This window comes from Schistocerca americana, chromosome 1, assembly GCF_021461395.2.
Source record: "Schistocerca americana isolate TAMUIC-IGC-003095 chromosome 1, iqSchAmer2.1, whole genome shotgun sequence".
Classification (NCBI taxonomy): Eukaryota; Metazoa; Arthropoda; class Insecta; order Orthoptera; family Acrididae; genus Schistocerca; species Schistocerca americana.
In genome coordinates, this window is record NC_060119.1 from 411,138,834 (window position 1) to 411,283,012 (window position 144,179).

The following is a 144,179-nucleotide window of genomic DNA, read 5'->3' on the forward strand; positions in this document are numbered from 1 at the left end:
AGGTTAGTTGGTTGCTTCCTATCTGGGTGTGTATGGATTCCCAGTAGGCTTTCTAGTTGGCACAGGAATCGCCATGGACAAGTTTTGAACATAGAGATGGGATCTGTGGTGGTGGGATAGGGTGTAGAAGATGGTGAGGAGGATAGGTAGGGGGTAACTTGCAACTGGGTCAATGGCTTCTGCAGTGAGATGTCCAAGGAGGTTGGGAGATGCGAGGTGATGTTGCTTTCAGGATGGGTGTGCTGTGGAAAGGGGCAATGTCACCTTCAAGGCAGTCCATAAACTGATGCCAGTCCCAGAGCTTTATGGGGGACTGAGTATGAATGATGAGGTCATCAGAAATAATATAGGTAAAAAAGATAAGGTCAATGTGGGTGAGAAAATCGTAGGGGATGGGTTTATTAGGTTGGATGTAGATAGCAGCACAGGCAATGGTTACAGTTTTGAAAAAGTGGCTGAGGATAAGATGTTCAGTGGGATTATTGAGTAAAGGTTGTGGCTGAACAGGGATACTCCTGTGATGGCCAACTGCTACTCCACCGCAGGCCAGAGAGAGGGGGTGATCAATTCTGTGGAGGAGATAGGGAGAGACATGGGTGTTGTCGTGTGGTTGTAGGAATGTTTAATTGAGCGTAAAAGTATCAATGTTGCCTTGGGAAAGTTTATGCATAAAAAGGGGCTTGTTGGTGGGGAGGGAGCAGATGTGGATATATAGGATGCTGTAGTGCAGTCATGCCATGATGAGAGGCTAGGTAGCTGGTTGCATAGGTTAGGGATGGAGAGGTTTGTATGAGGGTGTTGAGATAGGTGAATACAAAGTGGCTTGGTAGTTGGAGTGGAGTACTGAGCAGGTAGCAAGAGAGGTTTGCTGAATGCTGTGGGCACTGGAAGGGGTGGATATTTTGGAGTAAAATAGTAATGAAACAGATGATGTCCTCAGCAGTGGGGAAGGGGAGGGGGTTGGGAAGAAGGAGTTGTTCATAAAGATGGGATGGTCAATAGGACAGACAGGAACAGTTAATTCAGGCTTGACAGGTGGGGGTTTAGCCTTGCAATTGGCAGAGTATGTAGGGCATGCATCATTACAGGTGATGCAGGTGGGTGGGGAACCTAGTTTGGGATATTGCTTAAGAAAGTGAGACTGATTACATTGGGGGCAGGTGGGAGGATTTGTACAATCTATAGTAAGGTAATCATTATAGATGAGGCATTTTTGGCATCTGAAGGATTGGGGAGGGATGGGGATTTGGAAGTTTGTGGCAGCAGTGAGAAGGTGATCGATGATGGGAGCATGCTTTGTTAATATGCACATGAGGAAAGTGGGTCCAGAGTCATTGAAGATACTGCAGACAGTGCAGATTTTCAGAGAGTTGAGTTTGGAAGCCACCTCATCTGCTGTGATTTCGGTGACAAGTTTTGTAATCACAGCAGTGAGTGGGTTGATGGTGTGGGGTGGGGGAAGAGGGGTTGGTATTGAAGGGGGTGAGAGAAACATGAGGACTAAAAGTATTAGGAGAAGGTCTATTTGGGAGGTGGGATTGGTTGATTTGAAGAGGACTGAGTCTTTACAGGTGATGACTTGGGTGATGGAGGATATACTTTCGAAATTCAAGGGTGAGAGTTTTGTAACTGAGGAACTGAGGGTAGATCAGGATAGGAGGAAGGTGTGGACAGCTGGAGTAGAAAGTGTGGAAGAAGGAGAAGTGTCCATTTGGTCAGTGGGGTATAGGCTATTTTGAGGTTTTTTGGTGGTGGCTGTGTTCTGATGCTTCTGGATTTTTTTGGTGACTATGGGGCGGGGTGGGGTTGAAGAATTGGAGAGGCTGGAATATCGGGCTGGGCAGGTCCTTGCATTGGACTGGAGCCAGTGAAGCTGCTGGTGGATGATGTTGAAGCAGCTGGCATAGTGACAGTGCCATGGTGGGAGCTAATCCATGCAGGTCTCACAGGGGCAGTGGTGGTGGGTATTGGAAAGGATAGGAGGGGAAGATAGGCAAACGAAAATGTGGGATGGAGAAGGTACCAGGGGGAGGGAAGATTAGATGGTACATGTGACTATTGATGCAGAGGAAGCTGTGGGAAATGAACATATGGTAGTGGGCCAGAGGAAGTGCTCCAAGTGTTGATGATAGGAGCAGGGCAGGAGGTAGTGTAAATGATGGTGGTGGTTGGGGTGTCCTTTATGGTTTGAGGAGTGAGTTACAGGGGTCGATACATACCAGTGACAGAATATCTCTGAGATGTTGGATGATGGCTGCTACAGTGTCCAAGACGATATGATGACGATGAATGATAAGCAGTAGCAGTGGTGGTGACAAAGGCAAGTAGATGGATGTGACAAATGCTCGCTGGAGGCGGCAGTGCGGATGGAGACAAGCGTAGGAAGGTGACAATGGCAGACTGCAGCGACGGCTAGGGGCGGTGACTGAAGTCGAAGGCAATGACTAAGCGGCAGCAGCTAACGGCTACAACTGGAGATTCGAATCCTAAGAGCATCCCAGGAAGTCGTCACACTCGACAGGAAGAGGGATTCCAACTCTTGGGTACTATTGTGGCTTTAAATCCCTACCTGTGCACGCCACAGTTTGAAACTAATTGACGTCCTTTTTCATACAGTTGAGTAATTGTCACCCTATAGATGACTGTGCAGTACGTCCATTCATGGTTAATTGTCGTACATATACACCACAGTATACCAGATAGCGTCCTGTATCGGTGCAGTTAGGTTATCTACATATTTCTAGCACTTCGATCATAGTGTGGAATTTACCATTACGACTGGCCATCTTTCGCCTAAGTGAATGGCAGTCACTGAGTATTCTCACATTCATAGGATAAAGTTAAAGATTGAAAGATCTCACCGCATTCTATATCAGAATCCCTCCATGCAACACCGTCGCCGATGTAACAAAACAGAGGCGGTGTTTCTTACCGACAAAAATGTGGAAGATATCTCAATATATCGAAATTGGAAGAGTTGGCGACATAGTGGATCATTTCCAAACACTCGTAGCTATCTAATGGTGATGATCTCTACATTTAACATTTTCCACAGTGATGAGGAGTAGATATCTCACTGTTCTGTCTGTGAAGAGACCAAGAGCATTCATTCCTCATATTGGTAGTGCGTATTGCACGCAGGTACGTGATCGCTGTTTCGGTGTCCTGACTAGTAGTCAACCAGACCCGCAAATCTTTGGACACTACATCTTTCATTTTCATGACTTACGGTGCATAAGCACGTGTGGAACAAGTGAGAATTGTGCAGGACTTAAACCCATAGAGCGTAGATAGTATGCACCATCAGCTGTGAATCCCACAGGTGGAGGAATGGATCGATTTTCATACACTCAGGCGAGTATATAAGAAGCCTCATCCATATTTTTTGTTCTGCTTTTATCAGTTGTACGTATACTTTCCACCAATTATTGTAATTCTGTCTGGTTTTCCGTAATTTCAAAGAAATTTACTCAATTACTAGAAGTTCAAACCACCACTCCCGAGGAGTTGTCAGCTCAACAAAACGTGTCATCGCGTCGATCCCATGGTACCATCTTCCAGCGACACTGCAGCACAGTTCTCAGTTTTTACTTAATTGCTAAACCACCCCCGCCATTTCTTTGCGAGGGTCATAGACATGTGAACACATTGTGAACCCTCTTAAAACGCCTACATCATATGAAGCAAATCTAGTACTCTGCCCTGTATTTCGATACGAGTTGCCCCTTCATTGCACCTATCAGCTAAAGACACTGATCAAAATTCTAGATGGCCTGTCTCTATGCATATCGTAACACTTCTTCTGTCTTTAACTGACCCTAGCTGCAACATAGTGTCCTACTTGATTTGGAACTGTCCAGAAGTAGGAGGGTACTGTACCCGCTACATTTGATCTCTCATAAAAGAACGGGCTGACTTCGGCTCAATCAATACACGTTGATATTTCGCTTTTGCTAAGAGTATGGCAGTTGTTACAAACCTATACTGGCCGATGCTAATGATATAGACCGGTATTCACGTACAGTAACTACCATTCTGTGATGAACATCTGTACCAGTTTTACTCACATCACCAATATAAATTATAGAGAGTCACTCTATTGCTTGCAGGCTCAGGAGTTTAGCACTCCTTATTGGTGTATACGTGCCTGATACATTTGAGAGTATTGTGGTGATACAGGTGCTATCAGCTCTGTAGAATTGTTGTAGTACTTGGATTCCATACTCAAAAGGTACTGGGAAGAGAGAAATGATAACAGAACACAAACACAAGCACCTAAAACTACACAGTTTGAGTTAAGCTTGCTATAATATTTAAGACAGTGTGGTATTAATCGCAAGGAATGAAACGCTGTTGATACTCCAACGCAGGAAATATATTTCCAGCACATGACATACTTTTACCCCGTCAGTTTTCTATCCCACTCTCTATGATGGGAAATTTTAAGATGATAAAAAATATTTTAATCAAATGCATGCCTCACAAACCTCTGTCACTAACTTAGAATCACTGCTGTTATGAAAATGAAGACTTGATTTATGTCCAAGATGTGACAGGGGATGTAGTACTTAGCATACATCTTCGTTCGTCTTGTGGAGGGTGTCAAAATAGGTTTTCCATCGGTTTGGTGGACATGATTCATCACACATGGGCTGAAAATCCTCTGCTGACAGTGGTAAGGAGACCTATGGTCTTAACGATCGCAAGTGGACAGCGCTCTTAGTCACACACAGAACATGCAGTTGTATATGATTTGAATGCAGGTTATACCACACAACCGATACACTCTGAGAGAACAACGGAAAAAATGGTTAAATGGTTGATGAATAACCTGCCACAACATCTCCCTCTCTTTGGAATGCATCATCAGTCTACCATTAAATCCTGTCTCGTTACAACCCCTCTCAACCGACAGCTTCATCTACTTTCTATCATCCTTTAATGCAGATCCACGTCAATGTGGAGGTAGATGGCTCTCTTTTCTAGGAAGGCATCGCAGACAACAGTCAACCTGTATGTATCGCCATTACCTCAAGAGACTTACAGCAGAATGTTGTTAAAAACCATGCAACAACTATTCTGTAAGATTTTTGTTAGCTGACACCGCTTAGTTGTGACTGGTACAGAGTACAGAGAAGCACATTGTAAATACTGTTTGTAAAGTTTAAACCATGTAAACAGACTTGCACTGGGTCAAACATGCGATCCATTTTGTAGTTGCATACTGCAGCTCTCAACGTGTTAATATAAGCGGCATTCAAATGACACCCGGTCACTAGTGTAAATTATGGGTAACAATTTTATTAACAAAAAATATAGGTATACACAGTACAAATATTCAAAAATAGTCCCCAAAATTGTTGGCACAGTTATCCCATTGCGATACTAGTCGGTTGATTCCACCCTTGAAGAAGCTATTAGGCTGCTGTTGGATCCAGTACTGGACCCATCCGTTGCGAATCGATGTCCGCGAATAACGTGCTTTAGAAGTCAGAACAAATGTAAGTCACACGGTGAAATGTTGTCCAAGAGTAAGGCATTCACTTCCACAGCCATTTCCGGTGTGATGACACGATGAGCCCGCCCAGGACGAACATCGTCTTCCAGTGACTCGCGCCCCTCAAGGAATCGTTCGCGCCATTCCACAGCATAACACTTGAACGACTCAGACTGTACCCACAGTACGCTGCCTTCATCCGTCGATACATTTCACGGCCTCCAACTCCCTCCGCCGCCCAAACTGCATGTTCGGCAGTGGACGATAACTTGCGTGACCGCCTTCTTTTCGGCGTGAGACCACACTGGCGCTATGCAACATCGAACGGTAAAGCTCTGTATAAGGAAAGTATGGCCATCCTTTTCCCGGTGTTTGCCGCCGTCCGCAGTTCAGGATTGGCTGAAACCGTGTCACGTGACAGCAGCAGCCATGGTGGGCCCAAGTGTTACATGTGAAGCATAGAAGTGTTGGTATCTTCAAAGTTTTAAGTAGAATAACGCCTCAGTGCTGTGCTTCTGGCTGTTCATTTCGAGGCGAAAAGGGAGGAAAATTGTACAGAATTCCTTCTGAAGGGAGGGATGCAACAAGAAGGAGAATATTGGTCGCAATGGGAAAGGTTGCAGGAATTCGACTTAACCATTCAGTTAACTTTATTCATATCTGGCCTTTTGTCTTTGTCTCCTTTTTACATTCCTGTTACTTAGTTTCCAATCCATTCGAACAGAAAGAAAAGTCAGAAGATGGTTGGTTGGTTGTTTGGGGGAAGAGACCAAACAGCGAGGTTATCGGTCTCGAAAGTCAGAAGAGCTAATCCAATTGTTTAATGGTAATTTAATTGCAAAATAGAAATCTTAAGATATACAACTGTCGCTGTTAGCACATAAAACGAAAAATATTGAGTGGTAACATACAAAGTTATCATGAGTGGTAAAAAATTTGACCTGGTTGACTGTACAGTATGGTTTAAACTTACATTTACGATGCTCACAATAATTAACTGTACTTTATACCACATAATGTAATGCACATTTTTTTTTAATTTTAATTTTAATTTTTATTTTATTTTATTTTATTTTATTTTGCCCTAGACAAGTACCAAAACTGCGACCTTTCATTCAGTAACCATAAACGTTACTAGGAGACTATTATTACCCTCGCAACAGGGCCGCAAATCTGCGGTATATTAATACAAATACTGATGTTACTGCTTCCTACACCCTACTTTTGATCGTAGGCCTAGTTCTGTTCGAACACATTTTAAAAATATTGTATTCTCTTGTACTTTCGTAATCACTCTCCTAATGTCACAGAACAATTTGCAGACAAAATTTTACGGGCTATATATGACAAAAATATAATTATATAGACACTTCTATCAATTCTATTTACAAAGATACCACGCATATATATTTGAATTCAATGCTTCATTTCGTGCAGCAAAAGAGACATTGGACGAATTTTGTAGCACCGAGTAGCAGGAACAAGAAGTAAGTCGATATAGATCCTTAAATTAACGATGAAACTTTCTTTGTACTTGCGAACTAATATTGGTTTCCTTTTCTCCTGCTAACTATTGGATATGATCAATTCAACGCTAATTACGAAAACAGGTGTTCAAACTCGATACCGCAACAGGAACTGAAAAATCTGATTTCGCTGTTAATAAAGGATAGCAGGGAGAAAACTGTTTTTCATGCTCGCCACAACAAATGCTTTTCGACTCATTTAGCTTAAATTTTTTGAGTTTTTTGTTGCTAAATATCCGACATATTCCGTTTGAAGCCACTGATAAGTTTTAGCAGTGCATTTCATATACACAGCTAAATATGCTGCAGAAGTCAATGTATCACCAGCGGCGCAGTGGGCCACAAATGGCAGCCACTGGCAAGTTGGCTGTACTTTCCCGATGCAGAGCCTTATCAAACGGTGCACAAGCGTCAGCCCCTCTAGCAACAGATGGCGCCACAATACCCGCAGTTACGTGGTGCTACCTTACATGTAAGGCAAAGGTAGATACACTGACCAGGTTTCATTTGAATGACCCTCATACATTGCCCTTAGTTTAGGACACTTTATAGAAATCTGTAAGGTGGTTTGCGATAACTTTGAGGTCACACCTGGGCTTGTGATCCAACGTACATAAATATATTACTCTGCAATTGGAGTCATACATGATAAACAATCCATTTTTTGCAGACAGCGGTAAGACGGCTGGAATAGAGTTTTTAACATGGATGACCACAAAATCCGGAGTGCTAAATTTATATACCTCAGATCACAAAGATATTGGAAACCACGTTACAATTTTTTATAAAGCATGCTTAATCTAGGTATATTGTGTTAATGGCTTGAGGTCTGCAATATGCAGCTACAGAATGGATCACATGTGTTTTAAACTCTACGAACAGTGTGTACATTGTGCTCCTCCGTTACCTCTACCAATCACAACCATGCGGTGTCAGCTACCACAGACCTTGCAGAACAGTTGCTGCATGGTTTTTACCAACATTCTATTGTATCTCTCTTAAGCTAATAGAGATACATACAACTTGACTTGTGTCTGCGATGCCATCCTAGAAAAGCAAACGATCTACCTCTACATTGAAATGGATCTGCATTAAAGGATGATAAAAAGTTGATGGAGTAATCGATTGAGAGGGGTGGAAACAGGGTAAGATTTGATGGTAGATGCATTCTAGAGAGACTAAAATGTTGTGGCAGGTTATTTATCAGGCATTTGACTATTTTTCCGTTGTTCTCTCAGAGTGTATCAGTTGTGTGGTATAACCTGCATTCAACTCATATACAACTGCATGTTCTGTGAGTGACTTGGAGCGCTGTCCAACTGCGATCGTTTACACCAAACGTCTCCTTACCACTGTCAGCAGAGGACTTTAAGCGCATGTGTGATGAATTATGTCCACCAAACCGATGGAAAACCTATTTTGGCACCCTCCACTAGACGAACGAAGATGTATGCAAAGTACTATATTACCCTGTCACATCTGGAACATAAACTGAGCCTTCAGTTTCATAACTGCAGTGATTCTAAGTGAGTGACAGGGCTTTGTGAAGTACTGCAATCACGGTGTATACCTCTGCTTAACAGAAGATGTATGTGAAAGAGACTGTGTTCTGTTAACAGACTTAGAGCAGCATTGCCCGTAATTTTACACGTTGAACACTGCTGTTATGCGTTTGGCTATTTCCTCATAAGATGTCCTTGTATAATGTATTTTCAGTTGCTGATGATCCTTTTATGGGAGTGATGCGTGAGTAGCATATTTTTCTGAACTGTAATCCGATGTGAAAAGCGGGCGCTATCTTCCTCCAGAAACCTATATAGTGCTTGGATAAAAAAATCTGTTTTATTATAATTTTTTCTTTTGGTGTAGAAGGTAGTAGTTTTATCATATTAAGGTTTCACACCATAGTGGGATAGAAAACTTGCAGGGTGAATGTACGTAATGTGCTGGAAATATATTTCCTGCAGTGGAATATTAACAGCGTTGGAGTATTAAGATTCCTTGCGATTAATACATGGGAAACCACACTGTTTCAACATTATAGCAAGCGTAAGAGCAGACCATGTAGCTCTAGGAGCGTGTGTTTAAGTTCTATGATCATTTCTCTCTTCCCAGTACCTTTTTGGTACGGAATCTAAGCACTACAACCCTTCTACAGAATTGATAGCACAAGTGATTTAAGTAAAATGTTTCAGATTTTTTCCGTTGTACCTCCATTATTCATAAATCGTATGTTTTTTCATATTCATCTTCTTCCTCTTAATCGTCTGCTGTGTCACCACAATACTCTCAAATTATCAGGCACATATCTAGTATACACAATAACGAGTGCTAAACTGAGCAAGCAAGAATGTAGAGCTATTCTCTATAGTTGGATGGGTGGGGTGAGTAGGATTGGTACAGAACAGTCATCACGTACATCTGTCAGTAGAGGTTTGGAAAAACTGCCATACTCTTCGCAAAAGCGAAATATCAACTTGTATTGATTACACGGAACTCAGGTCGTCCTGTTCTTTCCCGAGAGATCGAATGTAGCGGGTACAGTACTCTCCCACTTCTGGACAGTCCCAAATCAAATTGGACACAGTGTTACAGCGAAAGTCAGTTAGTGGAAGAGCTACAAGGTGCATAGAGAGACCATCTAGAATTTTACTCAGAGTCCTTGGCTGACAGGTACAGCGAAGGGGCAGCTCGTATCGAAATACAGGGCAGAGTGCTAAATATGCGTCATGTGACGTAGGCATTGTAAGAGGGTTCACAATATGTCCACTTGTATACGAGTCTCGCAAAGTAATGGAGGGGGTGGCTTAGCAAATGATGTAGAAATTAAGAACTGTACTGCAATGTCGCTGGCTGATGGTAACATGAGATCGATGCGATGAGACGTTTTATGAGCCGACAGCTACTCGGGAGTGATGTTTTGAACTTATAGTAATTGAGTAAATTGTTTTGAAATTACCGAAAAATTAAAGTAGTTGGTGGAAGGAACGTAAAAATGATGAAAGTACGACAAAAAATATTAACGGATGAGGCTTCTTACACACTCGCCTGAGTGTATGAAAATCGTTCCACTCCTCCACCTGTGGGATTGACGACTGATGGTGCATACTATCCATTATGTATGGGTTTAAGTCCTGCAGAATACCCACTTATTCTACATGTGATTATGCACTGTAATTCTTAAAAATTAAAATGCAGTGTCCAAAGATTAGGGAATCTGGTTGACTACAACTTAGGACACCGAAACAGCGGTCACATACCTGCGTGCAATGTGCGCTACCAATATGAGGAATCAAAGACAGAACAGTGAGATAACTACTCCCCGTCACTGTGCTAAAGGAATTTGAATATACAGATCATTACCGTTGGATAGCTACTTGGAAACACTCCACAATACCCCAAGCTCTTCCAGTTTCCGTATACTGATATGTGACTCCCATCCACTTAGGGGAAAGATGGCCAATCGTAATCGAAATTCCACACTAGGATCGAAGTGCTAGAAATACGTAGATAACCTGACTGCATAGGTATAGGACGCTGTCTGATATACTTTGGTCTGTCGAGAATCAACCATGGATGGACGTACTGCACAGTCCTCTATCTACATTCTCAATCTGGTATGTGGTACTGTGTGTTTCACATGAGGACAATTTTTCTTAATCCATTGTGATTCTTGGAAAGAAACTTATTTTCTTCCAGGACCGTCATAATGTTGAGTTTATAATATTCTGTAAGTCGTTGCAAGAGACGGTCGTAAGCGATACTAGCCTGTAATTCTATACATCCGATCTATTATACATTTTGTAAACAGGAATGACCTGTAGCCTTTTCCAGTCATACGGGACTTTTCGCTGCTGAATGAGAACTGACTTAACAAAGGCCGCTTCAGAGCGTTGTTAGATTTCTGGAGAACCCAAATCGATCACCTGCCACACAGTCAACAGGCCTACGTGTTTCTGGAGAAAACAAAATTTTCTAAATAAGGTCAACGTCCGAGGGCATGGCCGGATGCCTGCACGCTGCCGGCGGTCAGTCACTGTTATCTACGGCGGGGCCCACACCACAGCAAAACACGGCAAGGGGAGGAGAGGCTGCTAAATTAAGCAGAAGAGGCCGCGCGGCATTTCCCGGGACGCGGTGACGCAGACCGCAAGCAGCCTCCGGTGGAAGAGGCCGGGGAAAAAACCGCTGCCGTCTGCAGAGTGTTCCGTAACACTGCGTTACACTGAAACGCCGCGGCCGTTGCACGAACAGGAGAGCCATACTAGTTCCTCAAATGCCAGCCAGCGCATCTCTGAATTTTGTTTAGTCAGTGATCTCTTTTATTCTTTCTATTTAAGGAATACAACGTTCCTACACTTCTGCTTACGAAGAAACCGATATGGTACTTACAAGGAGTGTTGCGCCTAAACGGGCGACCAACCCAGAAGATAGTACTGTGCACCAAAGTGGTCTATACTGTTGTTCTTTTGGTGCCACATGAAGTCACGTAGGAGAATTGCGAGCTGTTTAACAAAATTTTGTAAAACTTGTAGCACGTTTCATCTCGCTGTGCAGGAAGACAGCGACATGTTGCAAATTGAGAATTGGACCAGTCTGCAGTTACTAAGCACAGCCTCACAAACAAACTAAAAATAAATGATAATTAATTGAAACTCTCAGCTGGCGACAGGTGGTGTTGATATACCTCAATGGGGACAGCTGAAAATGTGAGCCCCGACCGAGACTCGAATCCGGGAACTGCTGCTTACATGGCAGACGCTCTATCCATATGAGCCACTGAGGCCACAGATGAATAGAGCGACTGCAGGGACTTATCCCTTGCACGCTTCCCGTGAGACCTACATTCCCAACTGTCCACAATCTACATTCCTAATGTTCCTTATAGATATTTGCCCATCCACTCATTACTCGCGCACACTAACATGACGATTCCCGTAAGAGTTTGGCCAATTTGTGCGCATTCGCACAGACGAAGGTCAGTGTAGTATGTATGTGTGTGAAATCTTATGGGACTTAACTGCTAAGGTCATCACTCCCTAAGCTGACACACTACTTAACCTAAATTATCCTAAGGACAAACACACACACCCATGCCCGAGGGAGGACTCGAACCTCCGCCGGGACCAGCCACACAGTCCATAATTGCAGCGCCCCAGACCGCTCGGCCAATCCCGCACGGCGCAGCCTAGTGAATCTTGGCTCGTTTGGGTAATTAAGTTCCATTACTCTGTTTAATTTCTGTTGGTTCAAAAAAAATTTGTATTTATTGTTCTAAATATAGTTACTATTGTAGTTGTTTGAGTGTTAGTCCTCAAGATTTGCCTGTTACCTTTTAAGTCACTTAAGTTAATGTGTCGAATATCTTATCATTTCCTGGTTATTTCATTAACTTGTTATATTTTATTGTAGGATTAACCGGTTAATCATTCTAGTAATTCTTATTGTAATATTCTTGTTGTAATACGTAAGGTTTGGTTGGAGCTTGTAGTCACGCTTATATTCAATTTCTTGCCTTAGTTTGAGTATTTCCATAAGTTCTATATATATATATATATATATATATATATATATGTATATATACATATACATATATATATATATATATATATATATATATATATATATATATATATATATATATATATATATATATATATAGTAACTGTTCTCGAAAGGAACAGATACCCTCAGCTGAGGGTTTCAATTATTATCATTTATTCTAGAGAAGCCACACGGTCATCAATGGATGGTATCTGTTGTTTCGAGAACAGTTACTATCTTCACAAAAACTAAAAATACATTGTGACGGAACGTAATGTTTATCCCTGGCTCCTATATACTGGGATTCTGTAATTAAAGCGGCTATAAAAATAAGAATGTGACAGAAGAACTTCATCTGTTGTGGCGCACTGATCTTAGCGGCGCATGAAAGCGAGCTCTTAATGCAGAGAAGAGGCAGACACATTCGTCGAAATGTTTACGCTAAAAGGAAGCGGTGCCCCACAAGCGCAGGCGTTGACACCATCTGCGATAGTATCATATAATTACCGACAAATCAGCAGCCGTCATTGGATTACACACTGAGGTCATAAAAGTCATGGCATAGCCACATACACATATACAGATGGCGGTAGCATCGCGAACACAAGGTATAAAACGGCAGTGCATTAGCGGAGCACTAAGCTGATTCATATGAAAAGCTTTCTGACGTGATTATGGCCGAACGACCGGAATTAGCAGACTTTATACGCGGATTGGTAGCTGGAGCTTGAGGCAAGGGACATTCGATTTCCGAACTCGTTAGCGAATTCAGTATACCGAGATCCACAGAAACAAGAGTGTGTCGAGAATACCAAATTTCAGTTACTCTCACCTCGGACAATGCAGTGGCCGACGGCCTTCACTTAACGACCGAGAGCAGCGATTTTTGAGTTAAGTTGTTGTGGTAACAGACAAACAATAGTGCAAGAAATTACCTCAGAAATCAGTGTGGGACTTATGACGAACATATCCGTTAGGACAGTAAGGCGAAATTTGGCATTAATGGGCTGTGGCACCAGACGACCGACGTGAGTACCTTTGCTAAAAGCATGAAATCGACTGCAAAGCTTTCCTGAGCTCTTGACCATATCGGCTGTATCCTAGACGAGTGGAAAACCGTGGCCCAGTCAGAACAGTCCCGATTGCAGTCGGTAAGAGGTGATGGTAGGTTTCGGGTGCAGACCCCAAGAAGCAATGGACCCAAGTTTTCAAAAAGGCATTGTGCAAACTGGTGGTTGATCCGTAATGGTGTGGGCTGTGTTTACAAAGAATGGACTAAGTTCTGGTTATGCTCGAATACTTGCAGCCATTCATGGACTCAATGTTCCCGAGAAATGATGGCATATTCATGGATGACAATGCGCCATGGCACCGGGTCACAACTGTTCACGACTGCTTTGACGGACGTTCTGGAATAGTTCGAGCGAATGATTTGATCGCCTAGTTCGTTTCACAAGAATCCTATCGAACATTTATGGCACATAATCGAGAGTTCAGTCCATGTACAAAAACCTGCACTGGCAACACCTTCGGTATTATGCACAACTGTAGAGGTAGCATGGTTCATTATTTCTGTTGGGGCTTCCAACGACTTGAGTTCATGCCACGCCGAGCTGATGCACTACGCCGGACGAGATGAGATCCGATACGATATTACGAGGTATCCCACGACTTGTCATCTCAGTGTGTAAGGCCCCTACAGCAGCTGTTTTGACAGTCAGCTGCTCCTGATGAAGATGTTGGTAGTAATGGTTAGAAAGCTCGATGTTTTACCCCGAATGAATGTGGAAATTAGTCCGAGAATTTTTTATGCAACTGTTCCGTCGGGAATGACTTCGCTATTATTCAACTTGTAGCACTGCTGATTAGATCGCTAGGAAAATTACTTTCATTTGGTGTTCAGTAATTCATAGTTAGTGGCGCGTTTTTAGATTAACTTTTCATCAGAACATCGGTTGAAAGATTACAAAAATGATAAGCAGCAGAATAATGAAGATTTTGTAACTCACGGTCTTTTTTTTTAACTTAAAGGGTAAAACCTATGAACATACCTAGGATGAAAGATGGACTTCTCCATGACCATTTCGATGTCGTATGTGAGCTTACTGCTCCAATTTACATCTGAGAGTGAAGACCATTACAAGCTAGCAAGTAAACAGAAATGACTTCCACCTTGCGGTAGCACTTGTGTGAAGTGGTACTACGAGTCACTAATGGAGGTAAGAAGAAACCGTTGTAGTAACTAAAATAACATACAAAAGAGTAGTGGACACACAAGGTGAGAATGTGAGTCTCGCGGGAGGCGTGCGCGAGGTAGTCCCTGCAGTCACACAATCCTCTATGCCCTCGGTGGCTCAGATGGATAGAGCGTCTGCCATGTAAGCAGGAGATCCCGGGTTGGGGCACGCTTTTTCACCTGTCCCCGTTGATATATATCAACGCCCGTCAGCAGCTGGAAGTATTAAAATTAATTCTAATTTTGTAAAAGAGTAAATAGTTAACGATATAAACAGAGTACAAAATAAAGTTAAAAACGTCAATCTTATTTTTTTAAATTTATTTTGTTTCTATGAACGTAAGAGAAGGAGAAACAGAAGGAAGATTAAAACGATAAGAAGGAATGATAACATGCCAAGCGTAAGGAAATGAAAGGGCTAGCGAACCGCATAAAAATATAAGCAGGCGAATAATTGAATAATAGAAACGTGTATAGAGTCATCGAACCATTATTTTATTTGTTTACAACATGCTTCATTAGAGTATTTGTAGTACGTATTGTGTGTGTGCGTGGTGTAGTGTCTGTGCTTGACGATGATGATGATGAGAGAAAGGAGAGAGTGAAACCCGGTGCCGGCACGTAGCCTACTACTCGCGAATAGCACCTAGGGGGCCGTCAAGTTTAACGTCCACGTCCGGCGGACGGATCACTATCTACAGGGTCACGCACACTCACTTCATGAGGCACTGCGGAGAGGTTTGGTATTCAAACCAAGGCATTGGTCCCCTTGCTGGCCAAATATTAGTAGAGAAAATTTTCCACGACTTTTTCTTTCTGGATGTTATTGTTCGTTGTATTTGGTCGTAGCGGACGTCACATCACATCACATCCATTGAAGTTCGTTGTTGATCCTTTCATTCACTTTTTATTACAGAGACCACACAGCTCCGCTGAGCTACCGTGCCGGCAATGGCCTCAGCCATGGAGGCGGGTTTCGTCGGAGTCTTCTGATTAGACAAAGGAAATATGTTTCCTGCAGTGGAAACAAGCTGTCGACAACACTAAACAAAATCCGTCGGTGAGGGGAACCTGTCTCTTCTTTAATCACTATGGAAGGGTTATGAGAACGATGAATATGAGTTTCCAGCTACTCCTGAATACTGAACTCTCGTCCATTAGGTTCACCACGTAGTAAGCCATCGTTTATACGAGGCAAAGGGTTGTCTTCATTTTCTAGGTGATAACCAACAGTACTGTTATTTTTGTAATTATGTCGCCTGTATCTAGTCCCAAAGTGCCGTCCTGCTTGCCCTTTGTAGACACTATTGCATGAAAAAAAAATATAGTTAAAATGTCTCTGAACACTATGGGACTTAACACCTAAGGTCATCAGTCTCCTAGAGCTTAGAACTACTTAAACCTAACTAACCTAAGTACATCACACACATCCATGCCCGATGCAGGAATCGAACCTGCGACCGTAGCAGTCGCGCGGTTCCGGACTGAAGCGCCTAGAACCACTCGGCCACCGCGGCCGGCCACTATTGCACGAACCACAATGAATTTTATACACCCCGTGTTTTTTAAATTTATCTTCCTTGTCGTTGAGGCAATGACGCAAGAATAAACCAAGTTTCTTATGTGTATGGAGACCAATTTTCGCATTAATCTTCTTAAAGGTGCTGCCTGTTCTATCACAGCAGGGATCAAAATAAGACAATTAGGCGTATTTATGCCTTTAACCTATAGGTAGTGCTTGTTGCCGCTGTCTGTTCAAAATTTTACTAACAATTGCACGGTTGAATTTGTCAGTGTAAGCATTACCTGGCCCAATCTCACTATAACGCGATCCCTTACAAGGGGAGGCCACAAGGTTGGGACCACCGATTTACTTCGAACTTTCTACACCTATAGTAGGCCATTAATACTACATAATATGCAAGAAGTAAAGTGCTCTACTCTGTAACTGACGTATTCGTGCAGTCTGACTTTTACAGCCGCGCAGTGCGGACGTGCTGTTGTTTCTGCCGGAGGAAGGCTCTCTCTCGCGTTTGTTTTCTGTGGCCGTCACTTCTGTGTCACTTACTTGTACTAGAAACATGGCCAACAGTTTTCGAAAATCTACACTGCGATTCATCTTCTGAAATGACTACACCCGACCAAGACCTTGGAAGTGGAACGCTTCCTGCTCAACGTAGCTAACAAGGGGAGGCCGCCAATTGTGAAATTCAGATTCGATTCATACTGCGCATAATAAATGCTCATGGCCAGAGGTGTAATGTGGCAAAGCACCAAGATGCACTTCTCAGCCGTTGTCGAGAAAATCGACAGTTAAAATAAATCGTTGCGGTGAAATACTCTCTACGATTGATAATTCTCTGCAGCGTCGTGGCGCAGCGGTAAGCGCTCGGGTTCGTAATCCGAAGGTCACCGGATCGAACATCCCGCCAAGCACCGTATTTTTTTTGTATTTGTTTTTTGTAATTCAAATGTGTGTATACACACACACACACACACACACACACAGATATATATATATATATATATATATATATATATATATATATATATATATATATAATCCCCGGCAATCAGTTGCAACAATTATGCATATAATAAGTCGTTTGTCGTGGAAAAACTGGCGACTTCGAACATCATTATGTTTTCCGCAAACAAAGTTGTATTTCACAAATGTTATTAATTGTCTTCATAATGTTAACCACGTATAGTTAACGGAAGACGTAGAAACGATATTCCGAAACGAATACGTGTAGCGTAAGTCAAACGTTCGAATTAGAATAGAAACCCCACGAACACAAATTTGCTGTGGCAGGTATGAAATATAAACTCCGTTACTCGCTCGTTACACTTGAAGGACAGATGTTGAATGGGCCGAAACGAGCCGCCGCATAACAGCGTAGTTGCCTTCTAACTTCGAAAGAAGGTAGATGCGGTCCCTAGCGCAAGTTATAACATCGTCGAAAATCAGTGCGGACGTGAGAGCTTTGGTACACCCTGTTAAACAAACGGAAAAATGGAGGCGGTACAATTGGAGAGCGATCCGCCTTCACCAACATGCATGAGCAATTCATTAATAGTTTATATATATATATATATATATATATATATATATATATATATATATATATATATATGAAATACAAAAAACTAATAATTAAAAATAGTGTTGCATGGCGCGAGATTCGATCCGGCGACCTTCGGATTACGAACCTGAGCGCTTACCGCTGCGCCAAGACGCTGTAAAAAAAAATGGTTCAAATGGCTCTGAGCACTATGCGACTCAACTGCTGAGGTCATCAGTCGCCTAGAACTTAGAATTAATTAAACCTAACTAACCTAAGGACAGCACACAACACCCAGCCATCACGAGGCAGAGAAAATCCCTGACCCCGCCGGGAATCGAACCCGGGAACCCGGGCGTGGGAAGCGAGAACGCTACCGCACGACCACGAGATGCGGGCCAAGACGCTGTAGAAAATTATTAATCGTAGAGAGTATTTCACCGAAACGGTTTATTTTAACTGTCGATTTGCTCGACAACGGCTGAGAAGTGCATCTTGGTGCTTTGCCACATTACAACTCTGGCCATGAGCTTTTATTATGCGCAGTATGAATCGAATCTGAATTTCACAATTGGCGGCCTCCCCTTGTAAGAGTTTGGGCATCCATTTGCTCATCTTAAGCAAGTCAAGGTCGTCAATGACGCAGTGTGCGGAAGAATACTTCGTCTCACCAGACATGGACTAGGCTTTTGCTTCGCGGACGGGAATGTCGGTGCGGTCACAGCCGACCACGCAGGCTTGGGCACTCACACCACACGAGTTTTCTAACTACTATTTGAGCTCCAGGCGGAAGACGTTATCGCGGCTTTTCGTTTCTATGGCACCGTACATGGCCACACTGCGGAACGATGGTCACAGTTCCAAACTTACCCGTTCTTAACGGTGTACGGCAGATCATCATCGATCTCCGTTGCCACGTGTCATCGTAACTACAAATCAGCCGGTGACGCGCGGTCGTCATATACGACGGCCAATCCAGGACGTGTTCCGGGTGCGGCAAAGATGACCACATCAGTTCCTACTGTTTTCAGCGGCGCATCACTCAATTGCAAGCAGCTACCGTGGCGCCTTCGACTCAGACGACGCTTTTGCCGATCACCTACGCATCGGCGCTCTCTTCTTCCGCCGACCGTCGTCCGCCGATCCTTGGAGCTGCTACGGATACCGCCGGTATCGACGCGTCACGCTCACAACGTTACGCTACTTCGGCGCCACTACCAACAGCGACGACTTCCGATCCCCTTCCGGCCTATGATATGGACTCCCTTCACTTATCGTTCCCGTGACGGCCTTCCTCCCAGACCACCGTGACTCCCTCCAGTCTTCAGACACAGAGGGACGGAGACGCAAGCAATGTTCACCTAAACGGCGGAACAAGACGGCTCACCTTCCCCTGCGGCTCCGTAGGCTGTCGGGTCCGACGAGGCCTCGGAGAACCTGCACGCCGACAAGAGTGACGACAAAGTGACGCCAGCTCCGGTTGTGCCGGTACCTTCTCTGCCGGCTCGCCCAGAGGCACCTGAACCATTGCACGCCATCATTACCACTGCCGCCGAGACGTCCTCCCTCAGAGGTTGAACATATGAATGCTACAATAACAGTGCCCTCGAAGCCGTGGAACGACGACGTCGACAATGCACCGAACCACACATTGGGGACGGAATTATCACAGATGGAGATCCAGTTACGCCGACGATAACGCCTTCAGGAGGCGTACGGCACGGCTCGCCGCTGCCTCACCCCTCTCCACCCTCCGCAGATGGAGATCCCCTCCAAGGCGGGACAATACTCCAAGCGTACCGAATAACGACGATCAACACTAAAAACTTTAGCTCCCTTGTCAAAATTCAACTGCTGCGAGAGACGATATGGGCATCGGACGTCGACATCGCACTACTACAGAAAGTACACTTGGCCACACTTGTGGATGTCGTGGGATATAATACCTATCATCCTTCATCTGGTGAACACCTGGGACGTTCCAGCGCCTGGTGTCACATACCCTCTGTCCACCAGAGGCATGGCAATCGCCGTCGTGGGGACGCGTAATGTCAACATTTACGCTCCGTCGAGCTCCACCCGCAGATGTGAAAGAGCACACTTGTATTTATCTACATCTACATACATACTTCGCTAGCCACCGAGTGGTGTGTGGCGGAGGGTACAATTCGCGACAAAGTCATATTTCCCCCCTTCTGTTCCACTCACGGATCGCGCGAGGGAAAAACGACTGGCTGAACGCCTCAGTACGAGCTCTTATTTCCCTTATCTTTGAATGGCGATCACTGAGCGATTTGAAAGTTGGTGGTAATAATATACTACATCCTCGGTGAAGATCAGATTTCGGAATTTAGTGAGCAGCCCCTTCTGTTTAGCGCGCCGTCTATCTGCAAGTGTGTCCGACTTCAAACTTTCTATGAGATTTGTAACGCTCTCGCTATAGCTGAATGTACCAGTCACGAATCCTCCCGCTCTTCTTTGCACCTTCTCAATCTCTTCAATCAGAGCCAACTGGTAAGGGTCCCATACAGACGAACAATACTCCAAGACTGGACGAACTAAGGTATTGTAAGCTATTTCCTTTGTTGAAGGACCGCATCACTTCAGGTTTCTACCAATAAACTGCAAGCTAGAGTTCGCCTTACCCGTTACTTGTGTAATCTGATCATTCCATTTGACATCATTTCGAATAGTCACACCCAGACACTTGACGGACCTTCCGTTTCTAAAGACTGGGCATTTATTTTGTACTCGTATATTAAAGGGGATTTTCACCTTGTTATACGCAGTAGGTTACACTTACTAATATTGAGAGATAACTGCCAGTCATTACACCCCGCATTTATTTTCTGCAAATCCTCGTTGATTTGTTCACAACTTTCGTGTGATACTACATTCCTGTAGACTACAGCATCACCGTCAAACAGTCGAAGGCCGCTGTCAATACCATCAACCAGACCGTTTATGTAAATCGTAAAAAGCAGAGGACCTATTACGCTGCCCTGGGGCACACCTGAAGTTACGCTTGTTTCTGTTGAAGTCACCCCGTTCAGGACGACAAACTGCTCCCTGTCTGTTAGAAAACTTTCTATCCAGCCGCATATGTCATCGAATACGCGGTAAGCGCGCACTTTTTTTTAGGAAGCGACATTGCGGAACTGAGTCGAACGCCTTTAAGAAGTCGAGAAATATGGCATCAACCTTGGAGCCGGTATCTAGAGCCTGTTGTATATCATGCACAAAGAGGGCCAGCTGTGTCTCGCATGGCCGCTGTTTCCTAAAACCGTGCTGCAGAAGTGCTTCTCAGAGTCTAGAAAGGTCATATGTTCCATGATTCTACAACAAATTGATGTCAGTGAAATTGGCCGGTAAATGTATTCAGAAGAAATCGCCCCTTTATTTTTTGGGCGCTGTGATCATTACTTGCTTTGGGGTGATTTTAATTGTCCTGCACCCTAAGGATCAAATGTCCCACTACAACACTTGTCAAGAACTGCTCCTTGTCGTCCGTGATCTGTTGGTCCGCGACACTTGGGAAGTTCGGCACGGCGATGGACCTGGATATACTTACCAAACGAGTCACTCCGCGCGCCACCTAGACAGGATTTACGTCTTCAGGAACTCACTCGAGTGTGCAGAAATTCGGGCCTTGGCCTTTTCGGGCCACTGTGCCTACATCTGCAAGATCTGCCTCTGCAACCAGTGGTCTGGCGCAGTCGTGCACCGCTGAAGCTAAAAACCTCCACGATCACGAATGTCTTCAACGCGTTATCGAGACATTGGCCAACTGTGAACGTCCCTTATCTAAGTACTGCATAAGCTTGACATATGGCTGGAATGTGTCAGATCTTTCATTCGATGTACCTCGATTCAGTATGGCGAAGAAATAGCTTCGTGGCGCCGGCACGCTGCCGACTGTTTCTACGCTGCTCTCCGCGACCCGGACGCCCAGTCACCCACCCCTGAAACTCCGAGGGAACGCAGCGGGTTAAGGGGCTCCGGAACGCCCTATACTTGCAATGTTAAAATAACGCTTATAAATTACATCTTTCCTCACAAAGTATTTGAGGTAGGAAGTTGAACTTTTTACAGATTATTTATTAGAATATGGGCTACAACTTAACACAGGGATTTTACGAAATTTTAGTTCAGTTATTGAAGAGGATTTTTTTTCAATTGTAATGAAAATTAACAACATTTTTTTGCAATTTTTTATTTATATGTTCAAAAATATACAGTTTTTTGGAAAAAGGCTGTGTTAAATTATGCAGAAGGTACTGTGTAACATTTACTGAAAGTTTGAAACAAATATGTTTGGAAGATCCTTAGAAAACATGTAATTAGTATGAGAAAATAAAAGTTTTGGGAATCGAGCGACAAAGATTGGATTAACTTTTAAGTGCATTCCAGGTCCATAGGATGGATTATCTTCATCCTCTGCAAACTCCTCCTCCAGCTTCCTCTTGTTCCTCCTCCTGTTTACTCTTGCTTGTATTTCTAGACTCTTTACAGTCCTGTCTGCAGCCCGAAGGCGTTCCTTGTCTAAAGCAAGCATCGCTCGTTGTTGTGTTCGTAGATTTTGCTACCATTTTCTTCAGTTGCAGTTACTGCAACACTGTTCCAAAAGATGGTCATGTATGAACACTTATCACATTTCAGTTGTATTTCACTTGCAAGTCCTACGTGCTTTATTATGGAGAGTTCCAGACCAACTTCACTACAATGAATACATCTTACACAGTTTGAAAAAATTCCTTTGAGAACCGACATATCAAATATTTCATTCACATCCGATTAGCCCATAAAACATTCATAGTTTTCACTCATTGAACCAAGCTTCTTCTGTGAAGTATTTTCTTTCCCACTTTGACTGCTATGGGCAGGTGTACTTGAGAGGTTAGGTTCACTCACTTGGTTATCGTCTTTATTGTTTACAGTAATAACACATACCTTTGGCTTTCCAACATTTCTCCTTTTCTTAAAAGCCTTCAGAGGATTTCTAATAACTTTACTTTTACTCATTATTATACTTCAACAAAACCGAGACTCAAGAAACAGAATTAATTACGAATATTTTCGAAATAACGACAGAGTAAATAAACATGAAACAATCGACAATCACACCAGCGATATATATTGAACCATCACAGGTTAGCCACAACACATACTTTATCTCACATCACTAAAATGTACCTGATGAACACGGACGTTAATAATAACACCATTTGACAGCAGTTTAACAGCGGCACAGTGGGTCACGCCCATGTAGAACACATTTCAAAAAAAAAAAAATTTAAAAATAGTTGTAGTCTTCGGAATTGAATAAATTATGTATCTATTAAAAGATTCAGAAAACGCAAACAAGTAAAAATTGAACTTTTCATGATTTTGAGCCTTTCCTGAGCCCCTTAAGGCACAAACTGTAATGCTAACACGCTATAGACTGCAGGGAGCGATGGTGCGGAGCCGAAGTCAAGATTTGGTGGCTCAGGAACACACCACCATGCATCATATCGTCTCCGACAAGAAACAACGACGACAACGACAAATCACCGAGATCGACACCAGCCGCGCCCAGCACGTCACTTGTCAGTCCGAAATCGTCAATGCCTTTGTGGAATACCACCGCACAGTGTACCAGAAGGAAACTACCAACAACAGCGCTGAGGAATTTGTGTTACCACACGTAACACGCACCCTCACCGGCGACGAGGCGGACGAACTGAGGGAGATGGTTACGCGCTACGAAGTCCACGATCCAGCCAACAAAGCTACTTTGAATAAGTCACCCGGCGTCGACGGATTGCCGATATAATTTTATCGCGCCTTCCTTGAGCTAATGGCGTCGCAGTGGACGACAATGATTCATGAATTGTTGAAGATGGGCAACGCCGTACCGGCAGTCTTTGTGACGGGAATTATTATACCCATCCACAAACCGACACCGGGAGTGACGACAGCACATTACCGTCCTTCAACTCTCCTTAGCGCAAGCTATACAATTTCTCACGACTCCTAGCGACGTACTGCCGCAAGATACTGCCTAGCACTCTCCCTTCAGAATGGACAACTCCGGTGGGTCAGTTGATTTACACAGCAGAATGTCGTAATGCAGACTCCGCGCCGCGGTGGTTGCCATTGGTTTTAACAGTTCGTTCAACAAGGTGCGGCATCTTTTTCTGCTCTCAGTAACGAGCCAAATGTGGTTCCCACACGTGTTTATCGATATCATACGGCGCTTGTACGGCAGCGTCGAATCGCTTATTCAGTTCAATGGCCATGTGGCGGGACCAGCGACCACCTGGCGCTCCATGAGGCATGGTTTCCCACTTTCGACACTACTATATGTCATAATCTTGCAGCCACTCATCGTGAGGCTGGCGACCCGCCTTTCTGGCCTTACCTTGCGACAGCACACTTTTTCGTCTCGTGCGTTTGCGGACGACCTCTCTAAGTACGTGCGCCGCTCCGCTGCCATCAATTTTCGGCGTACTCTCCAAAATTATCCACACGGCAGTGCGACAAAATCTTCTCCGCAGACTCCATTCTTTACAACGTGCCGAGCCTCAATCAACATATGGCGTCCAGAATGGTCAACATCGTACAGATACTCCCGCTGCCAATTATTGGACGCAGCCTCCAGTCCGCGTTGCGATACTTTCTTACAGCTGGTACGCTCACCCTCCCTCCACAGCGAGCGAGGGGCCTCGCCCTTGTCAGTGTGCGACCATACACGAGCAGTGGAATGGGAGTGCCACCCTTACACGCAATTTGGTGGACATTGTTATGTCCGCGACCATATTCCCGGCGGTGCCAGTAGGCCACACCACGCACCATCTGACGCACATTTCTGATTTCATCATCGACTTCTTTTGTGCTCACACCACTTACCAAGCATGCACCATCCACGAACCATACATTTCTACATTCCACTAATTCGTTACATATCCAGCAACGACGTTGAACATCCATTGACACAGGTGGCCCACGGTTTGGCGTCATGTCCACCAACGTTTCTTTCCCTCCAAAATCCAGGCAATGTCGCAAGTGGAAAATTCGCCACTAATCAACAGCTTCACCTAGTCGTATTGTCAGACACCCCACTTTGCTCTATTTGTCTTGTGATGTCCACCACCTGACTTGTGCTGCCACCAGTGACGTCTGCAAACTGGGTTGAAGGTTGACAGTTTGTTGCCTGCTGTCCCCACATTCCGCCGGACTCGATTGACCCACGGACTTTTATCCATACTGAGGATACTTATTTCCCCACCACCAAAAATCATGTGATTGTTCCCTGTATGCTGACGGCAATGATAAATCAGCCCTTGACTTTTGGCAGTAGTTACAAATCGCCCCGCACGCACACGTCACTCCCCCCCCCCCCCCCTCTCCCTACCGGACATCTGAGACTCTCCACGCTACATTTCTGTACCGTAACCCTACAACTGTGAGTAGGAACATAGACACGGGCCCCTTTCTTTTATGCACTATACCAGTGCTTGCTGGTCATTCCTGCCCAACATCTGCCCTCCTTTCGTGTGCTTCTTCCTAGTAGAGTGCCATGCAGAGTAGCCGCACAGTATGAGGAGCCTTGCACGGTTCGCGCGGCTCACCCACTCGGAGGTTTGATTCCTCCCTCGGGTATGGGTGTGTGTGTGTGTTGTCCTTAGCGTAAGTTAGTTGCAGTTAGACTAAGTAGTGCATAAGCCTAGGGACCGATGGTCAGCAGTATGGTCCTATAGGAACTTACTCCACCACCCGGTAGTGGTGTGAGAGACACTGTGACCAGGCCCCACCCCACATGCTGAGCGCTGCCCACCCTGGCACCATGCACCATCAGTCGGGCAGGTGGATATCTGCAAATCGTATCATACACCCGCACCTTCTTCCCTCTTTGTCTATGGCCTCACACCTTTTAGCTTACTTTCAGTATTACTGTTATAATTTTTTTCTCCACATCTGGTTAATAAACCCTTTTGCAAGCCTTGTTCAATTTGTCTCATGTTGTCTCCGCCGGGTGGCTGGCCTTTCTGCTGTATTTATGCTTGTAAAAATAAAGTTGTCTACTTAACGTGTTACTTGCAAAGAAAATAACAATAAAAAGGACTAGCTGGAGCAGTTCGAAGACAGAAAGGGGGAGGCATCTTGCCAGGCCTCGAGTTTAGACCTCTGCCCAGCTTGTCTGCACCGGCTCAAAGGTTATACTGAGAAATTCATCAGTAGAGTAGAAGGAGTCGGCCACCAACAAATCCTTTAGGCTTCTCTTAAACTGAATTTCATTGGTTGTCAAGCTTTTTATGGCTGCTGGCAAGTTACTGAAAATGTTTGTTTCTGAATAATGCACACCTTTTTGTACAAGAGTAAGTGACTTTAAATCCTTGTGAAGATTATTCTTATTTCTAGTATTGATCCCATGAACTGAGCTGTTGGTCTGAAAAAGTGATATATTTTTAATGACAAATTTCATTAAGGAATAAATATATTGGGAAGCAATAATTAGTATCCCTAGTTCCCTAAACAGGCCTCTACAAGATGTTCTTGAGTTCACACCACATATACCTCTTATTGCACGTTTTTATGCCTGGAAAACTATTAAAATGTACAGTATGTAATGCAAAGGAATGGCACTCGATTTGACAGTATTAACACATTGAACCCAGTCTTGCATGTCAAGGAGCAAAAGGTGAAAAAAGCTGCTGGAGGAAATATTTTAGCTTGGGGGCAGACGTGAGTTGTGCCGTCACAGCCTGAGTACAACGGAACACTTTTAAAAAGGTGTTGGTGACCTGTAGTAAAAGAGACAACGAACGTGCCGGGAGATAAATCGATGAGAGCAAGTAGTGGGCCAGTGCTGCTTGCTATGGAGAAATTCTGTAGAAAACTGTGTTGGGGAATTTCCACATGGATACAAACAGACCAGCAACACAGTTGAAATGCCCATGGTAAACTCGTGACGTACAAGTGTATCTTTTAGGTGGCCGGAGCAGACACAAAATATCCAATTGGCTGGAATAAACTGGGAAGGAATAGAAAGGGGCGAAATTTCGACACAGTTTGATGATAGGCCATTTGCAATTGGCAGAGGTAGATTTCACAAGATGAGAGGAATGCTCCCATTGGTCTGAAAAAGCCATGACATGAAACACGAAAGGACACAGGTTAGGGATAGTTTGCTACGAAAGACAAGCCCAACAACTTCGGGGTCTGTCCTATGAAGCAGCGTCAAGTATAGAACGGGGTGCATCGCGCTCAGTACAACGCCAAAAGAGGAATTTTGTGTGAACACTGCATTCACTTCGGCTGACATTCAGCTATAAATTAGCTGAAGAGTCGTAGAGCTCCAACAGTGGAGAAACGAAACAGCCAGGTAGTTAATTGTTCTTGCAAGAACCGAGAGCGCACTGTAGTAAACACGCTGCTCCATCTATGCACATGTATATCACCATATTTCTAGACTAGGAATGAGTGAATGTTCTCTCACCTAACAAGAAACATAGGACAGTTTCTGCTGACAAAATCAGTAAAGATTTTGACTAGCTTTTTATAGGAATTTCGGAGGGTGAGAGCAGCCCTGCAGCTGACAGCTCACCACAGTTAGGTAAATACCGCTAGCAGAGGCGTAAACGTGTTGGTTCACCAGCTTGCGTCCACTGTGAACTCGAGCAACCTTGAGTAATCTTTTGCTCATCTTGTCACAAAAACTAACCATCCTCCGTAGACTTAATTGTCATCCTAAATAGGACGGAACTTAGAATCGGATGATTTGTCTAATATTGGCCAACTTCGACTTGTAAAGAATCTTCTATTTAAATTTGATATTGTTGTGTTCAGTGTAATTGCAGCTAAACAGGACGTAATGCGTTATCTTGACAACTGTCCTAGCATTCTCATGTCACATCCTACGTAAATTCGTGTACTTCTTTGACATTAATTCTGAAATCAAACAAAATGTGTACAGCTAAACACCAATGTGCTCTGTCCTAGAATAAGGGCCCACTGCTAACCCCAGTCACTGATTCTAGAGACGCTAATGCACTCACAGTGTGTTTTTGCTGATGTCTGACAAACGTGAAAAGGAGTGGAGTGTACAGAAACTTTAGCTTGGCTTGATGAATTACCCCAAAAAATAATCTCATATGACATTATGGAGTGAAAGTGAGCATAGTATGCGAGCTTTTTCATTTTTATATCCCCTATGTCTGACAGAATTCGCACTGCAAATAGAGACTTGTTTAGACACTTCAGCAGTTCTGTGGTGTGCTACCCCCAGTAGAATTTATTATCCAGCTGCAATCCCAAGAATTTAACACTGTCCACTTCTTCTATCTGCTTGTCATTATATGTTAGGCATATACTCGTGGGACACCCCTTACAAGTTGTGTACTGCATATAGTGTGTTTTTTCAAAGTTTAGTGACAAAGAATTGGCTAGGAACCAGCGATTAATGTCCACAAATATTTTATTAGCCGATCTTTCTAAGACTGCACTTGATTTGCTACTTATTGCAATGTTTGTAACATCGGCAAACAAAACAAACTTGGCATCTGGTAATGTTACTGATGAAAGGTCGTTGATGTACACAAGAAAAGCTCACACATGACACCGCACTGTGCATGAAGAAGTCCACCTGTCTTCTTAGGCACAGTCACAGGTTTTTTGCTGTGTGTTCTTTACAAAAAAAAATGTTAATAGTGATTCACAAAATCTTTGTTATAAATGTCAGCCGTATAATGGAATAACGAGTATAAAAATTTGTGACGCGCTGGGACTGGAACGCGCAAGTCCCATTTATCGCGATAGGTCACCGTACCAGGTGTGTGTGTATTTTCTTTAAACTCATTTTGATCGTTATTGTTCGTTGTATTTGTTCAGGGCAGACGTCCCATGCCACCCGTTCAAGTTCCTTGTATACAAATTTACTCAGTTTTTTTTAATTTTTTAATTTTTTTTATTACAGAGTGCAGCTGACTCTGACCGAACACGCTGAGCTACCGTGCCGGCACCACAGGCTATCCGAGAACGCTTCAGGGCCTCCCCCAAAATTCCTTATGTCGTCACAAATAGTCATTGTCGTCATTCCATGGTTGTTCATATTCGCAAATGCCAATACATTTAATGTATTTCATAACGGCTGCAGTCGCCGCAGTAACAGCCGCTTCAGACATGCATTCTGCACAGGCACTGCAATATCGTATAAACTGAAAACGTGGCGTTGTGGAGCTACGGCTATAAAACGGCAGCCCATCAGCGACGAGAGCACTTCAGCTAACTTGTACCAGCTGGTACCTGTTATGCAGAAGAGTGCAGTTACTGGTTACATTAGCAGAAGGTAATTGTTTCAGCTGTACAGTCAACGCTCCGTAAACTTAAAATCCATGTCCTTAGGCAGCTACGTTAGTTGCAAGTTTTCTGTAATACCTTCTGGGAAGCTGGACTGTTAAACCAATTACGCTAAAGGAATTATAACGTCATTAATTTCTTTAGATTATGAGTTGGACTGCAGAAACGAAATACAGTGAGATAGTCGACATGTAGTACTGCGAGACGCAATGTTTATTAATAATGCTGATGAACAGAGAATAGGAATGAACCATTGTTCTAACAGGCCACCGATTTCGCGCAAATTTATGGTAGCCTGTGTACAAGACTTGGCCAGAAATGAGAGTTACAGAACTGGGAGCTCCATATGGCGAAGCGTTTGGAGAGAATAGCGTTATTATCGCGGACTGGGGGAGTCATTTACGTACTAGGCAGCGGTTGGCGCAGCGGAAAAAGATTTTTTTTGGGAGTCGTGAATCTTCTGACTGGTTTGATGCGGCCCGCCACGAATTCCTCTCGTGTGCCAATCTCTTCGTCTCGGAGCAACACTTGCAACCTACATCCTCAATTATTTGCTGGATATATTCTAATCTTTGTCTACACTTTTTGCCCTCTACAGCTCCCTCTAGGATCATGGAAGTCACTTCCTGATGTCTTAACAGATGTCGTATCATCCTATCTCTTCTCCTTGTCAATGTTTTCCATGTATCCCTTTCCTCTCCGATTCTGTGCAGAAGCTCCTCATTCCTTATCAGTCCACCTAATTTTCAACATTCGTTTGTAACACCACATCTCAAATCCTTGGATTCTCTTCTGTTCCCGTTTTCCGATAGTCCACGTTTCGGTACCATACAAAGTTGTGCTCCAAATGTACATTCTCAGAAATTTCTTCCTCCAATTAAGGCCTATGTTTGGTACTAGTAGACTTCTCATGGCCAGGATACCCTTTTAGCCAGTACTAGTCTTCTATTGATGTCCCCCTTGCTCCGTCCGTCGTTGGCTATTTTGCTGCCTAGGTAGTAGAATTTCTTAACTTCATCTAAGTTTCTCTCTGTTCTCATTTCTGTTACTTCTCATTTTTTTCTTCTTTCTTCTATAAGGAGCTGTAGAGGGCAAAATGGTAGAAGACAGAAATTGCAATACATCCAGCAAATAACTGAGGATGTAGGCTGCAAGCTCTGAATGCGCACTTGCATCTGAGATCAACATTCAACAATATAAGTCCCTTTACCTTGAAACTAAGAAGTTAATTCTTGGGGATTATTTGGTTTGCAGATAATTTATCGAGACGATTATTACATACTTTTCTTTATTGCGATTACATTTCTTTTGTAAATTTGTTAATTATGGCTCATGAGATTTTAGTCAGTCCTTACAGAATTGACATTGCTTTACCGGTGATTGATTTTTCCCGTTTAACTGAAGTCCGTACTTTTCTGTAAGAATTTTGTTAACAATCGTTTCGACCTATTCCACAGAGTTTGGTTACATTGTAACATGATCACTTTTTCATAGATTTTTTTTTTTTTTTTTTTTTGCTGTCCTTTTATGGAGAATTCAATTTTCCACTTTTCACGGGATACAGACTACGTTTTGTCTTTAAACAGTTATTACAGTCAGTGTGTATTACAAAAGAGAAATCATTCAGTAACTATTACAAAAATTAAATTATCAGTTACCATTTGAAACAGTGTTTTGCAGGACTACCTGTAGAATGATGGTTTGTTGAATTTCTGGTGAACTGTCGAAGTGAACAGGAGGCTGGACAGCTCGCAGCACAGGCTGTATGTTGGTCGATGCCAGGACCCTCGAAGGCAGACAAGAGCTGGATAGTTAGGCCACGACGTCGAAGAACGTCGACAGGATACGGGACGGCCAGGTCAGGAATCTCATTATTCATGGGTACATGGAAGGCAATCGTTTTGCATTAACATTAAAATACAGATAATATAGCTTGATGTGTCAGGTGGAAAGATGTTCCATTAGTATGGATACTTTTACAACTATGCATAAATAATGTTAGTCATACTGTTTGTGCTGACGGTCTTCAGTTCCGGTATGATTTTTAAATATATCTGTCAGCGTTGTCGAATTATTTGAGATGCTGTTGTACACGTCATGCGACTGCTCAGTCCATCACATTCACTATTTATACTTCGTAATGTGCTTTACACTGACTATCATTCAATTATGAGCCCACTAAAACGCACTTGAGAAATGTTCTTATATCAATCATACATAAAGTTTGCAACGATTGGGAACTCTGCATGATCACGGGACTGACACCCCATTGCAACAATCCCCCTTAGTGCAGAACATTGTCGTCGACCAATATTTGCATTACGGCTGCAAAGACACATTCATTATTGGGTGGACGATGTTCACTCGCGGGTATATAGCTTCGTAGTCTGGAAGTACATCGGTTTCCGTTCAACACCAGAGTTCGTTCCTTCACACGATGCGGCACATGCTAACACGATTCGACACATCAGTTAGGTAAGGGTAAGCTTTACTGCGTGTGATCAGCACTACATTTATTGTCCTTCTCAACACACTAATACAGTCGTACTGTTCACTACACTTTGCATTGAAAGTTCACGCACTACGGCTTTCAATGAGAGTGTCTAATTGCGCTGACTTTGACATTCGGCTATATTCTGAATTATTTATTACATAAAGTTCTTATGTCAATGTGCTGTTAAATCTATGCGCTTTACATGAAGTCCGGAATAACGTCCTTTTGTGAGCCGTGTGTAACTCTTCATTACAATATACCTCGTTATACAACTTATTTGACGTAAAGTCACAAAAGTCATCAGTATTTTTACATGATGTACAATAAGACATTCTACTTATATTTCTCAATTCGTGGTGCGAAATTGTGTATGGTCTTGTTTTTCTATACTGTGTGGCCGTCCTTTACATAGGTGTATTAATTGCAAAGTGTTGACACCCAGCAAACGTTCATGAGTTAAAGGATCCCGCTGTTTAGGACCTTTGCAAATCTTTGTACCATAAACAGCAAAAAACCGATAAGGAGGGAAAGCCTAACATAACTAAGATGAAACCAGTGTATGAAGACATCGAACTCTGCCAAAAATTAAATGCACATAATTCAAATGCGAAACTTTTCAGAAGTTTGACTCGTGTCCTTTGCATCCCTAGCAGGGTATATGCACAGTCATCATTTATTCATCATTTATTTAAAACTTTTACTACTGCTAGTTACTGAACATTATCTCAGTAATTAGGTACATATTCTGCCGAAGTTCATCAAAATATGCCTTTACTAACTGCTTCCCTTCAGAGAGCATTTTTATTATTTCTGAGACATTTCTGTTCATGAGTTTGAGCTTCTATTTTACAGCACACAATTACATATCAGACAAATATACACAATAAATAAACAAGCAACATTATTTCTATTTAGAATGTCCAGAAAACTTAAATACTAAATACTCTTGGATTTCCTGCTGCCACACAGGGAGGTTACTCAACTAAAGTTCTTTAGAAATCATCATTCACTAAGAACAAAGTTGTTACTTTCTTGTTCACGTAAAACAATTCTGGTTTCTGACACTACCAGTAGTTTGTGCAGTTGAACGAAACATCTTATTACTTGCTGATCTATATAAAGAAACAGCAAAATATGTCTTCTTACTACAAAATAAGCCATCAAATGACATGGAAATCTCGTAGTCAAAGTACCGTATATGTCTTTTAGGTCCTGGTTAGGATACAATCCTCGTATTCTATTTGATTCAGGATATGCCAGCAACTAACTCTCTTCATGAGGAATAGTTATAATTATGTAAGGTGCAGTGTATCTAAATTGCCATTTCTTGCTTTTCAGTTGAGAAAAAGAAGGTTTAGGGTGTGACTTTAACAGAATTTGTCCCCGCCCTGGTACATCCATACTCCGCCTAGGTTTCTGTACCAAGGTTTTCAGGAAGTGTCCCTATAGGCATTATAATTTTGTTTATAGCCTTTGCAAATTCAAAATGGTTCGAATGGCTCTGAGCACTATGGGACTTAACATCTGAGGTCATGAGTCCCCTAGAACTTAGAACTATTTAAACCTAACCTAAGGACATCACACACATCCATGCCGGAGGCAGGATTCGAACCTGCGACCGTAGCAGTCTCGCGGTTCCTGACTGAAGCGCCTAGAACCGCACGGCCACCGCGGCCGGCTAGCCTTTGCACACAGCACCAATTATACGCTACTTCTGCGTTAGTCACTGGCAACAGTTGATTGCTACATTGCGCAAGAGATGTTCAATGATTCCCCAATCAAGTATCTTTCTAATTTCTTTACTTATTGCCTCTCTTTTGGTCCAAGGAATGAAACAGGTTGAACGGCAACAAGACATCGCGTCAGGGTTTACTTGCGTAAGATGCACGTAACTTTTGATTATACCGGGTTTTTCTGTGAATACCTGTATCTATATAGTAAGCTACTGAGTTCATTTCTTTGGCCATTAGTTAAATAAATATACATATTCTAAGATCTTGTCCTTTAATGCTACTTCTGAGTCCTGCATTTTGTTGGAAATAGTCGTATACTTAGTGTCCCCGGCTTGGGTATCCAAAAGGCTACCTGTATATGGCACTTCGATACCGACAAACATGACCTGTATCCTCTAACAAAACATAAAATTCTTGGTTTTCTTTGTAACTGCATCCAGAATTAATTCCTTACCATCAACTTTTACAAAACACTTGCCTTCAGAGAGGTTGATCTTTGTGTTGTAAGAATCCTGTCCCAATATACGACTGGCTGAAGAATTATCCGTTACCAGAATGTGCCCTTAAATGCTGTATTACCTGTAGCAATTTCCACCTACGCCTGCCAGCTGCAATTCTTTGACTTAACCCAAATAGTACTTGTCCCTCGACAGTTCTGAACTGGTAATATGGGAGGTGTAGCCTTGTCACATATTCTCATATATAGGCCGAGGGAAAGAGCATTACCTGATGCACCAGTGTCTGCAACTACTATGGTAGGTACTTTATCTACTGTAGCAGCAAAGGCAGTTGAACTAGTGTATCATTTTGTTCCTTACAGGTTAGTATCAGAGAATAACTTATCACATATTTTTCCGTCGTTGTAACTGCTTAAATTAGTTTATTCGCATTCATTGCCCCCTGTGCAATCCCTGACCACTATCTGAGGGCATGATTTGGTCAACTTTAGTTATTGAGTTACTAGTTATAGCATCATTATTTTCAGTTACTTCTGTTGGTCTAATCGGCTGGTTCTGTGTTTTACAGTTGGGGTTACTACTATTATTAATGTTATCCTAACCGGGTTGGGACTTTGGTGACTGGCATTCTGGGTCATGGAATCTTGTTGCCAGTTACTTTGCGGATTACCATGCCAACTACCTGGCCTATTATTATTATTGCTTCTATAACCTGGGTTTAATTAGTTATCACACCCCCTTTATTGTTATACGGTGGTCGGCTGTTACCGTCATTATATGGTTGCGCTAATCGAATCCCGATTAATATTAAGAAAGTCACTAAGTGACCGAAACCGATCGAGAAATTAAAGTTTTTATACGGAACTGATTGCCTATTATTTCATTACATTACGACTACAGTCCCCCCCATGAACCATGGACCTTGCCGATGGTGGGGAGGCTTGCGTGCCTCAGCGATACAGATAGCCGTACCGTAGGTGCAACCACAACGGAGGGGTATCTGTTGAGAGGCCAGACAAACGTGTGGTTCCTGAAGAGGGGCAGCAGCCTTTTCAGTAGTTGCAAGGGCAACAGTCTGGATGATTGACTGATCTGGCCTTGTAACAATAACCAAAACGGCCTTGCTGTGCTGGTACTGCGAACGGCTGAAAGCAAGGGGAAACTACAGCCGTAATTTTTCCCGAGGGCATGCAGCTTTACTGTATGATTACATGATGATGGCGTCCTCTTGGGTAAAATATTCCGGAGGTAAAATAGTCCCCCATTCGGATCTCCGGGCGGGGACTACTCAAGAGGATGTCGTTATCAGGAGAAAGAAAACTGGCGTTCTACGGATCGGAGCGTGGAATGTCAGATCCCTTAATCGGGCAGGTAGGTTAGAAAATTTAAAAAGGGAAATGGATAGGTTGAAGTTAGATATAGTGGGAATTAGTGAAGTTCGGTGGCAGGAGGAACAAGACTTCTGGTCAGGTGACTACAGGGTTATAAACACAAAATCAAATAGGGGTAATGCAGGAGTAGGTTTAATAATGAATAGGAAAATAGGAATGCGGGTAAGCTACTACAAACAGCATAGTGAACGCATTATTGTGGCCAAGATAGATACGAAGCCCACACCTACTACAGTAGTACAAGTTTATATGCCAACTCGCTCTGCAGATGACGAAGAAATTGAAGAAATGTATGATGAAATAAAAGAAATTATTCAGATTGTGAAGGGAGACGAAAATTTAATAGTCATGGGTGACTGGAATTCGAGTGTAGGAAAAGGGAGAGAAGGAAACATAGTAGGTGAATATGGATTGGGGGACAGAAATGAAAGAGGAAGCCGCCTGGTAGAATTTTGCACAGAGCACAACATAATCATAACTAACACTTGGTTTAAGAATCATGAAAGAAGGTTGTATACATGGAAGAACCCTGGAGATACTAAAAGGTATCAGATAGATTATATAATGGTAAGACAGAGATTTAGGAACCAGGTTTTAAATTGTAAGACATTTCCAGGGGCAGATGTGGACTCTGACCACAATCTATTGGTTATGACCTGTAGATTAAAACTGAAGAAACTGCAAAAAGGTGGGAATTTAAGGAGATGGGACCTGGATAAACTGAAAGAACCAGAGGTTGTACAGAGATTCAGGGAGAGCATAAGGGAGCAATTGACAGGAATAGGGGAAATAAATACAGTAGAAGAAGAATGGGTAGCTTTGAGGGATGAAGTAGTGAAGGCAGCAGAGGATCAAGTAGGTAAAAAGACGAGGGCTAGTAGAAATCCTTGGGTAACAGAAGAAATATTGAATTTAATTGATGAAAGGAGAAAATATAAAAATGCGGTAAGTGAAACAGGCAAAAAGGAATACAAACGTCTCAAAAACGAGATCGACAGGAAGTGCAAAATGGCTAAACAGGGATGGCTAGAGGACAAATGTAAGGATGTAGCGGCCTATCTCACTAGGGGTAAGATAGATACCGCCTACAGGAAAATTAAAGAGACCTTTGGAGATAAGAGAACGACTTGTATGAATATCAAGAGCTCAGATGGAAACCCAGTTCTAAGCAAAGAAGGGAAAGCAGAAAGGTGGAAGGAGTATATAGAGGGTCTATACAAGGGCGATGTACTTGAGGACAATATTATGGAAATGGAAGAGGATGTAGATGAAGATGAAATGGGAGATACGATACTGCGTGAAGAGTTTGACAGAGCACTGAAAGACCTGAGTCGAAACAAGGCCCCCGGAGTAGACAATATTCCATTGGAACTACTGACGGCCGTGGGAGAGCCAGTCCTGACAAAACTCTACCATCTGGTGAGCAAGATGTATGAAACAGGCGAAATACCCTCAGACTTCAAGAAGAATATAATAATTCCAATCCCAAAGAAAGCAGGTGTTGACAGATGTGAAAATTACCGAACAATCAGTTTAATAAGCCACAGCTGCAAAATACTAACACGAATTCTTTACAGACGACTGGAAAAACTAGTAGAAGCCAACCTCGGGGAAGATCAGTTTGGATTCCGTAGAAACACTGGAACACGTGAGGCAATACTGACCTTACGACTTATCTTAGAAGAAAGATTAAGGAAAGGCAAACCTACGTTTCTAGCATTTGTAGACTTAGAGAAAGCTTTTGACAATGTTGACTGGAATACTCTCTTTCAAATTCTGAAGGTGGCAGGGGTAAAATACAGGGAGCGAAAGGCTATTTACAATTTGTACAGAAACCAGATGGCAGTTATAAGAGTCGAGGGACATGAAAGGGAAGCAGTGGTTGGGAAGGGAGTAAGACAGGGTTGTAGCCTCTCCCCGATGTTGTTCAATCTGTATATTGAGCAAGCAGTAAAGGAAACAAAAGAAAAATTCGGGGTAGGTATTAAAATTCATGGAGAAGAAATAAAAACTTTGAGGTTCGCCGATGACATTGTAATTCTGTCAGAGACAGCAAAGGACTTGGAAGAGCAGTTGAATGGAATGGACAGTGTCTTGAAAGGAGGGTATAAGATGAACATCAACAAAAGCAAAACAAGGATAATGGAATGTAGTCTAATTAAGTCGGGTGATGCTGAGGGAATTAGATTAGGAAATGAGGCACTTAAAGTAGTAAAGGAGTTTTGCTATTTGGGGAGCAAAATAACTGATGATGGTCGAAGTAGAGAGGATATAAAATGTAGGCTGGCAATGGCAAGGAAAGCGTTTCTGAAGAAGAGAAATTTGTTAACATCCAGTATTGATTTAAGTGTCAGGAAGTCATTTCTGAAAGTATTTGTATGGAGTGTAGCCATGTATGGAAGTGAAACATGGGCGATAAATAGTTTGGACAAGAAGAGAATAGAAGCTTTCGAAATGTGGTGCTACAGAAGAATGCTGAAGATTAGATGGGTAGATCACATAACTAATGAGGAAGTATTGAATAGGATTGGAGAGAAGAGAAGTTTGTGGCACAACTTGACCAGAAGAAGGGATCGGTTGGTAGGACATGTTCTGAGGCATCAAGGGATCACCAATTTAGTATTGGAGGGCAGCGTGGAGGGTAAAAATCGTAGAGGGAGACCAAGAGATGAATACACTAAGCAGATTCAGAAGGATGTAGGTTGCAATAGGTACTGGGAGATGAAAAAGCTTGCACAGGATAGAGTAGCATGGAGAGCTGCATCAAACCAGTCTCAGGACTGAAGACCACAACAACAACGACTACAGTTGCTGAAGATGGACAAGATGGAAAGAGTACATTGGAGGACTCTATGAGGCGTGATAGAAGAAGAAATAGGAGTTAACTGGGTTGGTGGGTTGTTTTGGGGGAAGAGACCAAACTGCGAGGTCATGGGTCTCATCGGATTAGGGAAGGACGGGGAAGGAAGTCGGCCGTGCCCTTTCAAAGGAACCATCAGTTAGCTGGGAAGAGGTAAGGGATACAGTATTAGAATCAGAATTTAAAAGAGCATTGGAAGACGTAAGATCGAATTAGGCAGAAGGGATGGATAAAATTTCTCAGAATTTCTAAAATCATTGGGGGAAATGACAACCAAACATATAATTCCGAAGATTGCGAGAGCTGACAAGTGGGAGAATTATCGCTCAGTCGACTTAACAGCTCCTGGACAATAGAACAGAATAGTATGTATGAAGAATGAAAAGAAAATTAGTATCTGTTAGATAACGACCAGTTTAGCTGTACGAAAGGTAAAGATACCAGAGCGGCATTTTTGACTTTGCGATTGGTAATGGAAGTAAGACTGAAGGAAAATTAAGACTCATTCATAGAATTTGTCAATCCAGAAAAAGCATTCGACAGTGTCAAATGATGCGAGGTGTTCTAAATTCTGGGGAAAATAGGAGTAAACCATAGGGAAAACGGGTAATATGCAATTTGTACGAGAGCCAAGAAGAAAAAATGAGGGTGGACGAATAATAACGAAGAGCCCGGATTAAAAATAGTTTAAGACAGGGATGTAGTCTTGAGCCCCTAGTGTTCAATCTATACATAGAAGAAGCAATGACGGAACTAAAACAAAGGTTTAAGAGTGGAATAAAAATTTAAAGTGAAAGGATATCAATGATAAGACATCGCTAATCTCAGTGAAAGTGAAGAAGTAACAGTGTAATGAGGACAGAATACGGACTGAGAGTAAATTGAAGAAAAACGAAACTAATGAGAAGTAGCAGAAATGAGAAAAGCGGGAGAATTTACATGAGGACTGGTGATCACAAAGCAGCAAAATAACCCATAATGGATGAAACAAGGAAAATATATTAAGCTGACTGTACTCACAAAAAGGGTTTTCTTGGCCAAGAGAAACCTACTGATATCAAACATATACCTTAATTTGAGGAAGAAACTTCTGAGAATGTGCGTTCGGAGCATAGCATTGTAGGATAGTGAAACTTTGACTGTGAGGAAACCGGAGCAGAAGAGGAGCGAAGATCTTGAGATGTGGTGCTACAGACGAATGTTGAAAATTAGGTGGACTGATGCAATGAGGAGATTCTTCGTAGAATCGGCGAATGATGGAAAAGACAAGAAGAAGGGAGAAGATGACAAGGTATCTGTTACGACATCAGGGAACAACTTCCATGGTACTAGAGGCAGACGGAATACACCCAGAAAATAATTGAGAACGTAGGTTCCAGGTGCTACTCTGAGATGAAGAGATTGTAACAGGAGAGGAATTCGTGGTGAGCTGCATCAAACCGTTCAAAAGTCTGATGGCTCAAAAAAGAAAAAAAAAGTCTGTTGTTACTGTTTATAAGTTTGCGTTTGATCTAGTGAGCTGAGCACAATGTTCCTTTGCCAAACGCTCGAAATTCTCTCATTTGCAGTTGGATGTTACTACTAATTTGCACTAAGCTTTTGTGAAGCAGATAAAATTTTAATTCATTTTACATGTCTGTTCCTTCACTAGGTGGAACAAATTTTCCATCAGGTTTTGTTGTATACGGGTATTGATCTGTACCGCTTGCTCTATTGGAAGTTAAATAATATAATCTTTTAATATTGAAGCTAAAACCTTATATAGTTCAGCGAGTGGACCAGATAGTGGATACAATAAGTCGACTTCTTTTTACGAGTTCCGCCAGTAATTCAAGATTACTCGCGGCAGAACTCGTCCTTGCAATCTCTCGATCCCGATTTTCTGCTCTTATGCATTTAATTCCCGGTCGCATTTATCTACCTCTTCCGTATTTGTGTTCATTTTCCCACTTTCCCCATTTCCATTAATTATGATTAAATGCTTCACTTAACCTCACTACAAAGTCTTTAACAAAATGAATAACATTTTATGTCAGTAATATTAAAAGAAGTAAATCTAGCAACGACTCAATATGATGTTTTGGCGGGAACAAAACTCTGCCATCTTGTGGCGCGTAACAGTAATATACAAATCCTGATAGTTAAAAATTTACACTCTTTCTCAAAATTGACAAGAAAAATATAGGACAATGTTCATTCACGTCTAAATCTCTGATTTTGGAGCATAAAGATTTTCGTCTTGATCGACGGTTTCCTTAGGATTGCGGGGAAGCTTCCGTATTTAACGATTTGACTTTTACTATACAAAATTAACTTTTATTTTGATTTGAACTGAAGAAGTTCCTTAAATCACATAGCCGTGTTGTAAGAAATTTATTTTAATTTTTAATTTTATTTATTTATTTTTTACTGCGCATTCGATCTACACACGAAATTAAGACTCGCGTTAAATCATTCAGTTCAGCGACAGAAGAAGTGGTGTATATCAAGAGATGTCAGTCCAAGTGATCTAGATCCAAGCAATCGAGAGAGTTATATTTTACATTGGAACACTGTATTTATAATTGTTTGATTGACAGTAATACCTTTCTTTTTTAAAACTAAGATTCTTACAATGCTACATGTCACTACATTTCACAAACGACAAATTGACAGTAAATTAAATAGTACTTTTACTATGCGTCCTTGACACTGCCCTTATTTAGCTATTCATCTGGATAAAAGGGAGAAAGTCTTTAAGTGCCACTGTGACCCCACAAACAGGCGAAGCAATAATTTTGTCGTCATCTTGTAGACGTTACAAACGCCACATTTTTACAATTAGACCCACGTGGCTATTTTCAAGTTTCTACAGAAAGACTTACTTTATTTACATTGATAAAATATTCGCTCTCGTTGCGTAGTTTGTTAGCGTATCACGCGTACGCATTATTTCGTCACATATTGACGAGGACAGGTGGTGATATTCAGTGGGATATATCTTTATGCAAACTTCTCGGGATGTGATTTCTTTGTTTCCCTCGATGAAATAAGAGAAGTTTTGAAGACTTTTGATCAAATACTTGAAGATAAAAATCAGGCATCGCGGAATTTGCAATAGAGGGCTGCGTTTGGGAGGGGGATCGCGTTAACACCCCTCAATGGCAGTCTTTCTTTATTTTGAACAATTTCGTCGTACAGTTCTGCATTTGTTTGTCTTCCCCATGAGTCAGTTAAAAGAATAAATTTGTTCTCCTGCGCGTAGGCTTCATTACGTTAGTCAAAAAAATTTCGATAAGGTCTTGTCATTTTCCCAGATTTTGACGATGTAAGTATGACGTTCCTATGTTTTGCTACGTAATCATCTACCGTTTCTCGAATCCTCTGTGCAAGAGAGTAAGTACTTTCATATAGGTATACGTAGACGGTTGGCAATAATTTCCCACAAAGGGTTACAGCATATTGCGCTGTATGCGAGTGGGTTACATTATTTTTATTTCGATTTATTTGCGGTATAAGTAACGAAAAATTGAAAGTAAAAATACCGAAAAAAATAAGCCTTCATAGGGACTCGATCCCACGACCTTTGGGTTACCGGTCTGCAGTCTTACGGTTGCACCAAGCGCTGCCTAAAAGCTACTCTAATATAAATGGCTCATGCCACGCCCGACCCGCACGAAGAATTCTGTTTGTTCTAAAAGCTTGGCCATCTGGTGATACCACTTTACTCTCCCTCATTTTTGGTTATGCCCAGCAAATACCATAAATGCGGACGAAATCGGTGATCACGAGTAGGCGTGGTCCCCTTGTAAGACACAGAAATTGTACTTTCAGCACACTCTTCTTTCTCAAATCATGTGTTTTACAGCAAATGCTCGCGACATTGCTACAAATTTAACATAGTCTAAGATATGCAGCAGCAGCTTAATCGGACAAAACCGCATTGTCAGACACAGGCAAACGCATTGGTTTCAAAGAGCAACTTCCGCTCGCTTGTCGCTGATTGCCTGGCATTCCTGCGGGAGCACTGCTGTATGGTGTTCGCTCCCCATGCTCACACATGCGAGGTAGACGATGTGAGCGGCCACCGGCCCCAGACCCGGCTATGCGCCTGCGCGTAACGGTGCTGGAGCGCGCCCCAGTCACGTCACGCCCCGAGGGGCCCGATTTGCAAGCGTCCTACCCCATTGTGGCAGCCGCCTTATCACGCTTAAATGTTGCCACTGAACGGACAGCCGCTCTAAAAACTGATCGCCGCGTCTAATTCGAAACGCCCGCGTCCCGAATGACGCTCCAACGGGGCCGTGTACGCCGCTGAGGCATTACCGTCTAAGTGGCATAACGCCGTTTATTTCTCCCCTCTAGACAAGCGGGGTCGCTAACAGTTCTCGGTACGGAAGCTCCAATTCGTTTCTTGCACCGAGCCTCACTGTGGAACTAGAGGAGCGTTTTGCTATTGCTGGCACGTATCGTCGAAACAATCGCTACAAAAATAAACGGAGCAGTCACGTGCTGCGAAGGCAGTCTAGTGCGTTGTAGGTAAGTGAGATACTATGAATGTACGAGGTTAATCCCAAAAATAAGGTTTCCTGTTTTTTTTATAAGTACATAGACAGCAACAATGAATAAGCAATAAGGAATAGCACAGTAGGCAGTACAGTTCAAGAGGAATGGACATCTCTAAATGGTTCAAATGGCTCTGAGCACTATGGGACTCAACTGCTGAGGTCATTAGTCCCCTAGAACTTAGAACTAGTTAAACCTAACTAACCTAAGGACATCACAAACATCCATGCCCGAGGCAGGATTCGAACCTGCGACCGTAGCGGTCTTGCGGTTCCAGACTGCAGCGCCTTTAACCGCACGGCCACTTCGGCCGGCTGGACATCTCTAAAAAGGGCCATCACAGAAGTTGGGAAGGAAAACATAGGTACAAAGAAGGTAGCTGCGAAAAAACCATGGGTAACAGAAGAAATACGTCAGTTGATTGATGAAAGGAGGAAGTACAAACATGTTCCGGGAAAATCAGGAATACAGAAATACAAGTCGCTGAGGAATGAAATAAATAGGCAGTGCAGGGTAGCTAAGACGAAATGGCTGCAGGAAAAATGTGAAGACATCGAAAAAGATATGATTGCCGGAAGGACAGACTCAGCATACAGGAAAGTCAAAACAACCTTTGGTGACATTAAAAGCAACGGTGGTAACATTAAGAGTGCAACGGGAATTCCACTGTTAAATGCAGAGGAGAGAGCAGATAGGTGGAAAGAATACATTGAAAGCCTCTATGAGGGTGAAGATTTGTCTGATGTGATAGAAGAGGAAACCGGAGTCGATTTAGAAGAGATAGGGGATCCAGTATTAGAATCGGAATTTAAAAGAGCTTTGGAGGACTTACGGTCAAATAAGGCAGAAGGGATAGATAACATTCCATCAGAATTTCTCAAATCATTGGGGGAAGTGGCAACAAAACGACTATTCACGTTGGTGTGTAGAATATATATGAGTCTGGCGATATGCCACCTGACTTTCGGAAAAGCATCATCCACACAATTTCGAAGACGGCAAGAGCTGGCAAGTGCGAGAATTATCGCACAATCAGCTTAACAGCTCATGCATCGAAGCTGCTTACAAGAATAATATACAGAAGAATGGAAAAGAAAATTGAGAATGCGCTAGGTGACGATCAGTTTGGCTTTAGGAAAAGTAAAGGGACGAGAGAGGCAATTCTGACGTTACGCCTAATAATGGAAGCAAGGCTAAAGAAAAATCAAGACACTTTCATAGGATTTGTCGACCTGGAAAAAGCGTTCGACAATATAAAATGGTGCAAGCTGTTCGAGATTCTGAAAAAAAGTAGGGGTAGACTATAGGGAGAGACGGATCGTATACAATATGTACAACAACCAAGAGGGAATAATAAGAGTGGACGATCAAGAACGAAGTGCTCGTATTAAGAAGGGTGTAAGACAAGGCTGTAGCCTTTCGCCCCTACTCTTCAATCTGTACATCGAGGAAGCAATGATGGAAATAAAAGAAAGGTTCAGGAGTGTAATTAAAATACAAGGTGAAAGGATATCAATGATACGATTCGCTGATGACATTGCTATCCTGAGTGAAAGTGAAGAAGAATTAAATGATCTTCTGAACGGAATGAACAGTCTAATGAGTACACAGTACGGTTTGAGAGTAAATCGGAGAAAGACGAAGGTAATAAGAAGTAGTAGAAATGAGAACAGCGAGAAACTTAACATCAGGATTGATGGTCACGAAGTCAATGAAGTTAAGGAATTCTGCTACCTAGGCAGTAAAATAACCAATGACGGACGGACCAAAGAGGACATCAAAAGCAGACTCGCTATGGCAAAAAAGGCATTTCTGGCCAAGAGAAGTCTACTAATATCAAATACCGGCCTTAATTTGAGGAAGAAATTTCTGAGGATGTACATTGGAGTACAGCATTGTATGGTAGTGAAACATGGACTGTGGGAAAACCAGAACAGGAGAGGATCGAAGCATTTGAAATAGATGAATGTTGAAAATTAGGTGGACTGATAAGGTAAGGAATGAGGAGGTTCTACGCAGAATCGGAGAGGAAAAGAATATGTGGAAAACACTGATAAGGAGAAGGGACAGGATGATAGGACATCTGCTAAGACATGAGGGAATGACTTCCATGGTACTAGAGGGAGCTGTAGAGGGCAAAAACTGTAGAGGAAGACAGAGATTGGAATACATCAAGCAAATAATTGAGGACGTAGGTTGCAAGTGCTACTCTGAGATGAAGAGGTTAGCACAGGAAAGGAATTCGTGGCGGGCCGCATCAAACCAGTCAGTAGACTGATAACAAAAAAAAAAAAAAAAAAAAAAAAGGACCTGTTTATTTCTACAATGGTGTACATCAGTTTACAGCTTGAAATTTAGCTATTTTTTCACATAATCACCATTTCAGTCGATGCATTTTTGTAGACGCTGTGGCAGTTTTTGTATGCTCATGTCATACCAGTTCGCCGCCATGCTGTTCAGAAAGTTATGAACCTCTTCTTTAACCTCGTCGTCGAAGCTGAATCGCTGGGACCACAATTAACGATGACAGGTACTGTGAGACTCTGAAAAAACTCAAACGGGCATTTCAGAACCGGAGAAGAGGAATGTCGAACAAGGGCGTACACATTCTCCATGACAACGCTCGCCCACATATCGCTCGACAAACCGTTGCTCTCCTGCAACAGTTTCAGTGGAACATAATCAGCCACCTACTCTATAGTCCTAACTTGGCGCCCAGTGACTATCACCTGTTCCCTCGGTCAAAAGAAAATTTGGCCGGAAAGCGATTCAGCTCCGACGACGAGGTGAAAGAAGAGGTTCATAACTTTCTGAACAGCATGGCGGCGAGCTGGTATGACATGGTCATACAAAAACTGTCACAGCGTCTACAGAATGCTTCGACATAAATTGTGATATGTCGAAAAATAGCTAAATGTTCAAGCTGTAAATTGACGTAAACCATTGTAGAAATAAAGAGGTCTTTGTACTTATAAAAAAATACCCTCGTATATGATGGAGAAAAAGAAACAGTTTTTTTTCCGTAAATGATTGTACAAAGTCTGCCTACTGCCTCATCAATGAAGCCAAAGGCATAGCCTACAATAATAAAACCAAATTAAAATGAATGAATGTAAAATGAACCGCAAGACAGCTGTAATTGATGATTTATTTATTGTCACGGCCGTTTTCACTGCGTTAGAGCAGCGTCCTTAAGTGGAAACACTGTCACATGAGCCCGCCAAGACGCACCCCCAACGTTCGTCGTCAGAAGTCAAACCCCTGAAGAGGGGAAGTCGACAAAATAAATAAAACAGGATACTGGGACGAATAGTGCGGTGGCGCACCTGTGGCAATTGCAAGGGTGCTGTTAATCTCTCGTGTAAACACGCAACAATGATGAATGGAAGAATTTAACAGCGAAGGTCTGAACTGTAGCCCTGAACTTCAATTGCTGTAAGACTTAAATAATCTACACTCTACATAGCGAAAAGAAAATAATACCAGTTAGTACTCGTCTTGAGGTTGGAGCTCACACGTTTGCCTGTATTCGCTTACAAATAAGTTTGTTCTTTGGTGGTATTCGCTTACAAATAAGTTTGTTCTTTGGTGGCTACGGCCTCGAGCAAACAGTTTTTTCTTATTCAGTGTTGTTACAGCATCGTCAGTGGTAATTTTATTTGCTTTATACCAAATAGCAGGAAAATTACTTTTTACTCTCTTCGAATTTCAGACTTCAGTAAAGTATTAAAATATCTGAAAACAGAAAAACTCTTATAAACCTTGCTAACACGTGCTGTGGCTTCTCTAGTTTGCAATATTAACACTCCCAGTCGTAAATTTTTGATGTAAAAATATTTTCTATATTTTCTCTGTTGTTGCAGACGATAAACGGTGTAAGAAATACAGCTATAACGCAAAGTACATTAAGTCACAGAAATAAAATCTTGTGTTAAAGAGGTACATACGTTTGTTTCTGTTTTCGTATTTGTGAATACTCCACTGAAGAAGTGAAGTATGTGCTCATAGAAAAAAGCAATTTTTCCTGTTTTTTAACAGAAATAAAATTAAAGAAATCACTGTTTGTACTGCTACTTCTCACACCTGTATAGGATATAAGAAAAAATTGTGTTTGCTCGAGGTTCAAATGATTCAAATGGCTCTGAGAACTATGCGACTTAACTTCTGAGGTCATCAGTGGCCTAGATCTTAGAACTAATTGAACCTAACTAACCTAAGGACATCACACACATCCATGCCCGAGGCAGGATTAGAACCTGCGACGGTAGCGGTCGTTCGGCTCCAGACTGTAGCGCCACTCCGGCTGGCTTTTGCTCAAGGCAGAATCTATTCTAAAGAAGTATAAAGCAAGAATAAAGCATAAAATCAGTTAAGATTTTGTGTATGTGGCAGATGAAGGAAGGAAGATTAAGGAACATGAAGCTCTCTGAGCTTATGGTTCCTTCACAATGACTTCGTCTTAAGCACGATGATAAACCCTGAAGTCGCCGTCAAACCGGATGAGCTGTCGTGGGGCTCTACGGCTTTTGTTCCGCCACCTCCTGCTACAACACTTTCAGACGCCATTTCGTCACGTGAAACACAACATGAGTCCCGCGGTATTTTGGCAACGTGCCATATACAGTTGAACCAATAAGCAGCAAAGTTCTGTTTCACTAGCAGAACTCATAAGCAGAACTAGCAAGAGGCTCAAATGGTTCAAATGGCTCTGAGCACTATGGGACTTAGCTGCTAAGGTCATCAGTCCCCTAGAATCTAGAACTACTTAAACCTAACTAACCTAAGGACATCACACACATCCATGCCCGAGGCAGGATTCGAACCTGCGACCGTAGCGGCCGCGCGGTTCCAGACTGTAGCGCCTTTAACCGCTTGGCCACCACGGCCGGCTACTAGCGAGAGGCCACTGTGTTTGTAGTGTTCAGTTGAATCCCATGTTTGGTGGGTTGTATGTAACGACTTACATCCTACGAATATAAGCTGCTGGCTCCAGTACATTGAATCTCGCCGGCCTGTGTGGCCGTGCGGTTCTAAGCACTTCAGTTTGGAACCGCGTGACCGCTACGGTCGCAGGTTCGAATCCTGCCTCGGGCATGGATGTGTGTGATGTTCTTAGGTTAGTTAGGTTTAAGTAGTTCTAAGTTCTAGGCGACTGATGACCTCAGAACTTAAGTCCCATAGTGCTCAGAACCAACCACGTTGATTCTCTCGAGAACGCGTCGTTATTGGTAGTATTTGTAAGTGACAGGAAACGCCAAACTGGTGGTTAAGGATTTTTCGTATCTAGTTATTTTCTTGTTGAAATCCGCGTGTTACAAAAGTATACAGGTTTAAGGCAACAGGGCGTTGAAGACCCTTAAAAAAACGTATTATACTTGGCATGATTTATTAGAATTAGATGTCAATTAATAACATATCGGCGGCTAAAGCCTTCTGAAGGCAATAACATACAACTCATGGCCACACATACTGCTACTGAAGCCCTTGTAGTTGGTAGTGGCTCTATGTTACGAAATTGTGGGTAGCGGTTTTGCGTCCCGCTGAACCCAGATTTTCTTTTTTTTTTCACCTTTGTGTTTTCTAAAGGACTGTGAGACTCTCTTATTAAAGTAATAGAAATAATTCCTGTAATATTTGATGTTACGTAAATAAAAGCGCTCTCCGTTAGCAGTGAATTTGTTCGATTTTGTGAACTTTTATAAGCTGATATCCTTACTGACTGAACTAGTATCTCTCACATTTGTCTTATTACAAGTTCATGGATTTTGAAGTTTTTAGTTTCGTGTACGGTAGACGGTGCAACATGACAAGCATATGGACAAGAGAGGAAATGTAGATTTCAATAGAGATAACATGGGAGTTTTACGCGCGATCACTTTCGTAAGTGTGGTTTGCAAGCCATATAAAACGGACAACTGCCGCTGCAGCGCGCTGAGAGCTAAAGTGACATCAGTCAGCACGTCCCGTTTGGCACTGCCGCCGAGTGTCGTGACGCTGGATTTTCCATCCGCGTCAACATCAACGTTAGGTATCTGGTCCCGTATGACGACGGCTTATCTCTGCTCTCATCCACATGTTAGGAGTGGTGCATCAGTAATCAGTACTGTAAGTCTGCAACTCATTCCTGTGTTGTAAGAAACGAAACGCTAACAAGGAAGCCCTTGAGTATGAGGTAGCAAGTTCAGTCTTTAGTAAGGTTCATTTGAAAGTGTTTTGCTAACAGTTATGACAGGGAAAATGTTACCTGCTAATGAATCACCATTTGCATCAGGAGGGTGACAGAAAATGTGTCCGGGAGATGCAGAGATCAACCTTCTACGGAATGTATGTATTACACTTCACGAAATGGACATCGTCGACATTCAAGAAATGTTAAAAAACAAACTTGCACCATGAACACCAAATGAAGAATGGCGCACCACAGTTATCACAAAGAATCGCACCATCTAGATCGAAGGCGAACTCCGTGGGAGTTACAAACCACGCTGGACGATCAGCTAGGTATACACTCCTAAAGAAAGCACATAGGATTATATTGGTGTAACGGGGTGATGAAAACTGATGGCATGCGATGGCATGCAACGGAATGCGAAACAATCTCTGGCTATTCTTTAAGGCATAGCTGCAGATAGTGCGATAGTGTGTTTTATAGGCACGGAAGAAAACAAACATCCAGAAGCAGAATTTATCTGGTGGTTACAGGTGCTACGAATTGCAATGTCGCACCCTTTTCAGGAAAAATAGTTTGGCCTGAAGAAGTATGATTTTTATACACAGGCCAGGAATCAAGCAAAAGCAAGTTATCTTGACCACCTATTGGCCAAAAGCAGTGCTCATACGACAGCTGTTCTCATACGCCCATTTTTCCACTCTAGCTTGCTGTGACGTAAATATTCCTTGCCGCGTGGAGTGGCCGCGCGGTTAGAGGCGCCATCTAACTGATTACGTGGCCTCTCCAGCCGGAGGTTGGAGTCCTCCCTCGGGCATGGGTGTGTGTGTTGTTCTTAGCATAAGTTAGTTTAGGAAGTGTGTAAGATAGGGACCAATGACCTCAGCAGTTTGCTCCCATGGGAATTCACACACATTTTAACGTTTTTGAAATATTCCTTACTGCCCTTGCAAGGTCATACAAACGAGAAAGAAGCGTAGGGGGCAAAGCACCTCCAAGTTAAGGCAATGATGTTAGTTGATCTTGATACAACTCTCTTGGTACATCAAACTTTTTCTTTTCCTATGCATTTCCTCTTCAAATCCCGGTTGGTCACAGTGGGAAACATGTTCCTTAGTCAACTACGGGGTAAATTTGTTAGTCCCATCTTCGAATTTTCGGGCCTATTCTGCATTTTGTCGTGCATCGTCAAGTTGACGCTTTGTTTGAACTTTCGGTATCTTACGTCATTCAATTCTCTAGCAGTGCTTGAGGTTATGGAATCATCCATTACTTCCCTTGAAATAAATGTAATCTATGTCGCGCACAGTTTGAGGCTACCTCATGCACATCCAGTATACTGCATCGAGCATCCTTGAAACGCACAAACATCAGTTTTTGTAACAAGTGCGCCTTGCCTTCCGTGAATATCCTTAGTTTCTCTTCTGCTCTACATATTCATATTGCTGTGAACTTATTCGAAATATGTTCATAATTGTTTTCTTACTATGTTGCGGATGATCTGCCATGAATGTAATTACGTTTAGTACTCGATTCTTGGACAATGATTCTCCTTTCTTATGTTTTACTTGAGACAGGACTTGTGGCTCCCTGTCCGACAAGGATGATGAACTACATGGCTCGATACCTGTTTCTACATCACTTTCACTTGTGGAGCACGATCGTCATCACCGTACTTCTCATGAACATTGTCCGCACAGTCAAGCGTGTACGGTACCACACATTCCACTGACGCATATTGCAGAAAAGCTAATATTTCATCTGTCACTCCTTTCGCACTCTGCGAAACTTGTTGGGTTCCTTTCGAGGAAATGTCAACTTCGGTAACTGTTGGTGTATATGTAATGCAATGTTTGTTTTGTTTATTGTTGCCATTGCTCAGTTTTGTATCAACACCACTAGCACTGTAGCATTGTTGTGAGTTACTCGTCGACTGCCCGCATCTCGTGGTCGTGCGGTAGCGTTCTCGCTTCCCACGCCCGGGTTCCCGGGTTCGATTCCCGGCGGGGTCAGGGATTTTCTCTGCCTCGTGATGGCTGGGTGTTGTGTGCTGTCCTTAGGTTAGTTAGGTTTAAGTAGTTCTAAGTTCTAGGGGACTGATGACCATAGATGTTAAGTCCCATAGTGCTCAGAGCCATTTTTACTCGTCGACTAAGCAGTCCAACTACGCTCCTTAGCCTCATGCTGTGCTCACCGTTGGATACCTCTAGTCCCATCCTCTGCTGCCATAAGCAGCCAATACTGTGGTTGCATGGCAGACAATACGTGGGGTGTCGAATGCTGTAAACGTCATTGGCCTTTTGCGAACTCGCATTCAACGGGTCCTTGTATGTAAGAAAATGAAACACCTACAGCCGTCCTTGTGATGTCATTTATTGTACAACTACCAGTTTCGGAGCTTCAGCGCACCATCTTCAGGCCTTAGCTGATGCTGAGGGAGGATAACACCGTCTGTATACCCTATGCATCATTTAGTAGTAGATGGTTGGAGAGACAACATCGCGGTCACAGGTAGTCTGCGAAAATAAGTTATAGACGCTGGCCACTGATGTATCGTGTATACGGTTGGTGTTAAAGTCTTCAGCATCAACTAAGGCCTGAAGATGGAAGCGCCGAAACTGGTAGCCATACAATAAATGACAACATAAGGGAGTCTGTAGGTGTTTCATTTCTTACATAAGTGGACTGCCGAGGTCCCCCACGCCTCCGATCGCAAGGATGGACATACGAAACAAGAAGTTCCTTGTCAACATCTACAACAAGCTAAATATGTCAAATACACAGCAAACGAACAAAAAATTGTAAGACTAAGCAGAACAGAGATTTTTTTTTAAATGTGAAAAACGTCGTATTTTTATAGAAAAGAGCTGCTGATAAATCAGTCTCTACTCACAAGCGGTTTCAGTCTTCAGATCATGATCATTATGTTTCCAGCGTACATCACTGCCGACTGTATATGAAGATTAACAGTGATGGTGCGTTTTATAATCGACTATGTAATGCATTTTACTTTTGATGCCGGTTATGTAGGAGAGTGTTATTACTATTATTATTATTTTTTTGGATGGCGCATTACATTTGGCATGCAAACTGTTAAAAATTACCTTAAGATGTTATATGTTGATAATCTGAAGTTTGAAACCAGCTGTGAATAAAAACTTACTTCATGGTGGATGAAATATATAAGTTTTTCAAATTCTTATAAGCTGTACCGCTCCACTTTCACTCACAAAATGTGTAATATAAGTAAATGCTATGTGGTTGCATCTAAGAATTGCACCTAATGGGCACGTAAATTACATTAAATTTAATAGGTTAGGAGAAGGAACTAGGCATGATATCCTGACGCTTTTCAATTCCCACCACGTACATTAATGGTTTGTGGTGGGTCGCAGGAAGGTCATTCTGTAAGGGCCATGTAGATGTATGACAGTGTATTCACGTTCCTCCGTATTTTGAGTGAAAGAACGATGGGAGTTCGCTAATTACCACATTTGTGAACTATGTGTTAATATTCTAACAAGGAGACGGGCGGAGTCACTGGGAACTCACAAATCGTTAAGCGAGTCTAACACAATCAGATCGTAGTATCCAGCTCGTATTGTGAATCTCCACTACAATTCACTTTATGTGAAGATAGAAGAAAAAATCTGTCAGGTCCAGGCAGTACACAAAGCCCTCCTGTCTATAGGGCTCATGGAGACTTCATCTGACGCTGGCTTTTTCATCGCTAAAACAGTCAAGATCGCGCCCCTAGGGCTCGGTTATCTATCTGATCAGACGCAAAAGAACACAGATCCCTGTCATAATTAAAATCAAATTCATGCAATTACTCCTTCCAATATGGTATCTACAGAATTGGAAATTCCGCGCAAGTGTATCATGATTTTAAATCGACAAACCTGCAGTATTCATTTAACTGTTCACCACCTTCTTCTAGGCGGTACTGTTATAGTATATATTCAGGGGTTTGTGGTTTTTCTACTGCGATGAATTTGCTATGGATAACTGCTCTATGCTAGGTCATTTTTAAATAAATAGCCATACGGCAGTACATTAAGAGATCTAAGGAAAACTTTCTGTATATTCGGGGATACCATAAAGCCACTGAGTGATAGAAGGACGTAGGGTCAAGAATAAGAAACATATAACAGCGGACAAAACAAAAATATCTGCGCTGTTTCCTCGAGTTTAATGGACAGATAGAAACTCAGAACATTAAAAGACAGTTCCAGCTGTGTAAGAAAACTTACATACGCCATTGCATTTCCGGTAACTGAAGGCAATTAAGCTTCTAGTAGGGAGAGATAGTCCATCATTGTGTTGCAGAAGACGCGGCATATCGCAGCCCATGCTTCACCTTCCCAACAGCTATTCCTTACGCTCTGGGCGGGCACTGGAGTGTGGGGGCGTATCTGCAATACAAGCCTGTTTGTATGGACGCCGGGACGGCTATTTGTTAAAGGCTGACGGGGGGATTTATGAGCAGGAGAGCAGCTTGGAGCATCTTCCCCCACGGCTGACCGATGGCGCGGGCTCGCATATCGTCACACTGCCCGCTTCTACAGTCCACTCTGGCGCTGCTGCTGCTACTGTGGATACCGAAGCTGCATTTCTATGCGCTACGGTAGTCTAGTGACATGCCTGCTGCGGTGTAAACACATGCCACACTCAGAGAGCCCAATTTTTTCTTGGAGCGTAAGGTCTTTTGTTCACGGTTTTCTTACCTCTCTCTCTCTCTCTTTCTCTCATTACCACTCTTTTCCAGTGAAAACAAATTAATAGTGACAAAATGAATGCTCTAAGCTACTATTACTTATCCAAAACCATTCACATCTACAGCTACAGGCAGGAAAATTTGTGACCTAAGTGACAAGAAGTACAATGTTATGTCTAACACAAGATAGCCTTTTTTTTTTTTTTTGGCGAGTCATCTGTCATCTGACCGTCCATGAATTTCTCTCCTGTGCCAACCTCTTCATCTCAGTATAGCACTTGCACTCTACGTCCTCAATTGTTTGTTGTATTGAAACGTCCCCTTTTCAAACAGCTGAGCAGAACTGAACGTACTTAGACATTTCGCTCTTTACTTATTCTGATCAACACTAAACTGAAACACAATATTTTTAGCGCAATGCAATCTGACTTTCAAAAATCTCTACAAAAGAATATCCCTGACTAACAATAACCTATTTCATGAATCACTTACCTCACAAAAATCTTCGTTACAAGGGCAGATAACTGAGAAAATTATGGACCAAGCTGCTTAACAGTTCATGCATCCAAGTTAATGACAAGCATAACGTATAGAAGAATTGAAAGGAAGATTGGGAATTTGTTACATGACGAACAGTTTGGCTTTAGTATAGGTAAAAAGCAGCAGAAAGACACTTCTGATTTTTCACTTTAAAGAACAAGGAAGAATAAAGAGTAGTCTGCAATACAGCGAGCGCCAATACTGCCAGCTAAATAAAAGATTCTAACTACTGAAGGCACTTACTACTGATAGGCATAGTTAGCAAATGAAAGATTTTGATAGAGAACAAACGATGTATTTACCTTAATAGTGTTCAAAAGTCATAATATATATACCAGTTCATGACATCCAGTCTTAAAAATTTACTGTCTCTGATGGACACACGTCCAGATCATCCGCTCTCAAAACTCCGCCATCGCTCTCCCCACATCCACCACTGCTGGCGGCTCACCTCCAACTGCGCAATGCTACGCGCTGTTAACAGCCAACTGCCCAACACTACAATAGCAAACTCCAACAATGCAAACCAGCCACAGACTGCACACAGCACAGTCAGTGATTTTCATACAGAGCGCTACGTGGCGTTACCAGCATAAAAACCTAAACAGCCTACTTACAGTGTGTATTCCAGTCCCAGTCATCCTCTACACTTTTTACCTGTTAGAGCTTCTTGTAGTACCAAGGAGGTTACTCCCCACTGTCCTAACACATGTGCTATTGTCTTGTCCCTTCTCCTTCGAAGCATAGATTGAATAGGAGGAACACTACTCTTTATTCTTCCTTCTTCTTTAAAGTGAAAAATCAGAAGAGTCTTTCTGCTGCTTTTTACCTGTACTAAAGCCAAACCGTTCGTCATGTAACAAATTCTCAATCTTCCTTTCAATTCTTCTATACATTATGCTTGTCATTAACTTGGATGCATGAACTGTTAAGCAGCTTGGTCCATAATTTTCTCAGTTATCTGCCCTTGTTGCCTTCGGTATTATGTGTATGCCTTTTCCCGCGATTATCATGGTAGAGCCAAAATAGCGACACAATCCTTGGCAGTGATTCCACGATATGGCACCTACCACGTTACACTTTTTGGACGTGAACTCGGCCAGAAGTTCAAGCAAGAGCTAAACAAACGAAAGAAGAGTGAAGCAAGATGATTGGGAGCAAATGACTTTCTTACATTGCTGCATGGTCCTGGTTTTATGGCTTCGGCTCCACGTTTCCCTGTTACAGGCATTCACAGCAGTGGTGAGAGATTCAGGAATTCTAGCTCCCCTGCAGTTCCGTACTTGGAGCTCCCCTCGTGTTGTTTTGGTGCTGGCCGTGTTCGCGAGAGCGACAATGAAGTTTTGCAGTGACTTTTGCAGCTGTTGTCCTCTTATTTTGCGTCACAGTCCTCTTCATTGACCATCATTGATCACACACTTTCGTCCGCGTTGTATCTTGTTGTGTAATGTTTTTCCACTTTCCCTGTTTGCGTATGAAAGAACCTACCATACGATCATCGACAATTCGCCCACATTTCAGTTCACTTACCTCCAACACAGTGCTCCCAAAAACGCACAGAACCATGTTCTGACAACGCCTAATAATTTCAACGTACTGAGGTGCTGTTCGCGGTCAAATAAGAGGGTGAGGAAAATGAAAACCTTAAATATTTTTTTAAATATTATTTATTGTGCAGAAGTGGTACAAAGCTTATCACTTTTCAACATAAATATTATTTATTGTGCAGAAGTACAAAGCTTATCACTTTTCAACATAATCTCCCCCACACTCAATGCAAGCTCTTCAGCGCTTACGAAGTGCATAAATTCCTTTAGAAAAAAATTCTTTTGGTAGTCCGCGCAACCACTCAAGCACCGCGTGGCGTACCTCTTCATCAGAACGGAACTTCTTTCGTCCCATTGCGTCTTTGAGTGATCGAAACATGGAAATCACTTGGGGCAAAGTCTGGTGAATAGGTGGATGAGGAAGACACTCAAAATGCAGGTCTGTGATTGTTGCAATTGTTGTACGGGCAGTGTGGGGCCTTGCATTGTCATGTTGCAAAAGGACACCTGCTGACAGCAATGCACGTCACATTGATTTTATTGCAGGCCGCAGATGGTTTTTTAGGAGATTTGTGTATGGTGCACTGGTGACAGTGGTCCCTCTAGCCATGTAATGCTCCGAAATGTCGCCTTTTTCGTCCCTAAAGAGAGTTACCATAACCTTCCCTGCTGATGGTTCTGTTCGAAACTTCTTTGGTTTTAGTGATGAGGAATGGCGCCATTCCTTGCTCGCTCTCTTCGTTTCCGGTTGGTGGAAGTGAATCCAGGTTTCGTCCCCAGTAATGATTCTTGCAAGGAAGCCATCACCTTCTCGTTCAAAGCGCCGAAGAAGTTCTTCACAGGCATCAACACGTCGTGGCACCCATCTTGCAGACACTTAGTGAAATTGGAGCACATCATGCACAATGTGGTGTGCTGACCCAAGACTAATCTGTAAACATGTTGCAGTGTCATTCAGTGTCACTCGGCGGTTTTCCTTCACTATGGCTTCAACTGCTGTAGTGTTCTGTGGAGTCACAACCCGTTGTGCCTGACCTGGATGGGGAGCATCCTCCACTGAAGTCACACCATTTGCGAACCTCCTACTCCATTCATAGATTTGCTGCTGTGACAGACATGCATCACCATACTGAACCTTTATTCGTCGATGAGTTTCAATAGGTTTCACACCTTCACTACGCAAAAACCGAATAACAGAACGCTGTTCTTCCCTGGTGCAAGTCACAAGTGGGGCGGACATCTTTATGCTGATACTGCGACGGTGTGTGTGCATCTGCATTATGTTGCCACCTACAGGCCATTCTGCACGCTGTTTGTAGCACGCTTCCCAATTTACAGGATAACGGCGTGAAATTTCGATTTGTTATTACAAATTTAAGGTCTTCATTTGACTCACCCTCGTACAACAGCGCAACCTACGGGCTTTGTTAGCATCTGCATTTACTTTCAAGCATGAATTTCTGGCCATGTTTCCATAGTTTTGACGAGCCCTGTATTTCCAGTATCGAAATCCTACCGAAAGGTGACGCTCTGTTGAAATACAACTCCCAGGAAAATATACTGAAAACTTGCAACGTTCTAGGCGCTTCAGCCATGAACCGCGCGACCGCTACGGTCGCAGGTTCGAATCCTGCCTCGGGCATGGATGCGTGTGATGTCCTTAGGTTAGGTTTAAGTAGTTCTAAGCTCTAGGAGACTGATGACCTTAGGTGTTAAGTCCCATAGTGCTCAGAGGCATTTGAACCAAAACTCGCAACACCAATTAGTTTTGCAACAGAAGCGAAAGTTGGTAGGCGTGTTTTTGCACCAAATTTCGCGCTAGTCGTACAATAGTGGTGTTAGTAGCGCTACTACCAGGATGATATTGAGGGTTGTTTTAAACACACGCTGTACTTTTGAGACTGGGCAATATTAGTCAAGAATGCCTTTAAGGCTACGAAGACGCCATTATCAACAGGTCTCTCACAGTGGACGATGTCGTATCATAGGGCCAGGAGAAGATGGATGTTCCTTCTGCTATATTGCAGAAAGACTTTGCAGCAATGTAGCCAACTGTACATGCCTGCTGGCAGCGGTGATCACAGGCGCAAGAAGAGCGGTCTCCGGACGGCCACGTGGCACTACCATGAGGGAAGACCATCGCATATGGCTCTGTCGCATCGTACCTTACCTGCAGCACTAATTTGAGCAGCAGTTGGCTCCACAGCGACTACAAATCGCTTACGTCAAGAATAGCTGCGAGCCAGACACCCCATAGCTTGTATTCCACTGATCCCAAACCACCGCCGTCTGCGATGTCAGTGGTGTCAAACGAGGGCTCATTGGAGGACAGGATGGAGGTCTGTTGCGTTTTTCTGATGAAAGCTGGTTCTGTCTCGTTGTCACTGATGGACTTCTGTTGTTTAGAAGGAGAACAGTTGAGGGCCTGCAACCAACCTCTCTGCGTGACAGACGCACTGGACCTACACCTGGAGCTACGGCGTTGGGTTCGATTTCGCATGATAGCGAGTACACTCCTGTGGTTATTTCATACTCCCTGGAATCAAATTTGTGCGATGATCAGGTGATTCAACCTGTTGTGCTGTCATTCATGAGCAGCACTCCAGGGTGTGTTTTCCAACAGAATAACGCTCGCCCACATACCGATGTTGTAACGCAACTTGTTCTAAAAGTGTCGACATGTTGCCCTGTCATGCGAGATTGCCAGATCTGTCTCCAAACGTGCACATACGGCAAATTATCGGACGACAACTCCAAGTGTCATCCACCATCAGCATTAACAGTCCTCGTACTGATCGACCAAGTGCAACAGGCATGGAACTCTATCCCAGCATCTGACATCTGGCATCTGGCATCTGTACAACACAATGCATTCCAACTTTCTGGCGACTACACCAGTTATTAATGTACCACAATTTCACATTTGCAATGACTTATCTCGCGCTTACATTAACCTGTGATCTTGCAATGTTAATTACTTGAATGTGTTAACTAGGCAAATGTATTCCCGAAATTTTATTACTCTACAATGATAACTTTTTGGTGTTGCAGCTTTTTCCGTCAATGTCTTTGAGCAAAAAAATGAAAACGCAGATTAAATTCCATCCTTCTGTAGCACAAGAAACATCGTCGCTGTAAACAAAGGCTTATGGTACAGCCTAGTAGGAGACCCAACTGCGCCTGGAACTCCAAAAGTAGCTGTGCGCTGTGAACCGTAAACGGAAGAGAGGAGACGTGCCGCGGCTGGCGTTCCTCCTCATTAGGCGAGCACGAATTACCTAACAAGCTGTCAGGCGGGGAGGAGAGACGAATGGATTTCACAAAGGCGAAAATACACGGCAAGCGTACCAGGCGGCTCCGCCCAAGAGGTTCCTACAGACATCTAAGAAGATGCAAACGAACAAACACACACACACTCACACACACACACACACACACACACACACACACATACACATAATACCAACACTTGTACATGGGCGAGCACGCACGCTGCAGGTGGAGTCGAAATTTCTGCTCCCCCATGGCATGTTTTCCCGTTACCAAATATACGCACAAGGATGTTACAGCATGGGAATCGGGATTATTTGTCTTTTTTGTTTCGTGAGTCATCGTCTGTAGCTCGTTCCTCAAGTTTCAATAGAAGTGAATTTTTATTTTTACTCATAAGTAAAAGAAAAATAAGTGACACATCAATGGCCTGCAATTTGTTGTACGAAAACTGTTAAAGCTTTTTATATAAAACAAATGTTACTAACATGCTACAAATTTATTCTTCATAGCAATATATTTCCAGCCATCTGGCGCTAGGGGGCTAGGATAAGCCATTGGATATGTGATATGCTGTTACGTTAATAACCGGTGTAGCAGCCAGAGCGTTGAATGCAAGCACTCAAACGTGCCTACGTTATGTTGTACAGATGTCGGATGGAGTGCCATGTCTGTTGGTCGTCCAATACGAGGGTGGTAATGCTGTTGATACTACTGGAGTTGTCGTCTGACGATGTGCCGTATGTGCTCTATTGAAGACAGCCCGCATCTCGTGGTCGTGCGGTAGCGTTCTCGCTTCCCACGCCCGAGTTCCCGGGTTCGATTCCCGGCGGGGTCAGGGATTTTCTCTGCCTCGTGATGGCTGGGTGTTGTGTGATGTTCTTAGGTTAGTTAGGTTTAAGTAGTTCTAAGTTCTAGGGGACTGATGGCCATCGATGTTAAGTCCCATAGTGCTCAGAGCCATTTTTTATTGAAGACAGATCTGGTGATCGAGCAGGCCAAGGTATCATGTCGACACTCCACTTAAAGTTACAACAGCAGTAAGTGTGCAAGCGTTATCCTGTTGGAAAACACCCCCTTGGATTGCTCTTCATGAATAGCAGTACAGCAGGTAGATTCAGCAGACTGACGTACAATTTTGCGGTCGGGTACGTGGGATGACCACGAGAGTGCTCCTGTTGTCATACGAAATCGCACCCCTGACCATAACTCCACGTGTAGGTCCAGTGTATCTAGCATGCGGACAGGTGGGTTGCAGAATGAGATTTCCAATCTGCAGCGGAGTGTGCGCTGATATGGAACTTCCTGGCAGATTAAAACTGTGTGCCGGACCGAGACTCGAAATCGGGACCTTTGCCTTTCGCGGGCAAGTGCTCTACTATCTGAGCTACCCAAGCACGACTCACGCCCCGTCTTCACAACTTTACTTCCACCAGTACCTCGTCTCCTACCTTCCAAACTTTACAGAAGCTCTCCTGCGAAACTTACAGGACTAGCACTCCTGAAAGAAAGGATATTGCGGAGACTTGGCTTAGCCACAGCCTGGGGGATGTTTCCAGAGTGAGATTTTCACTTTGCAGCGGAGTGTGCGCTGATATGGAACTTCCTGGCAGATTAAAACTGTGTGCCAGACCGAGACGCGAACTCGGGACCTTTGCTTTTCGCGGGCAATTGCTCTACCAACTGAGCTACCCAAGCACGACACACGCTCCGTCCTCACAGCTTTACTTCTGCGAGGAGAGCTTCTGTAAAGTTTGGAAGGTAGGAGACAAGGTACTGGGAGAAATAAAGCTGTGAGGACGGGGCGTGAGTCGTGCTTGGATAGCTCAGTTGGTAGAGCACTTGGCCGGGAAAGACAAAGGTCCCGAGGTTGAGTCTCGGTCCGGTATACAGTTTTATTCTGCCAGGAAGTTCCAGGCTGGTTGCAGGTCCTCAAACCAACACACAGCCGTTAGTGATACCGAGGCTGAACCAGCTTTCATCAGAAAACACTGGACACCTCCACCCTGCCCTCCAGGGAGCTGTCGCTTAACACCACTGAAATAGCACATGGCGGTGGTTTGGGGGTCAGTGGAATGTACGCTACTATGGCGTCTGACTCGAAGCTGTCCTTGAAATAATTGATTTGTAAAAGTTCTCTGAGTCACTGTAGTTCCAACTGCTGCTCAAACTGCTGGTTCAGATGCAGTACAGATGCGACAGAGCCAGGCACCGATGAACTACGGTCTACCGTCTCGGTAGTGCCACGTGGCCGTCCGCTTCTTGCGGCCGTACATTCTCGTGACTACAGCTGCCAACAGTCACGTACAATAGCTACATTTCTGCCAAGTCTTTCAGCAGTGTCGCAGAAGGAACATTCAGCTACTCATAGCCATATTATACGACCTCGTTCAAACTCAGTGAGGTGGTGATAATGGCATCTTTGTCGCCTTAATGGCATTCTTGACTAACATCAGCTCACCAGTCCAATCAGTGAGGACAACACGGAGTCTAGCATAGGCTCCTGATGAAAGCTAGCCCGCGGGTGCTGGTAACAAGGGTCCCAAAGTAAATGCGCCAAGGAAATCAAATACTCTTTCGGCAGTGCTTGGGCCTGAGGATGGCAGTAATGTGCAGCAGAAACTAGTCGTGTGACAGAATAAAAACATTCTGAAGGTACAGCTGTCGTGGTACTTTTTCTCATATACACTAGTGGCCATTAAAATTGCTACACCAAGAGGAAATGCAGATGATAAACGGGTATTCATTGGACAAATATATTATACTAGAACTGACATGTGATTACATTTTCACGCAATTTGGGTGCATAGATCCTGAGAAATCAGTACCCAGAACAACCACCTCTGGCCGTAATTACGGACTTGGTACGCCTGGGTATTGAGTCAAACAGAGATTGCATGGCGTGTACAGGTACGGCTGCTCACGCAGCTTCAACACGATACCACAGTTCATCAAGAGTAGTGACTGGCGTATTGTGACGAGCCAATTGCTCGGCCACCATTGACCAGACGTTTTCAGTTGGTGAGAGATCTGGAGAATGTGCTGTCCGGGGCAGCAGTCGAACATTTTCTGTATCCAGAAAGGCCCGTACAGGTCTTGCACCCATGCGGTCGTGCATTATCCTGCTGAAATGTAGGGTTTCGTAGAGATCGAATGAAGGGTGGAGCCACGGGTCGTAACACATCTGAAATGTAACGTCCACTGTTCAAAATGCCGTCAGTGCAAACAAGAGGTGACCGAGACGTGTAACCAATGGCACCCCATACCATCACGCCAGGTGATACGCCAGTATGGCGATGACGAATACGCGCTTCCAATGTGCATTCACCGCCATGTCGAAAAACACGGATGCGACCATCATGATGCTGTAAACAGAACCTGCATTCATCCGAAAAAATTACGTTTTACCATTCGTGCACCCAGGTTCATCGTTGAGTACACCATCGCAGGCGCTCCTGTCTGTGATGCAGCGTCAAGGGTAACCGCAGCCATGGTCTCCGAGCTGATAGTCCATGCTGCTGGCAAACGTCGTCGAACTGTTCGTGCAGATGGTTGTTGTCTTGCAAACGTCCCCATCTGTTGACTCAGGGATCGAGACGTGGCTGCACTATTCGTTATAGCCATGCGGGTAAGATGCCTGTCATCTCGACTGCTAGTGATACGAGGCCGTTGGGATCCAGCACGGCGTTCCGTATTACCCTCCTGAACCCACCGATTCCATATTCTGCTAAGAGTCATTGGATCTCGACCAACGCGAGCAGCAATGTCGCGATACGATAAACCGCAATCGCGATAGGCTACACTCCGACCTTTAGCAAAGTCGGAAACGTGATGGTACACATTTCTCCTCCATACACGAGGCATCACAACAACATTTCACCAGGCAACGGCGGTCAACTGCTGTTTGCGTATGAGAAATCGGTTGGAAACGTTCCTCATGTCAGCACGTTGTAGGTGTCGCCTCTGGCGCCAACCTTGTGTGAATGCTGTGAAAAGCTAATCATTTGCATATCACAGCATCTTCTTCCTGTCGGTTAAATTTGGCGTCTGTAGCACGTCATCTTCGTGGTGTAGCAATTTTAATGGCCAGTAGTGTATATCACTAGCTGAAGCCTCCCGTCTATGCAATAAAGGACGTCCATATATTGGAGCCATTAGTTTTCAGCGTGGCTTCGTAAATGTTCTCGGGGAAAATACAAAATGGAAATGTAGAATATTAGAGTCATTCAAAAGCGTTTCTAATCAATTACCGTAAAGAAGCGCATTAGTGATTATAAGACTAGATAAGCACTAATGGCTATGGGTGTTACAAGGAATGTTAACAAAGGTAAGAAACTAGTCACGATATCATACTAGTGACAGGAAACAAATTGCACAGTATCTGAGAAGTGAACTTCAAATATTTACCTCTTATGGCGGAGACGTGGAGCACAAGTGGATAAAATACAAAAGCACTGTTTCATACGCTTTGGATCAGTATGTTCCGAGCAAGGTTTTAAGTGATGTGAAAGACCCCACCGTAGTTAAAAAGCCATTTTAGACTGTTACTATGAAAGTAAAGAGACGTTAATCACAGATTCGTGTGAATTCTAAACTTAAGTGACAAACCAAAGCAGAAACAAGCGAATATGGTTATCCTCTTGCAGACTAGTATTTTTGTGTCCTTGAGTACGGTCCATTGAGAATTATCGATTTCATATTCATATGACAGTCGCGGGATGTCGGCGAACCAAGCAGCAGTATCGCAGAACGATAAAGCACGGTCACGGTGGCTTACTACTTCACTGCTATCGAATTCCGACGCGTGCTGATAGACGTTCCTCCACCTTACCCAAGACATAACACTATCTTCCCACAAATAACCAACAGTCAAATTCGAGTTATAAAACCTAAAGTCTCGGTATTACCACTAATTTCTCTAATTTTCTCAGTGTTTTTTTTTTAATTTTATTTATTTAACATAATACGATTAGTATCATCAAACCATATCTTGCATCACACTTACGGTACCTTTTTTACACCATACTTACCTAAGGAATAACAATTTTAATATGACAAATATTATTAAAATGATTTAAGTGCCTGTAGCAACAATATGAGTAAATAATGCTGACTGTGAACCAATAAAGTCGCGGTAATTTTAATATTGCTGCCACTAAATAGCGATAATAGTAATAATGAAAATAACAAGGTTAGAAACAGAAATAATTTATTGATGGAAAAATAGATGTTTTTTTGATATAGCGACTTCTGGCGAATGGAAATTTAAGGAGACTGCACCAGCGAAGAATACAGAAAAATGAGGAAGATCAGGTTGGAAAGAAAGATGTACAGGGGTAAAGAGAGCGCACAGGGACAATGGTAATGCTTATTCACGGTAAAAGATAACAGCCAAACAGTTGCAGAATAAAGATTTATTGAGGCAGGTTGTAGATCGAAACCGTCTGTCATCATGAATAAAAACATAACAGAATCATGTAAAACACACATACACATCGAAAACGACGAATAACCTTTAAAATTTGGCTGCACATGAGTATGTACGAGTATCCCGGTGTTTTAATGTGCGCGAGTGTCTCGCGCAGACCACAAGTGCCCTCTCTCGGTGAAATTGTCTGCCCCAGTGCTCCCATACCTTCTTCACGCTAGTTCACAGTCTAAGTAATGGTAGAATGTCGTGTTCACATCGACCATCTCTCTATAATTATGCTGTAGAGATGGAGGTGATATTTTAATTTTAACTACTGACAACGCCTTTGACACTACAGGATGTGATTTTAGTAAGTGACTAAAGGTTTTTGTGCATGTAATACTTTGGTATTTTTCATCGTTACATAAAGCTATAAGTGTTTTTTTTCTATCTAAGTTATGTTGATAAGTTTTTTGTTAATGAAGGTGTCTTCCTGTTCAGGTGTATTTTTGCTTCTGATGAAGGTATATTTAGATGTTCCGAAACCGTGGGCAAGGATTTCAATAAATCTTTATTCTGCAACTGTTGGGCTGTTATCATTTACCGCGAACATTTTCAATGTTTGCTGCTTCAGCCAAGTTTAAAATTTTGTAATGCTTATTGTTGCCTTAGTGGATGTGTCATTAACTGTCTTCTGTTCCCTAATATAATGCGGGAGGTTAGTCCAGAGTCGGGTTCATGCTATTGAGAAGGACACCAAGAAAGTGGCTGAACGAAGGAGCGGTACGGAAAGGAATTTGCTCTGATGGGAGTGGGTGTTTCTGCCGTATTGTTCAGACAAGAGCGTTAACGTCAAGGAGAAAGATGAGCGGCAGTGTACGTTGGTACACAGAGAAGGCAGAGGGTATGGAAATTTCTGCGCTTTCTACACGCAGTCAGGATAGTCGTGCATATGATGGTGAAATATGGTCGAAGAGTCAAACATCACAGATATAACGAACATATGAATTCATAACAAGCCTCGTGTGCCGTGAGCTTTTCTGAGAAAAGACCTTACAGGATAATACCGCTGCAATTAATAATTGGAAGTATAAGTGTTTGTACAACTTTTCTTTACAGGCCACGAGTGAAGAGCTTTTTATATTTTTGTAGGACATGGAGAGATGCTGATGCCTTCTTGCACGGGGCAGTCATTTCGGTAGACGTATATGGAAGGATCTTGCGCCATTCTTCCCAGAACGTATTGTCTAGAAACGTGGCTAGTAAAGCTCTCAGTGATGCACAACGTTTGTTTAGTAGCGTCTGCAGCTCGAGTTTGTCCAGAGTATCTCCGACGCTCACACACCGTCTAAACGATCTCGTGACAAAACTTACTGCTCTTCGATGGATCTTCTGTATCTTGTCCACAAATCCAACCTGCTAAGAGTTCCAGACTGATGAACAATATTGGAAAATCGATCTAACACGTGTTTTGTTTTGTACGCCAATTGTTTCGCGAATGAATTATCTTACCTTAAGGTTCTTCCTGTGAATCTGAGACTGACATCTGGTTTCCCTACAGTTTTTATGTAGTCATCCCGCTCCGAATAGTTATACCTAGGTATTTTACAATTCTTACTGTTCCGACATATCACCAATAGTGTAATCGAACAGCAGTGGTTTTCTTCGCAGTTTTGTACGGAATACTTTATGGAGTGTCAGACGTTATCTACTAGATCATTCGTATATTTTATAAACACTAACAGGCCTGTTATTCTCCATTGGGGTGCTTCCGAAATTATCTTTACATCAACCGATTTTGTTCCGTTAGGAGCAATGGCAACGTGTTGAGTTCTGTGTATGTGGAAATCCTGAAGCCAAGCACTTATTTATTTTGTGGCACATCAAAACTGTGTACTGGACAGGGATTCGAACCTGGGACTTTTGTCTTTCAGAAGCAAGCGCTCACCAACCGTGAGTCGTGCTTGGGTAGCTCAATCAGTAGAGCACCTGCCCTGGTTAGAGGCCCGGTAAGGACAAAATTTTAATCTGCCGAGAGGTTTCAAATCAGCGCACCCTCCTCTGCAGCGCGAAAATTCGTACTGGAGTCAGTATGCGTCCATAAAGGAAAGGGAAATGGCGTCAACCTGGGAATCGATGTGTACGGCGCAGTGGATCTCATGGTCGATAAATGGGAGCTCGGTTTCACAAGATTTCTGTTGACGGAATCCACATTGATTTTCATAGAGGATGTTTGTCCTTCTCCATGAATGTCATAGTTGCTGAGTATACAGCATGTTTCATAATTCTACAGCAGATTCGGGATAATGATAAAGTACTGTTACACACATTATTCCTGTGGGTATTCTCGAAAACCGGATTACAACGCTTTTCTTCATTCTCTAGATACCCTTCGTTGCTCCAGCTACATACGATGAACGAGAAGGAATCGTTTCATAGACGCTTGTCTCACTGGATTCTGTGCATCCTATTCTATACAAAGCCTGATTGTGGTTTAATATATTAACACTTCCAGAAAGACTAAGCAATCGAAGTAAGGCTTTTTAAATGATATTATGTGTGATTTTTTTTTGTGTTCCATAGGAAATCATGACCTGTATTTATTACGTTTTTCCATTCACCCTACCCTATGTGTGCGTAAATGTGACTGAATGAGTGTTTTTATGAGTGGATTCGGGTTTCTTTTGTGGGGAACACTGAGATGGTTGTCGTCTGCTAGGAGCAGGTGATGTTTACTTCTCGTTTGGAGGGTAGTACAGGTTGACCAACTTAGGGTCCTAGTACCTGGACAGAGAGGTTTACCTCTTTTAGTCTGATATTAGTTTGTCTGTCAGGTTGGTGGCGGAAGCCTACCCCTCTGGTAGCTTCCGTTGCACCAGTAGTTAGGCGAAGCTCGGTGGAGAAAGTACACTCTACAGCTAGCGGTTGGTGAGTACAGTTCGTAGCTCCTAGAGAGGGTTTCTGCTGGTAGGAAGTAGGTCGAATTAGAACTTCCTTATTTTAAATTCATGGCATATTTAAGTATTTCAGCTTAACTGAAGCGTTCGTAGTTATATATTTTCGTAGTGTGGCATAATTATTTTTTTTAAAACCAGCGATGATGGTGGTTGAAATTAAAGGTGTGGAAGTTGCTTTGTTCCTTTCGGACAGTCGTGGGTATGTAAATGGAATGATTGAATTATTGTGTTCCACTTCTCTTTTGCGTGTTTTTCCTTTTTAATTGCGCGACTCTACAATTTTTTGCTAATTATTTAGTTAAACTTTTTTACTCAGGCACCAGTCACGTGTATTATAGAATGTGCATAAAATTCAGTAATGAAATAAATGTAAACGTAAAAAATAAAATCTGCGTTCTTTATCTTTTTCATTGATGGCAGTTTTCAAATTAATTTTCTATTCCCTGTTTTCTTATATACGACATACAATGCTATTCATCTCGTTAGTTTCTTTAAAAAAATTGCACTCTTATAATTAAATTCTTGATTTAATTAAACTGATAATTTCCAGTTCGGTCTTTTCTTAATTGTTAGGAAGGGCTTGGGCTGGTAGCGACCCTTTAATTTTTGAATTTATAATTGTCCTTGTGAAGTGGCTTAACCAGAAATTGCACACAAGGGTTACATCTCCATTATTCATGGTACGTAACGTATGTGCAGCCTTGGCTAGAATCCGTGTACAATTCTACACACAGACTTTACAGCATAATCTGTATAGACTATCAAAGCTACCTCATCCGTTCAAAACGCCTACCGCTATTGATTGTATTGCTGTTGTACCCGCCGTATCGTGAAGAATGTTAAGAGAGAATGTGTAGAGAAACCCATGAGAAACGTTTTATGCCATCACTTCACTAGAATATTACTTTTTAAAGAAGTAATGCCAGAAGTATGGATGTGGTAGGGAATGTATGGTTCAAATGGTTCAAATGGCTCTGAGCACTATGGGACTCAACTGCTGAGGTCATTAGTCCCCTAGAACTTAGAACTAGTTAAACCTAACTAACCTATGGACATCACAAACATCCATGCCCGAGGCAGGATTCGAACCTGCGACCGTAGCGGTCTTGCGGTTCCAGACTGCAGCGCCTTTAACCGCACGGCCACTTCGGCCGGCTAGGGAATGTAGAAAATCTGGAGAGGGAAATGTAAAAAGTACAGTCTAGATATACTAGGGACCAGTGAAGTGAAATGGAAATAAGATAATAATTTCTGCAAGGTAATATCAGTTGCTGCAGAAAATGACATAACGGGTATAGGACTCCTCATGGATAGGAATGTAGGGCAGAGAGAGAGTTACGAACAGCTCAATTGCACGATTATTCTGCACACACGCAATTTCGCACTCCGTATATCCCCAAATCATCTACAAATTTAATATTGTAGTCTTCCTACTATATGGTATATAAACAATAAGTAAAATTTTGTGGTATCCTTCCTGGCTTTACCATTTTAATAGTCAGCGGCGCAAGCGTTGACCGATCAATTACGTGCGCAAGCTGTCGATTCTCTTGAGAATAATGCAGTGTGCTGTTACGGATGGTGGAAGTGTCCTTCCTTTGAGATCTTTGTGACGCTATCCTTCGTGAAGATAACAGAAAATCGCATTTTGCCTCTGCTCTTCTCAATTACCTCTATTGTTCGGTTGTTTCTCACGGAATCTGGGAATCGGCTGCAGGCCTCTGGGATGTAAGTGGGCTGTCTGCCCTCAGGTTTCGCAAGTGCGGTTGGGTGGACGGGTGTGGAATTCTGATCAGTCATTTCGGATTTTCCGAGTGAATTTTGCGACAACAAGCAACTCTGAAAATGATTAAACACTCAGATGTTTCAGTTAGTGAGGCCTCAGGAGAAGAACGGTTGGCATTACTCAAATTCCGGCATCTAGTTGTACAGTAGTCAAATATAAATAATGTTACTATTGACTTCATAATGTCCTCAAAAGGTCATTGAGCACAAATATTTTTTAGCTTGTAAAGTTGCAAATATATATGATTTTCAGAGCAAGATTTCTGATACGTACAGCTACTCTTGGTGGAAAGTGCTGAGGCAACTTACAACTATTCCGTGTCAAATTTAAGAGCTTTTTTTGAGGACTCTTTTCTCTACTTGAACACTCATAAATGCGCGGTCCTTTAACACTAATGGGACCACCGCCTATGTCCGACGTCAACGTGCAGTAACCACTCACAGACGGCAGATGGCAGCGCTAGGAATGGAGGGTATATAGAGTGTGTCAGGGGGGCGCGGATTGCAGTGCAGTCGTTGTGGTAATGCGGAAATGGCGCAATTTATTTGACGGAGAGCTTTCGATATGACCGAAACTTTAGAAACTCAGCCATTCGGAGATGCTTACACTCTTTTCTCGAAAACTGCATTGGATTTCGAGCCAAGAATGTAGGCATTTCCGAATGGCTGAGTTTGTAAAGGTTCGCGTGCCGCCGTGGTAAAAGTATATCGTGCATCGCAAAATGGCATGAAACGAAACAGGCACTGAGGCAGTTGTGGTGCACCACGGGCCGTGGATGAGAAAGGTGAAAGACAGCTACGGAAATGTGGACGGGTAAATGTGCATGTGCTGAGACGACAGGTGGCCTTTCCACATGAGTCACGTTCTGTGCTCCATCGGTGTGAATCATCCGAAAGCAAACACCCTGCAGCAGTCTTCGGAAGGGTCCAGGTTGCAGGAGGGAGCGTTATGGTCTGAGCAATGTTTCCATACCAATCTCCGTGTGATCTAGTCACTATGGAAGGCACAACGGATCGGGGATCACATCCACCCCTATACGCAGTTTGCTTTCGCTCGGTAATATGGCATCTGCCAGCAGGACAATGCAACTTGTCATACAGCTGGCAGAAGAGCTCCAATATGAGTTTACCGTACTACACTGGCAACCAGACTCCCAGAATTGCCGAGAATCAATGCGACCACCTCGGGCTACTCGCACCATGGATTCTCGTCTAAGGCCGGTATTACACTATCAAATTTCTTTGTCAAATATCTTTGTCCAATATCTTTGTCAAAGATATTTGATGGTGTAATGGGGAACTTTGTCAAATGTCGTCCAATATTTGATCAAATCTAGGGCCTTGCTGTAGATTTGATCAAAGCAGTCGCTTATCTTCTGTTCACTGCATTGTGACATGTTACCACATGGAGCGCTAGCATCGCTGCATTCTGTCGTCTGTAGTATTTTTATAAACATAGCAGGCAAATACAATTTGTGTGTGCCGACAACTACAAAATTAATAGAGGTGTATGAAGCTGAAGAGGCGCTTTACAACGTGAGGCACGCTGAATACAAAAATAGATTACGAAGGTTGGAGACCTGACCTGACCTAACCTAACCTAACCTAACCTAACAATCTCCTGTAGCAAGGAATCGGAGTGTTACAGCGAGCCTCTCTTCTGCAGATGTAGCAGTTCTTAAGTGAGTATTGTGCTTTGTGATATGAGGATGCACTTCATTGAGCACATACAGAAACGTATGCACATCCGTTCTTAAGTAATTGATGTACGACTTGACGCCCTCCACTATAAGCTCACGTAACAAGTTTTGTTGAATGCTTTTATCGTGTCGTCGTAAAACCCACGGCTTTACCCAGGTTTGTTTCCTTTTTTCCCCCGCTTCTCTACCGCATATGCACACAATGCAATTGCGGTACATGCAACTGCTGCGGTTAATAACAAGTTGTTGTTGTCAACCATCTTTAAGTTTGACGAAAAATATGATGACAGTGTAACACCCCTTCTAGCGCTACGTCAAAGATGTTTGTCAAATATATTTGACGGAATATTTGATCACATCTTTGTTCAAATTTTTGACAAAGAAATTTGATAGTGTAATACATGCCTTAGAAACCCTACGCGCTGGCCACCGCATTGGAGTATTCCAGGAACCACTGATTCTCTTCCCGCAAATCTCGAAGCGGTCTGAGCTGTAAAGGATATTTTTCACGATTTTCACACAGTGTCACGTTAATGTGACTGGACAATGCAAGAATCATGAGAAAATATTTGGATATACTTTCTCAGCATGAAAAGTGTTACATGAACTGTGTTGAAGGTAGTCCATGGCGGCGAGATTGATGCTGTGTTTCCTCATGTTAAACGATAGTCACCTTTCTCGTGTGGCCACAAAATCGTTAATTCAGCAGCGTGACGTGGAGTTTTCGATATGACCGCTGGTCCAAAGGCTCATGCACGTGCTTCCATCGAGGTGTGGGAGCTCTTCTAAAAGAATTTGAATATGCATGTGACCCACGGCCTTCTTTGGAGGGAGATCAGACGGGATTTACGCGAACACGAGTGCATAGTGCCAGTGATCGCCTCATAACTCTGTTTAAGAACAGACCCGAGAAAACGCAAGCTTCTTGATTTTTATTGTTAATTTATTTTTATATGGAACAAAGGGCCACATAGTAGAAACAAAATTTTTTAGAACTCCCAGTGAACAGAGGTACTAGAATGAAATTTGTTTTTTATTTTATAAAGTAACTTCTTGAAATACATTTCTGTGGGTTGCACAAATAATTTACTGTTATTTAGATTCATATATCAACGTGCTCAATATATAGATGCCCAGTATCCAGTATACTGTCTTTCGATTCCCTTCCCGCTAAATTTTTGGCTGATCGTTTAGTTTATTTTCATATTTCTGGTTAGAAATGCTGGCTGGAGTGGCCGAGCGGTTCTAGGCGCTTCAGTCTGGAACCGCGCGACCGCTACAGTAGCAGGTTCGAATCCTGCCTAGGGCACGGATGTGTGTGATGTCGTTAGGTTTAAGTAGTTCTAAGTTCTAGGGGACTGATGACCTTAGAAGTTACGTCCCATAGCGCTCAGAGCCATTTGAACCATTTTTTGGGTCAGAAATCAGATTCACGTTAGTATTGTTATAGACATCGACAGGAATCGTTGGAACCACATAAATCAAGACGCGAGGTAAATATACTTCAGAATAAGTTCTGCGGTCGGGTGGCACTTCTGCACAGAAAATAGCCACCTTCGACAGAAAAACGGTGCTGTCGGCTTTATCTGGTATCTGATTCACAGTTAGAGACTAGAGAGACTTAAAAGCTTCACGATTTCTTTTATTAATTTGTTTTTATATGGAACACAGGGCCACACAGTAGAAACATATTTTCTCAGAACTCCCACTGAACAGAGGTAATCGAATTTTCCACTCACGTAATCGTTCACCATTTTTACATATTACCCGACATCGACAGCTGCTAGTGATGAACCCTCAGTAAGCGTAGCATGCCCGCAACAGGTCCTGCTTTCCGAGCTAAATATAGACATGACTCGGGACGTGTGTCCATTTCGGCGAAGATCCGCATAATTATCCCGTCACTTTACGGCGAACAATGCCTGCATTATCGGTAGGCGACACGTGCGATGCAATTTCGCACGCTTTTGCTAACGAATTCCTGAAACGAGATTTGCTACTCTCTTTTGTGAGTTGCCTGACGACGCCTGTACGTGTTGCTGCGCTGCAATCTTCACCTCCTCCCCATAACTGTAGACAGGGAGCACGCGTGGAGCCACACACAAAGCCAACCGGTTTCTTCACGGATCAGTACAAATGAAGGGTAAAGTACGGAAAATTAACCACTTATGCACAGTCCTCAGCTTTTCGGCTCTCGCTTATGTAGCCACTTCATCTCCTTTTTGCTGTTTAAACGACTTTTTTGAACGTAATTTGCTCACATTACTGACATATTTCAATTTTTTTTGCATGCATTTTTTCGTCTTGCTGAAGCTGTGATCTTTAGTAGATGATATTCCTTTTTTTAGTTGATATGCAGTCCACGTAAACTCACGCACGCTCACACAGACAAACACGCATCCACACACGCAAACACACACATACTCACGCAACATGCAGAACACATACTTACGCAGTAAACTACGTCATTCGAGAGAGCGATGCCATACGGGGCAGTCAGTTTGTGTAACAGCTAGTTCCGCATAAAAGTCTTGCATTTATTACAACCATGTTCAGAAAAACATAGAACATCTTGAACGACTATAAATGTGGCGTCATATTCACAGGATATGTACACTAATATGTTCTGCAGAAATGATTATCTTTTGAACCACTTCGGCCCGCGTGCTCAAGGTCAACATCGATATCGCGACGCAACACAATCTACATCTACATTTATACTCCTTAAGGCACCTAACGATGTGTGGCAGAGGGCAGTTTACGTGCCACTGTCATTACCTCCCTTTCCTGTTCCAATCGCGTATGGTTCGCGGGAAGAACGACTGCCGGAAATCTTCCGTGCGCGCTCGAATCTCTCTAATTTTTCATACGTGATCTCCTCGGGCGGTATACCTAGGGGGAAGCAATATATTCGATACCTCATCCAGAAACGCACCCTCTCGAAACCTGGACAGCAAGCTACACCGCGATGCAGAGCGCCTCTCTTGCAGAGTCTGCCACTTAAGTTTGCTAAACATCTCCGTAACGCTATCACGCTTACCAAATAACACTGCGACGAAACGCGCCGCTCTTTTTTGGATCTTCTCTATCTCCTCTGCCAACCCGACCTGGTACGGATCCCACACTGATGAGCAATACTCAAGTATAGGTCGAACGAGTGTTTTGTAAGCCACCTCCTTTGTTGATGGACTACATTTTCTAAGGACTCTCCCAATGAATCTCAACCTAGTACCCGCCTTACCAACAATTAATTTTATATGATCATTCCACTTCAAATCGTTCCGTACGCATACTCCCAGATATTTTACAGAAGTAACTGCTACCAGTGTTTGTTCCGCTATCATAAAACCATACAATAAAGGATCCTTCTTTCTATGTATTCGCAATACATTACATTTGTCTATGTTAAGGGTCAGTTGCCACTCCCTGCACCAAGTGGCTATCCGCTGCAGATCTTCCTGCATTTCGCTGCAGTTTTCTAATGCTGCAACTTCTCTTTATACTACAGCATCATCCGCGGAAAGCCGCTTGGAACTTCCGACACTGTCTACTATGTCATTTATATATATTGTGAAAAGGAATGGCCCCATAACACTCCCAAAAAATGGCTCTGAGCACTATAGGACTTAACACCTGAGGTCATCAGTCCCCTAGAACTTAGAATGGGAGCTATCGACAGGGGCTCTCAAGTAGATTCCGTATTTCTAGATTTCCGGAAAGCTTTTGACACCGTTCCTCACAAGCGACTTCTAATCAAGCTACGGGCCTATGCGTTATCGTCTCAGTTGTGCGACTGGATTCGTGATTTCCTGTCAGGAAGGTCGCAGTTCGTAGTAATAGACGGCAAATCATCGAGTAAAACTGAAGTGATATCAGGTGTTCCACAGGGAAGCGTCCTGGGACCTCTGCTGTTCCTGATCTATGTAAATGACCTGGGTGACAATCTGAGCAGTTCTCTTAGGTTGTTTGCAGATGATGCTGTAATTTACCGTTTAGTAAGGTCATCCGAAGACCAGTATCAGTTGTAAAGCGATTTAGAAAAGATTGCTGTATGGTGTGGCAGGTGGCAGTTGACGCTAAATAACGAAAAGTGTGAGGTGATCAACATGAGTTCCAAAAGGAATCCGTTGGAATTTGATTACTCGATAAATAGTACAATTCTCAAGGCTGTCAATTCAACTAAGTACCTGGGTGTTAAAATTACGAACAACTTTAAAGGGGAGCTTGTTTTGTATTATCATGTAATAGGGGAGAGAGTGTGGCAGATATGATACGCGAGTTGGGATGGAAGTGATTAAAGCAAAGACGTTTTTCGTCGCGGTGAGATCTATTTACGAAATTTCAGTCACCAACTTTCTCTTCCGAATGCGAAAATATTTTGTTGAGCCCAACCTACATAGGTAGGAATGATCATCAAAATAAAATAAGAGAAATCAGAGCTCGAACTGATAGGTTTAGGTGTTCGTTTTTCCCGCGCGCTGTTCGGGAGTGGAATGGTAGGGAGATAGTATGATTGTGGTTCGATGAACCCTCTGCCAAGCACTTAAATGTGAATTGCAGAGTAGTCATGTAGATGTAGATGTAGAACTACTTAAACCTAACTAAACTAACGACATCACACACATTCATTTCGAACCTGTGACTCCAGCGGTCGCGCGGTTCCAGACTGAAGCGCCTAGAACCGCTCTGTCACAGTGGCCGGCTAACACTCCCCTCTGGCGCGCGAGAGGTTACTTTAACGTCTGTAGACGTCTCTCGATTGAGAACAACATGCTGTGCTCTGTTTGCTAAAAACTCTTCAATCCAGCCACACAGCTGGTCTGATATTCCGTAGGCTCTTATTTTGTTTATCAGGCGACAGTGCGGAACTGTATCGAACGCCTTCCTGAAGTCAAGGAAAATGGCATCTACCTGGGAGCCTGTATCTGCCGGTAAAAATGTGCCTGCGGCTCTCGTTATCGCTATAAACTGAAGTTAACGGATCAATGTGGCTTGAGTAGACGTGCAGGATGCCTCGTAGGCGTATGCAACCGTACCGTCAAATCAGTGAGTTTGAAAGAGGTCGCGTTATTGGCATGAGAGAGCGCGATGCACCCATCCGGGAAATCGCTACTCGTGTGGGACGAAGTGTTTCGGCAGCGCAATTAGTGTGTGCAGAATGGTTCGCAGAATGCCGTAAATACGACGAGATGAGTCAGGTCGCAGCACCCAGACCACACCCCGAGAAAATCGACACCTCATCCGACTGCCATTGAAGGACAGATCTGCGTCCTCCTCGGCTCTGGAGCAACAGTGGAACAGTGTAACACTTCGTACACTATCAGGTGTGACAGTCCGTCGCCGTTTATTACGGCATGGGTTGCGATGTGCCGGGGCTAGCAGTGTATTTAACACTAAATTCTTCTAGAATCTACATATGGAAATGATGCTTTAAGCCCCCCTTTTCTAACTCCTACTTTTGCTGTTGCAAAGGATTAAGAAGAAACGCGAACTGACTGTAATCGACCCTGCAAGTGGAGTAGAAAAGAGTTTGGCACCTGCAATAATTTAATTGGATAGAAATTAAGGGAAGTTTCATTAACGTAGTGAGAAATGAAAGGGTTGCTCTAGCGATTAACAGAATGAAAGTTCAGTCCAAAATAACAATTTGATTTATTATGACTAAACTCAAAATAATAAACAAAACACACGAAACATTTACAATACATCAAATTGGATACTCAAATAAATGCTGTGAAGGTGAAGTTGTCCATAAACTAGATTGGGACATTTATGACCACGTGGTATGTGGAACAAACTCCTTGTAACTCAAATCTTAAGGGAAACACCCAGCCAACTCAACATTAATTGTTTCTACGGTAGTGATAACTCAAACAATGAACACCCAAGACAGAAGTTAGAAAAGACGAACAGGCGCGCTCTGCTGAGCTCTGATTATCACAGTGCAAATTCCCTAATCTGCCAGTGCTGCGGACATACGTTACCAAGCAGTTTTCTTAACTGCAAGGACACGATCTGGCGTACTGGAAGCGATGGCTGGTTACTTCGACGTCCTGTCGTGGTGATGATAATTTCGCGAGTATAGCCCGAAAGAAATTGTCCTGGTCTGGTTGTTCCAGACTAAAGACTTCCTATCAATACAAATGTGCCTCTGAGGGCGACGAAGAAGGCTCGCCACACAATCACTGACAGTACAGTGATTGATTTTAACAAGCGAAGTCACACAGTAACTCCTATACAGTCAGCTTTAGCCAAAACTGCCCAAGACAGACAACATAGGCCGCTTGTACGCACAACGCTCAATTGCCAACTGTACTCAGAAAGTTAAGTTGAAGTCGAAACTTCAGCAACTTCGTTAAACAGTTACAATAAAATAAATGTATATTAGACAGCTAACGGAAGGCAGGCTGTCCAGAGCAGCGAGAGTTCAGTCTTGTAACCTACCTCGACCGAAAGGCGAGAGCTGACACCCACCAGAGCACCCATACAAACCGAACACAGAACATTCCCGCCCCCACGACAGTGGTCGTGGTTAAACGTTCCAATCAGCAACTCGAAAACCGGCGGAAAATTCCACTCTATTGCCGAAGCACTACCATTCCACCAATGGAGATTCTTGGCGCCAATTTCTGCGCCGATTTTGCTACGTCACGAAGCTATGCCCTGAGCAAGCCAATCAAAGTTACAATTTTGCAGAAAACGCGGGAATTTGCCCACCAAGACTGCATGGGAACACAAGTCATTCCAACGCCTCGCTGGTAGCCCGCCAGAAAGTGTTTTCGCTAAGTTTCTGCGAAGTAACGTAATCTCTAGCCCAGCCGTTCCTTCAGGCCCCTGTGGGCGTGTCTCCGCCGCTATTATGACAATGTCGGCGTCTGGAAAGCATTCACTCGACTCCCTCACACCCGTCGGCTTAACCCCTTCAAGATCAGCAGACCCCAACTGTCACCAGACCACCCGGGTGACGAGAGACGCTGCGTGGGAAGTCCACGTGTGAAGGAATAGCAACTTTTCACCGCATGCTATTAGAGAGGAAAATCGAATTACTCAGAGTAAGATAGAAATATGATAGGGTGCTTCTGCCACCTCTCAGGGTTACGTGCGCGTCGTCCACTTCTCTGCCTGCTTTGACGAATGTGCAGAAACGTCCTAGTTAGCAATGGCGTATGGAACAACGTCACTGGTGACAGGAATGGCATCAGATAGTGTTTCGGACGAATCCAGGTTCTGTTTGTTTGAAAATGAAGACCACATTTTGGTTCGCCACAGACAGGGGGAATGACACCAAAGTGACTGCGTTCGCACAGAACATACAGCGCCATCTCAATGCCTTATGGTATAGGCTGCTACTGAGTACAACCAGATATTACATTTGGTGCGGGTCCAGGGCACTGTGACCAGTGTGACCTAAGTGAAGGACCTCCTGCGACCCGTAGCCATACCCTTTCTGCACAACACCTCAACCACCATTTTCAGCAAGACAATGATCGGCCACATGTTGCTGCATGAATAAGTGCCTTCTTGGTGTCAAAGGATGTCAGCCTTTTGCCCTGGCCCGCCAGATCACCAGTGTTGCCGCCAACCGAAAATGTGTGGGTATGGTGAAATGACGGGTGCAGTGCTGTCATGAACTTTGGAATCAGGTGAATTCAGCATGGACGCCGTCGGCACCTTATACGCGTCGATGCCATCACGCTTGGAACAAGTTGTCAGGGCCCATGGTGTACTACGTGCCTTCTAGGAAAACAGGACACATGCTGACCGAGATGGGTGAAATTCTGATCGTTTCTGCAGAACATACTAGTGCCGGCCGCTGTGGCCGAGCGGTTCTAGGCGTTTCAGTCTGCAACCGCGCTGCTGCTACAGTCGCAGGTTCGAATCCTGCCTCGGGCATGGATGTGTGTGGTGTCCTTAGGTTAGTTAGGTTTAAGTAGTTCTAAGTCTAGGGGAGTGATGACCTCTTATGTTAAGTCCCATAGCGCTGAGAGCCATTTGAACCATTTTGAACATAGTAGTGGACATGTCCTGTGAATTGAACTCCTATCTCTTGTCTTTCAATACGTTAAATTTTTTTTATGAACATGAGTGTAAATCCGCGACCAAAAAGCATGCATATGAAGAAATGAGAACATATTTTCTGAAAAAGGAGTCATAATAGCCACAGATCAAGGTACAGCATATCTTTGTGCAGCTTGTCGTCATAATTACACCAGTTAGAACAGTGAATAACGAAATTTTTCTTCAATGTTGCCGGGGTATTTCTCGCAAGAGAGTTCAGTAATCGCGTTAATGTTTTTGTGTATCGTTTATTTTTACCTCTGAATAGCGCACTTTGTTTTACGTCATGACTAGTTTCGATTACACTTAATCATATTCATATCTACTGTAGTGGCCTTTGTATTCCTGTATAGACACGACAGGTATGGGATACATTATTCTGATATGTAGAAGCGATGGATATAGAATACGAGGTGTGGCTAGAAAAAAACCGGACTAGTACTGGTGAAACAATAAAACGAATGCAATAAGGCTGAAAGTCGCGTGGCCTGTCACGTGACCCTCGCTCCGCCTACTGCTCGAGTTTCATCTGCCTCCTGCACTCAGTCTGCCCGTGGCGTCTGTTTTAAGTAGTTGACGTTTTGTCTGTGAGTCGGAAAATGTTGAGTGTACAGAAAGAACAGCGTGTTAACATCAAATTTTGTTTCAAACTAGGAAAATCTGCAAGTGAAACGTTTGTAATGTTACAACAAGTGTACGGCGATGATTGTTTATCGCGAACACAAGTGTTTGAGTGGTTTAAACGATTTAAAGATGGCCGCGAAGACACCAGTGATGACACTCGCACTGGCAGACCATTGTCAGCAAAAACTGATGCAAACATTGAAAAAATCGGTAAACTTGTTCGACAAGACAACAAGTCAACTCCTGTTAACTCAGACACTGCTCTGATTGTTAAATTGCTGCACAATTACGAACCTTTCGTAAATGTGATCTGATGTAAAGCCAGACGTTACAAAATTACTGTCTTCGCTATCACCAAGCAGAAGATGTCCTTGCGTGTTTCTTTCGTTTTGTTCCTCCTTCCTTTTTGGTTTACAGACATTATTTAGCAAGAAAATGTCGGCCATTTACTAAACTCTCCGTCGGGACAGGCCTTGGGGAGGTCCAACTTTACCGACCGGCCGCCGTGACGTTCTCAGGCGATAGGCGTCACTGGTGCAGATATGAAGGGGTATGTGGCCAGCAGTGTCAGTTTCCGTGACCGGAGCCGCTGCTTCCCAGTCAAGCAGCTCCTCAACTGGCCTCACAAGGGGTGAGTGCACTCCGCTGGCCAACAGCTGGAAGGCTGTTCGGTCCGCACTGTTCTAACCATTTTCTGATGAGCTGCTCGTAGTCTCTCTTAAGAGTGTCGCGGTGGTTGTCTTCCTGATGCAGTAACGATGTTTAAAATGTGTAAGCTTTCCGGATAACAACTAATGACAGCTCCACATGACTGAGTAACGCCGACTATTCGAACTTAGAAAACATTATATTGTCGCGTCTCCTTACTAATTTTGTCAAGTCAAAAAACTTCGAAGCCAGAGCAACAGGCGGAACTACCAGTGTATCGACGTAGGACAGGACAGCATAGCAAAGTGCTAGCTTGCGATATCTTGTTGAAAGGTGTTATAGACACTTTGAGGGTAGGGCACAGCGACCGGCCTTAACAAGTCAGAAGCTTAGCGAATGCTGTCCAAATCACGGGCTATGGGAAGGAAAGCTGATCGTGTTGTGTACCCAATGTAATCCCCCACCCCATCCAAGCCCAGTCAAGAGGACATCAGCATCTGCAGCACGACCCCACGAGTCGAATCTAGGCAGACGAGAAGGAATGCGAACGGCGTGGTTACCACATCTCTGCAGGGAGAGCTGAGCAGCAAGAAGAAGCGTTGCAATTAATTCCCCGCCGGCAGTCAGCCGCAGAGCGACGTCCTTGGCGGTCGTACGCGCATCAGCGCCTGGGGTGAAGTACGCTGCGAGCAGGCGGCCGAGATATTAGCCGGCCTGCATATCGCCAACAGTTGTAACACTCTGCTTGGTACAAACGCTACAGTTTTTCCACAGTCCACTGGAATGCCCGCTTGTAAAATCGTCTAAAACAGCCGATATTGCGACAGGTAACCCCTTCCATCATTTTCAAGTCGGGAACAGTCTACGGACCTGGTACCCCGTCGTGATCACAGCCCTAGACATGCTGAACACCGTCACTAGCACACTGTAAGTTATCGTCTACACACTTTTTAATACCACGTAACTGAATATATTTAATGGGGATAGGTAGCTATTGATGGGCCCCTATGAAAATGTGTACTGAAATCTTCAAATGCCGCAATGAATATTTTATTTTGAGTGTAACTTGAAGCTTATCTTTCAAAAAAGTTGTAAATATTCACTGTTAATGAACTACTTGAAAAATAAAACGTGTCATCTGCCCAATCAAGGGCCGGCCGCGGTGGTCTAGCGGTTCTAGGCGCGCAGTCCCGGAACCGCGCGACTGCTACGGTCGCAGGTTCGAATCCTGCCTCGGGCATGGATGTGTGTGATGTCCTTAGGTTAGTTAGGTTTAAGTAGTTCTAAGTTCTAGGGGACTGATGACCACAGCAGTTAAGTCCCATAGTGCTCAGAGCCATTTTGAACCATTTGAACCCAATCAAGGGGACCAGTTTTCTTTATTGGACCAGGCAGTTGCCGTAAATGGTATACAGTGTAATAGGTGTTAAATAATACTTTCATATTTTTCATTTGTACGATATTTTTGATGGAGCCTGAAACCGAATAACATTTATTCGAAAAGAAGGCTAAAAGTAGAAACGTTGCCTTCGGGAAAAGGTCTATTAAAATACACTGGAGTCCAAAATTAAAGAAACAAACTGAAATTTTGCGAGGTTGCGTTTATTTTGCCATAAAACAGTATAAACAGGTGGTAGTGAAACAGGAACAGTGTAAAGAAGACTGAACGTAAACCACTGGAACATGCATAACGGTAGACAAAAAGCCTCTGCAGCTTAACGGATTTGCTCCCACATCTGGAAACTGATTAATGTGCTCAATGTGGAGTGTGACCACTTCTGGCAGCGATACATACCTGACAACGACGGGCCATGTTGTGAATGATGTCATCAATCTCATATTGAGGCAATAACGCAAGTTCTTCCTGCAGAGCTGCTCACAAGTCTTGGAAAGAGGTTGGTGGATGCTGGCGTGTTGCACCCCGCCTACCTAGTGCATCCCAGATTTGCTCTATGGGATTCAAATCGGGAGAGCGAGCAAGCCACGCCATGTGTACAATATCTTCTGTTTCAAAGGAAACATCAACCACCCGTGTTGTATGAAATCGAGCATTATCGAACATCAGTACGAACTACCGCGCAACAATCATACCTGAGGTCCCAAAACCTCATCACGATACCTGACAGCAGTTAAGCCTTGCTGATTCACCCGTACGATTTCATATAGAACTGTTCGAGTGGTCACCATAATCCCTGCCCATACCATGAGGGATCCTCCTCGATATCGGTCTCTTTCCACAATGCCTGTGTCCCGAAAGCTGTGTCACGTTTCCTCCAGATGTGAAGCAGTCAAAAATCATTCTCTAGACCAAATCTGCGAAAAGAACATTTGGCCGCTGTTCAACCATCTAAATGGCATGTTGAGACTCTGTGAAGAAGCGTCAGAGGTACACAGACAGCAGGTCTCCGAAAATAAAGGCCACTCTGCTGTAGCCTGCTGTACACCGTTTGCCTCGATACAACGCATCTACTGAATGCTGCGAAGTGAAACATCAGTTGCGGTGCAGTACTAAGGCGGTGCCGTAGAGCCCTTACAGCCGGTTAACGGTCCTCTCTCTCTGATGTCAGACGTGGTCGGCTCTGCCCTGGTATTCGGGATACAGTTTCGGTCTCTATAAACTGTCACCACATCCGAGAAACAACAAATCGATTCGTATTAAGCAATGGGGCCACATCAGTTTGGGACTGTCCTGATTGCTTTCTTTCTATGGCCCTTCACCGCAGAGAGTCTGGTAGGCGTCTTCTCTGTGCCATACTGCACCGTCTGTGACTGTGTACACAGCGATTGCGGAGCTGGAACTACCCGGAAAACCCTAGCCCGTTTGATTTTTGCCCTGACATCATCGTTGACGTGGTTGTCTGTCGACTGGAATGCCATCTTCCACGCCGAACAGAATCGTAAGGACACGTGTTGATAGTTTGCATGATTATATCTTGAATTAGACACAGGACGGGGAAATAGCTGTTTGCTGCTTTAATTAAAACAATACTTTCTTCGATGGTTTTCTTCCTGTGCTCCAATTAACATAATTATTACATCGAGCTACTATATTGTTTCTAGAATGCCAAACTCTTCATAAGCGTACCCAATAAAACGTTGTACATGTTTGCGTAATTACGTCACTTTTCATGTAATTTTCATCAACGTAGTTGTCCTGTTGTACAAACTTTTGATGCTTTCTGTCACTCACTGTTTTCTAAATTTGCGTTACAAAAATGTATCGATCTTAGATTGTGGTACAGTGACATCAGCTGTTTGCTCCGGCTGTAGACCGCAGAACCATCTAGGTGCAGTTTTCTCAGTTTCTGTTCACCCATGAATGCTGCTCCGTCAGTTGCATGTTTACCCGTTACTGGTCACACCCGCCACATCTAACATGTACATTATTTTATGTATGACAGAGCCAGACGACTCTTTTTGCCATTGTCAGTTTTGATTGTTACTAAGCCTGTTGGCTGCACGTCATGGTCAGCATGCGAACTAACATCCCAAAGACGTTCGGGCTCACATGCGGTTCCTCTTCGTCCAAATGTCTTCGCTCAAACTCGTTAAGGGGTTGGACCGCACGTTCCGCATTACACACCCTAAATTAGACACTGTGACCCTTCGTTAAACTGTCTGACTGATGGCAAGTTTGCGAAATACAAAGTTAATATAAATTATAATAACAGTCATAGTAATATCGGGAGCTAAATTAACGACCAACAAATGATGTGGGCCACACAGTTGCGATTTGGTTAGAGTAATGTTTATTCAGAAAGAAAACTAATAGCGAAAGTGGTCGTATTTAGAATTACTATTACACTCGTGCGCATATCCATTTGACACAGTTCGATCATTTACAATCTTTTCGCGAAACACAAGTTCAGAACTGCACCTCGTTATTTACGCGAAAAGTCAGAGTTCACACCAGACGCGCGGCTGCTCGTCGCTCAGAGACTAAGTTCCGTGATACCACACAACGCGAAATTCTCTAAGTCGTTTCCCTTCCTAGCTGCCTAAAGACTGACTGTCCGCTTTCGCGTCTCAGTCCGAAATGTACCCTTTGGTGTCTCCAGCCGAACTGTCCCTCTGCCCGTCCCCGACCGCGTTTCCCGCGCCCCGAATATCCCTCAACTGACTAGTGCAGTTCCCTTTCCTGAAGCCGCCCATTTGATGGGCTACAGCTTATTCTACATTATTTTACATTTTAACATATTTAAATAATCAAAGCTTGACCACTTTCACGTTCTAAATAAAGTAACAATAATATGCATTACATAATAAACGTTAAATTCTATTACATAAAACCAATGCAATTTCCTTCTTAGCTTTGAATGTCACGGCCAGTAGCCTTGCACCCATGTGCTTTCCGATAAATAAATAAAGAAGAAAGATAACTATTATGCACTTACTTTACAACAAATATTCTATTACCTAATGATTCAATAAGGTGTCATGCTGTCATCGTTCAATGTGTTTTGTGTGTAGGAAATGATGCTCTGATGCTTAACTGTGAAACGAGTATACTGGGGCACACTTGCATGTGGCACCAGAATGAGATAAGAATATTAATAAATTAAGATGAATCAAGTACAGTATAAACAATGAATGTCTCTGATAGGCACAATAATGTGGTATGGCCGATCTTAGGTCCGCCGTATTTAACACTGCTACGTCTCCCTGGCCACAAACGGCTTCTCCTGGGTTTCCCTACGGCTTAGGTTTTCGTCTATCTCACCTACACACTACAGCGCTTAGGCCTCAATAGACAACAGATGCCTGTAAGTTTCACCATTTCATGGTGAATCTGAGCCATTTATTGCACACGGTCGTGGACGACAGGGTTCGTTTCCGAATTACTGTAGGCTGACTCTTTCGGCCATGTACCTAAATGAGAGTGAAATGTTCGTTAACTCACAAGCATATAAATGTAGGTTGTGGCTTATTTTAATAATTAATAACTTTTGGATGTATCAGTGCCCATGTCAAATACTTGGCCGGTCGGCCGGTCTGATGTGTTTTGCATTTACAATAACAAGTGGACATATTTTTAATTGCATAATGAAATAACCTCCACTGTACGTATGTTGTGTTTTTATAATGTTCTAATTTTCTGAATCTTTCATTTATGTGTATATACTTATTTCTAGGCAATAATACTTCCGCCCAGGAGCTTTTCGCTGCTACCATCCGCAGCTGATGACTATTTTTATTCCATGTTAAATCCAGCCTTGTCGTCAAGTATGAGGTGTGTAGAAAACCTGCTTTCTCGGGTCGCTTGACAACATTCAAACAAATCGTATTAATGAATGTATTACAAAATGAGCAATTGCAATACTTAACTTTGTGTTACACAGATGTGTCGCAAGCAAATGGCGACATACGAAATAATCAAGTTCCTTCAGTATAGACGATACTACACAGTACAAGCGAAATGACTAGCCTTGAAGCTACTCTTCGATTGGACCGCGACCAGTATGGCGCGGCGTTTATGTCCTCTTCACACAGGGGCCGCTGTTGTCTTGTTGTCGCCCTGGAGGAAGGCCTGATGAGCGTGATATTTTCTGACGTTTTCTCTCTCCCTACCTCCCTTTCCGGATAAATGACTGCGACGCCTGTGAAAAAACCATGTATCTCCAGCGGTGACCGTGCGATGTGGCGAAGCTTTAAGAGACTCCACTCGTAACAGTGGGGACAGCACATCAAGTTTTCCGTGGCTTTTTAAAATAACTGAAGGCGAATCACGGGATGATTCCTTCGAAAGGAGACGGCCGATTTCGGTTCCCATCCTCTCCTAAATCGAGCATGTGCTCCGTCCCTAATGATCTAGTCGTCGACGGGGAGTTAAATCCCAATATGCCTTCTTTTCCTTCGACTTCAGTGGTATTTTAGCTGTCATAAAGAAACTGTTTAGTTATTTTTCTGTAACAGCTTACAATTGTGCACTATGCATGTCGTTTTTAGGGCTCCGTAACTCAGACGGTAAAACGGAATTGTTATGGGATCACTTTATTGTCTGTCTGTCTGTCTGTCCTTCGAACTGTTCAAAAGCCTCTTTCTTGCGAGCAGATGTATAAGTTGAAATTTATGTCACATATTAGGGTATTCGTTCCGTTGGTGATGTAAACGTGAAGCATCTAAGTCAATCCAATCAAAAGATTCGGCCGTTTATGGCAACATATTTTGATATTCGCAGACACACTCATCAAAAATTACACAGTACTTCCTGTTGACCTAGAATCATGAAATTTGGTAAGAAGCAATGTTTCACATTGCAACCAAAGGAAAAAAAATCGGAAAGCTGATAGTGTGTTATTTCATCACACGATAAATTTGTTTCTTGTTATTTGTTATCAAGCTGCCGATCTGTCCCTTTGTCAAGACAATTACTCTCAGGAACGGGCGGATCTATCAAGTTGAAATTATGTCACATACTAAGATCTATAATAACATACGTGGTGTAAAAATGTTTCGCTTCCAATTCAGTGCAATAAAAATATACGGTATTTTATGTCACATATTTTAATACTAGTAAACTCAGTCATTAAAGCCTGTAGTAGGATGCTTCCCCTTGACGTACAATCATGAAATTTGGCAAGAAGGAAGGTCTCACAGTACACTTAAATGGAAAAATATCAGAAAATTGTGAATTTATAATACATTACACGAAAAGTACATTTCTTTTGTTATTCGTTATCAGAATTTAAACTTGAAATTAAAACATTCTGGAAAGTCTTGGAATCCGTGACACCGATTTCTTACCAATATTATTGTCGATAACAAGCAAAAATCATTGAGATTCTCGATTCCGAAAGTGGATCAACTGTCTGCATACGTAATAATTTTTTTATGGAACGCTCGGATAATGTTCCGTTGTGTCTGGTAATCAGACCTGTATCGGAAAATAATTTGTTTCTACATATGATACGTATGAACTCCCTAATTTTTGTAAATTCGTAATTTTCTGATAAGAATTAAAAAAATTATATTCAAATGATTTGTAAAGAAACAAAAAAAGATACCACGAAGGAATTTTCCGAATGGACCGAATTCGGTATATGATATATATGTGTAGACAAGCAAGTGAGTACAGATTCAGAAAAACTGGATGATTTATTCAAGTGAAGGAACTTCACAAACTGAGCAAGTCAGACCCTCCAACTAGATCGGGATTTTGACAATCTAACGCGCCAGTTTGAAGAATTTGGCGCAATAACTTTTACGAGGCCATCTGACAACTTTGTCAATCAGTGCTTCCATAAGGGCCAGAGGTGAATTAACGCCTTATTGACTTGCTCAATTTGTGAAGCTCTTTCTCTTGAATAAATCACGCAATTTTTCTGAAATTATATTCATTTGTTTGTCTGTACTTGTACATCGCAACTACCGATTTCCATTGCTTTCCGATAACTGTTTCGTGGTGCCTCGTTCTTGTTTGTCTTACAGTCCATTACAGAGATAAAATCTTATTCAGAAACACATACATTTTGCTTTTGGTGCTAGATAATACTACGTGTAAAGAGTATAAAATGTTCCACAGGAAAATGGTAATCCCCAAAACATTTGTGTCTCTGTAGATGTTTATTGGGTACTGCTATTTCATTGAATTTGTGCAGTCTTGGTCGTCAAAATATACTGTATCACAAAAAAATCAGAAAATTCTCTACAGTCCTATGGGTCATTTTCACCAAAGTATTTTTAGCAAACGTACCCAGATTTAGAGAAGAATAAGTTTGTTCATTACATACTTATGATATTACATACCATATAATGCTAACCTTCTTCACCTTTAAGGTAACAAGGGTAAATAAAATAAGAAAATGAAAATGATGTTACAGCCATTTTTTCCAGTTGGTCCCAAGTTGAGCTATCTAACCTTTTGTGTGTACAGTTTGTTCACTACAGTAGTAATCACATATTAGTTATTTTGATTTCGGTTTTTTCTGTCCAGATTCGTCCATACCCACGACACTCCAACAAGGGTTTAGTGAAGCCTACAATACTGCAGTTCTGCTTTTTTGCCATTGACTAATGCGGAAGCACGCTTGGGCGTCTACATGTGGAAACATTTCGTAATGAAAATTGTGATGACAGTAACAGAAGAGAGTCGACGTATTTGAATTGAGATGCTACAGATGGATGTTGAAAATTAGGTGGTCTGATAAAGTAAGGAGTGAGGAGGTTCTACGGTAGCCTTTCACCTTGAATTTTAATTTAAGTCTTGAACCTTCCTTTTATTTCTGTGATTGCTTCATCAATGTATAGACTGAACTGTGGAGGCCAAAGACTACATCCCTATGGACTACATCCCTGTTTTACACACTTTTTAATCCGAGCACTTCGTTCTTGGTCTTCCGCTCTTATTCTTCACTCTTGGCTCTTTTATATGTTACCTATTACGTGTCTTTTCCCATAGCTTACCTCTATTTTTCTCAGAATTTCGAACATCCTGCACCATTTTACACCGTCAAACGGTTTTTCCACGTCTACAAATGCTATGAACGTGTCTGAATTTATTTTTAGTCTTACGTCCATTATCAACCGGAAAGTCAAAACTGTCTCTCTGGTGCCTTTACCTTTCTATCAAGCCAAATTGATGGTCATAGAGCAGATCCTCAATTTTCTTTTGATTTATTAGATTTGTCAACAATTCGGATTCCTGGGCTGTTAAACTGATTGTGCAATAATTATCGCACTTGTTGACCCTTGCTGCCTTCGGAACTGTGTGGGTCATGTTTGTCCGTAAGACTGAAGGTATATCGCCAGTCTCATACATACTACACACCAGCGTAACTAGTCGTTTTGTTACCATTTCCGCCAATGATTTAGATATTCTAGTGGGATATTATCCATCCCTTTTAGTTATTTGATTTAAAGTCATCCAAAGCTTTCTTAAATTCTTATTCTAATACTGGATTCTCTGTCTCTTCCCTACTGACTTCTATTTCTTCTTCTGTCACGTGATCAGACAAGTTCTCTCACTTTATTAGTGAATTATAAAATGAGTAACCATCGGGAGTAAGATAACGTAATCTAATATCTTTAGTGTTCCTTTTCCGTAATGTACAGGGAATTTGCAGAGAGGACCTGCTGTGCGTACGCAGTTGGCATGGAAGATTCCAAGACGCGCTGTCACACTTGCAGCGAGAGGTAAAAGCGCGACCAAAGCGTTTCTCTGTTTAAAGTGAGCATCGCCCCACTCAGCTTTTAATGGCCCAGCGAAATCTGCGCGACGGACAAGTAAAAAGTGGCGCTCCCAGTCACTGTGTTGGCTGGAACGTTTACGTAATGTAACGCCGGCATATGGGAAAATACCCATCGCTTTTTCCTTTCTGTGATTTGCACACCTTTGTATATCAATGTGTCTAGGCACTGGAAATGACGAGCAGAATTTTTCCTTTCAAAAGTCTAACGGCAGAAGATATGCCTTGCATGTAGGGCAGGATTTGATCATGGATTACCGAAATGGCCATGCGGAATTGTTTGTTTGATTGTTTGTTACGTGTTCCATAGATCATTTGAACGGATTTTATAGTTTTTTTTTTTTTTTAAAAAATCAGTGGAACAGCGCATCAGAGTACACTGTTTTCGTCTGTGAGTTACACAGGTTCTCATAACAAGCGATTTGTTTTTAATTTTCTCTGTGCTCCTCCATTTAAACTTCGAAGTTTCGTGAGTGTTTGTATGCTTATAAGGCACACTTGCACATTTTATTAACTAGAATTCATTTCCGCCCATTTTAGTACGTTTGGAAATGTGATCACTGTGTTCAGTTGTGAGTTTAGTCTGTGACCCTCACGTAAAGCTCCAGGCGGTGTTGGCTTCAGTCATGCAGCCTAAGGCTATTACCAGCGGGCTTCTGTCATGCACCTTAAGGCTGTTGCCTTTGGGCCTCACACTGTGGGTCTAGAGGTGTGGAGCCGAGGGACGTCCACCATGTTCCACATGTCCCCATCAGTGAACTACTTCGGCCATCCAGGGTACTGTCTACACTCAGGTTGACCCTTCACCTGTGGTCGAATGGGTGGTCGTTCAAGGCGTGGCAGGCAGCGAAAGACTTTCCTGCCAAGCGATTGGAGAGCCTTCTCAGTTCGTCTGACGAACAGATTTGGGTGCTGTCTGTGGCTGATAAGGACTCAGCTAGATGCAGCAGCGCGCTCTCTTCCAGAGGAAGAATCTCGGCCAGCAGGGTCTGGGAATTCACGGCGGGTGGGATTACTTGTGTTTGGGAGCTCCAACGTCAGGCGCGTTATGGGGCCGCTTAGAAGAGGGAAGGAATCCAGTCTGCACTTTGTGTGCATATCGGCAGGAGTCATTCCAAATGTAGAATGGCTATTTTCAGATGCCATGAAAAGCACAGAATACACCTAATGGCAGGTGGTAGCTCATGTAGATACTAACGACGAGTGTTGCTTTGAATTGAAAGAGATTCTCTCTGGTTTCTGTCGGCTAGTTGAATTAGTTAGGACTGCCAGTCTTACTTCCGAGTTGAATGCGGTGCTCACCATCTGTACAACCGACTGAATCCTATGGTACAGAGCCGAGTGGCGTGTCTGAATCAAGGCTCAGACGGTTCTTCGAGCGTGTAAGCTGCAGGTTCCTCTATTTCCGCCGTACGGTAGTGGGTTTCTGGGTTCTGCTTACTACGGTAGGTGCCTACTACTCACAGGAAGCGGTTACCCGGGTAGTAAGAGTTGTATGGACTGGACAGGCGGTTTTTTAGGCCACAGTTTATCAGGAAATGTTAAAAAGGGCGTCGTTCTAAAAGGGTACAAAGCACAAAGATAGACCCAACAACTATCAGTATTGTAGTTGTAGATTATCGGAGCTTTGTTGGAAAAGAAGCAGAGCTCCAAGCGTTAATAGAAAGCAATGAAGCTCAATAGTTATTAAGGTAGGCACCGAACATTGGATAAATTTGGAGATAAGTTCAGCAGAAATTTTTCAAAGGACCTAACGGAGTTCAGAAAGAATAGATTAAATACAGTTGGTGGTGGAGTGTTAATTGCTGTCAGAAGTAGCTTACCTTGTAGTGAAACTGAAATAGATAGATCCCGTGGTTATTAAGAGCAGAGACTATACTTGACAATCGGAATAAATTAATAAGTGATTCCTTTTGCCGATCCACTGTTTCAGATGATACGGTTTCTGAAAAGTTCAAAGGAAGCTTAAGTCTCGTTCCGACCAAGTACCGCAGTCACACAATTATAGTTGCTGGTGACTTCAATCTACCGTCCATATGTTAGTGTAAATGCATGTCTGAAGTTGATGGTAGTTATAAAAAGTTGTCTGAAATCATACTAAATGCTTCCGCTAAAGATTATTTTGAACAACTGGTTTTGGAGCCTAATCGAGGAGTAAATGCTTGCGAAAACACACTTGATCCCTTAGCAACAAATAATCCTGAGCGAATACGAACCTCAAGACGGATATAGGGATTAGTGACCACAACGTTGTTGTAGCGAGACTAAAACAGTAAAAACAATAAACGCAAAGTACATATATTCAAAGAATCAGATAAAAATTCGCTTGACGCAATCCTAAGAGACAGTCTCCACTCCTTCCTATCTTACTATGCAAGAGCAGACTAGATGTGGTTTGAATTCAAAGAAATAATATCGATGGCAATTGAGAGATTTATAGCACTGAGAGATTTATAGCAAACAAATTAATAAGAGATAGTGCTGATCCCGCGTGGTACCCAAAACAGATCAGAACACTGTTGCAGAAGCATCGGAAAAAGCATGGCAGATAGAGAAGAACGCCAAATCCTTAAGATCGGCGCAGACGCAAAAGCAAGACAAATTTAAAAGAACAAAAAATCCCCAAGATTGACGAAGCACTGCAGTAACTCGAAATTTAATGCGATCTTCAGTATGAGATGGTTTTAATAGCTTCCACAACGAAACTTTCTCTGAAAATGTAGCGGAAAATCCAAAGAGATTCTGGCGTGTGTGCAGCACACCAGAGGCAAAACGCAATCAATACCTTCACTGAGCGATAACAATGGTGATGTTGCTGATGACAGTGTCACTAAAGCAGAGCTAATATACTCGGATTTCCGAAATTCCTTCAACGAAGAAGACAAAGGATATATTTCAGAATTCGAATCAAGAACAGCCACTAACATGAATAACTTAGAAGAGAAATCATCTGTATAGTGACACAGCTCAATTCACTTAATAAATTCAAGGACTCTGGTACATACTGTATGCCAATCAGGTTCCTTTCACAGTACGGTGATACAATAGCTCCATACTTAAGAATCATATACAACCGCTCTCTCGTCGGAAGATCCGTATCTAAAGACTGGAAAGTTACACAAGTCGCACTAATGCCCAAGAAATGAAATACAACCCCTGAATTACAGACACATATCACTAATATCGATTTGCAGTAAGATTTTGGAAAATATAATGTGTTCGAGCAGTATGAATGATCTCTAGCAAAAAGATTTATTGACAAATAGCTGACACGGATTCAGAGAACATCGTTCTAGAGAAATGCAGCTAGCTCTTTATCCTCCCGAATTCACAAGTGCTATCGGCAGGGGATGTCAAATCGATTCCATATTTTAATATTTCCAGAAGGCTTTTGACACCTTTCCTAGTAATCGACTTCTACGGATTGAAGTCTCACTTGTGCCACTCGATTTGTGATTTTCTGTTAGGAAAGCCACAGATTGTAGTAACTGCCAGAAAGTCATCGAGTAAAACAGAAGCAATAAGTGGGGGTTTCTCAAGGATGTGTTTTAGGCCTTCTACTGTTCCTGAACTACATAAACGATTCAGGTGACATAGGTGACAATCTCAACAGCGCTCTTAGATTGTTTACAGATGAAGATGTCATTTACCGTCTTGTAAGTTCATCTAATGATCACAACCAATTGCAAAATGACTTAGAGACAAGTCTGTATGCCGGGAAAAGTGACAATTGACTCCAACTAATGAAAACTGTGTAGTTGGGTTGGGTTGTTTCGGGGAAGAGACCAGCAAGGTCATCGGTCTCATCGGAGTAGGGAAGGAAGTCGGCCGTGCCCTTTCAAAGGAACCATCCCGGCATCTGCCTGGAGCGATTTAGGGAAATCACGGAAAACCTAAATCAGGATGGCCGGACGCGGTATTCAACCGAAAAACTGTGTAGTCATCCATATGAGTACTAAAAGGAACTGGATACACTTCGGTTTTACGACAAATCACACAAATATAAAGGCTTTAAACTGAGCTAAATACATAAGGATTAAATTACGAATAACTTACACAGGTAGTGCTGCAGGGAAAGCAAATCAAAGTCTGCAGCGATTGGCCCAACACTTAGGAAATACAACAGGTCTATGAAAGGGGATGTTTACACTGCGCTTCTCCGACGTCTTACGGAGTACTGCTGTGAGTACCACATGGACTGACGGAGAACGTAGGAAGAGGCGTTTTTCGGTGCGCCAGGATCTGTTTACGAAATTTCCGTCAGCATCTTTTTTGTCAGAATGCGAAAATGTTTTCTTGACTCCCTGTTACGTAGGGAGAACTGATCACCTAAATAAAAGAGAGAAAGTTTTAAGTGTTTCGTTTTTTTCCCGTGAGCTGTTCGAAAGTGGAACGGTAGAGAAATAGCTTGAAGGTGGTTCGATGAACTCTTTACCAGGCACTAAATTGTGAATTGCAGAGCAATTATCTAGATGTAGAAGCAGAGTGATATGGAACATGTAGAATGATATGGAATCAGTCAGTTTACCCGACAAGTGTGCATGATTAATTTTCAAATTAATGAACATATTTTTAGTTTTTTTAAAGGACATCGTATTTGTCGTTGACTGTAGAAATTATTTAATTCACATTTGTAATTTCGGTCTTTGGGCCATTTACAAGTGGTGTGACTTTGCTTCAGCACATGTTAGACTTTAAAATCCTCTGACATGTATTATAAAGTCTGACATGTGCTGAAGCAAAATATTTTAACGCACCACTTCAAAATGGCTCGAAAGCCGAAACTGCTATAGTGAAATAAATGATTTCTATAGTAAACGGCGAATATGGTGCCCTTCAAAAATTTCGACATGGCTGTGAACCCCGACCACGAGATGTTAGAGATATTAGAATTTTTTAGTCCTACTCGTGCAGCTACACATAGAAACGAATTTTTTTCCTGCTTACAGGGCAGTAGTTTGTAATCAAAAATTCTGATGTGGAATAGAAGGAGCTCTCTAGAAGATTTAAAACTTGCTTGTCTGTCTGTCAGACAGTTTATCTTATCAAAAGTTTTTGTTGATGCATGTAGCAGTCCTTTCTGAGACACTGACAGCTTTCAAAATGGGTAACAAATATAATTTTTTCCTCTGTTGTTGTAGGTATGGACTTCACTACTCTTCTCCAATCGTAATGGATTATTTGTCATGAATTTCGCTAGCAAGTGAATACTGCATACTATTCTTACTGCTCGCTTATGTGCAATCAATACTTTCTTTCGAGGTGATTAGTTATTCTAGAAAATTATTCCATAGTACATTATTCAGTGGAAATATGCAGAGTATGTCAGTAAGCAGATTTCTTTGTTTCCAAGATTAGCAATTATACCAAGAACAAAAGTATTTGAAATTAATTGTTTTAGCGCCTCAGTAGCTTGCTTCTTTCAGTTAAAGTGTTCACCAATATGTTCGTCCAAACATTTGAGTATTCTGCATTTTTTATTGACTGCTGTTCATCAACTGTTGTTATCACTATTTACTGTATAGAACAGAATGTAGAGTGATTTTTCAAAAAGTAGGAATTAATGCTGAAGATTAGATGAGTACATCGAATAACTAATGAGGATGTACTGAATTGAATTATAGAAAAATGAGTTTTTGGCACAGCCTGACTAACAGAAGGGATCATTCGGTAGGACACATATGGAGGCATCGAGTAATCATCAGTTACAATGGAAAAAACTGTGTGTGTGTGTGTGTGTGTGTGTGTGTGTGTGGAGGGGGGGGGGGAAGGGGTAAAAATTGTGTAGCTAGACCAAGACTTGAATACAGTAAGCAGCTTCATATGGACGTAGGTTGCAGTACTTATTTGGAGATGAATAAGCTTGCACAGGATAGACTAGAGTGGAGAGTTGCAACATCCAGTCTTTGGACTGACCACTGTAACAAAAGCTTTCATGGCCACAAATGAAATTTTTTGAAGTGTCACGTCACTGATTACGGATTATTCCTCGTTCAGATTAGACTTACTGCTGTATCAACAATTCTGTACGTAATTAACTCTCGTCACCCCTCTAAATACTTTCGTTACTGTCGTTCGTCACACCATTCCGTGCCATACAGTGTTGTTACGAGATATCCAAAATATATGCAAATTGTTATCAGTGGAGAGTAATATTATTAGACTTTGAAAGTAACTACGCATCGTATTTGAAATCAGACGCTTTCAACTGTGGTCATTGTTGCCTTTAACTACACTTAAGAATAGATCTGCAAAGTACGATCTTCCATCGAAATTAGTAAAAGGAATGAAGGTTTGAATATCCAGTAATGATCTAAAAAGTATGAATGATAAAATATGGATCTGCATTTACATTTTTGTAAAATTTAGAAAAGGAAACGTCTTTGAGTTTGTGCGAATGACGAATTCACAGCTACGTGCAAATTCTCACCCGCACGTTACTCTCTGTCTCATTTACAACCGTGCAATGAGAAGTGGAACTACACCCCAAGAAATCAGGGACTGTAACGGAGTTCCCCGATATCGGCGAGCTCTCCTTCGTGTCGAGACTCCACAATAGATTGTTTTCGATGTAGCATCTCAGAATGATTTGGAGTAAAATGACTCAGAAGATTTCTTTTCGTCAACGAACAGTTCAGCAAAGAGCACTGCCTGACATTCCATCATTACCAAATTTATTCAAGGCGGCAGATCCAATATGGCGGCTATAGATGTCGCAGTGTCATAGTGGGAAGTTCCAATTTTTGTTGGAAAATAGGTCAGTTGGGTTACTTCCACTAACCTAACCTCATCCCCACCCCCCTCCCTTACCCTCCCCAAGAAAATGGCGGAAAAATTTGGTGGGAGATAAATGATGGGGGAAAAGGCCACTTGGGCTACCTCCACTAATTCGCAGGGAAAGGACTCAGCCTGAGCTGGGCAGCTGTATAGGATGGATGTGTTTATTTTGCATGCATTGTTCATTTAAACAACTTGAGTTGTCATAGGTAGTAACTCCATCCAGTGTGTTCACCATGAGGTCTGGAGTCCAACTCACCTAGTACACAGTACTGCCACCAGAGGATGCTGTCTTCCTTCCTCCTCTCCTCTCCCATGACGTAATCCAGGATAGCGGTCTGTGGGAAAATGGTGGGAAAACGACTCAGTCTTTATCCAGCTGCTGTAGAGAAGGAGTGTACTTCATTTATTTTTAGTGGGAATTTAGTAAGAGCAAGTCAGAATGCTCCATTCATTCACAAGACATCCTTTGTGCTGGGGCATAGGAGGCTCCATAGACTGGTTTGAACAAGATGGGGGCAAGGTATCTAAGGAATGTTCCAAGAGTAACGTGATGTCTTCTTTGTTCAAGTGTTCAAAGACAAGTTGAAGCAGGCCATCCATTTCTGGCGCGATGCTGTCCCTTATCCCCCATTGTGGCATTAGGACAGACCTGCAGCTGTAGGACACCAAAAATTACAGCCATTTTTCTCTTCTGTAGGACAGTGCTTCGTATTCTGTTTGTGTAATTGTTCTGATTTTCCAATCTGTGCTTAGACAGTACTCTTTTAGGATTCATGGTTTTTCACAAGCACATACAGACATGATGAAGGGTTTTGGCAGTGAGAACAAGAGTGAACATTTACCATTTATGAGATGTATGTTGAAAGCAGGATGTTAAGATTTCTGGGTATGATAACACGTGATAGACAGGGGGCCTTGTTAGGACCATCAGGAAGAATGGATTCGGTGTTATTCTGGGATGTTTTCGTAAACAGCTCCTGTTAGGACAGGAATTTTCAAGCAGAGAAGCTGAGACATCACAAAAGCTCCTACAACAAAAGCAACCATTAACTATTTCTGCAGCACTTTACTATTTCCAGGAAGGGTTGATATGTAATGGATGGGCTGTCCCATTACAATCGCTAGGAAGAACGCATACTTTGTTATTCTGTAATACTTTCATAAAAAGTTTCTGAAAGCATTGCAAAAGTTTTCTAAAGCACTGAGCCATAGGAGAGTCGCTGGCGCCAGTGATTCTCTTATCTAGTAGGGGCATGTAAGTTTTCTGTTTCATTTTCCTCTTCTGACCGCTATTTAAGAGCTGTGCTTCCGGTTATGGTTCTCTTGGTTTTCCGCTCAGGGGGTCCTAGTGGCCATGCTTGCCCATTACTTGAGCATATGTTGTGTTGGCGAGTATTAGAGTGAATGTTACGTAGGAGCATTGGTTGATCATGGCGCTGTGTTATATTTTGAGGAGTGTGTCAGTGGTGGGCTTGTGGTGATGGCCCCCAATGCACTAGCTAGTGTACTACCTGATGCTGGATGCCTATGTATGCTATTTGGATTCTCGTCACTTGCTGCTACTAATGGTCGGCATCTGCTATTTCTTTGAAGTTGTGTTTTGTGATCACAGTTGGAAACAGTGATTTGTATGTAATTACCCCTGCTGTGGCAGGAATAAGGAATTCACTCTTGATTCCGGTTTACCGGGTGATCAAAAAGTCAGTATAAATTTGAAAATTGAATAAATCACGGCATAATGTAGATAGACAGGTACAAATTGACACACATGGTTGGAATGACATGGGGTTTTATTAGAACCGAAAAAATACAAACGTCCAAAAAATGTCTGACAGATGGCGCTTCATCTGATCAGAATAGCAATAATTAGCATAAGAAAGTAAGACAAAGCAAAGATGATGTCCTTTACAGGAAATGCTCAATATGTCCACCATCATTCCTCAACAATAGCTGTAGTAGAAGAATAATGTTGTGAACAGCACAGTAAAACATGTCCGGAGCTATGGTGAGGCATTGGCGTCGGATGTTGTCTTTCAGCATCCCTAGAGATGTCAGTCGATCACGATACACTTGTGACTTCAGGTAACACCAAAGCCAATAATCGCACGGACTGAGGTCTGGAGACCTGGGAGGCCAAACATGACGAAAGTGGCCGCTGAGCACACGATCATCACCAAACGACGTGCACAAGAGATCTTTCACGTGCCTAGCAATAAGGGGTGGAGCGCCTGGTTCTTTAAAACCCCATGTCACTCCAAGCATGTGTGTCAATTTTTACCTCTCTATATACATTATTCGGTGGTTTATTAAGTTTTCAAATTTGTACTGACTTTTTGATCACCCGGTACATTGAGCAGTTGTGTTAAGAGTGTGAAACATTGCTCAGTGATGGTAGCTCTAAACGTGAGTAGCGTGAAGGCTGCAGGAGTCATTCTAGGATAGTGCGCAGGCCATGTTTAGTGTAAAGACAGTGTGCTTGTAATGTTACTTGAGTATTTTATGGTGTCTAGTACGATGGGTTTTTATGCTTTTGTTTCCAGAGGCTGTTAACGTTTCCAGACTTAATGCTTCTTATTGGGGTCTGCCTGTAACAGTAAAGAATTATGAGCTGTAGGAAGTGGATGCTGTTTGTTTGAGGTCTTGCATGTGTTAAGGGTATTTAATTTAAATGGGCGGCCATAACTCTGAAATGAGGGGCTTGCGTGGTGAACTTTGGTTTGGTTGTCTGTCCTGTTGTTTCTTTTCTTTTCTCTTCTTTTCTTTTTTTTTAATGTTGCAGTGTACTACGAGCAACGGGCACAATCACTTCTGGACTGACCAATACAGGGGGCAGCAGGAGGCAGCACCATGATTGAAATATCTTCAGATGCCGTTAGTTCAGCCAGCTACGTTTTAGTGACATTAGGTGCTAATTGGCTGTATCCTGTCAGAATCGCTGATCGCCCCAGTAGCTGAAAGAGGTAGTGTACTCTCTCTTGTAATTATTTGGAGATTCCTCTCATTAAAGTGTTTGGGCGCACCAAGGTGCATCCCCTGTTTGTAGTAGTTTGGTCACTCTTCTATTAGGGTGGATCATTGTTGGGATGTGACCACTGTTGCATGGAACTTAAACTGACTATTAAAATAACTGCCTTTTCTGCCTAAAGATTGTTGTCATACTTGAAAGGGATTTCACGAGTGAGTTCAGTGGAATAAATCACTATAGAACTGGTGGAATTCCATTGTTCTATGATCTGTTTATTGGTCTAAAGTTCCTGTTGGAGATTTTGCTGTTTTACTTAAAATTTGTTATTTCATTTTCCGTACTGTTGCTCGTTTTGTCAATGGGGATCTAGTCCCGGTAAATTCCTGTTTATTTTGTGGGCAATTATGCTTGTCATCTATATTTATCTGGGACTATTTGTTATTTGATTAAAACGAAGGACATTTACTTGTTTCATTCCATATAATCTTGTAAAAACTGTATAAGGCTTTTAATTAAATTTGTTATTAGTGGCTATTGAAAGGCCTGTTTTGTAAAAGATTTTGTATAGTTGTTTTTGGGGATATGTGTAATAAATCTTTGTGAACTACAAGCCTGTGTTTTTGTTTTCGTATGACTGCCATTTGTGACTGATTTGAGGATTGTAAATTTCAAATACCAAGCATGTCCAGAGGGACACTTGGCTGTAACTTAAGTAGACGTGAGATGTCACTATAACACTGACAACCTTTTATCTGCAACTGCAAGGATGGGTCGCTAGGCAAACATCTCATGTGGTAATTAGGATGGGGCTGGACCTGCAAGTACAAAAGCGACGTGTCAGTGCACCAGCCATAGTGGCCAGGTAAACATGCGTGTGCCCAGAGGTATCTTGCATGTGAAACAGGCTGGACTGGCGTGTTTGGCCAACACATCCGATCAACATTCTGCCTTGGATCTCTGTAGGGAACAGTTCGCTGATATGTCTAGGTCGAATTTCTTAACGATAATTCGAGAGCGTTTTTACATGCAGTGAGTGTTTGTGCACTGCATTATTTCGACTGTTTAAGCGTTGTGACCGTGTTTTCAGAGTGTTATACATTCATTATTTTGCCAGTTTTATGTGTAGTGAACATGTCTGTACAACCGTGTACTGCATTATTTTGTGATCGTGGAATGCATTATTTCCACAGTTTACAATCAGTGAGCATGTTTGCAGAGCGTTTTACATGTATTATTTTAACAATTTACGAGTTGTTTGCGTGTCTGTACACCGTGTACTGCATTATTTTGGTAATTTATGAGTAGTTAGCCAGTCTGCAGGCTATTTATTGTGAGCCCAAGCATGTCAGAGCCAGTGTTTTGTATCAGCTTAATAAATGAACTATGTGAAATCTATCCCTAAATAAATTGTTCCAAATTCCCACTGTAAATAAATAAGGTACATTCCTTCCTCTCCAGCAGCTGGACACAGACTGAGTCCTTTTCCTGCCAATTCCAAGGAAGAGTTGGTGGTTGGATGACTTACGTTAGTGGAGGCACCCCAAGTGACCTTTTTTCCCGCCATTTTTCCCTACAAAAATTTTCCCGCCGTTTTCTTGGGGAGGGGTGGGGAAGGGGTTAGGTTAGTGGAGGTAGCCCAACTGACATATTTTCCCTCAAAATTTGAACTTCCCATCATGACATCATTGCGACATTGCCACATCTATAGCTGCTACCTTGGAGCCGCCATGTTGAATAAATTTGGAGACAATGTAACTTGGGTTGGTACTCTGTTTGCCCTACTACTGTAGTTGTAGCGTTGTAGCCCTACGTGCCTCACCAGTCTGTTGCTGGAGGCCCTTGCACCACACACTCTCTGAGCACATACCCAGCTTTCTGAAGTCCCGCCACCCTTCTGTTACTTCTGCCAGTTTTTCCTTGAACCGAGTTATGTATGTATGATACTGACAGCCAGCGACCTTGACATCCACAAAGGTGATCTATGATTCTCTACAGTAGCACAGGTCACCAGGTGTAGTTGAGGGGAAGCTTCCCCATGTCGACTGGCGTGCCATTGGGCGATAGGTGTACGCTCCTTATCTTGACACTGACATCCAGTCTGCATAGTACCTTACTGTCAATGGGAAGCAATAGTGCCCGGTCACGCCTTCACAGGATTCACCTCACTGACACGCTGTTGTGTGTCGACTGTGATGTTATGGACACAGACGAGTACTGCCTGGTGTGCAGCCCGGCGAGAGGTGTCTGGTTCTTGGTGCTACAGATGTTGTCCCTAATTATCCGTACGACTCCTTGTCAGGTCCCTACTCAACTGCTCCACTTTCCAGAAACAGGATACTTCCCGCAAGCAAGGACGAACTCTGTCAAGTGGATTTGTGGACATGCAGCACGCTACTTGTTTGCTGATGGTGATAAAAGTATCATTGACTTTTGGCAGTTTGCCGGCCGGAGTGGCCGTGCAGTTCTGGGCGCTACAGTCAGGAGCCGAGCGACCGCTCCGGTCGCAGGTTCGAATCCTGCCTCGGGCATGGATGTGTGTGATGTTCTTAGGTTAGTTAAGTTTAATTAGTTCTAAGTTCTAGGCGACTGATGACCGCAGAAGTTAAGTCGCATAATGCTCAGAGCCATTTGAACCATTCTTTGGCAGTTTCCTAATGAACGTCATTGTGCAGTTGTCCGCAATCCAAAATACAAACAAATTTTCTCTTATTTCCTTTGCAATGTCTTCCTTAACCCACCCCAGACCTGGGGTGTTCCTGTCATGAAGAGTTGATCTCCGCCTCTTCCACACTTAGAAACAATATATTCACTATTCATCGGAACGTTCTTCCCTGAAAAAGTATAGAATGATATTTAGTCTGAGTCTTGCTACTCGCGTGATGCCAGTTTCCTGATATTCTCGGTGGTATTAATGACAAAAATAAATAAATAAACAAAAGCAAAAAAAATGAAATAATTTAAAGGAAAGTAAATAAATCAACTGTGTTCATTGTACTTCTACTGCACGTCCCCTACGCTTTCCTTAATTCTTAGGCGCTACAGTCTGGAACCGCGCGACCGCTGCGGTCGCAGGTTCGAATCCTGCCTCGGGCATGGATGTGTGTGATGTCCTTATGTTAGTTAGATTTAAAGTAGTTCTAAGTTCTAGGGGACTGATGACCACAGCAGATAAGTCCCATAGTGCTCAGAGCCATTTGAACCATTTGAACCTTAGTTCCTGGAAGGTGGGAGTGGGACACTGTGGCCAGGCCTCGGGTTGCGAACCCCTGGCAACTTTTCCCCCACCAGTCCCTTTGGCGCCAGGAAAGTTCCTTTCAATAATAATAATAAAAAAAGCAGTAGCGTCTTTGATAAGTAATTAAAACGTCCTCGGTCCCAGGTCCGAAACAAACCAATGCTTAAATTCGCTTCCGGCATAAAAGGGTCTGCAGACGTTCAATATGCATTGACAGTACTAGTGTGCACACCATCAACATACTGAAGCGAGCTCACACCATCAAAATATTATAGGTTGACACCTACAGAGAAGACAACAGCAACCAGCCATTTTTTACAATGTTATTTATTAATTTAAGTAACCCTGTTGCCGGTTTCGAACCTAAAGGTTCATCTTCAATGACTAGTTCACGTTAAGATACATTTTACATTACCTTTTACTTTTTTTCCCAAATGATGAATTACCTCGGGGTATTGGTGTCCTACAACCAAAACAAGATGTGAGACCATAGCTTTTTCAGTATAATTGTGCCTCATACTGATTTCGAATGATGTACACAAATTATTCTTATGGTTTGGTTACTTACGTTGAAAAGTTGAAAAGACCTCGCCATTAGGTTCCAGTGCTGACTTCATGTGATCATGCACCAGCGAAGACTGTATGGTGCACTTATTTTTAAGTATCTTTATATACATAATATGAAGCACAAGTCACACACCAAGAAATTTCACCACATTTAGGTATATACACAAAGATGGCCATGTCGCAACCATATGTATATATATGAGAGTGGAAGCCTTTGGTATTGTTAAGTTGCGACATAGCCATCTTTATGTCTGAGAGTATATATATGACAGTAAGAATTTATAAATTACTGTTGTTCCATTACGTACTATTTATATAAAAAGAAACATTACAACTAATGTAAATAAAGCAGTTAGTTTGTTATAGAGTGACACAGTAGTGATATTATGTAAGCATTATGGTATACATCGGAACCATAAATGATAAGGGATAGATGTATATAAATAAATATTAAAACTGTGGACATATATTATGGCATATATCAGAAGCAAAGTAGATGATTTGGATGGCTGTAGTTAAACAACTATTACAACAGTGGACATTACAATTTCTTTTTGTATATATCTAAAAGAAATCTTCACTTTATAACGAACTGGCTGCTAAGGCTCACTCTAGAAACATTAGGGCTCAGTGAAGCGAAATGAGAAGAAGACATGGATTTCTGGTCAGATGAGTATAGGATAAGATCAACAGCAGCAGGAAATGGGATAACTGGAGTGAGATTTGTTATGAATAGGAAGATAGGACAGAGTGTGTGTTACTGTGAACAGTTCAGGACAGGGTTGTTCTTATCAGTATCTACAACAAACCAAAAGCGAAACGATAGTTCAGGTATATATGCCGGTGTCGCAAACTTAATCTGAAGAGGTAGAGAAAGCATATGAGGATATTGAAAGGATAATACAGTACGTACAGGGAGACGAAAATCTAATAGACATGGGGGACTGGAATGCAGTTGTAGGGGAAGGAGTTGAAAAAAAGGTTTCAGAAGAATATCGGCTTGGGACAAGCAGTGAGGGAGAAGGAAGTTTCATTGAGTTCTGTAACAAATTTCAGCTAGGAATAGCGAATACTTTGTTCGAGAATCGCAAGAAGAGGATGTATACTTGGAAAAGACCGAATAAGGGAAGATTTCAGTTAGATTACATCATAGTCAGACAGAGAGTCAGATATCAGATACTGGATTGTAAGGCGTACCTAGGAGCAGATACAGTCTCAAGTCACATTGTAGTAGTGACAAATAATATACTAAAGTTTAAGACATAAGTCAAAAGGAATCAATACGCAAAGAAAGGGGATACGGAAGTACTAAGAATGACGAGATATGCTTGAAGTTCACGAAGACTATAGATGCAGAAAGAAGGAATACCTCTGTTGGCAGTGCAGTTGAAGAGGAAGGACATGTCCGAAAAGGACAACAGCAGAAAAAACATAGGTAGAAGGAAAGTAACAGCGAATAAACCATGGGTAACAGAAGAAATACTTCAGCTGATTGATGAATGAAGGAAATACCAAAAAGTTCAGTGAAATTCAGGAATACAGAAATACAAGTCGCTGAGGAATGAAATAAATAGCAAGTCCACGGAAGCTAAAACGAAATGGCTGCAGGAAAAATGTGAAGAAATCGAAGAAGAACTGATTGCCGGAAGGAAAGTCAAAAGAACCTTTGGTGAAACTAAAAGCAAGAGTGGTAACATTAGGAGTGCAACGGGAATTCCACTGTTAAATTCAGAGGAGAAAGAGGATAGGTGGAAAGAGTACACTGAAGGCCTCTGTGAGGGGAAGATTTGTCTGATGTGATGGAAGACATAGGGGTCCAGTATTAGAATCAGAATTTAACCTTTGGAGGACGTAAGTTCAAATAAAGCAGGAGGAATGGAAAACAATATATCAGAATTTCTAAAATCATGTGGCAACAAAACGACTATTCATGTTAGTGTGTAGAATGAATGAGTCTGGTGACATACCATCTGTATTTCGCAAAAATATCATCCACACAATTCCGGAGACTGCAAGAACCAACAAATGCGATAATTATTGCACAATTAGCTTAACAGCTCATGAATCCAAATTGCGTACAAGTATAACAGAAGAACGAAAAGAAAATAGCAGATCTGTTGGATGAACACCAATTTGGCTTTACAGAAAGGTAAAGACACTGGAGAGGCAGTTCTGACTTTGAGGTTGATAATGGACCAAGACTAAAAAAATTAAGACACGTTCATAGAATTTGCCGATATGAAAAAAGCGTTTGATAATGTCAAATATTGAAGGATGTTCGAAATTTTGAAAAAAATAGGGATAAGCTATAGGGAGAGTCGGGTAATATACAAGAAGCAACAGGGAATAATAAGAGTGGATGACGAAGAAAGAAGTGCTCACATTAAACAGGGTATAAGAAAGGGGTGTAGCTTTTCGCCCTTACTGTGGAATCTGTACATCGAAGAAGCAATGATGGAAAAAAAAGATAAATTCGAGAGTAGAATTAAGATTCAAGGTGAGAGGATATCATGATACGATCCGTTGATGACATTGCTATCCTGAGCGAAAACGAAGGTGAATTACATGAGTTGCTGAATGGAGTGAACAGTTAATGAGTATAGAAAACGGACAGAGGGTAAATCGAAGAAAGACAGAAGTATAGCAGCAGAAATGAGAACAGCGAGAAACTTAACGTCAGGATCGATGGTCACGAAGTAGATGAAGTTAAGGAATTTTGTTACCTAGACAGGGAAATAACCAATGACGAACGGAGCAAGGAGGACATCAAAAGCAGACCACCGATGAAAAAAAGGGCAACCTGGCGAAGAGAAATATTCTAGTATCAAACATAGTCTTTAATTTGAGGAAGAAAGGTCCGAGAATGTACATTTGGAGCATAGCATTGTATGACAGTGACCCATGGAATGTGGGAAAACCGCAACGGAAGAGGATGGAAGCATTTGAGATGTGGTGTTACAGACGAATGTTGAAAATTATGTGGACTGATAAGGAATGAGGAGGTTCTGCGCAGAATCAGAGAGGAAAGGAATATGTGGAAAACATTGACAAGGAGAAAAGATAGGATGATAGGATGGACATCTGTTACATCAGGGAATGACTTTGTGCTACTGGAGGGAGCTGCAGAGGGCAAAAGCTGTATAGGAAGAGAGAGATTGGAATACATCCAGCAAATAATTGAGGACGTAGGTTGCAAGTGCTACTCTGAGATGAAGAGGTTGGCACAGGAGAGGATTTCGTGGATCAAACCAGTCAGAAGACTTTCCCTGAAAATTCCAGAATTTCCTGATTTTCCAATCAAGTAACTACACTGATGTGAAGAAAACTAGTCGCCCATTGGCAGAGTGTAGACACGATATTTTCATGAAATTGTCACAGCATAATGACATAGGTCGCACACTGGTACGTAACGACAAATACATTAATGCGAGCTGTGTCGTGTCACTTTTGCCGTACCTTTTATGCAGTTGTCTGCTGAAGAGCGGTAAAGAAAGTGTCGCTTGATTACATCTGCTGTTACAGTTTTGTGCAAGCATACACAAACGTCGAGTAAATAATAGTTTGTGTTTTCCGAAGTTATTATCGTTCGAATATATGAAAACCTCTGTATGTTATCTAAGACAAACTACTATAGTACATTTCTTTTCCTGTTGGTTTTGGTCATGTGTAACAATAGTGTAGAAGATGTTATGAAATTAAGTACACAAACTTTATGTGTTGAACGTTATTTACAAAATTTGTGGTACGTTTGATATCTTTCTCTCTCTAGTAACGCTGCTATTTCGTAACAGATTACATAAAAAGTAGTGAAGTATTATGTGGATGTTTGTTCTCAAGTTAATAATAAATCATTAAAGCAAGACGTGGTTTATCTTACGAGTAGCGTGTTTACATGACAGAAGAGAAACCACTTTTTGCATCTCTTGCATCATCGTCGTTACCATCCGGACAAAACGTTAGTAAATTGCAGAAAAAGGAAGAGAAAACAGCTTAAGACAACGGAAGAGCGTAGTCTGCAGTTTTATAACAGTGCTTTGCAGTACGTACTTTCCCACGCAGCTACTATCATACGCCTATCTTTATGATCATAAACGATGTTTTATGCAGCTGACACAAGCTGTCAGTCAAGATCTTGTCGCAGAAAGCACTCTCATCACAAATTCATTCTGCTATCATTACTCTTCATTGTTTCTCTCTCGACTACATGTCGGCTCATTGTGTTCTTGAAGCACGTACGTCGTCTTTAGTCCTCTTCTGTTGTCGATAACTTCTGGCTTTCGCGTTCGTACAACAGTTGTCTCCGTAAGAACATACTGAAAATATCATCATCTTTTACCAGCGAACTAAAAGAATCGTTGCCAGGTAGCCTGACATAGAAATCTTTTATTAAGAAGTCGTTTGACCTTGCGGAAACGGGGCTTATCACGATAGGCCACTAATGACTGTTGGTTACTTGTAGAGTTAGTTATACACTCCATCACTTAAAATTACTAATGGACGAAATACTTGCTAATAACGCTGACAAAATTTAATTTTTTAGATTTCCAGACGGGAAACAACTCTCGAATTTCTGTGCGAGTATGTGCTTTTTTGGAACCAGATCTGTCATTGACTATATAATAACAGACCAGGAATTCAGGAAGGCTGTGAGAGACACACGTGTATTCAGGGTAGTCTTTGATTACACTGATCATTATTTAATCTGCAGTGAAATTGGTATTGTGAGGCCGAAAGTGCAGGAGGTCAGGTCCATATGTAGGAGAATAAGAGTGGAGAAACTTCAGGATAAGGAAATTAGGCACAAGTATATAACAGTGATCTCAGAAAGGTACCAGTTAGTTGAATGTAATTAATTACAGTCATTGGAAAAGGAATGGACAAGGTACAGGGACACAGTACTAGAAGTGGCTACAGAATGTCTTGGAACAGTAGCGTGTAAAGGTAGGATGAAGCAAACAGCTTGGTGGAATGACACAGTCAAGGCAGCCTGTAAAAGGAAAAAGAAGGCCTATCAAAAATGGCTACATACTAGAACTGAGGTAGACAGAGAAAGTTATGTTAAAGAAAGAAACAAAGCCAAACAGATAATTGCAGCATCCAAGAAGAAATCTTGGGAAGACTTTGGAAACAGGTTGAAGAATTTGGGCCAAGCTGCTGGAAAATCATTCTGGAGTGTAATTAGCACTCTTCGAAAGGGAGGTAAGAAGGAAATGACAAGTATTTTGGACAGGTCAGGATAACTGCTGGTGAATCCTGTTGATGCCTTGGGCAGATGGAGGGAGTATTTTGAAGAGTTGCTCAATGTAGGTGAAAATACGATCAGTAATGTTTCAGATTTCGATGTAAAATGGGACAGGAATGATGATGGAAATAGGATCACATTTGAGGAAGTGGAGAAAATGGTCAATAGATTGCAGTGCAATAAAGCGGCTGGGGTGGATGAAATTAAGTCGGAACTCATCAAATACAGTGGAATGTCAGGTCTTAAATGACTACATAGGATAACTGAAATGGCGTGGGAGTCGGGACAGGTTCCGTCAGACTGGACGAAAGCAGTAATCACACCAATCTTTAAACATGGAAACAGAAAACATTGTAACAACTACAGGGGTATCTCTTTAATCAGCGCTGTGGGTAAAATCATCTCAGGTATTGTTGAAAGGAAAGTGCGAGTGTTAGTTGAGGACAAATTGGATGAAAATCAATGTGGGTTTAGGCCTCTTAGAGGTTGTCAGGACCAGATCTTTAGCTTACGGCAAATAATGGAGAAGTGTTACGAGGGGAACAGGGAATTGTATCTATGCTTTATAGATCGAGAAAAGGCATATGACCGGGTTCCTAGGAGGAAGTTATTGTCTGTTCTACGAGATTATGGAATAGGAGGCAAACTTTTGCAAGCAATTACAGGTCTTTGCATAGATAGTCAGGCAGCAGTTAGAGTTGACGGTAAATTGAGTTCATGGTTCAGAGTAGTTTCAGGGGTAAGACAAGGCTGCAACCTGTCTCCACTGTTGTTCTTATTATTTATGAATCATATGTTGAAAACAATAGACTGGCTGGGTGAGATTAAGGTATGTGAACACAAAATAAGCAGTCTCGCATATGCGGATGACTTAGTTGCGATGGCAGATTGGATTGAAAGTTTGCAAAGTAATATTTCAGAGCTAGATCAGAAATGTAAGGACTATGACATGAAGATTAGCATCTCCAAAACAAAAGTAATGTCAGTGGGAAAGAGATATAAACGGATTGAGTGCCAAATAGGAGGAACAGAGTTAGAACAGGTGGACGGTTTCAAGTACTTAGGATGTATATTCTCACAGGATGGCAACATAGTGAAAGAACTGGAAGCAAGGTGTAGCAAAGCTAAATCAGTAAGCGTTTAGCTACGATCTACTCTCTTCTGCAAGAAGGAAGTCAGTACCAAGACTAAGTTATCTGTGCACCGTTCAATCTTCCGACCAATTTTGTTGTATGGGAGCGAAAGCTGGGTGGATTCAGGTTACCTTATCAATAAGGTTGAGGTTACGGATATGAAAGTAGCTAGGAGGATTGCAGGTACTAGTAGATGGTAACAATGGCAGGAGGGTGTCCACAATGAGGAAATCAAAGAAAAACTGGGGATGAACTCTATAGATGTAGCATTCAGGCCGAACAGGCTTAGATGGTGGGGTCATGTTACACGCATGGGAGGAGCAAGGTTTCCCAAGAGACTCATGGGTTCAGCAGTAGAGGGTAGGAGGAGTCGGGGTAGACCAAGGAGAAGGTACCTGGATTCGGTTAAGAATGATTTTGAAGTAATAGCCTTAACACCAGAAGAGGCACCAATGTTAGCATTGAATAGGGGATCATGGAGGAATTTTATAGGGGGGACTATGCTGCAGACTGAACTCTGAAAGGCATAATCAGTCTTAAATGATGATGATGATGATCCAGAAGGCTTTCGACAGCGTTCCTCACAACCGTCTTCTAAACAAACTGCGTGCCTATGGAGTATCGCCTCAGTTGTGCGACTGGATTCGTGATTTCCTGTCAGAAAGGTCACAGTTCGTAATAATAGACGGAAAGTCATAAAGTAAAACAGAAGTAATATCCTGCGTTCCCCAAGGAAGTGTTATAGGCCCTGTATTGTTCCTGATCTATATTAACTACATGAAGACAATCTGAGTAGCCGTGTTACATTGTTTGCAGATGATGCTGTCATTTACGGTCTTGTAAAGTCATCAGATGATCAAAACGACTTGCAAAATGATTTAGTTAACATATCTGTATGGTGCGAAAAGTGGCAATTGACCCTCAATAAAGAAAAGTGTGAAGTTATTCACATGAGTACTAAAAGAAATCAGCTGAATTTCGACTACGCGATAAGTCACTCAAACTGAAGGCTATAAATTCAGCTAAATGCTTAGGGATTACAATTACAAATAACCTAAATTGGAACAATCACATAGATAATATTGTGGGTAGAGCAAACCAAAGACTGCGATTCATTGGCGGAACACTTAGAAGGTGTATCAGGTCTACTAAAGAGACTGCTTACACCACGCTTGTCCGCCCTGTTCTGGAGTATTGTTGTGCGGTGTGGGATCCGCATCAGGTGGGATGGACGGGTGACATCGAAAAAGTACAAAGAAGGGCAGCTCGTTTTGTATTATCGCGAAATAGGGGAGATAGTGTCATAGACATGATACGTGAATTAGAGTGGCAATCATTAAAATAAAGGCGTTTTTTCGTTGGGACGGGATCTTCTCATGAAATTTCAATCACCAGTTTTCTCCTCCGATTGCGAAAACATTCTGTTGGCACCCACCTACATAGGGAGAAATGATCATCATGATAAAATAAGAGAAATCAGGCCTCGCACAGAAGAATTTAAATGCTCGTTTTTCCCGCGTGCCCTTCGAGAGTGGAACGGTAGAGAGACAGCTTGAAGGTGGTTCATTGAACCCCCTGCCAGGCACTTTCTGGTGAATAGCAGAGTAATCACGTAGATGTAGATGTAGATCAGTTAACTGGAATACCAACGATGTTTGAATACGTTAGGGAATCTAGGTCTTATAAGGGATTGACAATACGTACAGATAGGCTATAGCGCGGCAACACCATTTTAAGCACAAGCACACCGGCACTTAAACACATTAAAAATATACGTGGAATTACATATCAAATCACTGCAAACGGTGTAAAATTGTAAGGACGGTATTGAGAGCCTCCACTAAAGCTGCGATACGTAAATTAATAACGAATTGTGTGCAAATTTTTTATTTCTTGTGCCTTGTAGCAATGCAGGACGAACATTCATAAAACCGACAGACTGCAGGGACGGATTACTGACTGGAAATGGAGAAAACAAGGTCCGATCAACACGTGTCCGGAAGTGCATCGTAGCCTTGGTGGATAGCGCTGACGAATGAAAGTTCCTCTGTCCTCGTACCGCATATTCCTTTCGTGTTGCAAACTGTGTGATTGACGCAGCGTACTGTAAGCAGCAGAACGGTCTGGTATTCATGTAGGGAACAACCTGAGATGGTGTTTGTGTACGGCCAAGCAAATGGCAGCACGACTATACCAAAACAAGTACCTCAAAGACACCAACCACATCACACAACATTTAAGCCCTTTTGAACCTTAATGTGATCACGGGTACTTCCAGACAGACGAACATGCAGGGAGGCGGCTGGCTATGTGTTCAGCAGATTTGGAGGACCAGTTCTACAGGATATTGAGACGAACCCTAGTACAAGGTCCAGAGAAGTGGCCTGGCAACATGTGTAAGCCAAAGCACGATTTACGATTAGGTGTATTCCGCATGACAACTGCTACTATCCCTGCAACAAGTGCAAGGATTATCAGCAGCAGATTTCCCTCTAGTGCAAGGATTTTGTCGATGATTTTTTCATTAGACCATCACAATTATGGGATTTCTGTCACTAGGCATCTTTACTGACGAAGGAATCTTTACCAGAACTGTCACCTTCAATCTGCATAATCGTCATGTGTGGGCTACAGATAATCCTGAGCTAATGGTTGACGCGTCTCATCAGTATTGGTTCAGCATCAGCGTTTGGGTAGGTATTCTTGACGAACACGTGCTTGGACCTGTTATTATTCCACAATGCCTCGGCGGAGGAACGTACCTGAACTTCGTGAGGAATATTCTGCTTAGGCTACTTAAGAATGTGCCTTTGGCAATATGACAGGTTACGTGGTTCCTCCATGATGGAGAACCACCCAACATTGGCATTACAATTCCCCCACACCTCAACAACATCCTCGCTGGAGGTTGCATAGGACATGGACGCCGTGTAGCATAGCTTGCTATGAGGCGTATTTTTTGAGTAAGTACCATTCTGAAATTAAAGAAAGAGGTGCTAAGATATGTCAATAATTTTATTTTTAGATGGAAAACTGTACCTTAATCTACTTTTCTACATAATTTCTGTCAATATTGAGGCACTTGTCATAACGTTGTACCAGTTTTTGAACGCCCTCCTCATAGAAGTCTGCCCGCCTGACTTGTTAACCACTGCATCACCACTGTTTTGACTTCGTCGCCGTCCGGGGTGGCCGAGCGGTTCTAGGCGCTACAGTCTGGAACCGCGCGAGCGCTACGGTCGCAGGTTCTAATCCTGCCTTGGGCATGGATGTGTGTTATGTCCTTAGGTTAGTTAGGTTTAAGTAGTTCTAAGTTCTAGGGGACTGATGACCTCAGATGATAAGTCCCATAGTGCTCAGAGCCATTTGAACCATCCACCGTCTTGAAGATGCTGACTGCCCAGGTGTTTCTTCAAGTGCAAAAGTGTAGGAACAGATGGTAGTCACTGGACGCAAGATCAGGGTTGTTCGGAGGATGATCTAGAGTTTTCCATCGAAAAGATGTGATGAGAAGTTTGGTCTGATTCGCCACATGTGGATGGGCATTGTCTTGCAACAAAAAGATGCCCTTACTCAACTTACAACATCTTTTGTTCTGAACTGAACAGCGCAGATTGTGCAATGTCTTACTGTAAGCTGCTGCATTGATTGTCTTATTATGAGGCAGAAATTCCACAAGCAGTTCTCCCTTTCTGTCCCAAAAAACTGTGCACATGATTTTCCGGGCAGAAATTGTTTGCTTAAACTTCACTTTTCTGGGTGAATCTGAATGCCACCATTCCATGGATTGTTGCTTTGATTCTGGTACGATGTATGACATCCATGTTTCATCACCTGTAACAATTTGGCTTAAGAAATCATCACCGTCGTTGTGGTACCACTCAAGGAAAGTCAATGCACTGTCTCAACATTTGGTTTTGTGCACATCCGTCAACATTTTCGGTACCAAACGTGCGCACAATTTTCGGTAATTCAAGTGCTCGGTCACAATGCCATACAAAAATCTACGAGAAACATTAGGAAAGTCATCCCGCAAGGAGGAAATCGTAAAGCGACTGTTTTCTCTCACGTTATTGTCCACTTCCTGCACCAAACTTTCATTAACGACCGAAGGACGCCCACTCCGTTGTTCATCATGCACATTTGTGCGGCCATCTTTAAATACTCTCACCAACTTTCTTACCATTCCATCACTCATAATGTTTCTTGGTAGCCTGCACAGATCTCACGATGAATATCGATCGCCTTTAGACCTTTAGCACTAAGAAATCTTATAACACCCTGTACTTTACAGTCGGCGGGACTCACGATTATCAGAGGCATCTTAAACACTCAGTACACAACGTAAACATGCAAAAATCAGACTGTAATGGCGTCAGTGCGTAGACAACAGATGTAGGTACCCAGTGCGCATGCGCAGAACGACGATTGGAGCGCTGCGGCCGCTGTGTGGCAAAACGGTACTTACTTAAAAAACACGCCTCGTAGATCACCAAACTTAAGTCCTCTGAATTCTTATCTCTGCGGGCATGTGAAACACATTGTGCGTGCTGAACCAATTTCTGATTTGCAGACCCTTCAACAGCGTGTTCGCGACGCCTGTGACACTATTTGGACAGAGGCCGGAAAGTGTGGAAGAATGCGACAATCCACGATGTGACGTGTGAAGGCGCGCATAGCATCCCATGAAGGCCACTTTCAACATTTGCTGTGACATGGTTGTGATGCAGCTTGTAATATTTCTGGCTTTACAGTCATCATATTCAGGTACAATAAGCTTTTCTTTCAGCAGTTGAGAGAAGAAGTGGAAAGATGACGTAATGTGGTGTGAGGTACCGATGACAGATGGTTTGTTCGCTACGGGTATCTTGAGAAGGACCGCGATTGGCTGTTGCATCGGAGGTTGCGCGCCAAAATGACAATCTTCTGTTATTAATGTTAGACAAACTAAACAGTATATTTAGTTGTATTTCAAATTAAAGCCTGTCTCAGTAGCGTGCTATCGGTCCATTATTTCTTAAGTATTAATAATCAGTTGAATAATAAACAACTTCTAAGCGAAAAGGCAGACGAAATACTTCAGTGGTCATCGGGTCGCTCCTAACTTGGATGACGGGAGAAGTGGTTCGGCTGTAAGATCAGAGCAGATTGGATAGCCTAGGAGTACAGACATGTCTGTGGAAATCAGTGTCAAGACTCTATTAGCAATGTATGGTTGTATGGACATGTAGTTGAGAACAGTGTGATAGCAATTATGGAAAATACGCAGTTCATTATTTCGTTGACGAATTGAAATCAATTGTGAGTCTCAAGTGGAATGTAATTGTGCACTTTCTGGGTTCTGCCAATAAGAAGCGAGTGGCATCACAGATAAACTAATTGGAAATTTATTTATTCACATAATATCAGTTCCTCGCCAAGAGTATCTTTCAGCCTCAAGATAACGGATTCACGGCCTACGTGCTGTTTTCTGCGCAGGGGACAACTACAGAAGACTGCAGGTTTGTGACTATTAATTAGAACTTACGCATTCCACTCAGGGCTGTGGAAGTAAATAGGCACCTCGCATGTATTGCAGTTTTAGTGCAAATGAGACCAGTGACACTGTAGCACAGAGGAAGTGTGAAGGAGAGAAATTTTCGAGGGAAGCGGTTTATCATGCGCACTTATATATCACCCCCTCTCTCTCTCTCCGCCTCTCTTTTCAACTTGCCGTAAGCTTTGTACTCTGTTCTCCGATGATTTGTTGTCGCTGAACGCACACCGTCCATTTCAGGACGCATGTTCATACGACCTTTTTTCCTCCGTTTAGAGTTAGGAATCCGTCTCTGCAGTTTGTCCGTCTTACTACTGTTCACCCTGTACTTAATAATACTAATTTGTATTAACAACATACTTAATTAATGTCTCTCTCAACCCTAAACAGAATCACACAACCTGCGTTTGTGTAAGCCAATCAGGAGCCAGCACCTACCTCCACGCTGTAGCGCTTAATGTTATTTTTACTTTAACTGTGGCTTTGTAAGCGTAATAAATCTCCCAAGATAACTTCATGGAAGGCAGACCCTTTTGCCTGTATGTGGGGAATTCAGTTATTCTTCTTTATAGCAAACAGGACATAAACAGTTCAAATTCCGGCATGTGATTAATCCATTGAGCATCTCGGCATTGCAACTGTTTTAGGTGGGTTAGTCAGAACGTCCAATGGCAGCCTTTGAGGCGTCCCCTATGGGGCAGTCTGGCACCATTCTGGAGTTGGCATTTTGCCCTGTTGTGTCTTTCTCGCCCATCTGCCATCCAGCCCACCCATGCAGATTTGAACGACTTCACAGCACCTGGCCATAAACAGTCTGGCCAAGCGAAGTGGCGCAGTGATTAACGCACTGGGTCGCATTCGTTGGGACAACGGTACAAACCTGAGCACGGCCATGCTGATTTGGGTTTTCCTCATTTTTCCTGAATATCTTCAGGCAAATGCCGAGATGGTTCCTTTAAAGAGTATGGCCGACTTCGCCATTCTTCCCTAATCCGATGGGATCGATGACCTCACTGTTTGCACCTCTTCCCCAAATCAATCAACCGTAAACTGTCTGTCTCTTTCCTCAACTGAATCGGTACATTGCATAGTCCTTCATGTTGTCTACGTTGATTGTTAGCCAACAATCAGCCTCAAAACTGGTGTGACAGTGGACAGTATGAAGTGAAGATCGTACAGAGGGGTGGCTGCGCGGTAGGCTATCTCTGTGCTAATGTAGTAGATGTTTAGCGAGTATCGGCGAAAACGCAACTTGTGCTCCGGAACATCGCTTTCCTGCAATAAGATCCCTTTCTCCCATGGAAGTTCTCTCGTGGCCGCTTGGTCATACGTGCCTGGATGTCGTGGAGTTGCTGGTTGGTGAACACACCCGGCTCTTTGGACTAGGATAACTTGAAGCCAGGTCATCGGTAACTTGCTGTTGGGACGTTTACTTCAGTAAAGTAATTATTCGCTGCTGCATCCATGGCTGCCAGAAAGCCCACAAAGGTTGTGGAAACTGACGAATTGGTCAGAGTCTGTTTGGTGTACGGCTATTGCTAATTTGGTATGTTGTCTCAGCTCCAAAACGAGACTGCTAATCGGTCTCACAGTTTCACCAGCATAGACTTTGCCGCATTCAGATCGAAGTTCGTAAATGTCTGCAACATGAAGAACGTCTTAGAAATCCTTCATTTGTAGACCTCCAACCATGCAGCAGCTCTGAAAGCTAGACTTAATTCCTCCGCTGTGCCAGTACCTTGCCCGAGTAGTTCCGAACTGCTCTCACGTAAGGTTAGGAATAACAGGAAGAGGTTCTTCTGTTCTTTTGCCTATTCCCTCTTCACTACACCTCACAGCTGGTTGTATGTTTCTATTGCTGTATCCGTTTGCACGGAGCTCGTTTCATTCAGATTGAAGTTTCCGTCTTCACTTACTCGGCGAGCTCGGACCGTAGACAAAAATAGCACAACAGTTTACTGCGCTGGATGATGATGCGACTCTGCATACAGATAACACGTTTGTGTGCATCAGTTTTGATGCAGCCATCGGCCAGGCGATATTATGGGCTACCAGTCAAAACCAATGCAGCCACAAGAAAATTGGCGAAGATTGAGCGAACTTCTGTGTTTCTACGTAGGCAGCTGCGGTGATTTATGCAATCCAAAATTTCTATGCGGCCATATGATGAATATATCGCTCACCTCAGCTAACAACGTGGGCACACTGTCATAGAAATTAGTGCTGTTTGTTCGAACGCTTGCGTGATTACGTCACCTGTTACAAGTGAAAGGGTGGAGACCATTGCCACTTCGTCTGCTCGTAGCATTTGCCTAACCAGCTAAAATATTTTGATGACAGGCACAACAGTACCGAGACGCAGGAGTCTGGCGGTATTTGCTCCTGTAAGAAATTCGTGGTCTCGGCTATAAGCAAAGATTTCATGCCAAAGCTGACAATAAAATCCGATGCTTGTACTTCCTATTCCTGTATTAACACGATTAAGTACATGTAATCCTTAATATTTGACTCCTTGTGACCAAGCAGACGCCATAACATGTAGACCAGGTATTTCGCTAGTTTGCACTTGGGCAAGTCGATCCCACTGACGACAGAGCTAAGAGTATTGCCCTCCTTATGGACCTTTAGCACTCCATACATATTCTTGCTGTCACTGTAACTTTCAACGTGAGCCCTTTACATATGACAGTATTTGTTGTAAAACCCTTACGTAGAGCTTGCGCCTTCCTATCTTCACTAGGGATCACTTTTCTGTTCTTTGTATTTATTATCACTCTGGAACTCACTCATTTTGGCTTGATAGATTTGGTGTCATATATTACTTTGACGTTTCGTTTGTCCACCTTGCAATTGAAATATACCACGAGCTATGAAGTTCAACCGAGATGAAGCAGACAAAGGAACAGGAGGATTACACCTCGTTACACGCTTACCTGAAGTGAGAGGAGTCTGTGAACGTGTAGTGAAGTTGATGCAAAAGTGGTTCAAATGGCTCTGAGCACTATGCGACTTAACTTCTGAGGTCATCAGTCGCCTGGAACTTAGAACTAATTAAAGCTAACTAACCTAAGGACATCACACACATCCATGCCGGAGGCAGGATTCGAACCTGCGAGCGTAGCGGTCGCTCGCTTGCGGACTGTAGCGCCTAGAATCGCACGGCCACACCGGCCGGCGAAGTTGATGCACCAATGAGGAATTTCTCCTGTATTTCAGAGCGGCTGTACGTTCTGACATATATTGAGGGCACCGAACGTCAATGTTCTCCATGCCGCAGGCGTTTACGAAATTCGATTACAATGCGACATAGCGTACGTCGTTGAAACCGAGAGACCAATAAATACCGGCGCATCGGGACGTGAACGCTACGTGCAGCTACGAGAACACAGCAGATCAGCAGCAGCTGTGGCTAAACTATCAATGTCTGTGTGCTTGACCAGCAACCTTGGATGCAGCGGCGGAAAACAAGGGAGGCTATTGAAATATTTTAAGGCCCCAATGCCATGAACGAGGAGATTAGCTACAAAATTTGCAGCAGCCTGGTTGGCAGCTTTTTTTAAAAGAAACTTTTGTTATTACCTTAAGAATTCCATAATTAATTCAACATCTGAAAGTGGAAGTGATCTAACAGTTTCTGTATTCACGATCCTTGTCCATTTGTGTAGTTCGTTGCTGGAGGTAGATTGTGGCTGAGTGTTGTTGAGAATTCGACTCCTTGTAGAGGGATGCCTTTTTAGTCTGACTGCTGCAGCATTCTTCTCAAATCTTCAATCAGTGTTGCTGTGCTTTGTTGTTGTCAAGAGCCTGTCAGGCCGTTCTTAAAAAAGAAATTCTGAGTACACCACAATTTTAAAGGTCTTGTCAAATGCATGGTGAAAAATTTCATAAGGATTTCTTTATATTTTGGTACTGTTCTCTTTCTTTGGTCGCATAGAAAGCTGGAAACTGTAATATCTCAGTGTGTCGTAGGTGGAAGATAGAATGAGCTGTGTGTGCGGCTATCCATGTGGTGTGGCACCGACGCTTTGCTGCAGGAAAGGACAGCCCTCCGCGTATTAATAATTATAGTTATTACAAGTATGTTTTTAGGTTTGTTAGTACCTTCAAGTACACGTGGCAAGAGCGTCATTACCCTTATTTCCCCTAGACAGCATGTCCGTGTTGAAGTGTTGACATGTGCAGGCAAAATGGTAAGTTTATACTGACGTGCATAGTCCAATTAGTAGTGCAGTTACGACTGTCCAGAAGACATTAGGTCGTAAAGTTTGTGACTTGTTTTCGGGGCGACTGTACAACTCAGAGGGAAAACAACGAACATAATGATGTGTGTACATATTATGATTACGCATATAAAAATACTTGCACTTATATCTCTTACACCCCTGTATAAACGTATCAAACAATAATTAGTGGGCAATAAATATCACCTTTTCACTTTATCCATTGCGTTTTGTCTTTCTCATTACCAAGTAACGTACCAACCGCTGCAGACTTCTCTTTCAACACAACTAACTTTTGTGTTGCTAAGAAAAGGTTTTTAATGTAATTTTTTTCATTTATTTATTCGCTTATATATACACCACGTCCAAATATAGTAAAAACTAATTCATTTTCTCTTTCAGAAATTGTTGCCTGCTTTGTGAAAAAGTACTTACAGGAAAAATATTCATATCCAAAGTCCTCATACAACCTTCTCAATATGGTGTAAAGATCACTAGTAAAGCGTTTATTAGATTTAGATAACCCGTTTTGGCAGGGCTATGTTGCAATATTATGCTGTATAACATTACGTCATCTTGTTATCAGGAGAAAGGAAACTGGCGTTCTACGGATCGGAGCGTGGAATGTCAGATCCCTTAATCAGGCAGGTACATTAGAAAATTTAAAAAGGGAAATGGATAGGTTAAAGTTAGATTTAGTGGGAATTAGCGAGGTTAAGTGGCAGGAGGAACAAGACTTTTGGTCAGGTGAATACAGGGTTATAAATACAATATCAAATAGGGGGAATGCAGGAGTAGGTTTAATAACGAATAAAAAAATAGGAGTTCGGGTAAGCTATTACGAACGACATAGTGAACGCATTATTGTGGCCAAGATAGACACGAAGCCCACGCCTACGACAGTAGTACAAGTTTATATGCCAACTAGCTCTGCAGATGACGAAGAAATTGAAGAAATGTATTATGAGAAAAAAGAAATTATTCAGATAGTGAAGGGAGACGAAAATTTAATAGTCATGGGTGACCGGAATACGATAGTAGGTAAAGGAAGACAAGGAAACGTAGTAGGTGAATATAGATTGGGGGTAAGAAATGAACGAGGAAGCCGCCTAGTAGAATTTAGCACAGAGCACAACTTAATCATAGCTAACACTTGGTTCAAGAATCATAAAAGAAGGTTGTATACATGGAAGAAGCCTGGAGATACTGATAGGTTTCAGATAGATTATATGATGGTAAGACAGAGATTTAGGAGCCAGGTATTAAATTGTAAGACATTTCCAGGGGCAGATATGGACTCTGACCACAACCTATTGGTTATGAGCTGTAGATTAAAACTGAAGAAACTGCAAAAAGGTGGGAATTTAAGGAGATGGAACCTGGATAAACTGGCTAAACCAGAGGTTGTACAGAGCAGGGAGGGCATAAACGAACAATTGACAAGAATGGGCGAAAGAAATACAGTAGAAGAAGAATGGGTAGATTTGAGGGATGAAGTAGTGAAGGCAGCAGAGGATCAAGTAGGTAAAAAGACGAGGGCTAGTAGAAATCCTTGGGTGACAGAAGAAGTACTGAATTTAATTGATGAACGGAGAAAATGTAAAAATGCAATACATGAAGCAGGCAAAAAGGAATACAAACGTCTCAAAAATGAGATCGACAGGAAGTGCAAAATGGCTAAGTATGGATGGCTAGAGGACAAATGTAAGGATGTAGAGGCATACCTCACTAGGGGTAAGATAAATACTGCCTACAGGAAAATTAAAGAGACCTTTGGAGAAAAGAGAACCACTTGTATGAATATCAAGAGCTCAGATGGAAACCCAGTTCCAAGCAAAGAAGGGAAAGCAGAAAGGTGGAAGGAGTATGTAGAGGGTCTATACAAAGGCGATGTACTTGAGGACAATATTATGGAAATGGAAGAGGATGTAGATGACGATGAAATGGGAGATATGATACTCCGTGAAGAGTTTGATAGAGCACTGAAAGACCTAAGTCGAAACGAGGCCCCGGGAGGAGACAACATTCCATTAGAACTACTGACGGCCTTGGGAGAGCCAGTCCTGACAAAACTCTACCATCTGGTGAGCAAGATGTATGAGACAGGCGAAATACCCTCACACTTAAAGAAGAATATAATAATTCCAATCCCAAAGAAGGTAGGTGTTGACAAATGTGAAAATTACCGAACTATCATTTAATAAGTCACAGCTGCAAAATACTAACGCGAATTCTTTACAGACGAATGGAAAAACTGGTAGAAGCCGACCTCGGGGAAGATCAGTTTGGATTCCGTAGAAATGTTGGAACACGTGATTCAATACTGACCCTACGACTTATCTTACAAGCTGGATTAAGAAAAGGCAAACCTACGTTTGTAGCTTTTGTAGACTTGGAGAAAGCTTTTGACAATGGTGACTGGAATACTCTCTTTCAAATTCTGAAGGTGGCAGGGGTAAAATACAGGGAGCGAAGGGCTATTTACAACTTGTAGTACAGGAACGAGATGGCAGTTGTAGGAGTCGTGGGACATCAAAGGGAAGCAGTGGTTGGGAAGGGAGTGAGACAGGCTTGTAGCCTCTCCCCAATGCTATTCAATCTGTATATTGAGCAAGCGGTAAAGGAAACAAAAGAAAAATACAGAGTAGGTAAAAATCCATGGAGACGAAATAAAAACTTTAAGGTTCGCCGATGACATTGTAATTCAGTCAGAGACAGCAAAGGACTTGGAAGAGCAGTTTGTAAGTAGGCTGTTTATGTTTTCTCTATGTAAGTAGGCTGTTTATGTTTTCTTATTGGCAACGTTACGTAGCGCTCAATATGAAAATCACTGGCTGTGCTGTGTGCAGTCTGTGGCTAGTTTACATTGTTGTCTGCCATTGTAGTGTTGGGCAGCGGCAGCTGGATGTGAACAGCGCGTAGCGTTGCACAGTTGGAGGTGAGCCGCCAGCAGTGGTGGATGTGGGGAGAGAGATGGCGGAGTTTTGTAATTTGTCATGAACTGCTATATTTATATATGATGATATCAAGGTAAATACATTGTTTGTTCTCTATTAATATCTTTCATTTGCTAACCATCCCTATCAGTAGTTAGTGCCTTCCATAGTTTGAATCTTTTATTTAGCTGGCAGTAGTGGCGCTCGCTGTATTGCAGTAGCTTGAGCAGCGAAGATTTTTGTGAGGTAAGTGATTTGTGAAAGGTATAGTTTAATGTTAGTCAGGGCCATTCTTTTGTAGGGAATTTTGAAAGTCAGATTGCGTTGCGCTAAAAAAAAAAAAATATTGTGTGTCAGTTTAAGCACAGTCCCGTATAATTGTTCAAAGGGGACGTTTCATATGGCGACCCTTAGCCGAGGATACCTCACTGGAATCTTCTGATTTTTTTTTTCTTGTAGTTTGTGTAGTTGGTGTAGCTATTGTTTATTGGTAGCGTGTAATCATAGAGAGAATTTCCTTTGTAGTTGTAGTTTTTCACTGTTGTACAGTAAAACAGTTGTGGCATGCATGTAGATTTGCACCAAGTATTTCGCAGCTGCGCTGGCAATTAAGTAGACATTATTTCCATTGCTATGTTATTTTATTTTGCTCTTCAAATTGTGCTTTTCTGTGTTATCGTGTGAAATATTGTGACAATTATGGCGTGTGAAAAACGTAATATTAGGATCCAAAGTAAACTGAGAAATGACAGTGAAGACGAAGGCAGTGTGTTAGCGCCGCAGAGTAATGAATTAACTAATGTTCAAAGTAGTAATTTGGTAATTGCGCATAGGGAAATGGAGTGGGCGGCAAACAATGGTGTAGACAGTGAAACAGGTAGTGAACAGGGAAGCGTTATCGATCGATTGGTCGGCAACAGCTCGCCTCAGGAATCGGGAATGACAGAACACAATATTGCAAATACTGCAGACTCAGGCTTTGGGTTCTCACCGTTTTCTCAAATGAGTCAAGACACATTTTCCGCTTGTCAAAATGTGAATGTTGTCGATGCAACTTCACTGCCTAAAAGCACTGAGGAACATGTTTCAGACACCAGTGCATTGTTATTACAATTAATGCAACAAATGGGACAAAAGCTTGAAAAGTTAGACACAATGGAACAACACCAGAGACAAACACAGCAACAGTTAGACACAGTGGAACAAAATCTCAAAAAGTTAGACACAATGGAACAACACCAGAGACAAACACAGCAACAGTTAGACACAGTGGAACAAAATCTCAAAAAGTTAGACACAATGGAACAACACCAGAGACAAACACAGCAACAGTTAGACACAGTGGAACAAAATCTCAAAAAGTTAGACACAATGGAACAAAATCAGAGACAAACACAGCAACAGCTTCAAAAGTTAGACTCATTGGAACAAACTCTTGAACAAACGTGTGAAGATTTAACTACTGAGTTACTTAACATTGAATCGAAATGTCAAAAAGTCTGTAATGACGTAAAAACTCAAATTTGTGAGCATTTTCAACCTATTTTTTCGCGGCATGAAAATGCATTACAGAATCACGAAGCAGCCATAAAAGAACTGCAAATTATTGTTCATGAAAATCATGAGACCTTGCAAGCTAAATTTGACTCAGTTGCATCTACCGATTCGGTTACGCAACTTGCAAAAACTCAGGAAAACTTTAAGGACACAGTAGATACTCTGAAACTTGGTTCAGAAAAACACAGTGAGGAAATAAGTACACTATCGGAGAAAGTAGCCGAACTTTTGGATCAGTTCACTAATTTATCTACGAAGGTAGATGATAATCTGATTGACGCAAGACCGGTAGTCTTTAATGACACAGACGAGTACGAACAAATTAGGAAATTCAAACAAAATCAGAATCAAATTAATACACAACACCAAAGAGAAATCCGGGAAGTACAACATCAGCTGACACAGGTAATACAAGAATTACGTATTTCAGAGGACACTCGCGCTCCAACACGGGAAGAGGGACGTAGAAATACGGAAAAGCCGCAAAATAATAACACAGGGCATTTCGGAAGTTATGAAAGAAATTGGCAATGTGCACCGAATTTTGAGATGGAACGGCCGACACGACCTAACAACGACCGATATGCGACTCGCCGACATGATGATTTTGACTATAAGCTGTTCATTACTACACGTAAATTCAAAACATTTAAGAAGTCCGGCAACGACATTCATCCACAAGCGTGGCTCCATCAATTCTCTCATTGTTTTCCTCCCAACTGGTCATTGGAGCACAGATTAGAATTTATGTGTGGCTACTTAGAGAATGAACCAGCTGTAAGAATGCGATCGGTCATTCACGATTGCCACAGTGAAGGAGAATTTTACCATGCCTTCCTCTCAGCATATTGGTCTCAAGCCACACAAGACCGAGTAAAACATGGTATCATAATGATGAAACATTTCGAACAATCTGAATTCTCCAGTCTTGTGAAATATTTTGAAGACATGTTGCACAAGAATCAGTACCTGTCAAACCCATACAGCCCCTCAGAACTCATCCGCATTTGCTTAATCAAATTACCTGAACATTTACGACATATTATTTTGGCAGGACGTTGCAAAGACGACATTGAAGCATTTCAAGGACTGTTACAAGAACTAGAAATTGACACTGATAATCGCGGAACGCGAAAACAAGGACACAACAATTACAGGTCACATCCGTCACAATTCCGTGACGACAGAAACAATAACCAGACACGACTGGTCTATTCTTACAACGCAAATCGTGACCAAAATAGACACCACCCGTACGACAACCGTTGGCAGAGTAGTAATAGTTACAGGGAAAGATCACCTTTCCACGGTAATGACTATCACAGAGACAATCAGAGAAACAGACAATATGGGAACCAAAACAATTATTATCAAGGGAGACAGAATAACTTTAGACGCAATGGTCCAGCGCGCAGTTGCGACTCAGGAAGAAATTCTCAACCACGTGACCGACAAGAAAGAAACTGTGGAAACTACCGACAAAACGACAGACGTGAATTTCATCAGAACCGGCGGGATTCTAACAGAGCTGGGCCCTCTCGGCAAGGCGAATTTGTAGAAGTTAGGTCTCCTAATCCCAATAACAACGCGCGCCAACAAAGAGACAGACAATGACTCGCGCCGCAGGCACCCACGTGCGCCGGCTGGCTCAGAGAAAAATAACATTGACGCTAACCTTGTGAAAAATTACCGACGTATACTGCATGATAATTGCGTTCAAGCTGAAATTCTGAGTACTTTGAAGAGTAAAAGATTGTACCACATTTCACATGTAAAACCGTTTATTGAAAGATAATCTGCCTTTTAACTTTGTCTTTCCCACAAAATTTTTCGCTTCACATTACTAATATTATTTGTCAGACTTAGAATCTGTTTGCGGTGTTTCTGTTTCATATCTGCACAGTTTTCTGTTTTATTCTGCAAAGTAAAACATGTTTTAGTAGTAACTTTTGTGGTATAGCTACAATGAGATTGCCTTTTCCGTAGCACAACAATACGTTACAGCACAGTACTTTCTTCATCATGGCAATAAGCGTAATAACTGAGATATCTATACATAAAGCATTTCACTTTTGTTTATCATGAGGTAAGTACATTGACTTCTGCAGAACTTAGCTTTCGGAGGAAGATAAGTACGACACTTCCACAGAATTATCTTACAGCAAGACGCACATTTAGCGCTACAGGACACGCATTTGAGTGATTAATTTTGTACTTAAAACATTTATTTTTAAAGATATTTGTAGTACAATGATACAAAGGTTTTCAGTGATACATTTCATTTCATTGCTGTAATCTGCAACACCTGAGGGTATAATTACATTAATCCTCAGGGGGGTATACGCCTACTTTGTGTACCATGTGTTTGGCAAGCACAAGGAACCCTAGCTAATATGGTATTTGCTTATACAACTTTACACATCGGTACCATATTTCTCTAAAACATAGATTACACAGCGATCTGATCATTCAACTGAGAGATAAACATGTTTTTTACTACGTCAGTGACACATGTTTATGTAATTACACCGTTGGATAACTTCACACTTACGAAATTGTATTTTGTCTGTACTGTGTGAACGCTTCATATTTTGTCGGAACCATTGTGATACTATGAGAGCTTTGAATGATGTATTTGGTATGGATTCATGATTTTTAAAGTACGTTTGAGGTAGATGACACTTTTGACATGAGCAGAGAATTTTTTTAATTATTGGAGGAAGCTACAACGATTTTGAGATTTGACTGAGGTGTTATGATGTTATTTTTATGACGACGATGTGTATTATGCTGCTGAGGTATGTTCATGATTAATAGGCTGAGGCTATATGAGTTATTTGATTATGCTTAATATTTATAATGACGAAATATTGACGAGTGTTGATGGATACGTATATGTGTAATAAGGTAAGGAGTAATGAATAGTGATTAGGGACTCTGACTTATGGAAAAGGATGTTGGAAACCAAGAATCATACTTTAGAATTATGAAATGTGCGTACATGTGTGAATCATGTGTGAATGTATCACAATGCCACTGAAAATTTTTTTGGACACTGTTATATTCATAGGATTTTGTTTCTACACATTTGCAACGTAAATTCTCGACCTGTGAAATTTTGTATATATGACTGTCACTGTAGCGGAAACTGCTGTCGTAAATATTTCCGTAAGAAAGTTAAGTGACCACCTGCACGTAATTCGTCGCGGGCACCCACCTGGGCGACAGCCGCCCGAAAAAAAAGCCATTAGCCTTTCAGCGGCACAGGTAAAAAAAAAAAAAAAAGGGGGGGGCCATTATACTCGCTATTGACATTTCCTTGTCGAAAGCATACTGTGGAGCTCGTAATTTATGATATTTACTGAAATGCTTATGAATTGATGGGAAATATTCTTACATCTGCAAACCTGATAATGACAAGTGTCTTTCTACGAGAGTTGAGAGCTACTGACTTACGAAATGCCACATACCTATTAATGATGTTTTTATGCTTTGGTTTGCGTAATTGCTTATTTCATTTGATATCTGGTTTCCAGCTGTGTTGCAGCATTGCTTTTATAAAATGAAATGCATTTGCTAATGTGAACACTTTCTGTCAACAGATCTATTAAATAATTATTTTATGATCCACATTCTTTAAAAAAGGAGCACTTGGAAAGGAAAGAACAATAAGAAGGAACTAGTAACAGTAACACGTAATTTTCTTTTCAAGTACATGGTAATATTTCTTTTTAATATCAGTTGTTGTGGTGCACCACTTTAATTACATAGATATTAAGATGTGAATATACATTTCCCTTATCTGCATTGTTGTTTTTACTGTAATATTTTTTCTGCTTGAGCTATGTCATGTTTAGGTATAAGTTACTGCTGTTTGGCAGGTGTAGTGTTACTGAATTTGACTTTGTGTTACTCTGCTAAGCCAATTTTACTACTCATTTATTTTTCTTGTTGCTGCACGTTGCCTTATATTAGTTGTGATATTGCAATTGCTTTGCCAGTTTGAATTTTTTGTCATTGATGTTTGTGTTACTTGTTTTGTGCTGCTGCATTGCCTTGTCCCTTAGTTTAGCATCTGAGCTCAGTAGATTTAAGTTAGCTTAAGAGGGGGTAGACTATATAAGAACCTAGCTATGCAGAATAGGGAAAGAATGCTTTGAAAGATATATGAAAACGATTTGGGCCTAAATGAGTATTGTACAATGAGCCATATTTATTTTGAAAGAAATATGGTTAGAATACAGAAAAGAGGTACAGATAGGACTTTTTGGGAATAATGATGAACGAAGGGAGATCTCCAAGAACAAAAAAGGTTTTGTTCACAAAATACTGCAGTACCAAATGTTACACTGAAAACAAACCCTGTCCTTTCCTTTATGTGTTATCCCACTATATGTTTGTGTACCCTTGTGTATTTGTTTTCTTCCTGTCTCTGTGTACTGTTTCATAGAACTTTTTTCTCTTCTAATACTAAGTTACATTCACTATGATGAGGAATACTGTTATCCTCAAATACAATTGGCATTAATAATGCGTTATTTACTTTGTAAAGATGTTTAGACATTATTTATTCTGTTTTGTTTTAATGCTCATGTGTAAAGTTGATGTTCCAAAAGTTATTCTGATATTTTATGTCTCTACTTATCTCATAATTCCTGTAACATTGATGTATATGTCTATTTCTATTCTTTTGTAAAGCCTGTTTTACTACAAATGTTATCTGCATTGTTATGTTCTTTAATGATGTATTCTGTACCTTTGTTATTGTATTCTCATGTTATAAAATTGTAATTGTCACCAGTTCATGATATTATTAACTTGTTAGTTACATTTCACTGCACACGTTTCTGTTGGTCATAGTATATGGACAATATGTGAGAAGTTGGGACTGTTAGTGTTTGCACGTGTGTTAATAATTCAGCATGGGACTGGATAACAGCATTGTTGGTTCTAAGGACAGTTCCGAAAACTTTGTGAGTGCACAAGTGGTGGTTTATGGACTTGCTATATTATCCTCAAGACTCTTCAATGGTGATTGTGCACCTGCACAGTCACAACAGATGGCTGCTGGCTATCTCTACAAGGACTACAGTGGGTCTACATCTTTGATGATCCATTAATACCATTATTTCTACAAGGACTGCAGTGGGTCTGCACCTCTGGTGGCCCACCAATACCATACTCTCTACCAGGACTACGGTGGGTCTGCTCTGTGATAACCTACCTACCAATATTCATCAAAACTTCGACTGACTCTGCAGTGGGTTTTCTCCATGGTGGCCCATTACCTGTCAGCATGTCGAGAGTCAGCACTGTCTTTCCGTTGGAAGGACAACACTACTTCTTCAAGACAGCGTGGAAATCCACTACTTCTGTGTGCATTTTCTTTTACTGCTCAGACTTTGAGAAAAACACTGCTATTTTACTGTGATGAATCAGGACTATCTTTATAGACTGTGAGAAAATTTTAGCTTTTGACCAACATTGTATCAATAAGTGTGTGCATTTGATATCTTTGTTATTGTAATTGTGAAAAAAAATTTTAACAAATATGTATTGGCCAATGCCCAAAAAAATTTGAAAATTTTTTTGTGGGGAGCATGGGGGCTATGTAAGTAGGCTGTTTATGTTTTCTCTATGTAAGTAGGCTGTTTATGTTTTCTTATTGGCAACGTTACGTAGCGCTCAATATGAAAATCACTGGCTGTGCTGTGTGCAGTCTGTGGCTAGTTTACATTGTTGTCTGCCATTGTAGTGTTGGGCAGCGGCAGCTGGATGTGAACAGCGCGTAGCGTTGCACAGTTGGAGGTGAGCCGCCAGCAGTGGTGGATGTGGGGAGAGAGATGGCGGAGTTTTGTAATTTGTCATGAACTGCTATATTTATATATGATGATATCAAGGTAAATACATTGTTTGTTCTCTATTAATATCTTTCATTTGCTAACCATCCCTATCAGTAGTTAGTGCCTTCCATAGTTTGAATCTTTTATTTAGCTGGCAGTAGTGGCGCTCGCTGTATTGCAGTAGCTTGAGCAACGAAGATTTTTGTGAGGTAAGTGATTTGTGAAAGGTATAGTTTAATGTTAGTCAGGGCCATTCTTTTGTAGGGAATTTTGAAAGTCAGATTGCGTTGCGCTAAAAAAAAAAATATTGTGTGTCAGTTTAAGCACAGTCCCGTATAATTGTTCAAAGGGGACGTTTCAAGTTGAACGGAATGGATGGTGTCTTGAAAGGAGGATATAAGATGAACATCAACAAAAGCAAAACGAGGATAATGGCATGTAGTCGAATTAAGTCGGGTGATGCTGAGGGAATTAGATTAGTAAATGAGACACTTAAAGTAGTAAAGGAGTTTTGATATTTGAGGAGCAAAATAACTGATGCTGGTCGAAGTAGAGAGGATATAAAATGTAGACTGGCAATGGCAAGGAAAGCGTTTCTGAAGAAGAGAAATTTGTTAACATCGAGTATAGATTTGTCAGGAAGTATTTTCTGAAAGTATTTGTATGGAGTGTAGCCATGTATGGAAGTGAAACGTGGACGATAAATAGTTTGGACAAGAAGGGAATAGAAGCTTTCGAAATGTGGTGCTACAGAAGAATGCTGAAGATTAGATGGGTAGTTCACACAACTAATGAGGAGGTATTGAATAGGATTGGGGAGAAGAGGAGTATGTGGCACAACTTGACTAGAAGAAGGGATCGGTTGGTAGGACATGTTCTGAGGCATCGAGGGATCACCAATTTAGTATTGGAGGGCAGCGTGGAGAGCAAAAATCGTAGAGGGAGACCAAGAGATGAATACACTAAGCAGATTCAGAAGGATGTAAGCTGCAGTAGGTACTGGAAGATGAAGAAGCTTGCACAGGCCAGAGTAGCGTGGAGAGCTGCATCGAACCAGTCTCAGGACTGAAGACCACCACAACAACAACCACTTATGGTACTGATGGTAAAGATGATGTAGTGATACAAAGTATGAGATCCGAAGATTGGAACATAGCCTTTCCGAAACCAATTATCTAATTCTAATGAATGCCTTATTAGCGATCCTGGCGTTTGAAAATTTCCTCGCCCGCATCTCGTGGTCGTGCGGTAGCGTTCTCGCTTCCCACGCCCGGGTTCCCGGGTTCGATTCCCGGAGGGGGCAGGGATTTTCTCTGCCTCTTGATGGCTGGGTGTTGTGTGATGTCCTTAGGTTAGTTAGGTTTAAGTAGTTGCAAGTTCTAGGGGACTGATGACCATAGATGTTAAGTCCTATAGTGCTCAGAGCCATTTGAACCATTTTTGAAAATTTCCTCAGCGTACACGCAGTAACAAGTTAACTTCTAATGTTAGCAGACAACAACTTCAAATTTCCTTCCTGAGAGTCCTAGACCTGGACGTTCCCTTTCTGTTTGTTCCAAGTCCATTCCACTGCGTTGATGGCCAGTGTGAATTTCACGGTGTGAAATGTGTTTTGGAATGATCTGACGTTCCGTTCATTGACTCCAAGAGTGAATCGACATTTAGTCGTTAGAGAATCTTGCAAACACTCGTTTAATGTGTGCCGTAGAATGATGCATTGCCTGGATAGCTGGAGGGAAGAGTTTCGCAATAGGTCTCATTCTAATTTGTAACTATCCTGAAAGTGGGTCATTCAAGCCACCTAATGCCTACTCACGAGGGAGAAGATTCATCAAGCGCCCGTCACTCAACGCGTAAAATGCACGAAGAATACATACTGGTGAAACAGCAGTTATACCCCTATCATTAACAACGTCTGCAATTAGTACAATCAAATTACTGCAAAACGATTGATTATGCAGCGCATAATTACTGTGTCGAATGCCGCATTACTCGTGGATGAGGCCACTTTGACCACTAAATTTCCACTACCGCTGCAAGGTGGCTATAATTTCGCACCTTCCAAGCACTCATCTACCTACTTCGCCATGACCTGCAACCACAATATTCAAAGAAGACTGACATTGTCATGTACACCTTGTAAATAATTATTAAAGCTTATTGCATGAAAGGTGACGGAGTGTCTTTATTATCAAAATGGGGTAATGAATAACAAGTAACGGCGTAAAGAATGATTGCCTATTATGGTAGAGATTGGAATGCCAGTGAAAATGAAACGGCAGGCGTAACTCAAGCCCTGGGTGGTAAAGCCCGCACAGGTGTGTTGGTCCTGCTTCACACAGAAAGGGCCAAGACGGACGGTCGGGGCACCTGAGCGCTGAAGCACAATACAGTGGTGGCCGGACGGTATTGTAGCGGGGCCGGAAGGATAACCGGATAATACTTTGGGAACTCTGAAAATAGAGAGAAACGAGAAAGCGTTACCTCGGAAATCGCAGGATGGCTTTTCCGAGAATTTTTACTCTGAGAAGCGTACCATTGTATGAGTATAGGTATTTCCTCGCAAACTTTCCACGCTGGACGACAAAAGACTAAAATATGGTTGGTCGGCGTTCAGAAGAATCTCTAGAGAGGGAGAAGATTCGTTGGTTTAGAGAATATGATTCGCCTTCTGAGTTACGAGGGAGGGGAGCTGAGCTTTGCTGGGGAGCCAGCGGTGGAGAGAAGAGGTCTTCCGTTTTGAGCACCCGGGTTTGATGGTCGCTCATTATCAGCTTTTGCTGGTACAGACGGACTTGCTGTCTTTTCTCTCAGGAGATTTTATAGTTAGAACGGTTGGGCACTGTGCTGCTGCGAACTTATACGATTCTGGACTTCGCGGCCGGGTAGGGAGGCGTCGTTGGGTATGCAGCGTTCAGTGATTTAGAGCACTTCTTCTGTCTACTGACGTAGAGACGTTATCTGAATTCCATCCTTGAGGCTGGGATTTCAAGTTTCTTGTCTGTAGAAAACAGAGAGGAGAAGACAGTATTAGATTACGCTAGTCAGAGGACCGCCTTCTGCCGTCCTAGTATTTGAAAGAGTTTTATTTTGGGGCTGGGGTCCTTCCATCGTCACAGAGGTGTAGCAGAACCATCACCCGGACGCATCAGATGCAGTACATACGGTGATATTGCTAATTGCGTCGGCTTATTAGATCTATAAAGCTAAACAGCTGTGATCACGTAAGTTTTATTTCCTCTGTGGTTGCACACCACTGTAGATGACCTTTGAAAGTAGGGTCTTTTATTGTTTGGTACGTAGATGATGTCAGTCATCTTGCGTTATTTATATTAGATCGCGTAGCCATAAAACGGGGCAGATTTGGGCAATTGATCAATCGTATTAGACTGGAAATTCGTTGGTGTCTCTTTATGTCCATTGGACATTGATATACAAACATTTGTAATATAAAAGGGTTTTAATCTACAATAAAAGTATAAGCGGATACAGCGTTTAACATTTGCTAGTTACTAGTTGCCTTAATCATTCATTTATGTTTATGTTGTAATTTATATGTTAAAGAGCAAGAAGAAGATAATCACCATTAACAGATTCGAATATCTGCTTCAGGGGGTAATCAAACAGGACCAAATCTTCATTTTCGCGTCCAGTATTTCCGTTGCGCACATTCATTTTACACCAGCCTGGAGTAGCATAATGGACCGCAAGACCCAAGCCTGAAGTGAGAGAACTTCCTAAGCCGAGCACATCTCAGTCCTTTAACTTGTGAAATGGAATATGCGCTGCCACGTCGTTTGAATTGTTCACATTACCTCGTACTGCTGGAGACTGTAGTCTTGTTGTCCACAGGATTCTGTTGTTTCATCTCACCTGTGCACCATTCCATTTCGAAATTAATCAGAGTAATTCAATTGAAAAATGGATGAAGTCATCGACTGGAAATTGGAACGTAAAGGTGTATACCACGGCCAGCGCATCCGTGGGATATCACTACAATGGATTTTTTTCCTATGCGGTTACGTGAAGTTGTTGGTATGTAAAATTAGGAGCAGATCTAGATTCCGGTTTTGGGGAAGTCGTGGATTGTTGTTGTATATTCACTCCCAAGTACAACTTGCTATCATCACTAATTTTAACCTCCTTACGACTTAAATAATTTACACAATAAAAATATAAGATGCTTTATGTGGTTACATCAGCCCTTAGTACATCTCTTTACCGTTATTTCCTGGAGTTTACTCTTTTTGAGAAGCAAGGGGCGAGCTGTGGTAACACTTTAGAAAACAAACTTATTTGCCAAGATCACTAATCATAAGATTCGTTCTCCATAATCGGTTTTGATGATCAGTGTTAGCATCTTCAGATCTGGAAAGCATTTGTACTGTGTCACTACGTATCAAAAATTGTAATATACAGTAGGAGGATTAATATAAAAGAAAAAAAAACCTCGACAGACAGGTTATTGCACATGTCTTAAAGTAGCAGCAAAAATACTCTTTCTCATGAACCGTCGATGCGTAACAGTATAGGAGATTGATGCGCAATCATGTCAAAATCGATAGAACTCTATTCACCACATACAACTATTTTACGTCACTCACAACAGAGTACATCATTGCAGCTAGACTGGTAGGCGGTAACCAGTATAGGATAGACGTGTACAATTGGACCGACAGGTGCTGCTAGTGTAATACGTATTTCTTACTTAAAATCATTTACGTGGTGATAGTTCAGTGTGATATCTAAAGCGAGGACAAAAATAAATCTAAAAAAGCATGTTTACAAAATTACTGTCAATTAATAATAAAGGCAGACTCTAAAAAATGCAGGGATAAGAAGTTACAATGTGGGCTCCTCGCAATGCAGTGTAAGCTTTGATTACATCCAAAGTGACGACATTGTACTCAAATGATAATCTACTAAAATTTTTTTATAAAAATGCGGAATTATGATTATCATATGGGCTCACATAAAGTGATGCGAGTGAAATCGCGTTGCAGTTGCAAACGTACTGCAGAGCTGAAGTGCGTGGGACGGAGTGGTTCTTGCGGGAAAAATATCTAAACCGCGTACACATTGACAATGAAATTCTGGCGTTGTGTGGATGCAATGCAGTGCCGCGTCCAGCCATAGGGAAATGGTGGCTACAATTTGACGGAGATCCGCAGATCTGGGTAATGCTGATCGGAAACGAAGGCCAACGACGTAGACCACAAACGGCAGTGTTCAGATAATGTTTTCGGCAGCCCGAAGGAACAACTGGGAAGAGTTTCTCCAAAGACGGGGACATTCACATAGTGAATCTCGAATGACTCCGTGACCAACTAACGAATTTCTATCGTCGCGGAAACGAAAGATTGGTAGAATGTTCCGACGCTGTTCACAGAGAGTTGATGCCACTGTTGAGAAATAAAGCCATGTATCCGAGTCACATTGAAGTGTGGTGCAGCATTCAATATAAATTACTTGAAACTTAATTTTTGGCTTGTCCTCGAACAACATATTACAGCGATACTCGAAAGAGTGCGTCAACATATTTGTTCTCCTGGAATGTATGCATTTTACACCAGTGGCGTCACCTTGAACATTGCTCTTAGCTTAAGTTGTTGATGTACGATGTTGGTTGTCTATGCCAAAAAAAGTGTATAAGTTTTATCATAAAAGTCATGGGATACCTTCGTATATTATGTTGGACCTCATTTTGCCTGGCTTAGTGCAGCAGCTCGACGTCGTTGTCCGTCCCCTGTAGAAATATTGCGGGATACTGCCTGTATACCCGTCCAAAACTGCGAAAATGCTGCCGGTGCAAGGTTTTATGCACGAATTGACCCATCGACTATGCCCATAAATGTTCGATGGGGTTAATGTCGGACGATTTGAGTGGCCAAATCATTCACTCTAACTGTCAGGAATGTTCTTCAAACCAGTCGCGAACAGTTGCGACCTAACATATCGTTTTTTGGAAGCATGAAGTCCATGACGGCTGTCTCCATGTAGCATTTCCAGTCGATGATCGGTTCAGTTGGATGAGAACGCCCAGTCCGTTTCATGTAAACAGAGGCCACGGCATTACGGAGCCATCACCATTCTTGCGCAGTGCCTTGTTGACAATCTGGGCCCACGGCTTCCAGGGTCTGCACCATACTCGAACCCTGCCGTCAGCTCTTACCAACTGCAGTTGGGACTGTCCTGACCAGACCACGGTTTTTCAGTCGTCTGTGGTCCAGCTGACATGGTCAAGAGGAGCTGCAGGCGATTTCGTGCTGTTGGCAAAGAAACTCGCGTCGGTCGTATGCTGCCAAAGCCCATTAATGACCAATTTCGCCACACTGTCCAAACAGACACTTTCGTCGAACGTCCCGCATTGATTTCTGCAGTTATTTCACGTACTGTTGCATGTCTTAGTACTGCCAACCCTAAGTAGTCTTTCAGTCACTAAGTGTAGGCCGTCGGCCACTGCATTGTCCTAGGTGAGAGGTAATGTCTCGGCACCCTGTTAACATTGTGGATCTCGGAATATTGGATACTCTAACGATTTTCAAAACAGAATGTTTCATGCGTCTAGCTGCAACTACAACTCCACGTTGACAATCTGTTAACTCCCATCGTGCGACCATAATGACGTCGTATACTTTTTCACATGAATCACCTGTGTACAAATGACTATTTCGCCAATGAACTGCCCTTTTTTTTACCTCGCGTACGCCATCTGTATTTTTGCATATCCCACCCCATGCCGTTTGTCACCTCATTGTAAATATACTGTAACAGTGACCTTCATACAATATTAGCAGTTCTCTTAACCACCCGAGATGGTGGTAGTTGTACAGTAAAATCCTTTGTCTTAGTCAGTTTACTGCCACTGAAGTTCATTCAAAGTTTATATCGAGTCTGTTCCTCTATTTTCAACAGTTGTGGGGTCGTCAGCTTAGTTCAGTCTTTTGAAAATGACTCACGCTGCAAATGACTTAATGCATAAACTGATAATATACGGTTTGTCATCAAAGGTGCTGACGCCTTAGATATGCCAGAAGAAACTGCATGTTACACTCTACCTGTAGAAGTAGCTACGACAAACGGGAAGTATAAGCCCGGCGGCGATTCCGTGAATGCCAACGAAAAGCAAACTGGAAAACAAATTCTCAGTAATGTGTACTGCGAATAAGAAGAAATCATACGAAGAGCAGTGAAAACCACGTGTATTAGCTGGCGATTCATCTCAGAAGAGGCAAAGTCTTTTTCAGGTGCCGTTACCGACGGACAGGTTTTTCCGTATCTTATTACTGGAAGGTTAAAACCAGCAACAACCATGAAAGACATCCAGGACCGACTGGAAGAAATAAATACCTTAGCAAAGGCGACAATAGCAAAAGTTTTTCTTTGTGGAGATATATTTTAGTTCTAGACTTTTACACTATTATAGAAATATTTTATCGTCATTTCACTATATCTGTGACACAATGTCATGGAAAGGAAAAGGGAAATAGGTGGGAGTGATATTGGAAATATGATAATGTAAAGCACTGAATGACGGAAAGTGGAAAAAATTCATATGGAGTAGACAAAGTTCCATCAGAATTATTGAGATTCTTGTGAGTGCCAGCCACCCAAAACTATTCCACCTGCTGTACAAGATACATGAAGCAGGCGAAATACTCTCAGACTTAAAGAGGAACGTAATTATTCCTATTGCAGAAAGGCAGGCGATGAGCGATATACAGATGTCATGGATGCACAATACTGACGCAGTTTATGTACAGAAGAGTGGAAAGACTTGTAGAAGTCGACCTCGGAGAGATCAGTTTGGCTTCCAGAGAAATATAACAACGTACCAGGCAATACTGACTGATCCTGCGGCTTAACTTAGAAAATAAATTGAAGAAAGGGTACGTTCGTAGCATTTGTTGTTTTAGAGAAATCTTTTGACAATGTTGACTGGAATACACCATTTGAAATTCTCTAGGTAATAAAGACAAAACACAGTAATGGAAAAGTTATCTACATTACATACAGGAACAGACTACAGTTTTTGAAGTCGAAGGACATGAAACGGATTGAGTAATAGAGAAGGAAACGATAAAGGCTTGCCTACTCTCAATGTTATTCAGTCTGTGTATTGAACAAGCAGTAAAGGATACTGAGCAGAAATTTTGAAAGATATTTCAATTTCAGGGAGAAGAAACAAATACTTTATGATTTATTGAGACGTAATTTCTGTCAGAGACGCGAACTGACATGGAAGACTAGTTGAGTGGAATGAATATCAACAAAAGTAAAAGAAGAGTAATGGACTGTAGTCGAATTACATCAGGAAATGATGAGGGAATTAGATTAACACTTTTGCTATTTGCTCAGAAAAATAACAGTCGATGTCCAAACTGGACAAGATCTAAAACACAGACTGATAATAACAAGAAAAGTGTTTCTGAAAATGATAAAATTGTTGACATTTGACCAACAGAAGAGATCCGTTGATAGGACACATCCTGTGGCATTAGTGGCTTGTCAGTGTGGTAAGGGAGAAAACCGTGGGCAGCAATAATTGTAGAGGGAGACCAAATCTTGACAGCAATAGGCAAGTCGAAGTGGATGTAGGTGGCAGTAATTATAAACATATAAAGAGATTTGCATAGGACTGATTAGCGTGGAGAGCGGCACCAAACGAGTCTTCGGACTGTAAACTACCGTAACAACAACAAAAGCAACTCGCTTAGAATATATCAAGTTTTATGGGTGTTTCAGCTAAACTACGCTCTGCAACAAAATTAAAGGATCACTTTTTCGAAAGTCCTTAATTGTCTCCCATAGCAACGCTTAAGTTTTAATTTTGGCTCAAAGATGCCTACAACATTCCTCTGTAATGGTGTAGAAGGCAGACACCTTGCGACGTCACCTTCGAGCTCGGAGACGATTCAAACAGTGAGACGTCGACACGTGCTGTATCTGAGAAGTACATGTGAGCTGTACAATAGGTTACTGATGTAACTTTGGCACCAAATTTCCCCACAATTCTGCACGTCACCGTGGACGTGTCATAAGGTGAGAAGATCGCCACAGCCCCTCTTACCCACGCTACACTTTTTTTTTTTTGACGCCTCTGCGATAGAGGTAAGAACCGCGACATCTAGCGCTGAGTTGATTGTAGAGTGACAGCTATTATTGCTACGTTATTTAGGGCGGGACCATTAACGACCGTTCAAAACAATTCGACAGAATTTGATCTTTAGTAGTAAAGTGTTTTTATGGTTTTTCATCCCTCCTTTTTCGCACCCTGCTGTAGCGTTATGACGGAACGGTTCGCCACAGACACATATATCATCAGAATGGAGAAGTGTCCTTCTAATAACATTCAGTTCGGCAACACACCCGATGCCACCCGAACATATTTCTTGAGCACGTTAAAAATATATACACTATGTGATCAAAAGTATCCAGACACTCCAAAAACATACGTTTTTCATATTAGGTGCATTGTGCTGCCTCATACAGCCAGGTACTCCATATCAGCGACCTCAGTAGTCATCAGACATCGTGAGGGAGCAGAATGGGGCGATCTGCCGAACTCATGGACTTCAAACGTGGTCAGGAGTTTGGGTGTCACTTCTGTCATCGTCCCTATGCGAGATTTCCACACTTCTAAACATCCCCAAGTCCACTGTTTTTGACGTGATAGTGCAGTGGAAACGTGAAGGGAGACGTACAGCACAAAAGCTTACAGGCCTACCTCGTCTGTTCACTTACAGGGACCGCCGACAGTTGAAGAGGGTCGTAATGTATAATAGCCAGACATCTATCCAGACCTTCACACAGGCATTCCAAACTGCACCAGTATCCACTGCAAGTACTATGACAGTCAGGCGGGAGTTGAGAGAACTTGGATTTCATGGTCGAGCGGCTGCTCATAACCCACGGTAATTCCCAAACGACGCCTCTCCTGGTGTAAGGAGCGTAAAAATTGGACGATTGAACAGTGGGAAAACGTTATGTAGAGTGACGAATCACGGTACACAATGTGGCGATCCGATTGCAGGGTGTGGGTATGGCGAATGCCCGGAGAACGTCATCTGCCAGCTAGTGTAGTGCCGACAGTAAAATTAGGTGGCTGTGGTGTTACGGTGTGGTAGTGTTTTTCATGGAGCGGGCTTGTACCCCTTGTCGTTTTGCGTGGCACTATCGCAGCACAGGCCAACAAGGATGTTTTAAGCACCTTCTTGCATCTCACTGTTGAAGAGCAATTCGGGGATCGCGGTTGCATCTTTCATCACGACTGAGCAACTGTTCATTATGTACGGCCTGTGGTGGAGTGGTTACACGACAATAACATCCCTGTAATGGACTGACCTACACAGCGTCCTGACCTGAATCCTATAGAACACCTTTAGGATGTTTTGGAACGCCGACTTCGTGCCAGGCCTCACCGACCGACATCGATACCTCTCCTCAGTGCAGCGCTCCGTCAAGAATGGGCTACCATTCTGCAAGGAACCTTCCAGCACCGGATTGAACGTAATGGTGCGAGAGTGGAAGCTGTCGTCAAGGCTGCATTACTGATGGATGGTGCCACGAACTTGTAAGTCATTTTCAATCAGGTGTCCGGATACTTTTGGTCACATAGTGCAGCTGTCAGAAACTTCGACGCCAATTCAGCCACGAGGCTGCTCTCGCGCCTGAGGGTAAGGGCCGTACCATCGAAGCCCTTAGGTGGAGTTTACCTACGTCCAGGCGCTAGGCGTCCAGGCGTCCAGGAGCTAGAAGGCTCAATTGTTGAAATTTATGACGGGTACATTTTTAACGTGCTCGACAAAAGTGTATGGTGATACCGAGGGTCTTCCGAAATGGGTGGTCCTAGAGGGACACTATGCCTCTTTATTCGCGCATGTGTCAGTATCGACGCATCCAACAATCAAGCCACAGGAGGGAGGGAGAAAGGAGGGATGAAAAGCATAAGAACATTTTTATACTTCGGATCATTTTCAAATTTTTCAAGTTTTAGTGGTTCCACTCTGCATGGCTCAGCAGAATTTGCTGTCACGCTGTTCTCCAAAGGGGTGCGACGACGTTCAGTGGGGTAGCAGCCCGGCGCTGTCCTTAAGAAAGGATTTAAATTTAAACGCCCACGGGGTGACAGCAGTGGCCAAATTTGACAAGAACGTCGTCCTGTTCCTTATCGCACTGCGAACTGTCGTTTCCGATCGCGAAATGGAATCAACGTCACAAGGGAAAGGGCGGTTTCATGTACGACATTTATGCCCCCTCTGAGTCCTTTTCGCGTCTATTCTGAGCGGCGGTGTCTCTGAAATCTTCTCCTCTGCCACCCGTATCAGAACACCTGATTTCAACATTGGGTGTCAGAATGTTTGCCGCTAGGCGTCAAGAAAAGATAGGAATTGTTGGTGAAAGGGGGCGTGACGACTTTGACATCGTATGACACGTCCACAGTGGCGCTGAACGGAAATGTGGTGAAATTTGGTGCCAATGAGGCTCCCACCTTACAGCTCAAACGAACTTCTGAGGTGTGAACTGTTTTTTCGCATGTGTCGACACCTTGGTGCCTGTCTCGGAGAGCTGGACAGCGAAGTCACAGAGTCTCACGCGTTTGCACAATTACACAGGAAGGTTGTAGGCACTGTGGAGTCAAATTTAAAACTCATGCGTCGCAACAGGAGGCATTACGTGGTTTCGGAAGAGTGCTCCTTTAATTTGGTTGCACAGTGCAGCATTAGCACTTTTGACACAATATTTCTTGCACGAGACAGATGGAAAGAACACTGAGGAGACTTGTACTGATATATAATGATATACATGTAATGTATTCACATTTGCTACAACCATCAGCTGTATAGTGGAATGACGACAATGAAAACCCGGATTTCCCACTTATCGCGAGCGCTCGCCTTACCTTAGGCTACCCGAGCACGACTCACGTCCAGACCCAATTTCATACGTTTCTACAACCTGCGCTCCTACATTCATTATGTGTATTTCTGTGCAGGGGAGACATTTTAATTGAAAGTCGCTTGCCCGATGTCGGCGGATAAATACGATATGGCAGTGCCCGTGTTATTCAGAAGTAACGCGCAAAGTTCCTTCAGACATGCATGCATATCCAAAGGAACTCTGTATCTTACTTCTGAACAACGCCAAGCACTGCAGTATCGTATTTCGTGTACAGTCAGATTGTATAAATGTGGTATGTATGTGCGAGAACACTATACGTTGTCAGATATCGAAGCGTTTTGCAGAGTATTAACAAAATATGTATATTGAGCAGGCAGTAAAGGAAACAAAAGAAAAATTTGGAGTAGGAATTAAAATCCATGGAGAAGAAATAAAAACTTTGCGGTTCGGCGATGACATTGCAATTCTATCAGAGACAGCAAAGAACCTAAACAGCAGCTGAACGGAGTGGACAGTGTCTTGAAAGGAGGATATAAGATGAACATCAACAAAAGCAAAACGAGGATAATGGAATGTAGTTCAATTAAATCGGATGATGCTGCGGGAATTAGATTACGAATTGAGACGCTTAAAGTAGTAAATGAGTTTTGTTATTTGGGGAGCAAAATGACTGATGATGGTCGAAGTAGAGAGGATATAAAATGTAAACTGGCAATGGCAAGGAAAGCGTTTCTGAAGAAGAGAAATTTGTTAACTTTATGTATAGATTTAAGTGTCAGGAAGTCGTTTATGAGAGTATTTGTATGGAGTGTAGCCATGTATGGAAGTGAAACTTGGACGATAAATAGTTTAGACAAGAAGAGAATAGAAGCTTTCGAAATGTGGTGCTACAGAAGAATGCTGAAGATTAGATGGGTAGATCACATAACTCATGAGGAGATATTGAATAGAATTGGAGAGAAGAGAAATTTGTGGCGCAACTTGACTAGAAGAAGGGATCGGTTGGTAGGGCATATTCTGAGGCATCAAGGGATCACCAATTTAGTATTGGAGGGCAGCGTGGAGGGTAAAAATCGTAGAGGGAGACCAAGAGATGAATACACTAAACAGATTCAGAAGGATGTAGGTTGCAGTAGGTAATGGGAGATGAAGAAGGTTGCACAGGAAAGAGTAGCGTTGAGAGCTGCATCAGACCAGTCTCTGGACTGAAGACCACAACAACAACATTTCAGTGAATAAGACAGCCGTAGATGGGTATTTTAAATGGTTATTTTACGACCTTCCTGAGTCATACTTCAGGGATTTAGTCATCAGAAAGACGTCGGACGAAGTGCCTGCTCCTGAAGGGGTACATTGTCTAAAATATAAGTGCGCCCCGTACTTAAAAAAAAAAAAAAAAATCTGTGTTGCACTGCTAGACCGAGGTACTCCCTCCTTGCCCACGCATGTACTCCGCCATTTATTTTGTAAATGTGTGGACACAGACCTTGCTTGCGTAAATGTCCCGATAGCGCACTTCGCGCAAGGCGGCTCGCAGTACACGCAGAGCCGGAATAGAGAGCGCACGGCAGCGGACACCCGACAAACAGGGCCGGAGCGCGGCCCGGCGTTCCAGAGGCAACCAGTTTGCCGCTTATGCTAATGAGGCGGCTTCCCCAGGCGCGGGTGTGCTGAGTGGACACGCGAGGGACCGCGTGGAATGCGACGGGGAGGCGGCGGGGGCGGAGGGGCGGCCACTGGACGGCGGCTGGTGGCCGCTGGCCGGCGCTTCCCGTTAGGCCGGGGGGACCCTGGACCCTGGACGCTGGACTCCGGCCGCAAATTGGAAGACAAATGTCTGCGCGCCGGCACTGAATTACCGGAAGGTTAGCGGCGAGGGCGAGAGAGCGCCACAGCCTGAGGACGCTGCTCGACGACGGGGCACCGGCAGAGCTGGCCGCATGCCGCGCGAGTTTCTGCACGCTCCGCCTCTCACGTACACATGCCGAAGGTGGCAGCGCTTTATCGTCCAAACAAGGCGAACGAAACAGCCACTGTGCCGGCGCTTCCAGTATACCCGTGTAAGACATCCCAGTTTAATGCAGCAAATTCCCTACCACGATTCGTGCACGTTCTGGGTTGTGAATTGGAGAGGCACTCTTGCGAACACACGTTATGTACTTCGCGTCGAGAACACGCTCGGAAGCAAGCACCGCTTGTCGGTTAGTAGCCGTGCAATGCAGTAAACCTGCAGTGACTCAGTGCTTATATTTAAAAATTGCTGCTTAGTATGAGACTTAGTCAAAAACGGCTCAAATGGCTCTGAGCACTATGGGACTCAACTTCTGAGGTCATTAGTCCCCTAGAACTTAGAACTAGTTAAACCTAACTAATCTAAGGACATCACAAACATCCATGCCCGAGGCAGGACTCGAACTCGCGACCGTAGCGGTATTGCGGTTCCAGACTGCAGCACCTTTAACCGCACGCCCACTTCGGCCGGCGAGACTTAGTCGTAAAGTTTTAGTTGGTCACGTTGCACTCTTGAGGCCTAAGACTGGTTAGCTACAACTCTAGGTGTCAGTCCATCCTGTGCAACTCTCTTCATGTCTGTATAATTACTGCAAACTATATCTACACTATTGGCCATTAAAATTGCTACACCACGAAGATGACGTGCTACAGACGCGAAATTTAACCGACAGGAAGAAGATACTGTGATATGTAAATAAGTAGCTTTTCACAGCATTCACACAAGGGTGGCGCCGCTGGCGACACCTACAAAGTGCTGATACGAGGAAAGTTTCCAACCGATTTCTCATACACAAACAGCAGTTGACCGGTGTTGCCTGGTGAAACGTTGTTGTCATGCAGCGTGTAAGGAGAAGAAATGCGTACCATCACGTTTCCCTCTTTGATAAAGGTCGGATTGCAGCCTATCGCGATTGCGGTTTATCGTATCGCGACTTTGCTGCTCGCGTTGGTC